Source organism: Myotis nattereri (assembly GCF_964212035.1).
Source record: "Myotis nattereri genome assembly, chromosome: 2".
Classification (NCBI taxonomy): domain Eukaryota; kingdom Metazoa; phylum Chordata; class Mammalia; order Chiroptera; family Vespertilionidae; genus Myotis; species Myotis nattereri.
Genome location: NC_138076.1, coordinates 149,013,568 through 149,139,348, shown reverse-complemented (window position 1 = coordinate 149,139,348; position 125,781 = coordinate 149,013,568). Strand labels below are relative to the sequence as shown.

At 43.1% G+C, this 125,781-nt stretch overlaps 2 protein-coding genes across 2 annotated transcripts; one reads left to right on the top strand and one right to left on the bottom strand.

Moving 5' to 3' along the window:
• Window positions 1-10,808: 10,808 nt before the first annotated feature.
• Window positions 10,809-123,099, top strand: MYRFL (myelin regulatory factor like; the record flags this gene model as incomplete). The annotated part of the gene is made up of 25 exons (XM_081082398.1): window positions 10,809-10,854; window positions 37,694-37,784; window positions 52,268-52,335; window positions 52,425-52,668; window positions 53,685-53,776; window positions 61,033-61,183; window positions 65,125-65,320; window positions 68,152-68,228; window positions 69,394-69,504; window positions 71,200-71,290; window positions 77,925-78,125; window positions 85,055-85,163; window positions 86,194-86,303; window positions 100,621-100,784; window positions 101,392-101,452; window positions 104,566-104,651; window positions 107,454-107,528; window positions 107,612-107,667; window positions 107,789-107,968; window positions 116,009-116,071; window positions 116,655-116,742; window positions 119,327-119,401; window positions 122,023-122,143; window positions 122,456-122,530; window positions 122,630-123,099. 25 exons carry the CDS (start codon window positions 10,809-10,811, stop codon window positions 122,714-122,716), a joined length of 2,718 nt encoding a protein of 905 aa, XP_080938524.1. The 3' UTR covers window positions 122,717-123,099.
• On the bottom strand, window positions 43,125-44,012 carry LOC308514273 (small ribosomal subunit protein uS2-like; the record flags this gene model as incomplete). Its single annotated transcript, XM_081084361.1, has 1 exon — window positions 43,125-44,012. One exon carries the CDS (start codon window positions 44,010-44,012, stop codon window positions 43,125-43,127), a length of 888 nt encoding a protein of 295 aa, XP_080940487.1.
• Window positions 123,100-125,781: the final 2,682 nt, after the last annotated feature.

The following is a 125,781-nucleotide window of genomic DNA, read 5'->3' as shown; positions in this document are numbered from 1 at the left end:
AACATGAAAAGAACTTTGACCCTAGAATTTTATGTCCTGATAAATAGGTATTCTAATGTAAGGGCATCATAAAAATGTTCTCAGACTTTCAGAGCTGCAGAAGATTTTCCACACAAAAGATGGAAATTAAAAATGCCTTTGGAGAAAGCACTTAAATATAAAGAGAAATCAATCCAGGAGATACTATGAGAGATCTGGGAAGAAAGAAAAATGATCAGATACTTAGGGAAAATTTGTTGATAACTTTAAAAAGCATAAATAAAAAGTAGGACTGCCCTGCCGGGTGGCTTCGTTGGTTGGAACATCATCCTGTACAGTGTACTACTAAAAGGTGGTGGGTTTGATTCCTGGTCAGGGCACATACCTAGGTTTCAGGTTCAATGCCCAGTTGAGGTGTATGCAGGAGGCAACCAATAGATGGAATATTTCCCTCTCTCTCTCTCTCCCTTCCTCCCTCCCTCTCTCTCATTTCAAACCAATTTTTTTTAAAAGTAGGACTAAAGAAAATAAAGTATATCAGTAACAATCTAGAACTAAAATTTTTTTATAATTTCAACACATGGAGTGGGAGGAACCAGAGAGCATGAAGACAAAGTTCTTGTCTTGTTAGAAGAAGATGGATATCAATGAAAAAGAGAGAAAAAGGAAAAATTGATATGGAAATGAAAAGTTAAGATGATGTAACCACTGAGTTGTACAGCTAAAAGGTGATTTATATGGTATGTGAATTATATCTCAAAGCTGTTTAAAAACAGTTTTAAAAGTATGCTCTACGATGGTGAGATAAACTCGCAAGTGAAGAAGATAGTCAAATTGGTTAAGTTATATTTATAAGATATATTTATAGACAAAGCAGGACATGAAAGTGTTTAAAAGAAAATATAGAAAAAAGACATCCATGAGGATGAAAAAGGTTAAGGGATTAAGAAGTACAAATTGGGCCCTAGCTGGTCGCTCAATGGTTAGAGTGTCAGCCTGCAGACTGAAGGGTTGCAGGCTCGTTCCTGGGCCCTGCTCAGGGGGTGTGCAGGAGGCAACCAGTTGATGTGTCTCTCTTGCATCGATGTTTCTCTTTTCTGCCTCTCCCCCTCCCTTCCCTTCTCTCTAAAAAACCAATGGAAAAAATCTCGCGCGTGGAGATTAACAACAACAACAAAAAGTACCCATTAGCAGTTAACAAAATAGTCACAGAGAGTTAAGTCAATAATAATATTGCAATAAGCATGTGTGAGGCCAGTTGGGTACTAGACTTATTGGGGGATCGCTTCATAAATGTTATAAATGTCTAACCACTATGCTGTACATCTGAAACTAATGTAAAATAATATTGAATGTTAACTGTTATCAGGAAAATACCAAAAACACACACACCAAAACTTGTTGGTTGTACTGTTATCAGACAAAGTAGACATTAAGACAAATGCAGTATTAGGGTAAGATATAGTTACTACATAATGCTAAAAATTGAGTTCATCAAGAAGACAATAAGAGAATAGAAATATAAAGGAAGGAAATAATGGAAATACATTTTAAAATGCTAAGCGCTAATAGTAAATATCAAAATAGAGGATTCAGAGAAAATAATGGTTCAAGGGAAATTTTATAGTCGTAAATCCTTATTTGCATTTTAAAAATAGGTTAAGTGTTCAATTAAAGAAGCTACAAAAGAACAGGATAAAGGGGATAAGAGCAGAAGTAGAGAAAACAAGATTGCAACAGAGGGTCAACAATGACTCTGAAAAGGTTAACAAAATGGACAAAAATTTGAGCAGGTTTATCATGGAAAAAGAGAAAATGCACAAATAACCCTTATCGGCAATGCAAAAGGGTAGTTACTACATAAACTACAGCTGTTCAGTAGATGAATATATGAACAACAGGTCAACAGGCTTTACAACTTAGGCAGAATGGGAGAACTTCTAGAAAATGTTATATTTTTATTAAGAAGAAATCAGAAGCCTAAGCAATGTTAAATAGTATAAAGGTAAGGAAATAGTTAGAAATCTAACCACAAAGAAAACTAGGCATAGATGGTTTTACCAAACTGAATAGGTTATTCTGATCTTACATAAATTCTAGAGAACACATCTACATCAAAACCAGTATAACCTGGGTGATAAAGCCAGATAGGGACAATACAGAAAAGGAAAATTATAGGACCATTTTAGTCATGAATATATATGCAATGTAAACAATGTGACATAGGGACCAAGTGGCATTTAACTGAGAAAAGTGAAGATGGTATATTAGAAAATTTATAAATCTTGCCATTTATAGAATAAAAGTGAAAAACCAATTGATCAGTAGGTACAAAATTTTTAATTGAAATGTCCATTAATAACTTTCAGCAACCTGTAAGTGGAAGGCTACTTTTCAACTTGGTAAAGGATGTCTTCAAAAATCCTGAAATAAACACCATCCTAAAGGGGGAAACATTAGAAGCATTCCCTTGAAAGTTAATAATGAGACAAGGATGATCACTATCCTCACTTCCATTCAACATTGTACTAGAAATGCTACCCATTGCTGTAAGATGAGATAAATAAAGTATTATTGGAAAGGAGGAAGTAGAACTGTCATTATTTGCAGATTATGTGATTGTCTACATAGAACACCTCCCCCCCCCCCAAAAAAAAGTCTTCCATCAAATTATAATAATAAAAGCATAATATGCTAATTAGACCAGAAGTCCTTCAGGACAACCTTCCGATGAAGCCGGGGCTGTGAGGGAAGCCCTGGTCCTGGGTGCCAGAGGGAAGCTGGTGCTGGCAGCTGGGGGAAGGAAGGCCTACTCCTGCATCGGGCTTCGAGTTAGACATAATTGAAGAGTTTTGTTAGGTGGCTAAATATAGGATCAATATATAATTGTGAAGTGTATCTGTATACACCAGCCACAAACAATTAGAAAACACAGTTTTTAAAAAGATACCAAACAATTGTGAAACAATTCTAATGTGTGTAGCAACAAATCTGACCAAAGAGGTGCCAGGTCTGTATACTGAAAGTTGTAAAATTTTACTAAAAGACATTAAAGAGGACTAGAGTGTTTCTATGTTCATGAGTAGGAAGACAATATATATATATAAAAAAGTTCTCTCCCAAATTGATAAATAGATTTAATGTATCTTCAAACTAAATTCCAACATTTCTCCTGGGGTTGACACACTGATTTGAAATGTTTATGTGCTGGAGTAAAGGATGAAGAATGACCAGGGGACTTCTGAAGAAAAGGGAGGGAGAGCTTATCTTACCAGAAGGACTTATGAGGCTGAAGTATTAAAGAGAGTGTGACATTAGTGCAGAAACAGACAAAATGGCCAATAGAGCAGAACAGAGAGCTCCCAAACAATCCACACATACATATACATCACCATGAAATTTACATGTATGTGTGGGTCTGGTAGATCAGTGATCTGTAGATTCATGGCATGGTAGATCAGTGAACTATTAGTTACTAGTTAAATGGGTCTGATAAAGGGAAAATATACAGTTGGACCCCATTGGGCAGGCAAAATGAATGAAACATTGGCTACCTGCATGCAGACAGTAACAGACTGGGTGGAAAAGCAAACTCGGAAGACTACGTATGGCAATACTTTTCTCATAAAGCACAAAAGCAAACGGAACGGTTACTTAGGCATACATACATATGAGACAAAACTGTTATTAGAAAACAAGGTAGTGACAAACACAAGGTTCAGGATAGTGCTACCTCTGGGTGTGAAGGAGGTAAGGGGAAAGGACTGGGAGGAACAAATATATGAGTGTCAGTCATTGTTACTGTTCTCCCACCTCGGTTGGATGATGGGTTCATTGGTCGTTAAAAGTAAATACATGGCCCTAGCCCAGGGGTGGGCAAACTTTTTGACTCGAGGGCCACAATGGGTTCTTAAACTGGACCGGAGAGCCGGAACAAAAGCATGGATGGAGTGTTTGTGTGAACTAATATAAATTCAAAGTAAACATCATTACCTAGTTTTATTCATTTCATTTTAGTTTTATTCATTTCAAACGGGCCGGATCCGGCCCGCGGGCCGTAGTTTGCCCACGGCTGCCCTAGCCAGTTTGGCTCTGTGGTTAGAGCGTCAGCCCACAGACTGAAAGGCTGCAGGTTGGATTCCAGTCAAGGGCACGTACTTCAGTTGCAGGCTCCATCCCTGGCCCTGGTCAGTGGGGTTCGGAAGGCATCCAATCAATGTGTTTCTCTCACATTGATGTTTCTTTCCCTTTCCCTTTCACTCTACAAAAAAACTAATGAAAAAAATATCCTTGGGTGAGGATTAACAACAACAAAAAAGTAAATACACAGTGTGGCTCAGTGGTTGAGCATTGACCCATGAACCAGGAGGTCACAATTCAACTCCTGGTCAGGGCATATGCCCAGTAGGTGGCAGCCAATCGATAATTCTCTCTCATTTATGTTTCTATCTCTCCCTTTCCCTTCCTCTCTCTGAAATTAATAAAAACATATTTTTAAAAAGTAAATACATGAATAGATGAATTAATAAGAGAGCATCACGAACAAACCATTAATGGTATGTTATGAATCAAGAATTATGATTAGTCCAATTACGTGCACCTGTGTACCAAACCAAAAAGTAAACGTGATGACAAGACCTGTTGATTTCTTGGATTTGGAAGAGAGGAAAAGAGAGAATTCGGATCTGAATCCTAGGCTTTTGGCCTGAGCTATTGCTTGAGCAATTTATTGAGATGGGGACATCTGGGATAGGGGCAAATTACGTATGTGTGGAATAGAGACAAGAATTAGGTGTCAACACATTGTTTGAGATGCCCATCAAGTCCCAAAGTGGAGATGTTAAGTAGCTATGGCATTTACAAGTCTAAATTCCATGATAAGATCAGGCTAGCTAGGTCCTAGCCTAGGAGATCAATTCGGAATCAGGTGGGAAGTTTGGGATGCGTGGGTCAGACAAGTAGAGCCTCGAGCCCTGAGTTACTATTGAGGGAAAGAAAAGGGTTGAGAGAAGGACTGACCACAGAGGAGCTAGCGGGAATGGCAAGGCAAAGGAGGGCGAATGAGTGTGCTGATTAATTTGGGTTCGGCGTAATATTTCTGGGCAGAATTTAATTCCCCAGATTACCAATTCTAAAAAGGAGAAAAAGACTGGTCCTTGAAAGAACTTGCAGCCACTCACATACCACCCCCACTACATAAATCCTGTGTGTGTTTGTTTTGTGCTTCCAAAGCGTCTAAAACAGGTCTGCTTTTATTCAGAAAAATTTTTAAAGGTCTTCTTTGTTATGTTTTTCCTCAGGTAAATATTTCCCCCCTATAAGACACAATGTTTAAAATAAAGAACGTTCAAAGCAGTATGAATTTGTGTTTAACTTTTATGCTAAAAAATCCTTCTTCTTTTTTCTTTTGCATGGAATATAGTGCAATTACCATCTCAATAGACGACAAAGTTTCCTGTTTCTGATGTGTAGACAAATATAGACCCAGGAGCTTCTGTAATTTTTGTGTAGAGCTTCTAGAAACAGAGAAGTCCTCGTTCATCCACACATATTTGAATCTTGCATGTGCGAATGCTGTTGCAGGTGCTGAAGATAAGCAATGAGCAAGACAACAAGGTCCCGGTCCTCATGGAGCCCTCAGTCTTGTGAGAAATGGACAAAAAGACACGTGCCACTGGATAAGAGTTCTATAGATACCTAAAGGGGGAACGGGTTAGAGAAGGTGGCCCGGAGAGACACACTTAGGAGGTGACATTTTAAAGCTCAGCTCTGATCACACTCGGCCTTGCAAAGGGAGGAGAGCAGGTGTAAAGCTCCTAAGAAAGAAGTGAGCTTGCACATTTGAGAAAAGGCAAAAGGACCTAGTGTGAAGCTGATGGTAAGAGAAAATCGGAGAGGCAGGCAGGAGGCAGAGCATGTAGGTAGGTCCTCGTAAGCCCCAGTGGGAATGCGGAGTGCTCTGTGACAGCTCTGGTCACAACTCCAGCTGCCTCAGCTCGGTCTTTAAATACAGTTTTGTCCTGGGCCCCTTTCTCTTTATCTACTAGTAAACATTCTTTAGATCATCCCACCTGGCTTTGAAAACTATATGTCAATTACTCATAACTCTACATCTCCAACCCCTGACATAATCCCTCCCTAGCTCCAGACTCTACTCAAGTCCTCCACTGCCCCTCTAATAGGCATCTCAAACCTAACATGGTCGAACATTTGCCCAGTAGCTTAAGCAACAATCTAGGGCTTATTCTTGGTTTCTCCATTTCTGTCATCACCACCCTCAATCCTACCCATCAACTCTCTGCAAAACACATCTTGAACCCGTCCACTTCCCTCCATGCCCACTCCTACCACTCATTCCAGGACAGCAGCACCATTCACCTGGACTCCTGCAGTAACCTCTTACTTGTCCTTGCTTCCAGTCCTGCCCTTCCACAGTCACTGACTCAGCAGCCAAAGCGATCTTTTTAAAACATAAATCAGATACTGTTACTTCCCTGCTTAAAGTCCTCTAGTGGCTTCCCATTTCACTCAGGATAAAAACAAAAACAAACCAAATTCAACAGGAAATCTCATCAAGTGTTCACAGTGGTAGTTGTTAATGGAGAAATAATACAAGTCAGCTTTGAAAACAATGCATGAATCTTTTTATTTTTTAATTAAAAAAGCAACAGTACCACAGAAAAGGAGCAAACTTGCTGAAATATAGAGGAGAATAGAAACCCTTCCAAAAGGAGCTCTCAAGAAAGTACAAGTTCACATACTTGAGGGATGAGCACTAGAATTCTGGGGCTACAGTCTCAGGAACAGTCCCAAGGGAGACAAGGTTTCTCTCACTACATCCCCAACGTTAACCACAGCCCTGGTTTAGCCACAGCAGCTCAGTTCTTATCTGTTTACCTACTGGAGTTCTCTAGGAAATGTCAATCCCAAATCCAGTCCAAACCATGGCTACATTAGGTAGTCAAGAGTGTACATTAGCCCTGGCCAGTGTGGCTCAGTTGTTGGGCGTCGCCCCATGCATCGAAAGGTTGCTGGTTCATTTCCTCAGGTGTCAGGCTCAGTCCTCAGTGAGGGGCACGCAGGAGGTAGCCAATCGATGTTTCGATGTTTCTCTTGCTCCCTTCCTCTCTCTTTGAAAAATCAATGATAATAATAGTAAAAAAGAGTATCCATTAGATATTCAACTATTTAAGAGAATGGATTGCCACCGAGTCTGTGTAAAACGGGGATGCCCAATAGAATTAGAAAATGTTAGATGTGTAAAGACTCTCATCTAGGAAATAGGAGCAGTGTTAGTTATTCTCTGAGAGGGAGAAACGTCCACCTAACTCCGAAATGAAATGCCACCAACTGGATTGTGCTCTCACCTGTGTGTTCTGGATTCATTAATGCAGATTTATTTTTCCTGCCTTCCAACAACTTCCTTGTGAATTCTCTTTACTTCCCTCAAGCCCTGTTGGTTATTATAACCTCCTAGAGTAGACTCTAACCCACACGTTGTAACTTAGCCTGCAGGCTGAATTGTGCTTTCACATGTGTGCCATTTGTCCTTGACAAGGTTTGAGTTTATTTTTCCTGTTTGTTTCGCTTTTAAACAAATAAGTTGTAACATTTAAAATTAAAATCTGCATTTCCAGCTTCTCTTTAAAAATTGGCGCTTTCGAAAACACGGAGCCCACGTTGTTGGAGGAAGTTGAGTGGCTCCCTCTGCTGGCGGCTCCACCCTTCATCAGGGCTGTACTCTGGTTTGCTCTATGCCCACCACCCCTGACTGTCTCCCTGACACCAGAACGAAGGGTCAGCTGTCAGTTATCAACATGCTTGTGTGGTTGGTTTCTCCTATTTTGACCCGTTTTACTCACTTATCTGCCTGCCCTGTAACTGTCTGAGCTAGGGACCCCCAATTCTAGCCTTTGCTTCTCAGCTCATTTACTGGATTCTAGCTTCTTTCTCTATGATGTTTCCTATCACTCATTCCCCGCTGCTGGGAGTGTGAAGTGTCTGGGCGAACTGTTGAATAGGATCCCAAACCATAGTTTTGGCAGAGAGACAGTGTGATGCTTACTTCCATCGGCCTCCAGAAAACCTGGCTGGGAGCTTCTGAGTCTGGATTTAGCCATAGGTGACATGCTTTCTATTCATTCATATTGCAGCTAAAGGCTTATAAATCCTTTTTAAAATAACATTTGACTTCTTCCTGGCTCCCCACATCAAAGCAGTAGCCAATTCTTGGTTCTATGCCATCTTCAGGCTCTATTACTGCCTACCCTGATTCCCGCAGAAGCTTCTTAACTGCTCTAACTGTAGTCACCGCCCTAACCGACACATTCGAACACAGCTATCTTTCTGAGTTAGATTTAATTATATCATGCACCACAGCTACCCAAACAGAAGTCATATACTTAGATATACTTAGAATGAATATGCATAGAATCAAATGCAGATTTAGCCTAAAATCCAATACCTACCCAAACCCTTCGTAGCCTAGTCCCCATCTTTTCTCTCACTGTGCCAAGCACGCACTGGAGTACCAGTCTCTGTACCTGTGCTCTCTCTCTTCCAAGCCATTGCTCAGGTTTGTAAAGACCCATCCGGTTTGTCGCCTCAGATGCCAGCTCTCTGCGACACCTTCCCAGGTCCTTCCAGATTAAACGAACCTTTCCTTCCTCTGTTCTTTTGGGTGTTCTCCCCAGCTCTTACCGGAGGCTGCCTTCAGCTGCATTGCTGGTGTGTTTCTCATGCCCTAGATTTGAGCCCATGGTGGGCAGGGACTATTATCTGCTTGTCTTTTTATTTCCTGCAGCCAGCAGAGTTTATTTCAAGGTTAATTGAAACACGCAGAAAATTCATTTCTTTAAACAACTTGGTGATTTGTCCTTAAAGATCTGGGGCTCACCGTGATTTTCAAAGTGGAGTTCTAAGCCTCTTCCCCCCACCCCCCAGACAAAATTAGTTTGCTCATTTTCAAGGAATAATTTATGGGTATGAAGTTTAAAAAATACTTATTATGAAGTATACTATATTACCTATACTAACTCTAATAATAATGAAACAACCAGACAAATTCAGAATGTGGAACATTCTATCAGACAATGGGCTTGGACTGTAAGAAAAAAAGGGCCGTTGTTATAAAAAGCCAACTAATCGACCAAAATGACAAGAAGAGTGTTCTATATTTTTAAAAATATACAACCAGAGACAATACATGAACATTCATTGGATCCTTGATCAGAAAAAAAAAAAAATAGAAAGAGAGAAAGAAACATTAGCCCTGGCTGATATGGCTCAGTGGATAGAGCATTGTCCTGCACACCTAAGGGTCTTGGGTTGGATTCCCAGTCAAGGGCATGTACCTGGATTGCAGGTTCAATTCCCGGCCCTGGTCCAGGAATTGAACCAGAAGACAACCAACTGATGTGTCTCTCTCATCTCTCTCTCTCATCTCTCTCTCTCTCTCTCTCTCTCTCTCTCTCTCTCTCTCTCTCTTTCTCTGTCCTTTCCACTCTCTCTCTCTAAAAAAAAAAAAAAAAAATCAATGGGAAGAATATCCTCAGGTGAGGATGAACAACAACAATAAAAAGAAAGCAAAACAAAAAATCATAAAAAAAATAAAAGATATTTTTGGACAGTGGTGTAAATTATATATGAGCTATCAGTATCAAATTGATGTTGCATTTTTGGGTATGATAATCATAATATTATGATTATGTGGGAGGGGTCCTTATTTGTGAGGAGACATATACAGAATTATTTCTGAGTGAAATGTCAAGATGTCAGCAACTTATTTTCAAATGGCTCAGCCAACGAAGTATATCAATATATCCAGAAAGAAAAGGCAAGAGTGGGAAAATATTAGCAATTAGTAAATCTAGATGAAGAGGATGAGGCATTCATGGTACTATCCTTTCAGTTTTCTAGAGGTTAAAAACTTTTTCAAAATAAAAAGTTTGGGAAAAAGGAAAAAAGAAAGGGGGCTGAGAGAACTGGTTTGATTTCCTAATTGTATTTTTAGGCTATCATTAAATAAAGGAATAGTTAAGCTGTGAGAACCAAACATTTATTTGGGTTTCACTCTTTATATTTGAGAGTGAAACCAGCTGGTAATGAAACATAAACTCGCTTGCAAAAATGATCAAATCAGAAATGCGGTTTTATTGCTCATAAGAGGGACTTCTCTTACTTTACGGTTTATACTTTTCAGAGAGAATAAACTCCGAGGCACATAAACTAGATGTGTCTCAAGCAGCATAAGTTTTTGCTGTGAGTGAATTTAAAAATATTGCACAAATCCCAATTTTTCGCTGCCACGGGCCTGTGTCAATGATCTGCTCTGCGGGGTATCTGTCAAAGTGATGGTGCTGCTTTGCCCCTTTCTCTGGGTGGGGAACCCCGCCCTGGCTCTTTGCTTGGCTGTGAGGAAACCCATCCGGTGGATAGAGGGGGAGACAGGTGCATTGGTGTGACAGGACAGCTGGGAGATAAGGCTCTGCATTTATTGCCCGTTTATGTAACTACATGTGTCACCGAGGACAAAGGTCCTTAAAACAAAGGCGAGGGGCAGAGGAGAAACACTTCCCCACGGTAAGATCGATGGACTCGCCACCACGTCCCTCTCTGGACATTTTTTCCCCTGCGTGGTTGAACGTCCTCCTGGTTTCACAGTCATTTGGAGAACGTAGCCATCTCTCTGGCTCTCTGGGCACAACCCGATGCTGAAGACACGCTTCCCTCCAGCGAAAAGAACATGAAGGCTTTTCGGGAGCGCCCCTAGCCTGGACCCGCGGGGACAGCTGGACCCCCGCTGCGGGGAGGAGGCAGCCGCCAGCACCATGGAGGTGGAGGGCGAGAGCGAGGCCTTGCAGCAGTTTTTCGAAGGTAAGAGGCCAGTTGCCGGCGCGGGGTTCCGGCCCCTGAGGAAGGGCCCCGCTCGCTGCCAGGGACGCACCTTCGGCCACACCCCCCCTTGGCCTTGGAAGACATGCTGTCGTCTTGACGGCCCTAACATTTGCTGTGTTCGCTGCAAAAATCAATGGTAGAGGCAGTGATGTAGAAGCGAAGGCAGGCTTCCTTCTCATAGCCTACTTCTAAAAAGATCAAGGGTCCGCTTCTCTGCGACTAGCGTTTGTGTCCTGTGCTAGATATTATTCCTTCTGGTTCCTTTGGACCTTCCACAGCCTGGAAGCGCAGGGGGAGCCCGCGCCCCTCATTCCCATCTTCAGTCTTCACGGCAATTTAAAAACGGGTAACCGGATAATGATTTGCTTTTGAATTAAATACCTTTTTCTCCGAGGGAGAGGCGCGCTGTGGGACGTGGCTCGGCAGATGTCATGCCTCCCCAAACCCTGAGAACAGCGGCAGCGCCTCCCCTTTAGTCGGGGTGATATTCTGACGGCGGGGCGGGTCCGTTGAAATGTCAGCAAGGACTGCCTCCACGTCGGAGCGGCTTTGGTTTCTTACCATTCGCCACGCGCAGACTTCGTGAAGGGAACGTGGCCACAGCGTTTACCCGTTCCAGGGCGATTCCCGGGGTGTGTGTGTGTGTGTGTGGGTGTGTGTGTGTGTGTGTGTGTGTGTGTGTGTGTGTGTGAAGAGCGGAGGGCCGGCCTGCTCATTCACAGAAGCCCGAGGGCAGTTAGCAGCATATTGGGAACGTGCTTTTGGAGTTTCTTGTGGTTAGTAAAGTGTCTGACAAATGCTAGATGTTTACAGGTCGAATGGAAATGACCCAGGGTCGGGCAGTGATGAACACTGAAGAGCAGTCAGACCAAAGAAATGGTGAGATTCTAGGCCCCTCACAGGAGTCAACACAATACGGTAGTTTCTTGGTAGTGGCCCGGATTTTGCCAGAGTGGTGAGAAGAAATGTAAGACCAAGAGATTATTGCGTTATCCCAGCCTGTGCTCCAACCCACCCAGTGTTCTGTCACTGACAGTGTCCAAGTCAGGGTGCCCACCTGGGTCATGCTTGGCGCACAGTAGGCACCCTAATGTTGCTGGGTTGTTATTGCCTGATTTTACATCCTATGTAACTTTCATTCCAGCAGTAGATAGCAAGCTCCAGGCTACAGTTACATCTGCTTTATTTTAGAGAAACCACCAATTCATTTTTACAAATGCAAAGAGTCTACTTGATTTCTTTCCTGATCTGGAGAAGACCTGAAAAGTGTATCCATTCTACCTTCTTTTTTATGAAAGTGTTATTATACCCAGGATCTTATACTGGGCTTGTTTGTACTATTTTCAGAATTTTCTGGGGATATAGTTTCCATGAGTTCCCTGTGTAGCTTATTACAATACCTGATTATTATAATAGTATCTTTCTTAACCCAAATCAAACTCTATTGCTCCATGAAGCCTTTTTTTATGAGGGCAGGGGAGTCATTTTTCCCTGGAAAGAGAATAAAATGGTCAGTGTTTTCCTTGTATTATATTTGAGTGAATGATAGAGAAAATGGTAGACTTTAGGCCTAAAAATGGAGGCAATAGATGATGTGATCCCCACCACTTGAAAATTACACAACTAGTTGTCAATTTTTATTACCTACTATTCAGCAAATATTGATCACCTACTGTGTGCCAAGTCCAATAATCACCTCTTTGAAGCTTTTCCCTTAGATTGTAATGATTTCCTTTCTCAAGTATTTCTTAGAATGAGGACAGCAAAACTAGAATGATATTCTGATGAGGAGGGCCAGTTTGCATGTCGTGTTCCTGTAGATATGTCAGTTTCTAAAAAATTGCAATCTTGTATGAAGAATCAAGATCTGAAAATCAAAAAAAGTTTTGGCAATTTGTTACCCACTTGAAAGCTGTTTTTTTTTTTTTTTTTTTTTTTCATTTCCTCAGACTCTTTGTTCTAAGAAACTAAGCTCTAAATAATGTATTTTTCCTTATGAACACTTTAAAAAAATATATATTTTATTGATTTTTTTACAGAGAGGAAGGGAGAGGGATAGAGAATTAGAAACATCGATGAGAGAGAAACATCAATCAGCTGCTCCTGCACATCTCCTACTGGGGATATGCCCGCAACCAAGGTACATGCTCTTGACCGGAATCAAACCTGGGACTTTTCAGTCGCAGGCCAATGCTCTATCCACTGAACCAAACCGGTTAGGGCTTTTAAAACTATCTGAATTGCCCTGGCAGACACCAAGGTTGCAGGTTTGATCCCTGGTCAGAGCACATACAAGAATCAACCAATGAATGCATACATAAGTGAAACAAAAAGTTGATGTCTCTCTCTCTCTCACCTTCCTCTCTCTCTAAAATCAATCAATCAATCAATCAATCAAATTTTTAAAAATATCTACATTGACAATACCATCCTAAATTAATGGCCTTAATTGTCAAAGCCATTGAGATCTTAGTTTATTTTAAAGTTTTAAATATGACCTTACATTCTCAATTTGCTTTCTTATGGGTATTTCTTTTGAACTACTTTGGTATCAGAGGACTCATCTTTTATTCCCATGCTTTTTAGAATCATTTAAAAACTGCCTTGAGAAGAGTCTTTTGTTATTCATTATATTTAATCTTGAAAGAGGAAATTTTCTGAATTGTTGAGAAGCTATTTAATCTTGAAAGAGGAAATTTTCTGAATTGTTGAGAAGCTATTTAGCTCATTCTCTTTGTAATGTCCTGAAGTAGGTTTTCAAATGTTTTCTGACTGATCATGAAAGTAAAAAAGGAGATTCCTGCCCTGACGGAGAGGAGTGTGAAGAACTACTAGAGAGGCTTCAGGGGGAAAGCAGAATTGTTGAGTTGAAGAGAGATGCAGCTTGGAAAAGTGCCTATGTGGTGTCTGTGTATAGTAGACAATAATATTTATAGAATAAGTGAATGAAAGAATTGTGCAAAGGACTATTCTATGCAACAAATAGCTATTAAACTTAAACTCTAGATGCAGAGAACCAGGCAAGTTCAAATATAGGAAGAGGAAAACTTGCGCAGTAGCAGAAAGATCCAGTGAACAGAACGAAAAGAGGCTGCTGAGACCTGGTGTTGCCAGAGGAAAGCCTCAGGTTCCATCATTACCAGAGACAAAGTAGTTAACGCCTTGAGTGGGCCCTGTATGTTATTTCTGCAGGTGTGAAGCCAGCTCTGATTGGTTGATGTTCCTGAATCCCTGTGAGAGTGATCAGAAGCTCTGAACAGTGAAACAGTGCCAGGATTGGCCATGGGCAAGATTGTCTTGTGGATAAAGGATATCTTTGGCCTCAGACCAGTCTCTCAATTCTTCGTCTTCCCTTCACTTTGGGACCAGCACTTTCCTCCCCTCTCAGACCACCAGCACCTTTATGGTCTCTTCCTCTGTCCCAGTAAAACCTGAGCTTGCTCAGAAGGTACAAACAGCAAGCGACCTCCCACCTTACATTTCCATAGAGTCTTGTATTCCAGGCGCTTTCGTAGAACGCAAAGCTGTTTTGATTAAATGAGTCAAGAAAAGTTACCTTCTCTAAGGGTAGGTTCGGTTGATCTCTAATGGTAGAATTTTATTTTATTTTTTTGATTAAATAATAGCTTATCTAACATTTAGTGTGGCCCAAAATTGGCCAAGATAAAGTCAGAAAACATTTTAGCCAGGAGACTTAAAAAGACAAACACAACAAACTGACAGTACCACCTGGGTAACTCTCGGCCCTGAGGTTTGATAATGTCAATTTTTATTCTATTGTTGCGCATTATCTTCATGTGTCATGCCGGATGTAATCGGATGGTGGCATTTTAGACGTCATGTTGCATCCGAGCATCTCTGGCAAATGAGATGATCTCGAGGCAGAAGCTCCTTGTTTATTAGTGAGGCTGCCTCTGCTTCTGTGTGGAGACAGCATGGACTTTCCCAGGAGACTGAGAACGAGAACATGCCAAGGACAAGCCTGCCAGATCATGCAAGCGGTTTAGGATTATCTGAACATTTCTCTCTGATGTGCGCAGGTGGTTAGAAACTACGTTGCCATGGCACAAAGCATCACAACAAAGGTGTGGGCTTGGTGCCACTGAGAGGCAATCCCTTTTCTTCTTTCATGCTGGGATCCCCAAGGAGAAGGCGATTTAATTAGAATTTAACATGTGCCCTGAGTAGGTCAGAGCTAAACCCCGTCCCCTGCAAATACCCTGCATTGGAGACCTGCCAGGATTATCACCATCTCTAGGGAATCCTGGAACCAAACCACCATGACAGACCCTCTGGAAGGAGGCTCCTGAGAGGAGGCCCCACCAACTTCTTTGGGGTACTGATGTTGTCATCTTTTCAATTTCAGAGTGAGAATTAGGTTTCTGGAAGACTCCACAAGGTCTTGGAAGCTACACTTTCAACATATAAGCAATTTTGGAAAATATAGATAACTTAAAACAAGAGAATTGTTTTCACTGTAATATGACCATCTATATATATAAAGAGCCAGGGGCCGTCACATCTGAAACAACCAAACGAATGAACGAACCGGCTGAGTGGGGCCACCAGGCCGGCAGGGGGGTTAGTGAGGGACGACCAAATGACTAAACACCAAGCTGTGTGGGGTGACCAGGCCGGCAGTGAGGGGTGACTAGGCTGGCAGAGGGGGCCGTAAGGGGTGACCATGCGGGTGGTGGTGGGGAAGTTGGGGGCGACCAGGCCAGCAGGGCGAGCAGTTAGGGGCAATCAGGCAGGCAGGCAAGTGAGCAGTTAGGAGGCAGCAGTCCCAGATTTCGAGAGCGATGTCCGACTGCCAGTTTAGGCCCCATCCCACAGGGGTCCTAGATTAGAAGAGGGGAAGGCCAGGCTGAGGGATCTCCCACACCCCCCTGCACGAATTTTGTGCTTGGGGCCTCTAGTCTATATATATAAAAGCCTAATATGCAAAGAGTCCCCTTGGGAGTTTGACCGACTGGGAGTTTGATTGCTTGCTATGACATGCACTGACCTCCAGGGGACAGTGAAGAATGAAGGAAGGCCCTGGCCGGCAGCCAGCAGCTGGGGAAGGGAGGCCCCAACCAGCAGCAGGCAGCCGCTAGGGACCCTACCCATGCACAAATTTTGTGCACTGGGCCTCTAGTTTACTGATAACAGCTGTTCACAGTTTGGTGTCAATTTTGTGTGTGTGTTTTTAAAACAAAAATGGGATTATACTATATTTTAATAATGAACTTTTTTATGAAATAGAGAGTGAATATCTCTTCATATAATTACTTATTCATCAATAACAGTGGCAAAATCTGGCCTGCAGCATGGTTTTGTAAACAAAGTTTTATTGGGATGCACTCATTCATTAACAGATTACCTATGGCTGCTTTGATGCTATGATGGCAGAGCTGAGTGGTAGCAACAGAGACCACTCAGAATCGAAAATATTTGTTATCTGGCTCTTTATGAAAAAATATTTGCTAACCCTTGTTCTAGAACCCAATTAATAATAATTGTTATTTATTGAGGATTTACGATGTACTGGGTATAGAATCATAGTCATCCTGTGTGTAAATCCTGGCTCTGCTTTTTACTACCTCTGGGATGATGGATAAGTAAGCCTCTGCAGGTCTTAGTTTTCTTATTTTTAAAATGGGGATAATTGTATTTTCTCATAAAGTGGTTGTAAAGTGCTATGCCTGGCACAGAAAGCTCAGTAAGTGTTAGTTATTGTTATTCTCATTGTTACTTTATTATCATTTCCTTTGTTTAGCATCAAAGCAGGCTTGTGAAGGATTTTTTTTAAATTATATTTTATTGATTTTTTACAGAGAGCAATGGAGAAGGATAGAGAGTTAGAAACATCGATGAGAGAGAAACATCGATCAGCTGCCTTCTGCACACTCCCCACTGAGGATGTGCCCGCAACCAAGGTAATGCCCTTGACCGGAATCAAACCTGGGACCCTTGAGTCCGCAGGCCAACGCTCTATCCACTGAGCCAAACCGGTTAGGGCTTGTGAAGAATTTTTATATTCCTGAGAGAAACACAAGGCCAACAGAGGTTAAATAACTTACTTCAGGGTCATCCAGGTAGTAAGTGGCTGTGAGGTCATCCTTTATTCCTTTCCTTTGCTTATTCCATCAGCCAGTTGAAATGAGCCAGATGCTGCCCCAATGGGTAGAGATCTAGTGGTGACCAAGTAGAGTCCTTGCCCTAAAGCGGCTCCTCCTTTGGAAGGAGGAAGCTAAAGGAAGAAGACAATAAAGAGATAAGCAAATAAATATGTTGATTTTAGATAGTCATTAATTATGAAGAAAATAAAACCAAATACTGGTGGAGACTGATGAAGGGAGGAAGAGTGGGTTACTAAGGTAAGGCAATCATGAAAGGCTTCTGAGAAGGAGACATTCAAACTGAGGCCTGAGTAATGACTGGGAGCAAGGTACCCATCAGTCATCATCCATCATCCATTGGAAGAGCATTCCAGACAATGGGAACACCTGAGCTTGGAGAGGCCAGGCAAGGGTGGAGTAGAGTGAGGGGGCAATGGCAGGAGCAGGGGACAGTATTGGGTGAAAGTGGTGGGAGTGATGTCAGAGTTTGGATTTTTATTCCTAGTGTGACAGGAAACCAGTGGAGAGTTTTAAGCAATACAAGCAAGACTTGCAGATGAATGGAATATGGGAGTGAGGAGGCTGAGGAATTAGAGATGATGCCTACTAGGTATTGGCATCAATATTGGTGAATATTGGTTCAATTTGATTTGGCTTCTGCCTTGACTTACTCTTATGAATTTTTTCCTAATTGCTTGATCACATTAAAAATCTTCATCCCATTGCCTAGCTAGTGTGGCTCAGTGGTTGAGCATTAACCCATGAACGGGGAGATCATGGTTCGATTCCGGTCAGGGCCATGCCTCAGTTGGGAGCTTGATCTTTAGTAGGGGGTGTGCAGGAGGCACCTGATTGATAATTCTCTCTCATCACTGATGTTTCTATCTCTCTTCCCTTCTCTCTTTCTCTCTCTGAAATCAAGAAGAAGAAAAAAAGAGGGAAAGATATGTAAAAAAAACCAAAAAACTTTCAACCTCTCACCCTCCTGGCATTCTCTCTAGGCTTTGTCACCATCACCCATTGTTCACTCATGGAAACACTCCCTTGTTTGATTCCATGGCATCTTCCCTTCTGGGTTCCATTCAGCATCTCTGTGTCCTCTCAGGCTCTTCCAGGAGTTCACCTTCCTCCTCTGATACCTAAGAGTCCTATTTCAGAAACTCTTTTATTTGAGCACCTAAGCTTATCCTGAATGGTTTCATTTATTCCCATGGATCAGCATTTCCCAAACTCTATTGTCCAGCTCCAGACCTATATTTACAGCTGCTTAAAGTACTATGTATGTGTATGGGTGTCCCTCAGTTTCCCCAAATCAACACATTCAAAGTGGAACTCATTATCCTTTGCCTCCTTCCCTTTATTCTCCACTTCCTCCTGTATTCTCTTCACCCTCCAACAAACCTCCCAAATTAGAAAGGAAGGTGTCACTCTTGACAAATCCTCTTATACTCATAGCTAATCATTGCTGCAGTCTGTTGTTTCAACCTCAGAAATGTCTTTCAGTTGTAACCTGCCCTTCATCAGAAAGGTCATCTCTTGCTAGAGCCTCCTAAGTTCTCTCCTGTGCTAATCACCTTCCCTTCACTTTTGGCTCAGAAGGATGCCATTGTTTAAACATTTCTGTTGACTCTCCATTGCCTGAGCTTAGCATGAAGGTCCCAATGTAACATTCCAGGCATCCTTATCTCCAGGGACTGCCCCGTAATCACATCTGTTAGAGGCAGTTTGATGTAACTGGTTCACAGCATGTTCCAGGGCCAGAGTTCTAATCTTGACTCTGCCCCTTGATAGCTGTGATCTTGGGCAAGTTACTTAATCTCTCTGTACCTCAGTTCTTTATCTATAAAATTGGGTTAATATCAGTATCTATCTAACTGGGCTAAGATGAAGGTTAAATTATTCAATATGCATAAGGTTCAGGACAATACCTCAATTACTATGTGTCTGTTACTATCATCATAGATATTATTATTATCTATCCGCCAGGTACACTTTTCATGGTTCCTTGAAAGTACCCTGCCCTTTCGTAACATTGGGTCTTTGACTGTGCCTTTTGCCCAGAATGCGCTTTCCTACTTCATCTAGCAAACTTCCGTGGGCAAAGTTAGAAGCAAAATTCTCCATGCTTCTATAACACTTCGCCCATACCTTTGATGTGCACCCTTCACATCGAAGTTTAATTTATGTGTTTACATATCTGTCTCCCACAGAAGACTATTAATTCCAGCTAGGTAAGGACCTGACTTTCATCATCTTTGCAGGCTTAGTTAGGGTCTTGAATGTAGAGTTACTAACTAACTAACTAACTAACTAACTAACTTGAATACATGTTAAATGAATAAGATTCCTGACCACAAAGCAGGGGCCTTATTGGCATTATATAAAGGTTTGTGCTCCTTCTCTTATAGATATTTTACTATTAGAATCAACTCGGGAGCAAGTCAGCTCCTCAGCAATGTTTTTTATGTAGATTACTTCTGGATCTGGGACACATAGTCGTGATCTTCCCCCAGGAGTGGTACGTCTGTTTCTTTATCAGCAGGAAAGGAATAAAGAATGGAAGTGGTGTGCGCAGTAGGACACATGAAAGATGCTAACTGAGGGCGGAGGAATTCAAAATCCAAGTCCATACCTGAGAGGTTCAGGCTGCAACTCAAACCCGGTTATGACCTGAGAATCAGCATCAAAGCTTGTGAGTCACCAGGAGATGTTAGGAGTCAAACAGAGGAGTGGAAGCTCTAGTCCTGAGCAAACGTAGAGGTCCAGGCACTAGGACACCAGTCAAGTTTGGAGGAATGATCACAGAGATTGTCTGATCACAGTGATCTCATCTGAATTTGATAGGACAGCCACATCAGTTCTAGAAATCGGGCACTATTACAAACCACACACCTTAACCCTGAGCTCCTGACTCCAGCCTGCACGGATGGTGATGACTGACATGGCGTTGGAGCACAGGCTTTGTCAGAGCACTGCGTGTTGCAAGGCAAAAATCTCTAGAGCAGTGGTTCTCAACCTTCCAAATGCCTCGACCCTTTAATACAGTTCCTCATGTTGTGGTGACCCCCAACCATAAAATTATTTTCGTTGCTACTTCATAACTGTAATTTTTCTACTGTAAACAATATCCTATCTAATAAAAGAGAAACATGGTAATTGGCGTATGACTGCTACCCTTCCCATTGGCTAATCAGGGAGATATGCAAATTAACTTCCAGCCAAGATGGCGGCCGGCAGCCAGGCAGCTTGAAACTAACATGAGACTTGCTTGCTTCAGTGACGGAGGACTCCAACATTCCCCGCCTGCCGCTGCAGGCCTCTGAGCTGACAGTTTGAAACATAGTTACAAAAATAGAAGCTAAACAAAACCCCAGAAACCAGCTTTCAGCTAGCGGGATCTCAGAGCTGGAGTTGATACAGAGTTTCGATTGTAGAACCTAAACAAACCAGATACCTGCTTTCAGGAGCAGAGGCCTAAGAGCTGGAGCCTCAGAGCTAAAGCTGGCTCAGAATAAAAAAAAGAAAAAGAAAAAAAGGAGCAGTTGGGAGCATCAGTCCCAGCCTGAAAACAGCCCTCAGTCCCTCACCCAGACTGGCCAAGCACCCCAGTGGGGACCCCCCACACTGAAGGGTGTGTGACCAGCTGCAAACAGCCATCATCCTCTCATCCAGGCTGGCCAGGCACCCCAGTGGGGACCCCCACCCTGATCCGGGACACCCTTCAGGGAAAACCAGCCAGCCCCCACCCATGCACCAGGCCTCTATTCTATATAGTAAAAGGGTAATATGTCTCCCAGCACCAGGATCAGCGGAGCCACGAGGTCTCCCAGCACCGGGATCAGCATGACAGGGGTCAGCGCCCAAACCCCCTGATCACCCTGTGGCTCTGCGTGTGACAGGGGGCGGGGCCACAACCTCCATATTGGCCCTGCTCTGTTCCTGACAGGGGAAGGCGCCCCAACCCCCTGATCGGCCCTGCTCTGTGCCTGATAGGGGGGAGCTCCCCAACCTCTTGATTGCCCTGCGGCTTTGTGTGTGACAGGGGGCAGCGCCCCAACCCCCTGATGGGCCCTGCTCTGTGCATGACAGGGGGTGGCACCGCAACCTCCCCATCGACCCTGCCTTGAGTGTGACAGGGGGCTGTGCCCCAACCCCCCAATCGGCCCTACCCTGAGCGTGACTGAGGGTGGCATCACAACCTCCCAATCGGCCCTGCTTTGAGCCTGACCAGGGGCTGCACCTAGGGATTAGGCCTGCTCTCTGCCACCTGGGAGCAGGCCTAAGCCAGCAGGTCGTTATCTCCCGAGGGGTCCCAGACTGTGAGAGGGCACAGGCCAGGCTGAAGGAACCCCCTCCCCCCTGAGTGCACAAATTTTTGTGCACTGGGCCTCTAGTGTAATAATATATTTGTTTTCCAATGGTCTTAGGCAACCCCTGTGAAAGGGTCGTTCGACCCCCAAAGGGGTTGTGACCCACAGGTTGAGAACCGCTGCTCTAGAGGGAATGGAGGCAGCTGGGTGAGTGTGCTCACAGGTGCAGTAGACAGTATTAACTCTCAACAGTAGTTAGAGCACAGCTTACCCTGGGTTCAAATCCCACCTCTCCTGAGGATTTAAGATACTGCTTTGGTAAATGACTTGCCCCTCTGAGACTGTTTCCTGTCTATCAAATGAAGTAGGTAAACTTAATAGGAGAGGAATGTGAGTTAAATAAGATGACGTACACACGTTTAATGAGTAAGATTCTTGACCACAAAGAACCTGCTAACATACAGTTATTGCCCAATGAAGTGGTATTGTCAGTGTTTTATAGTAAAGACAAATGTTTATTTTTTTAAAGGAACTCCCTGAAGCAACCATCAGTAAGAAAACCACTACCATTTAATGAACACTTGACTTTCTGTAGGACATTGTATTAAGACCTTTAGCTGTATTAATTCTTAATTTGCACAACAAAATGAACAGGCAGATAATATTATCACCATTTTAGAGATGAAGAAACAGAAATTCAGAGAAGGTTTGTACCTTGCCTGAGGTAGCACAGCTATTGTGCTTCAGAGCTTGGAGTTGGACAAAAGTCTCTCTTTCTCCAAAGGCCTGTGCTCCTAGACACTGTGCAGGGTCTTCTAAACAGGTTGCAAGGGAACATCTGTAGAGTAACTGTGGAACTTAGGACTCCTGTTAAAATAACCAGGGCTCTGTGTGTGTGTGTGTGTGTGTGTGTGTGTGTGTGTGTGTGTGAGAGAGAGAGAGACAATTTGCATGTAATTCCATTCTATAGATGAAATTATTCTGGACTGCTAGCAGTTGGTACCATCTGGCATTTTTTGGCAAAGCCCAGCTCTAGCACCGTAAGATGAGGTGTTCGTGGTTAAACGACAATGGTTTATGTTCATGGAGCAAAGAGCTACAGAAACTCAAAAGATAAGGCTACTAATAAGAATGCAAAGATCTGCTTGGGGCATAACACAAACCCATAGCGGGAACTGAGGCAGCTGGGTTTACTTGGAAGTGTAGTAGAAAATAACTCTCAATCTTGTCCTTTTTGGTAACCAGACTCGGGACAAAAAGCCCAGAAATATTGTACCCTGATATTTGATTAGCAGCATAAGAAACAATTGGCATACACAGCAATGGAAAGTAGTGTGTTTTAAGAAGAACCTCATATACTTTGATAGTTGGAAATACTGTCACTCCCATAGGATTAATCTGATCAATATCCTCAAATATCAGGAGCCGAGAAATATGCTTCCTGGGAATCTCTATGGTGTGTGATTGATGGCCTCGGCCTTGGTTCAGGCAGACCTGGGTTTGAATCCTGGTTTCTCTGTTTCTTCATTTTTCAGCATTGGGTCAATTATAAAAGTTTCAGTTTTCTTCATCTGTAAAGTAGGGATAACAATGCCTACCTCTTAGGTGTGTGAGGGTTAACGGTAAAATGCAGAAATGATGAAGCAAATGATAGTTATTGATCTTTAGTATAACATTTGCAAGTATGAAGGAACCAAATTGCTTGCTTTATTCTGAAACAAGAACAAGTACAAGCTACATATACAGGGTGTCCCAAAATAATGTATACAGTACTCACTTTAACAGCTGACAACTCAATTGGTGTTTCTTTCTTTTCAGATTTAACCCGTTGGGATTTATAATGGCAGCCAAAGTTGTATATATTTTGGGGGACACCATATATCTCAACACATTTCTTTCTCAAAGAAACACTCTTGACTCCAGGGAGTTATTATAACTTTTACATGTTCACAGTCATTCCAGAGTCTTTATAATCATAAAATCCATTTATAGCCTTTAGTTGCCAAGCAACAAAGGACAAAGTACTAAGCATTTCCATTTATTGCAGGGGAAAAAAGGTTCAGCTTTTCCAAATTAGTCCTGAAATCAAGAAAAGACAGACAGGGAAACTTAATACCATGTTTCCAGGGTTAGTGGCATTCCCTGTTTGGGGGTAGAATCAAAGCTGAAAGGGTACATTGTCATTATAGCTCTAGGCTATTCAGAAACAGGGCTATATTCTGTGCTGCTCTCACTGTAAGAGAACTGGTCCTTTGATCTCTTAATGGTCTTTTGGGAAAGGCTGGGGTGATGCAACATACAGATGAGAAATATTACGTGAAGACCTTGGTAACCACTGGCCTCAAACAGGTCATTCAACCACACACTGGCAGGGGTGGGGAACTGGCTGTGCGGCACATCACTGAACTAAATTCTTCACTTCTTTGGAAGGTGTGTTGATGTAAGAATGTCCAAAACTGCTGAGAATTTATGAGTTTATTTGAGCCAAACTGATGACAGACTCTGGGGAGCCAGATCTCTAATGCTCCAGAGATGAACAGCTTTACAGCTTCTTTTGTGCATTTGAAATTAAGGAGGGAAGTAAGGAAGATTATGTGGAGGTGGGAGAAAGCAAGGTCGGATTGGATTACAGAATTGTTAACGAGATTATTTGCCCTCCTGTGGGTGGTTACGACTTATTTCGAAGGTGCACAGAAACAATGGACAGGTCTTGTTTAAGGCAAAGATAAGCCTTTTAGTAAAGAAGTTGTATGCCTAGGGCAGGACCTGCCCAGATCACCCTGTGTCTTTACTTTCCATAGAACCCCTTTTTTCTCCACAAGTATCAAAGCTCTCAATTACTTCTGTGTTGTTCTTTGTTGTTGTTGTTGTTTTTGTCCGTGGATAATCAGTAAGGGCTGAAATTAAAAAAAGAATAGAAAGAATATATTATTATTTAAAATCCTGTAAAGTATTCTAATACAGCTTATAGTTTTAAAAGCTCTTAAAAATATGATGGAAACCTTTTTTTTTTTTTTTTTTTTACATAGCTCTTTCTCTATTCATGCGTATTAAAACAGTGCAAAAGCAGATTATCTTTGCCCAGACCGGTTTTGCTCAGTGGATAGAGCATTGGCCTGCAGACTGAAGGGTCCTGGGTTCAATTCCGGTCAAGGGCATGTACCTTGGTTGTGAGCACATCCTCAGTAGGGGGTGTGCAGGAGGCAGCTGATCGATGTTTCTAACTCTCCCTCTCCCTTCCTCTCTGTAAAAAATCAATAAAATATATATATATTTTAAAAGCAGATTATCTTTTTTTAAATGTTTAATCAGCTTTACTCAAGATAGCCAAAAACTGCCCTGGCTGGTTTGCTCTGTGGTTAGAGCGTTGGCCCTGGGACTGAAGGATTCCAAGTTCAATTCCCCATCAAAGCAAGTACCTCGGTTGCAGACTTGATCCCTGGCCCTAGTTGGGGCACATGTGGGAGGCAACCAGTCAATGTATCTCACTCACATTGATGTTTCTCTCTCCCCCCCACACCTCCTCTCTAAAAAAAACAATGGAAAAAAATATCCTCGGGTGAGAATTTAAAAAAAAAGAAGCTAGCCCCAAACTAAAACAACCCAAGTTTTCATTAAGAAAAAAATGAACTAATTATGCATATTCATACAATAAAATACTCAACTATAAAAAATAAACTAGTGATTGGTAACATAACGCCATGGATGAATTTGAAAATTTTTATGTTTACAATTTTACAAAATAGTGTTCTGAAATATACTAAAGAGCATTTACTTATGATTCTATTATGCTTGACTCAAGAACAGGTAAAACCAAGCTATGATGACAGAAATCAGAACAGCAGTTCCAGAGGCAGATTTCTGGAAAAGGTTGTGAGTCTCCTTTCTGAGGTCAGAGAGTTTCTTGGTTGGAATTTGATTCCCCTGGTCCTCATATGCATTCTGCCTGTGCGGTGGGACTCTATAGATGCAAACAGCAAAGACAATGATCCTTTTTCTCTCTCCTTGTTGGGTTAAGAAAGCTTTGAAACAAATCTACGAAGTCACATAACATATTTTAAATGCAGGAAGAGGCACAAAGGACCCTGACAAATGTTCCTATATAATAAAAGGCTAATATGCAAATTGTCCCCTTGGGAGTTCGACCACTCGCTATGATGCACACTGACCACAAGGGGGCAGTGTGGAACGAAGGAAGACCCTGGCCAGCAGCCAGCAGCTGGGGAAAGAAGGCCCTGGCTGGCAGCCAGAAGGCCCCCATTGGCCCTGATCACCAGCCAGGCCTAGGAACCTTATCCGTACAAGAATTTTGTGCACAAGGCTTCTAGTTTCTTATAAATCCTACATAGTAACAGCTAGTCAAAGGCTCTTCTGCTGAGAGTAAATGTTCTTTGGGACAATTTTGTGCGTGAATATAAAAGAATAAGATCTAGCTGTTAGCATGACTAGGCTGATTCCAACTGATCAGAAGAGAGGCACTTTAAAGTCTATAATTCACACATCTCAAGAAGTGTGCTGCCCTAACCAGTTTGGCTCAGTGGCTAGAGCATTGGCCTGCGGACTCAAGGGTCCCAGGTTTGATTCCTGTCAAAGGCATATGCCTTGGTTGCAGGCACATACCCAGTAGGGGATGTGCAGGAAGCAGCCGATTGATGTTTCTCTCTCATCTATGTTTCTAACTCTCTATCCCTCTCCCGTCCTCTCTGTAAAAAAATCAATAAAATATTAAAAAAAAAAGAAGTGTGCCTAAAGCATTAGAAGAACTACAATATTCTCTTTTTATCTTCATGAACATAAGACAAACACAGAAATCTTTCTCCCCTGCCCTCCCCCTGGGAGAAGCAAGCCTCTGTGTGAAAATGTGAATTGACCTTTCATGGTACTAAGGACCTCAGGGCTGTGAACCATGCTCAGGACTTGGTTCTCCCTCCCTTTGCTGGCTGTTTATGGAAATGTTGGGGGGCAGGGAGGGGACACAAAAACTCACACTCAGCCACCAATTCTCCTCCCCTCCCCTCCTCTCCTCAAAAAGACTCTCCTAGAGTACATGCCCTTGACCAGAATCGAACCTGGGACCCTTCAGTCCACAGGCCGGCGCTCTCTCCACTGAGCCAAACCGGTCAGGGCTGTTTAAAAGGAAGATAAAACAACCTCAAAAAGAATTGTTTTCAATTTTCAATTGAGGGTTATTTTAAAGCAAATAGATGAACCTGGTGAAAGGGAGAAAGAGAGTGAGGAGGGAGTGTGGGAAGGAGAGGCTTTGTAATGACTTCCATGTGAGGATAGCTGGGACCCCTTTCTCCAACCTCATCTCCTTCCATCCTTTCTTTCACTTTATGGTTGGAACACATCATAATTCCCCAACTTGTACACTATTTCAAGCCTCTGGGGTCTTACTTGGACTGCTCTGTGTCCAAGTAGAGTTCTTTTTTCCTCCTTTTGGTATGAATTCAAAACCCTCTGCCTTTCTCCTTTCCTTCTTGCAGTGGTTCTCAACCTGTGGTTTGCGACCCTTTCACAGGGGTCACCTAAGACCATCGGAAAACACATATATAATTACATATTGTTTTTGTGATTAATCACTATGCTTTAATTATGTTCAATTTGTAACAATAAAATTGGGGGTCACCACAACATGAGGAACTGTATTAAAGGGTTGCGGCATTAGGAAGGTTGAGAACCACTAGGGAAAAAGAAGTGAGAAGAGCCCTGACTGGTTTGGCTCAGTGGACTGAAGGGTCCCAGGTTCGATTCTGGTCAAGGGCATGTACTCTAGGAGAGTCTTTCTAATTACCTTTTCCTGTCTGTGTGAGGTACCCTCCCCTGGGGCCCAGTGCTATCCTGTGCTTATCTCTATCATGGTTCTAGTCATATTGGATGGAAATAATCACTCTGATCCTCTTTTCTAATTAGATTGTGGACTCCTCAAGGACAGGAAGGTCTCTTACTCATTTTTTTAAAATACACTTTTTATTGATTTCAGAGAGGAAGGGAGAGGGAGAGAGAGATAGAAACATCAGTGATGAGAATCATTGATTGGCCGCCTCCTGCACACCCTCTACTGGGGATGGAGCCTGCAACCCAGGCATGCGGGTTTCACTCCCCTATCTACACAGGAGGTATTGCTGAGGCAGGACGGCACCCCTGAAAGATTCAGGGTGGGAGCTTCTTTGTTACATTTTTTCTGAAGTTGTGCCATGCAGGCTCTGCCATTGAGGGCCTTGATTTAATATCCAGCACTGTATATTCCAGATGAGCCCAACCCCCTGTAAAGCCTGTAGGTGGGTTTCCCCACTTTAGCTATTTTTCCTTTGGAACAGTCTTCCTCTTTCTCCTCCTCCTTCCTTCTTCTTCCTCTTCCTACTCCTTTCTGGCCTTTGGCAAAATTAGACTTTCCAATAGACCAAACCAGAATAATACTTCTTCAAACTCTTGAACATAAATCAATAAGATCCCTTGATGTGTTACAATTAAATTTCTTTTTGTCAGCTTCTTTCCCAAATTTATCTTCTATGGTTAACATGCATTTGTGTTTTATTTCTCCTCTAGTGTTTTCTTCTTTCCTGTATTAACGTTAGTATATGCTTTTAAAAATAATTTTATTGATATCAGAGAGGAAGGGAGAGGGAGAGTGAGATAGAAACATCAATGATGAGAGAGAATCATTGATTGGCTGCCTCCTGCATACCCTACACTGGAGATCGAGCCTGCAACCTGACCAGTAATCGAATCTTGACCTCCTGGTTCCTAGGTTGATGCTCAACCACTGAGCCACTCTGGCCGGGCGAGTATACATTATTGAGGAGAAAATGGACGTAATGTGTTCAGAGAGAGGAGAATCCTTGAGCCCAGGAAGGGTAGCTCTCATGTAATTGGTTTAAGCCAGTTATCATAATCTCAATTTCCTCCACTCTCTTTCCCTTACATATCAGCAGCTATAACTTTTCTTTACAACCCCTTCCAACATCCTTTTATAAAGCAAATTCCTATATTTTCTGAAGTACTTAATGATATTAATAATAATTTGATGCCTTTTACATTTTTATTAGAAATGTTATTGTTTTTATTAGTTTTTAAGTGGTTTGCCCAAACCTTTCTTTAATTACTTCACATGATTTTGCAGAAAGCAAGGTTGTTCAGTAACAGATATGTTATAGTAGAAAACACCTGAGCCCCTAAAATAATAACTGTGTTATTGAAACTTGAGCAGGCATTTAAGTTTGCTATGATGATTTGCTCTTCTGAAAAAATGGGGATAATAAAATGGGGTTCTTATCTGATAGAATTAAATTATTGTGAGGAGTAAATGGGAAAGTGAGTATAAAAGTCTTAGCACAGTATCAGCATATAAAAAGTGCTCAACAAATTTATCAAATATTATTATTATTCTCCATTGACCATCTCTCACGTGGCTTGTCTGTGATTCTTTCACACTCTGTTGGCTCTCCTCCGACACCCTAGTATTTGTCATCATTCCTCTGAAGGTATGGGGCCCATGTCACCAGGCCTGTGCATAGAAGAGTAGGGGCCTCAACATCCTAGTTCTGTACTCAGTGATTTTATTATTATAACCCTGCAGTAATTTATTTTCTTCCCAATGCTCCCCTATCACCTATTCACTGGTAAGTTTCCCTATCTCATACTTACATAATTTAAAAAGTTGATGTAAAGCTGAATGCTTAACTCGCCAAATTTCATCTTGCCAGTCAGCCATCAATCTCGTCAAGCCCAGATGAGACCTGACTCTTTCTTGCATATTATATTGCACCTTGCCCACCGCCAGGCCATCTGCATACTTGGCCAGTCTGCTTTCTCTACACTTACCCAAACCACAGATAACATTATTGGGAAGGATGACAGCAGAGTCATTTTATATGAATTTTAGGATGTTCTCCGCGTTAACATGTTGGGGTACAGTTGTTCACCCAGGAGTCAATTCTAATGTAATTTTCTCCACCTTTCTCCACCGTAGCAACAAGCACAGCCACCCTTAACTGCCTCTCCTCCCCACCAAATAGGACTGGAAGCCCCCTTGACATATCACACCATGTTGGTGCCGCCGGTTTCCTTTCTGTGCTTCTCCCCCGCCTGGAGGGTAAGCCTGAGTGCTGCTCACTGTCGTATCCCCAGTGCCTCTCGCACACACTTCATTAGATATTTATTGGATGTTGAATGAGTGAATTAACAATTTTGTTAAGTATGTAGCTGAAGTGAAGGTACACATTTCCGTGGAGAGTGCCCTAATCTGCCAGTCAGGCAGCTGAACAGGACACGAAGTCCACCCACAGGGCCAGTTCTTTGTGGGTGCATGCAGGCTCCCCGACTGTCTTCTGATGTTCGTAGAGGCCAGCGGTCAGGTTTGTAGCAATCCTTTCTAGAATTCTGCATCTGCGACAGTTATAGAACACCCACGTGGGTGTTGCCATTCTGTGACACAACGTGCTTGAACTCTATTTACTCAAGTGAAATAAAGGTTAATGTTCATTTTATCTTTTGATTATTGGGCACATGAATTTCAAGTGATTCATTTCACCTTAAAGTCCAGAGACAGTCTTTTAATTTAGTCGCTGTTTCCAACAATGAATCATGTTAACTCTGCTGGAAAGAACTGGTTAGGTTCTTCCTGGGTCAATGTAGGACAGCCTGACGTGTGCAAGGAGGACGGGGAGCCTCCGGGATTCCAGGTCATCAGGTGGAGTTCCTTGAGGGCAGTGCCCTGCTGCTCCCTCTGTCTTCAAGAGCACAGGAGCAAGATCGACATGACATGAGCCTGAGCAAGTGAACCCCTCCAGCTCCTTCCCAGGCTCCTCACCCACGCCGCTCATATTTCCTATCTCAAGGCACCAGCAGGACCAGCCACCACAACAGGGATGAGGAATAGCTTAGATGTCTTCTCATCCATCACGAAGTCCAGTGGGGCTCTCCTCTCAAATACTACTCGCCCCCAGTCATGTGCTGGTAAATGTTTAACAACCAGCTCTTAGAGGGAAAAATCCCCCAACTTGAAGTGTTTGCCAGCTTCCATGCTGTAAACGCTCCTAGTGTGGCTAGTGTCAAACTGCGAACAAGAAGACACTAACCGCGGAGTTGGGAAGAGACGTGCGCAAGCTGGCACACGCCACTGCACATCCTTCCACGCGCCTGACCCCACCTCCACTGCACCAGATCAGGTTCTTGGCTTTCCAGGCCTCAGGATCTGCTCCTGCTAATGGCCTCCAGTGGTCGGCAAACTCATTAGTCAGCAGAGCCAAATATCAACAGTACAACGACTGAAATTTCTTTTGAGAGCCAAATTTTTAAAACTTAAACTATATAGGTAGGTACATTGTTATTAACTTAATTAGGGTACTCCTAAGGCTTAGGAAGAGCCACACTCAAGGGGCCAAAGAGCCGCATGTGGCTTGCGAGCCGCAGTTTGCTGACCACTGGTAGCCTCGTAGACCCTTATTCCTAGAATCTTTTCCCGGGACCCTTTTGCTCCTGCTGAGTCATTTAGATGTCCCATAATGTCCTGTGTTCAACTCTGTTCTCACATAGAATTGCCATGATATGTTTTTATATCAGTTTTCTCACTGAGATCTGAATTTCTTGAGCACAGCAACTGATGGTAATGACAAAATGTAGTATTTGTTGAGCTGGGAAGTATGCACCTTATAGCACCTTATAGGCATCCTCTCATTTAATCCTTCCACGCTGTGAGGTAGATGCTCTTATTCTCGCCATTTTATAGATGAGGAAACGGAGACACAGAGAAGCTAGGTAATTTACCCCAGGGTGCAGCCAGTTTTGACCCCAGAGCTGATTGCAGAACCAGGACCTTACCTACTAAGGCTCGTTTGTCTTTGTATCTCTAGCACTGTGCGTGGTCCATAGCAGGTGCCCTTTGATTGTGTGTTGGGTGATTTAATGAGGGAAGGCTAATGTTGGCAGTGTTCTTGACTAGTCTCTTTGCTCTAGTCTTGCCCAGTTTCACTCCTAACAGCAGCAGAAAGACCTTTCAAAAATATAAACCTGGCCTGGCCAGACCACTCGATGGGTTAGTTAGTGTCTTCCTATATGCCAGTGATGGCGAACCTTTTGAGCTCGGCATGTCAGCATTTTGAAAAACCCTAACTTAACTCTGGTGCCGTGTCACATTAGAAATTTTTTGGTATTTGCAACCATAGTAAAACAAAGATTTACATTTTTGATATTTATTTTATATATTTAAATGCCATTTAACAAAGAAAAATCAACCAAAAAAATGACTTTGAGTGTCACCTCTGACACACGTGTCATAGGTTCGCCATCACTGCTATACGCCAAGGTTGTGGATTTGATCCTGGTCAGGGCACATACAAGAATCAACCAATAAGTGCATAAATAAGTACAACAATAAATCTCTCTCTCTCCCTCCAAATAAATCAATAAAATATATGATAGTGTCACTTCTTTGATGAAAAATTTCCAATATCTTAGTAAATTTTAAGATAAATTCCTTACCTTGATACCTATGAATCTTCATGATCTGTTATCTACCAGTTTCTCTAGCTCAGGGGTGGGCAAACTTTTTGACTCGAGGGCCACAATGGGTTCTTAAACTGGACCGGAGGGCCGGAACAAAAGCATGGATGGACTAATATAAATTCAAAGTAAACATCATTACATAAAAGGGTATGGTCTTTTTTTTCAATAGTTTTATTCATTTCAAATGGGCCGATCCAGCCCACGGGCCGTAGTTTGCCCACGGCTGCTCTAGCTACATGTCCCACCATTCACATTTATTCATTTAGATATTATTACTCACCCAACAAATTCAATATTTTTTGAATAATCACCATGTTATAAGCCTTTTTCTAGGTGTTTAGGGTCTGTACAAAATGAGGCAATTTCTACCCTAAAAGAGGCTTAGAGTTCAGTAGAGAGACTGACACACATCCCGTAACTGCTGCGGCGGTTGAACTAAAAGTACATGCAGTGGGCAGGGGGTCCATGCAGGGGCTGCCCTCAGCCTGCCGTGCTCTTCACCTGCCCTCCAGCTCTGGCCCCACCACGGGCACATTTCCACAGGAACCCTGCTGCTGACAGTTAAATTCATTTAAACAATTTCCTTTCTGTTCCTAGAATGCCCCCCCACCCCCACTAATCCTTAAAAATTCCTCTCAAATGTCACCTGCAAGAACTCCTTGACTCGCCCCAGCCATCCTAATTGGTACCCATGTCTACATCCACCCTAACACTGAACACCCTGAGATGTGAGCTGATTTTCTCGTCCCTCTCTCTGGGCTGTGAGCTCATCCCTGATTTTATTTCTGGACACACAGTGGATGCTAAATAAATGTTGAATAAATGAGTAAAACAATTAATTAATGATTAGAAATGTCTCTGGGGAAATGTCATCTTTGGTGTCATCTAACTCTGAACTGGCTATGGCTCTAAACACCAACCTTAGCTTTTCTCTCCCCCATCGTCTCTTTCCCCACCCATCCTCCTCCTTTGGAGTACCCAGTAACACTTCTGCTCCCATTTCTCATGAACACTGGCATAGCAGAGGGAAACTATCTTTATGTTTAAATCCAAAGGGCAACCATTACGGTGATCCTCGTGGTTGCCTAATTTTGTCAACGTGTCTGTTGTCTGAGTGCTCTGGGCAGCATTGTTGTGGGACAAAGGGTGTAAGAGGAGATATAGAAGGAACAGGAGCATTTGGGTTGGGGACAGTGATGTGGGCAGGGACCCCACCAGATGAAAACAAGCAGAGTCTTCACATAGGACCGGGTGTGTGGATGGGCAGGCGGGTGTGGGGGAGGCAGGGAGTACGGAAAGGCTGTGCAGTTTCCCCAAAGGCATAGGTAGGTCTGTGAGTCGGTCCTCTGAATGCAGCGTGGATTTGTCTGTGGCACTCACTCCCTGGTGGACTGACTCTCATAACCATGTGCTTTTTTCTTGTCTGTCCAAGGCCAAGGGCAGCAGGGCGGGTCACCCTCCTGCTGCTGTCACTGTGTCTGGAAGAGGAGCAGAGAGCTGGGGTGCAGAAGGGCTTTGCTTTCCGAGAGCAATAAAGAGTCCGTTCTCCGGTCCTCCCAGGAGGCCTGGGCAGCCTCTCCTTTTGTGAGCAGGACTGTGACAGGCCCCCCCCCCCCCCAAGGTACAAACATAATGTAGAAAAGGGAACAATCTAGGTTTGAAACAGAGCCTCCCGACGGGGTGGGATGCCCAATGACCCCCTCTTTGCAGGTTTGGGTGTCATAAGCCAGTGTTTAAGACATTTAGAGCAAAGTGATTATTTTTAAAAGCATGGGATTTATTTTAAGAGCCATTAGAGAGTGGCCCGGTGTGTGTAGAAGCCTCCTGGAAACAATTCCATCTGACACTATGGATTTATCTTGTTGAGTAATTTCCTTTGGGTCTGGAAAGCACAGATGTGCTGTTGGAGTCCTAGTAAACGCTGGCTACTGCAGGGATCATCTTTCCTCCTTCATTAAGGGGTTTGGACAAGCCACACAGGGCAGGTCCTGGGAGCTGTGGACCATCTCCTATTTCTACCCCGGGGAAGGTGGTGATATAAAGCAAGTAGCACATCACTCATCTATGGGCCACCTCCTATTTGTTCCTGGGAAATTGTGTGTGTGCATGTGTGTGTGTGTGTGTGTGTTGGGGAAGGGCGCTGCATAAAGCAGATGGGACACCAGCAGGGATTTCAGTGGGAAACTAAACTGATCCTTCCCTCCATCTGCTTCTCTTAGCAATCGGCTTGACCAAAGCCCAGTGAAGTGCTAGAAGCAGTTGCTTCTCTGCCTGGTTGGCACTGTTGGGGGAGGGGTGGTGGTGATGGAGGCTGTGGTAAGGGTGGGCTCAGGAATGAAGGCCGGCCTGGTTGGCTGCCCTGGGTGTCATTTACTAGCTGTGCGACCCTGGAAGTTACCTTCTCTGTAAACTGGGAATACTTCTGATGCCCACCTCCTAGGGCCGCTGTGAGGATTAACAAGGACATACAGGTGAAGTGCTTATCCGTTTGCTTGGCTCAGGGTAAGAACTCATTACTGAATGTCCCTGGAAACAGCGATTGTGTCCGATTTCATCACCCTTCTTCTGTTCTTGTCCCCTTAGAGTCCTTCCCACAAAGCCCCCAGGGTAGCATTTTAACAATGTAAAGCACATCGTGTCACTTTCCACAGGCTTTCTGTTGCTCTGAGCCTCTCCTCCCCACCTCCCTACGCTCATGTGCTCTGGCCAAGCTGGAATGATTTGCTTCTCAAACATGCTGAGCGCGGTCCAGCCCCAGGCTCTTGCCCTTGCCATTCCTCCGTAGTTACATGGCTCACTGCTCTCTGAGCAAGGCCTCCACCAAAAAGAGCTCTGCCCCCACGCTCTCATACACTCCATTTTATTTTCATCCATCTCCAATAAATCCTGTTTATTTATTGTTTTTTTTATAGCCATGAATATCCTCCCCAGACCCCACTGTTGCCATCTTTTCCTCCCTTAGAATTCAAGCCCCCTAAGGGAACTTGCCTCTCTCTCACCCCCCACCCCCCACCCCACTGCTGTGTCCTCAGAATCTTGTCCAGTGCTTGGCACATGGTAGATGCCGAATACAAGTTGGTTGAAGCAATGAAAGAATGACTGAGTCTTGTCCTGCCCATCTCCATCCTATCCTTTCTTCAAAGTCTAGCCTAAGACTAAACTCCACTATGAGGTCATTTTTGACCATCCCAACTTTTAGGAATATCTTCTATTTCCCTCTTAGTTCATGCCACTGAATGGAGTTGATGATCTCTCTTCCTTTTCCTTCCCTCCTCTTTTTCCTTCCTTCCTTCCTTCCTTCCTTCCTTCCTTCCTTCCTTCCTTCCTTCCTTTCTCCCTTCCTTCCTTCCTTCCTTCCTTCCTTCCTTCCTTCCTTCCTTCCTTCCTTCCATTTGTCTCTGGTACCCATAAAAATTTCCCATTTGGGAGGTGTTCAGGATTTTAAACATTTTATTTTAATAACTGTGGATGAGATAGCAAGCCAAAAGCTAAACATAAAAGAGCCTTCCTGTAACTAGTGCAGTGATCTGAATGCCCTGGGAACACAAGGCACTGGATTATGGGAGGGATTTTGGTGTGGGAGATAGAGCATTGAAGTATTACATATTTAAACTGCACCTGGAAGTCCCCCCATAATGTTAATAACTGGTGAATTTGAGTGAAGGGCATAAGTCCTCTTGTGACTTCTCTCTAAGTTAAAAATTATTTTAAAATAAAATGTTAAAAATCCTTTCCCCCCTTAAAAATTGTATGAGGTGAAATGTATCAATCTCTTTCTTTATAGTTGTGGTTTTCATGCCATGCTTGGAAAAGCCTTCTTTATCTCAAGGTCATAAGAATATTCACTCATGTTTTCTTTCTCTGGTTTCCTTTATTCGTGTTGAAGCATTTGATCTACTTGGAATTTTGGTGTTGAAGCAGGAAAATGTTTCAGTTTTTTTTTTCTTTCTTTTCTCTCCCAAATGTCTAACCAATTTTTTGCACAACTTTTATTGAATAATCAGTCTTTTCTCACTGGTATGAAAGAATATGTTTATCATGTGTAAAAAGTCCTTATATATTTCATTTATGTGTAATGTTTCTTGAAATGCCCTGGACTTGTTTGTGTTCCTGTGATGTGTCCATTTGTGTGTTTCTCGGTACTCGCTTATCCCCACCCCCTTCCACAATTTTTCTGGCGAATTTTGGGTATTTATTTTTTCAGAAGAATTTCAGAACACTTTCACTTGGGCATTATTTGATTTCAGGTAACATAATAACCAATTCAAAAGAGTACGTTGGGTATATAAAGAGTTTGTCATGTAATTAAAGCAAAAGTGGAACAACCAGGCTCAGTAAGGGTTAAAAATCAAGAAGGACCTAGGTACACATGGCAGAAATATTTAGACTACCCTCTAGTGCTCTGCCTTAGCTATGACTTAATTCCAACCATTAGCTTTAAAGTCTATCTGTTTGAATTCTTGGGAGAAATCATTGAATTGGCCACTGGCCATCCAACGGATTGGTTCTCCCTGATTCAGGCGCCTGTAGAAGTTACATGATACAAATATAAGGGGAAAGTTCTCAGAAAATGAACATACAGGTTTGGTAGTTGTCTTAAATAATATACAGTAGAAGTTTTGCAATATTGAGTCTTTTAGTCAAAGAACAAGATATGTCTTTCCACTTGTTCAAATCTCTTATGACCCTTCATAGAGTTTCTTTATACCTTTAAAAAAAGTCCCCAAATATACGTTTAGATAATTTATGCTTTTTATTATTTTGAATGTAATTTTCTTTTTTTCATGGTATTTATTGAAGTGGTTGACTGGGATTTTTTATGTATAACTAAGTACTTAGTTTTTATATTTAATTTCAACCAACGACTCTTAAATTTCCTGATTATTTCTAATTGTCAGTTGTTTCTCTTGAGTTTGCTTGGTATGGAGTCATGTTATATGCAAATTAAGATAGTTTTGTCTTCTCTATAATATATTCCTATACTTTATATTGTTTTACAATTTTAACATTTTTATTATAAACAGAGTAAACTGATGAGCTTATTTTCATTTATTTAAATCGAGAAAAAGGACAGAAATAATGTGTTACATTTTGGGAAGTCTAACAAAGTGTGAAGCAAGATATGGAACTTCTTGTTTGTCTCAACTGGAAAAATTTGTCCAACCATATATATATATAGTAATATGCAAATGAGGTCAGGACTCCATAATGGTCATGACCAGCTCAGGAGGAGGGGCCAGGTGTGGCCCTGAGCCTGAAAGAACAACACACAGGTGCAGCCTGGAGCCTGAGAGATCAATATAGAGGGGCGCCTGCTCCAGCCTCTGCAGCACAGCTAGGGGAAGGCCCCAGCGGACACACACACACACACACACACACACACACACACACACGCGGGCGCCTGCTCTGAGCCTCCACAGCAGTCTGTAGGACATCCCCTGAGGGCTCCTGGACTGTGAGAGGGGGCAGGCTGGGCTGAGGGACCCCCACCCCGCAGTGCACGAATTTCATGCACCAGGCCTCTAGTCTATCCAATAAAAAAGTTTACACTATAGAATCTTGCGGCTACAGTAAGAAAGACACAGTCCCTAACCTTAAAAACTTTAGATAAATAAACAAACACAAAAGCAAATGATTATAATAGTGTATGAGGCAAAGCACATGGTGTTAAAGGAAACACATAAATAAGGGCACCGAACCAGCCTTGGGCAGTCAGGGAAGGCTGCTGGAAAAAGGTGACATCTGAAGAGATTTCTGAAGAAAATATTTGAATGGAAAATAAATGCATTATGCCATTTAGTTGCTTTGAAATTCTTGGGTGCAAGCATATCAATGTTTTTAACTGTTAGCCATTATGAAATCTTCATGAATCTCAACATTTTTAATTTGTCTTTGCAGCTCAGGGGGCCAATGACACCCTGGGAAACCTGGCCCTGGATACAAGTCTGCTGGAGGAGTTCTTGGGCAATGATTTCGATTTGGGGGCCTTGTAAGTAAAGAGCGCCCTGCCCTCCATCTGGTGTTTTAAAATTTATGAAGTAGCTAAATGGTCTGGGAAGTGTTCCCTCCACTTTATTTTCTAGAAGAGCTTGGGTAGAGTTGGTATTATTTCTTCTATAAATCTTTGGCAGATTTCACTACTGAAGCCAGGTAGGCCTGGAGTTTTCTTTAGAGGAAAACTTCCAATTTAATTTCTTTAGTTGATTTGGGGCTTTTCAGGTTATCTACCGTAGTCATCAGCTGAGGCAGCTTATGTCTTCCAATGAATTTGTCCATTTTATCTAAGTTGTCAAATTCACTGGCCTAAAGTTGTTCATGGTATTTCTTTGTTATACTTTTAATGTCTGTAAAATCTATAGTGATGTTCCTTTTGATAGTAGTAATTGGTATCTTTTTTTCCTTCATTAATCTGGCAAGAGTCTTAACCGTTTGAAGAAACAGCTTTTGATTAAATATATATTCTTGTTTGTTTTTCATTGATTTTTGTTCTTATTTTTTGATATTAACATAGTCACTCCAGCTTTCTTTTTTATTTTTAATTTATATGCAGAAAAAGTCAATTATTTTCCTTGTGTATAGTTTTGTGAGTTTTGACAAATGGATAGTCGTGTAATTACTACCATGATTAGCACACACACAGTATCCTCACATGAAAACATTCTTTTATGCTTCCCCTTTGTATTAAAACCTCCCACCCACCCTGAGCCCTTAGTAACCACTGATCTCTTCTCTGTCTCTATAGTTCTGGGTTTTTTTTCCAAATATTTTTAATTGATTTTTGGAGAGGGAGAGAGAGAGAGAGAGAGAGAGAGAGAGAGAGAGAGAGAGATCAATCATCTGCCTCCTGCATGATCCAGTGATCCAGGGATTGAGCCTGCAACCCGGGCATGTGCCCTGACCAGGAACTAAACCAGCAATTTTTCTCACCAGCCAACTGAGCCTCACCAGCCAGTTTTGCTTTTTTTGAATTGTCACATAAATGAAACCATATTGTATTTAACATTTTTGAATGTGGTTTCTTTCACTAAGCATAATAAGTCTTTGATCAATAATTCATTTCTTTTTGTTACTGAGGAAGACTGTTGCATGGTTATAAGACAGATTGTTTATCTAGTCACCCATTCCAGAACATTTGGATTATTTCCAGTTTTTGGCAATTATGAAGAGTTTCTATAAATATTTATGGACAGGTGTTTGTGTGATTAAGAGTTTTAATTTCTCTAGGTTAATGCTTAAGATAAAGACTGCTAACTTTATAAAAATTGCCAAATTTTCTAGAGTGGCCATTCACTTTGCATTACTACTAGCAATGTATAAAACACCCAATTACTTCTCTTTATCACTGGTTCTTGGTATTATCAGTTAAATAAAATTTTTATTATGGCCATTCTAATGTGTTTATAGTGGTATCTCATCATGTTTTATTTTGTATTTTCCTAAGGACTAATGATGTTGAGTATCATTTCATGTACATGTTTGCTACTCATACATTTTCTTTGGTGAAGTATCTCTTTAAATTTTTTGCCCATTTAAAAAAATTGGGGCCCAACCGGCATGGCTCAGTGGTTGAGCGTCGACCTATGAACCAGGAGGTCATGGTTCAATTCCTGGTCAGGGCACACGCCCAAGTTGTGGGCTCGATCCCCAGTGTGGGGCATGCAGGAGGCAGCTGATCAGTGATTCTCTCTGATCATTGATGTTTCTCTTTCCCTCTCCCTTCCTCTCTGAAATCAATAAAAATATTTTTTTAAAAATGGGGTTGTTTTTATATTTGAGTTTAGAGAACTCTTTAAATGTTATGGATGTAAGAGCTTTGTTGGCTATGTGATTTGTGAATATTTTCTTCTAGGTCATACCTTATGTTTTTATTTTCTTCATAGTGTTTTTCGCAGAGTAAAAGTTTTAAATTTTGGTGATATCCAGGTTTTAAATTTTAGTGATGTCCAATTTATCATATTTTCTTATATGGTTTGTACTTTATATCTAATAAATATAGATATTGCCTAATTTAAGTTCTCAAAAATTTTCTACTGTTTTCTTACAAAAGTTTTATTTAGATCTGTGATCCATTTTGAATTAATTTTGTATAATATTTGAGATAGAGGTTGAGATTTATTTTCTTATTTATGAATATCCAATTATTCCAGAATCATTTGTTGAATAACTTTTCTCCATTGAATTACTTTAAGCTGTTGTTAAAAATAAATCAGTCACCTATATTTGTTTGGATCTCTATATAGACTCTCTACTGTTCCATTGATCTATGTGCCTACCATTTTGCCAATGCCACACTATCTCAATTACTCTACTTTTATCATAATTCTTAAAAGCATGTAGTGCATGTCCTTCAAATTGCTCTTCTTTGTCAAAATTGTTTTGGATATCTAGTTCCTTTGATTCCCACATAAATATTAGAATCAATTTGTTAATATCTATATAGTCCTATTGAGATTTTTGTTATGATTGTATGAAACTTAGCAATGCTTTGGAGGAAAACTAGCATCTTAGCAAAATTGAGTTTTCTAATCCATGAACATGGTATATCTCTCCATTTATTTAGACCTTCTTTGATTTCTTTCATCAGTGTTTTATAGTTTTCAGCATATAAATCCTTTCTTGCAGATTACATTGATTGGGGTTTGCTCAACTTTTTGAATCTGTAAATTTGTGTTCATTACATCTGGGAAGTTTTCAGCTATTATTTCTTTACATTTATTCTGTGTGCCAACGTCTTTCTTCCTCTTCTTAGGACTGCAGGGATACTAATGTTAGGCCTTCAATACTGTACACAGTCCCCTGAATCTCATTTGATTTTTCAATCTTTTTTCTCTCTGTTGTTTATATTGGATAATTTCTATTGATCTGTCTTCAAGCTTACTGGCCCTCCTGTGTCATCTCCATTTTTTTTTTTATTAATACCCTTGTAAATTCCCTCCTTTTTCTACCCCATGAAAGATAGGCAGTGAAACCAGACCTGAATGTCAATAGTAATGGGGAAACCTGTTTTCAGATATTTCTAGTACCTGGGTGTTGTTGTTCTTTGCCAATAAAAACATCCTTACTAAATGACCGTGGGAAGAAGGGAAGCTCAACATTTTGCAAGCTAGTTACACACACGCACACACACACACACACACACACACAACTGGTAAGTTGCCAAATGTCTGAGCCCACACTTTGAGCCTGCTGTTCTGCTCCAGGCACTGTGTGGGCTGAACCCGGACACTAGTTGCCCTGTGCCTGCCCTCACATTCCTCTCACTCCACTCAAGCAGCAGGCGTGAATTCCTGTGGGGAGGGTGGGTAGTAGACGTAACCTTACCATCGCTGGCCTGGAAACAATTTGCTAGAAGTTTTCTAGTCACTCTCTCTCCTGCGTGATTTCTTAAGAGAAGGTGCAGCTGAGTCCACTAGGATTCTCTTTAATCATCTCAATCACTTTTGTTACTTGTAGAGAGAACTTAAGCTGTTTGGGGGGAAAAGTGAACAAAAATCTTATTTGAAGAGCTGTCATTTTACCTGGGAGTTCTGAAATCTGCCATATAATATTTGTCCCCGAGATAATAATGATCCTTCCTGTAGGGCCAGTGATATCTCCCTGTAGGCTATCGCCATTAGTTTGCCCATCAGCTTCACTCTCTACCTTTGGGGGTGGGTGGGGTGTGTAAAGGAACTAAAGGAGGGAGTTAATATTGTTGAGAACTTACAAATGCTGCGGAGTGTTCTTTGCACCTGACATATTAACTTATTTAATTACATATTTGATTTTACACCTCTCACTCTTTTAACAAGCTCTGCCAAATAGGCACACTATTGTCCATATTTTACAGATGAGGAGGCTGAGGTTCAAAGAGGTTAAGTGACTCTCCATAGGTAAACAAGTGGCAAAGCTGGGACTAAAATGTGCCTGGCTCTAGAACACACGTCCTTTCTTCTGCAGGCAGCTTTTAGATTAATTGATATTTTAAGTGATATTTTGGAGAACTGTGAACCTTAGGGAAATATATTAAATGTGTCTGAAGTAATCTGCCAAAAGGTGTGACTCAGGATGGATCTGAGCCACACATAGTTTGCAATGATCGTCAGCGTTCAGGCCCATTAAAGAAAAGGCCTATGATCAGATAACCAGTCATCGCTTGATAAAAACTGCCCAGCGCATGCGGTGAAATGGGGCTGCAATAAAAATGTGAGCGAGAACAAGTGGAAACAGGCCCAGTTTATGACCGCGGTGTGGTTGGGCTGATTCAATGAGCATTACACCTGTATGGCCTATTCAAATTCTCCAAGTGTGGAGTATTCTAAACACCAGGCTCTTTTCGCAGGTTAGTTTCATTCCTCCCAAGAGCCCTGGGATGTAGGTTTTCTTGCGTAGGCGCATAGCTAGGAAGTAGCAAAGCTGGTATCCACAGCAGCTTTCCTACAAATCCTGATGACTTCTCCTCTATTATATTGCCTATAAGCTGTGCTTTTAAAAAATGTCTGTGACACTTCTTTAAGGGCCCTAAGAGACCGCTAGGCTGCAAATGTTACGAGAGCAGTTTGAACTTCATAGGCAGATCTTCAAATCTCAAACATATTAGAAAATGGAATTATTGGCTCTGTGAAATAGATGCCCCTAAATGCTCTATGGAAAACTGGTCCCATGTGGAGGGTGGGGGTGGAGGATAAAAGTTCCATGATCAATAAATGAGCTCATGGCTCACTAGATTAAAATTAAATGATCCCCTTTACTGCAGTGCTTTTCAGAGCCTTCGCTGTGCTAACGTGCAACTAGGAAGGCAAATGTCGTACTCTTCAAACTTATTTGGCCGGGAACTCCTGCTGGGAGGCACGCGCCCGTGGATGAGCCTTGGGATAGCTGCTCAGGGCTTTCTCACGTTTCTGTGTGAACCTGCTGGGTATGCTGGCTGGGGCAGTCCTGTTGGTGGAGGTTTCTGAGATTGCCCTTACACCTTTATTTCCCGTGTGGCAGAGTTCAGGGCAGCTGTGTGCGCAGCAGGAGCAGGCCGAAGTCCTCGCCAAGTCCCTGGGTTAGCCAGCAGTTACCTGCTGGAGACAAGGGGAGCTGTGCCAGCCGGACACAGTGGGACATGTCCAGGTGGAGAGCTGCTTGGAGGGAGGGAGGCTAGGTATGTCGGGGACAGCACAAAACGCTGGAGGTGCAGTGAAAGAGAGGAAGTGTGTGTGTGTGTGTGTGTGTGTGTGTGTGTAGCAGAAGGCTGATTCTGGAAAATAGACTAGTGCACCTTTTTTCCCCCCATGACTTTTAGAAACTGTTTATTTTCCATCAACCTTATTTCCGTTCTGTTAAGAATTTGTGGAAGAACAGCTTAGGACCACTCCGTGGTTGTTCCTACCCATTCAGTAGCCTGAGCAGTGGGGGCTGCAGACCAGTCTTCAGTGGCAGGCTGAGCGCTCCAGGCTTCAGTAGGAAACTGCTGAATGGGCACAGAGGGCACCTGCACGCCTTCAGACCAGTCTGCAACCTCAGGCTGAGCAGCACTGAACTCGGGAGCAGGAGCAGTCCATTCACCCTGAAATTCCTCCTTGGTCACAGCCTTTTCAGCAGCGGCCTGCTCTTCCTTTTCAATCTCTTCAGGATCTCTGTAGAAGTAAAGATCAGGCATGCCTTCCCACGGGTGTTCACGGGAGATAGTGCCACGCATGCGGAGTGCTTCCCGGGCCAGCACCCACCACATCAGACCCACTGAGTGAGCCCCCTTGTTGTTGTAAGGGATGGCGATGTCCACATAGCGCAGCGGAGAGTCTGTGTTACACAGAGAAATGGTGGGCAGGTTAACGTGAGACGCCTCTGTGAGAGGCTGGTGGTCAGCCCTGGGATCAGTAACCACCAGAAGTCTTGGCTCCCGGAAGGCTGCCTGCTTCTGGTTGGTGAAGGTTCCAGGAGTAAAGTGGCTGGCAATAGGAGTGGCTCCAGTGGCAGCAGCAAACTTCAGCACAGCTCGCTGGCCAGTATTCCTGGACGATGTGACACTGACGTCAGCTGGGCTTTCGATGGCAACAATGGCACGAGCTGCTAGCAGAAGCTTCTCCCAGGTTCTCTTCAGATTGAGGATGTAGATGCCATCACTTTTCCTTTTGTAGATGGACTGTTCCATTTGGAAGTCAAGGTTGGTGTCACCTAAGTGGGTTCCTGCTGCAAGGAACGTGAGGACATCCTCCTCCTTCATTTGCAGGACACCAAGGGCTCCGGACATTGTGAAAAGTTTCCCTTTAAGTTACGTGGGAACCGAGGACAACGCCGTATGGAGCCCTCCCTGGGTAGCGTGGAAAGCGACTAGTGCACCTTCAAAACAGATTTTGTTTCCTTCAAAAACATGTGAGGTGACTCCTATTCACAGTGACTTCATAGGAGGGGCTTAGAGACACATTAGGTCCATGAAGCATCAACTCCAGATTTCATTTAATTTCACTCCAACAGTTGAGCTTAAGCATCTCATATTCTGGGGTTTACCCAGGACTTGGCTTATTGGGATTGGATGGCAAAATGAGGTAGGAGTCAGCGACCAGCCGCATGTTTAATTCTGCCGCCGTAGCGTGGGGCTGATAAGCCCTTTACTGTGGGGTTGCGAAAGGCAGTGAGGTAATACACGTAGTTCTATGAGAAGAGCTTGTTAAAGGCTGTTTGAGTTCATTGACCCGTCTGACTTCTGGTTCAAACTGATTCAGTGGGAGAAGGACTAAGCAGAATCTTGGACTAAAACATTGCTGCTGATTTCTCGATTTTAAAGATATTTGTGGAAAATGAAATAACTTACAGTTTTGTGGGTTTTTAAAACTTACTTACTTTATTTATTTACTTATTCCTCACACAAGGATATTCTTTCCTTTGATTTTTTTAAAAGAGAGTGAAAGGGGGAGAGAGAGAAACATCGATGTGAGAGAGACACATCGATTGGTTGCCTCCTGCATGCGCCTGGACTAGGGCAGGGATCAAACCTATAACTCAGATATGTGCCCTTGACTGGGAATTGAACCCATAACGCTTAGGTGTGCGGGCTGACACTCTAACTACTGGGGCAACACTGGCCAGGGCCTCTGGTTTTACATTTGATTAGGAGTGTCTGTATTGAGAACACCGTGTTCTTTAGAGCATGAACTCTGGTGATAGACCACTTGACTCCAGCTTGATTAGTGGCCAGATGAGTAACTCCTGAGGCCTCAGTTTCACTGCCTGTGGAATAGGCGCAATAACAGTACCTTTCATGTGGTGGTAGTAGAGATCAGATGAATCAACACACGCAGAGAGCTAGCTCTGTGTCTGGCCCAGAATAGGTTCTTCATACAGGCTATCTGTTTCTAAAGCAGCAGAGGGGTGTGGTGATGGGGTCAGGGTCCTTGTCATTTGCTAACACGGGTCCACAGGGGAGGAGTGGCATCATGCTTTCCCTGCCTCTCGCTGCCCTGTCATGATTTTCTTAGGCTCCCCTATCCACTGACGCCACTTCTGCTATGAGCCTTTCCTCGCCCAAGTTCTGGGTGGTGGGTACAAACCCTTAATAAGCTGGGCAAGTATTTATTGAGTGTCCACCATGTGCTCACAACTCGACACTATGCAACACACACACACACACAGAATATTAAGACATGCTCTTTATGTGAGTGTCCATGTGGGAGGATAAATCATACCTGTGAAAAATTGAAGAAAATACTTTCAATAACAATTTTTATAGTTGGGTAATGGGATACAACAGTGATCAAAACAGATGAAACTCTACAAAGGGCAGTGTGGTAGGAAGCCATCTGCCCTGGGAAGGCACCCAGGCATTTTTCTCTGAGTTAGTGGTATGTGGTGATAAAGCAGGATGATTTTTGGGGGTTAAGTTTAAAGATTATTTTTAAATTCTCTACAGATAATGCATTTCCTTATTACCTCCTCTCCCCATTCCTTCACTGTTGGCACTTCGTTGCCTGTGTGCCCCTGTTCCCATTTCTTCACTGTTGCTACTTCATTGCCCGTGTGCCACTCTAGTGGGAAGAGAAAGACAATGGCATAGCGTATAAAGTCATTCAGTAAGATAAGAAAAGTAAGCATAAGGTAAGGGGGTAGAGAGTGAGGGCTGGGGAAGGCTACCCTTTTACAGTGGGTGGTCAGGAAAGCCCACCTGTGATACACATATGACTCCATGTAGTGTAAAAAAGCAGTAATTCGCATTTATCAAGTACTAGGCATTTAATTTTGTACCAGGCCCTGTGCTAAGCTGAGCTCCCTGTGTGATAGAACTTTAAGGAGAGGCAGTTGGTATGCGAAGGCACTAGGTAGCAGTGAAGAAAACGGGGGATTGGACGGTCAGATTGCCAGTAGCCCCAGCTGGGTGTTCACGTGAGGCCCATGTCTTAATTCTGTGTGCCCTGCACGGTGCCGAGTGCAGCCATAAGCATATACTAGGTGCTCAATACTTGCTCAAGCCTGGTTGCATTCTGGAGGAAATACTGGATGCTTTGGGGGCGATATGCAGATGCCATGGATATACGTGCAACCTCAACCAGCAGCAGGGTCACGTCTAGTGTGCACCCTCTCTTTGGGTTTGCGTGACATTCACCTTCCAAAAGACTGGATCTCCACTCATCCTGCAAAACAAGTTGTTTGTCTCAGACGAAAGGGTTTAGAAGGCAAATTATTCTATTTCTTTCAGCAGCTAAAATTCTTATTTTCACAACTCTCTCCTGCAGAAGCGAGAGACAGAGTTGGCCCCTCAAGGAGTGACTCACGGTGTCAGTTGCTTCCCAGGCCCAGTTCATGAAATCTCTTTGGCTTACTAGGTGAATTCAGAGCGGGAAGCCAACAACCAGTCTCAGGAGCATTCCTGGGATGCCCGACATGGTGCCTGTGATTAGGGAAGAGTTAGCAGTTTAGAAACAGTTCCAGATAACAGTGTTTTCCTTGAAGTTAATCATTGCCCTTGTTCTAACAATTTGCTTACTTATTTTAAATAACTTTCTTAGTTTGAGGGTAGCTATCATTAATTCTTTGCTCAAATTCTCTGGAAAGAACTGCCAAATTTCAATACGTTAAAATGCACCCAGCATGGAATGCAATGAAATAAAGGAGTGGCTTGTGATGCCTTTTGGAAGGGACACTACATTTTAAGGAATGCATTTAAAATTTTAACATGTTCATTTTAAATCCACCAACACACATTGCTGCCACTGAAAACAGGGGCCTTTGCTTCTCCACCAAGGAATGGAGCATGCATTCCTGCTTCTAATATGCCATTCCCCGAGTAAACTTATAATTCACCTATGATGGTTAGTTTTTATTCATATTATTGAATTCAGTGGTGCTGCTAATGTAAAGGTAGCTTAACTGCCTAGAGTCTTGAATGTGGCATTGTAAGGTCATACAGTCAATCACCAAATCTAATTCGTAGATTTATAAGAGTGATACATGTGCAGAATTTAAGAAGTCAAATGGTGCCATATACATGGCTGATAATGAAAACCAGCAATCTTCTGCCCTACTCCCATGTCCCTGAATTTGGCTCTCCCAGAGGCAGATACTTTTTAACCCAGCAGTCCTCAACCTGTGGGTCACGACCCCTTTGGGGGTCGAACGACCCTTTCACAGGGGTCGCCTAAGACCATCGGAAAGCACATATGTAATTACATATTGTTTTTGTGATTAATCACTATGCTTTAATTATGTTCAATTTGAAACAATGAAAATACATCCTGCATATCGGATATTTACATTCCAATCATAACAGTAGCAAAATTACAGTTATGAAGTAGCAACAAAAATAATTTTATGGTTGGGGGTCCCCACAGCATGAGGAACTGTATTAAAGGGTCGCGGCATTAGGAAGGTTGAGAACCACTGTTTTAACCCTTTTAGATATTTCTACCACCTTTTATTTAAATGATGTTTTTTAAAAAAATTTATCTTTATTGTTGAAAGTATTACAGATGTCCCCTTTTCCTCCCCCATTGACCTTCTCCACCCCGCTCTCATGCTCCGCCCCCCCTCACCCAGGCCTTCAATGAACTATTGTCTGTGTCCATGGGTTATGTATATATGCATATAAATTCTTTGGTTAATCTCTTCCCCCCGCCCCCTCCCTCTTTTATTGGTCTTCTTACTTTATACATTTTAATAACTTAATGTTATCTCAGAAATGTGGAACCTTCAACTGTGTAATTCCATTTATCCCCCAATCCCATCCTCTATACCAGTGATGGCGACCCTTTTGAGCTCAGCGTGTCAGCATTTTGAAAAACCCTAACTTAACTCGGGTGCCGTGTCACATATAGAAATTTTTTGATATTTGCAACCATAGTAAAACAAAGATTTATATTTTTGATATTTATTTTATATATTTAAATGCCATTTAACAAAGAAAAAATCAACCAAAAAAATGAGTTCGCGTGTCACCTCTGACTCGCGTGTCATAGGTTCGCCATCACTGCTTTATACTATAGTTGTCCTCAGTATTATAACTACACACATTATAAACTCTACAAGATAATGTCATAATTTTTGCTTGCTACAGCCCTATATATGTTTTAAAAATTAAGAGAAAAATTAATTTGCATTCATATATAGACAATTTTTTATTCTCTGCATTTTTTCCTAAACTTTCAAGTTTTCATATGTCTTTCCTTTAGCCTGAATAATGCCTTTAGCATTTCCTATTGTGCATATCTATTCACGGATTCACTTAAAAATTGTTTTTATCTAAAAATGTCTTTATTTTGCTTTCATTCTTGAGAGATAGTTTCATTGGATATAAAGTTCTAGATTGTCAGTTTTTATTTTCTCTAGCACTTTAGAGATATTGGGCTGTCTTATTGTCCCCTGGAGATTTTGATTAGAAGTCACTGATCATTTAGTCACTGTTACCTTACATGTAATACGTTGTTTTTCCTTGGTTACTTTTGAAGCTACTTTTATTTTTGGTTTATGGCTATGTGACTCTGATGACCTAGGTGTGGTTTTCTCAATATCTACCTTGCTTAAGATTGCTGAGCTTCTTGAACCCATACATTTATGTCTTTTACCAAATTTGCTCCACCCTCTCCATAAGTTCCTGAATCTCTTTTAATTCATTTTTCCCTCTGTTCTCTAGATTGGATGATATCTATTGATCTATCTTTAAGTTCTTTTATACCACCCAGTGATTTAAAAATTTTTTAAATGTTCATATCTAAAATTGTCTTCAATTCTAGAATTGCCATTTAGTTCTTTTTTAATGGTGTCTATATCTTTGCTGAGATTTTATATTTAAAAATTTTTTTACAAACACATTTTCTTCTACTCCTTTAAGCTTAGTCACAATCACTGCTTAAAATTCCTTTTTGCTAAGTTAGTATCTGAATCAGTTCTGGATTAGTGTCCACTGACTGTTCTTTCCCTTGAGGCTGAGCTACATTTTCCTGTTTCTTTATTGAGTAGTTCTCTTTTTGTTGTTGTTGGAATAATGAATTGTATATTTATGGATAACATTCTTTTAGGAGTTGTTTTCTCAATTTATTTCTCAACTTAGAGTTGGTAACCAAAAGATACTATTCCTACTAAGTCACTGAGGAATTCTTAATTGTATACTGGACATTGTGATTCTCTGGATTATCTTATATTCCTCTGAAGAGTATATACAGGGTGTCCTCAAAATGTATACACACTTTGAATATTTATTAATTCCAATGGGTTAAATCTAAAAACAACAACAACAACAAAAACCATCAAATGAGCTATCAGCTGTTTAAGTGTGTATAAGTTTTTTGGGACACCCTGTATATTTTTGTTTTACCAGGCAATTACTTTGCCTAGACTCAATTTCTAAAGTCTATCTCTTGGGCAGTAGCTCAAATTCAATTTAATCCTTTTTTTTGTTGGCTGGACTGTGTGAAGTTAGCCCCACACATGGATGGCTCAGGAGTCAGCCGGACACTTGGGCAGAGTTTATCTATAAAATCTGGGGTTTCTACTCTTTAGATCTCTCTTTTCCAAGATTTCTCTTTCACTTTCAGCAGCTGTGTTTGCCTCACACTCTGTTCTCTGATTCCTTAGGCCAGAAAGTTTGTAGGTTTCTATGGGCATTTTAGCTGTTTTGTGGTTCTGACTTTAACTGGCCCTAAAGCTAAGAGCTATAAACCAGTAACTCATCTTATGCCATTATCTCTGTCCAAGTTTCAGTGCCCCTCTAGAATCTTCTTGCTTTTGCCCACTTTTCATTGTTTTGGGGTAGATTAATCCCTCCACCGCCCCGCCCCCCCCCCCCACCTCCCCCAGAGTTCATAGCTTTTATCTGGGGAGGGTCAGGTCTGGTAGGAGCTCACCAGCCATATCAGAAGCAGAAGAGCCTTTTGTGATTCTTTTGCACTCCTTATTTATCTAGCATCAGTGGTTCTCAACCTGTGGGTCGCGACCATCGGAAAACACATATAGCATATCAGATATTTAAATTACGATTCATAACAGTAGCAAAATTACAGTTATGAAGTAGCAACGAAAATAATTTTATGGTTGGGGGTCACCACAACATGAAGAACTGTATTAAAGAGTTGTGGCATTAGGAAGGTTGAGAACCACTGATAGCTGTTTGTTCTCTGTCTTTAACGTGAAAGGCTTTCATGTTAAATGTCTGTTCCTTCCTTGTTTGTTCTTGTTTACGATATTCTGTGTGCAAGCCATTCTTCTCAAAGGATGAGCTTCGTTGTAGAGTGATTGGGCAGGGACTGGCCATTGTCTTGGGTGACTTCAAAATATGATTGTCTGCCCCCCCACCCACCTAGCACATCCGAATATTCTAGGGAACAACCTTCCATTTCTCACCGTGAGAAACCTGCTTGAATGCCTGCAGAGCCAAGTTGAGGAAAGGTCTCAGTTCAGCATTTGGACTTTTAATTAATCTTCCCATTTTTAGCCCAGGAGCTCCATAGTCTCCTGGGATTCATTTCCCCAGAGCGGAAGCTTTGTCAGCTTCTGTTGGGGGATGGAGGTAGTTGCCTGGGGGTACAGGTTGGGGAAGATCATCTAAGGGTCTGGCTGTTCCTTCATCGAATTTTCAAGGGATCCTTTTATTTTCAGCCCCCGAATCCAGAGGCTCCTGGTAACTCCCATGACTTGGGCTTCTCTGGGTTTGTATTTGAATTAGATAATTTCCTGTTGGCTCCTACGTCCCCTTTGTCACCTCAGGAAGTCTTGTTTCGGCTTTTTCCACCCTGTGATTCAGTTCCCATCCACACGACTTCTGTCTGCACCAGTGTCATTGAAATAGGGCCTGGTGTGGTCTCTGCTCATGCGTTCCATGTTCTTTTGTGTTTATGCTTCTTTATTCCTTCACTTTCATCCGGGTGGGGTTTTTGGAGAACTTTAGAAGTATGTTTGTTCTCTTTTCCCTTATTAATAAGAAGTGAATAAATTATAAAGGATCAATTTGAGAAGAAAGCATAACTTTCCTAGCAAATAATAAAAGCAGACTTTTTTTCTGTATTGTACAAGGGTGAAGTCTTAATCAACCAAGGAAAACATGACGGCTTACTCTCCAGCAAGAGAATCAAGTGGAGGATGGTGGTGCTTGTGTATGACTTAGGGTCATAGACTTTCTTTTTTAAAAAAATATTTTTATTGATTTCAGAGAGGAAGGGAGAGATAGAAACTTCAATGATGACAGAGAACCACCGATCGGCTGCCTCCTGCACACCCCACACTGGGGATCGAGCCCGCAACCCAGGCATATGCCCTGACCAGGAATTGAACCAGTAACCTCCTGATTCCTGGGTCAACCCTCAACCACTGAGCCACAAACCTGGCTGGGCAGGTCACAGACTTTCTGAGCCATTAGGGACTTGTAGGTTTTTTGGAACAGAAGTTTTCACACTTTGTTAGTAGCGGTACTCATTTTTTTAAATAAAATTTTACTTGCACCTCAGTATATGAATGTTATGTCCCCCCACCCCCAAGGCATTAAAAAATTTCTTTTATAAAACCCTGAGCTACTTCCAAGAACTTTGGGATCTCCCAAAGCACATCTGGAAAACTCTTGCTTTAGTTGTCTTAGCCCAAACTGTATCTCTCTCTGGTGTACGTACTTTGAAAATGTTTAAAAGCAATAGTAGTGTTAATTTAAGTTTACTGAGCACTTTCTAGGTTTGGGGCATTCTGTGTTTGCACACAGTATCTCATTTAATTCTCACAGTGAAGCCATGAGGAAGGTGTAATGAATATTCCCGATTTGTAGGTGAGGAAACCAGGGCCTGGAAAGGCTCGGTACTTGTTTATGGAGACACAGCGGAGAAGTGGAAGAGCTGGGACTCAAACCCAGGTCTGCCTGACTCAAAGCCCATTCATTTAATACAGGACCCTGGGCGTGGTCCGGGGGGCTTTGGCCCCTGGAGCACCTGGAGCCGTCCCTGGAGGCGCTGTACGCGGAGGGCCGCCTCCGCTTGTGACAAAAATATAATGATGGAATAGTTACTGCAAAAAAGCAACGCATGTCTGGTTTATCCTCAGGCAAGGCCAGCTCCCAGATACCCCACCCTACTCCACATCGGACTCCTGCTCTCCTCCACAGGTCAAAGGTGAGTGCCCCGCTCCTCCCGCACAAAGCGCACCTTCTTCAACTCTGGGTGGCGGGGAGAAGGCCCTTCTCACCTGTGTGTCCCCGCAGGGGCATGCTGCCCGACGGTGGGGACCCCAGCGGCTCTTCTCCACCCTGCTGGGGCACCCGGGACGCTGCCTGCGCACCCCCCACAGAGCTCCTCCAATGTGAGCGACTCCGGCCTTGCCCACCACGACTTCCACAACTGCTGCCCAGACACCGGTCATCCCGCCACCGCCCTGGACCAGTCTGTGTCCTCCCATCTGGGGATGGGTTGTTCTTACCATCGGCAGCCTCTGTGCCACAGCCCTGGGTAAGGAGCGAGATATTTAGTTATGGAAGACCTCAGCGCAGCCCGCCCCAGGCAGTGCCAGCAGAGAGTGAACAGTGGCGTCCTGTCCAGGAGATGGCAGTGTTGAGACACAGATTAGACATGGCCAGGCCCCGTGCTCTTGAATTTACCATCTGTTCATTTAAAACCCACTGAACCCAAGGTCCTTCTCATTCAGTGAAAAGCTAAAGTGTCAGGAATGCGTAGGGAGAGTCTGGGTGGTGGAGAACGCCCTGTTCGCTCGTGCAGCCTCAGGTAGAGTCCTCGAGGGAATTTGTGCCTGAGCTCTCAGAAAAGTCTCTCTCAATTCAACACTCACTAATATTCCTTTCTTCTTTTTTCCTTCCTCTCCCCCCCTTTTCCCCTTTCATTCCAACTGTTGGGCCTAGAAGATGGCAAAAAAGAGTAAAGGCCATAGAAAATTATGGTAAAATTCCATGTGAAAAAAAATTTCAGGTGTAAAATATATACCTGTATTTTAAGTTGGTATCTTCTCTGTCTCAATGAGTCCTCTGTCTTTGCCAGTTTATTTTATTTCATTTTTCTAAAGATTTTAAATTGAATTTTAGAGAGAGAGTAAGGGAGAGGGAGAGAGAAACATCAATTGGTGCATGGCCCCAGGGTTCAAGCCTGCAACCTGGCCATGTGCCCCGACCAGGAATCAAACTGGCAACCTTGTGGAGCATAGGAAGACACCCAACCAACGGAGCCACACCGGCCAGGGCTGTCAGTTTATTTTTCAAGTAGGTGAATCCGGGTCCATTGAGTAAGGGAAAATGAAGTTGGAGACCACCAGTAGGACTCATGGAATAGGGGCTTGCTTTGTCCACTCCATGCATAGACCTGGTTTTGCAGACTAGTAAGGGCCCAAGGAACATTAATTCATTAGAATTAGACTTAAGAAGGCAGAGAACAGAGAACTGGGACATTAAATTTTATTTACTGTGACATGGAGAGCAAAGAAGGAGCCTGACTTCATTTTGGTTTCTTGATTTTAGAGCCTCACTGCCACCAACAAAGAAGAGAAAGGGCACACAGACACTGGAGGACGCCGGGGACTGTCCAATGTGGGCCCATGACTCCAGACCAGGTGAGCCAACGGGGAGGGGCAAGGGCGAGGAGGAAGGAGGGGGGCGGGGTGTCGCTGCCCAGCCCATTCAGTCAGGGCTTTTTTAAAAAACTAGCCTTGGAGCAGCCCTACAAAATTTTTTCTCTCTCATATAAGGACAGTGATTGGCCCTGGGAATTTAATTCTTCTCTATTGTAATAATGGTTCTTGCAGTCTTAGGTGGGGTCATACAGGACTCCCAGGAAGGGATGCCTATTCACTCTCTCTGCTGCAGATAGCACACCAATCCTTTTAATTGCAGGACAATGTGTCTCCGAGGACCCAGACCCAGGCCTGGGGGAGCTGTGCAACTGGCAGCACCTTCAAGAGCCTGCGGTGTGCTCACTGCTCTGTCAGTGCCGGTTCCTCCACGGCAGTGTGCACAGGGGGCAGGGGGGAGGGCACAGTCAGAGCTGACACAGTCAGCCTAGGTGGGGTCCCAGATCCCGTCTTCCTAACAAGCTCCCAGAGATGGATGCTGCTGCTCCCGGCAGTTATTCTGAGAAGCACGGCTTTAGAGGATTCCTCCAGGGGAGCAGGAAGGTAGGAAGTTGAGTTTCCCTAGCATTTATTTCAAGTTAGCAGGTTCCCAGTAGCTCTTCAAAATTTTGTAACATCATTTTAGAAGTCTTTTAGCACAATCATCTGATGCCCAAGTGGTCAGCCCACTTTGTTCTTTGTCTTCTATAACATGTGACACATTGTGTTTTGAGCTTAGAGACGTGATCGAGTTGAGAAAAGCTGGGTATTTTTTTTAGTCTGGAGCCTTGAACTTCAGAATTCTCAGAGTAAATGCTATGGGACTTGCTAGGGAAACGGATAACACTACACATCGGTTCTATTAGCCACTGTAAATAGTCAAAGGTAGGCGGTATGAAAGCGCCCGCTGAGGTCACTGCTTCTGCCTTTCCCAGCCACACAAGAGCTGGTGCTTTTAGGGACCTCTGGCCTCAGCTCCAGCCTGGGTGCAGGGGGTCCTTCAGCGGACGATGCCTTCACCCTTCAGCCGACTCCCGCACATTGCCACCTCCTGGGAGTGCTGGGGCAGAGTTGTGCTGGACATGCGGCCCTTGTGTGTCCAAACCTCCTACGGTCTTTTATGTTGCATAGATCCACTGTGGTCAGCAGTTGCTTGATTTTTCTTATTCCAACCGTAGAAATACAAAATGCAAAATGAGAGCCCCTTTCCAGATGATGTAGAGCTCTCCACCCACCTTCCTAATTTCTGCAGACATCCTTGCATCCAGCCTTCAGCTTCAATATGATTCTCAAACACAAAAGGCTGAGTGCATTCCCAGCCAGACGAGAGGACCATCTGTTCGCTCTCCCACAGAGGCACCAGCTCACTGAGAGTACCAGGCGCGTCACCCAAACCTTCCAAGGGTTTCCTCATGTAACCAGATGCGTCTTTCCTCGCCCTGGTCATTTCAGAGTTAAGCTCCACCCTGTGATGAGTTTCTGCTGCCTGTCCCCGGAAAGGGCATTGATTTGTCACCATCTCCAGAGAACAGCCGTGGAAGCCTGCCTGAAATGTCCCAGCAGATAGGAAACCTTGAGTCCCTTGTTGGACACCCATTCAAAGGTCATTGAAAAGCTGGTGAAGACAACTGGCTTTAGACAATGGTTCTAGAATAATAATGAGCAGATGGGGAATAAGGGGGGGGGAGGCAAACCTCAAGTAATTGCAAGTGCCACGTTTTCATTACGGTTTATGTTTTTAGCAAACATTTTCTAGTGGAGAGCTCAGATGTGGTGTCGCTGAGGCCCAGGGTTTTCACCAAGGTGCTGGGGGATGGCATGTGGGTAGAGGAACGGGAAGCTTATGCTAGGCTTATAGGCAGGGATTTGATGGGAGGTGATATGCTGGTGACCTTCTTCCCAGCAGTTCGCTTGGGCCAAGTTTTCCAAGGTCCCCACTGTTAGGGCTCACAGTGTAGAATTACTGGGTGGCTCTGAGTACGTGTAACATCCTGCTCTGAGAGAAAGTAACTGGAAGGCAGGCTCCTGTTAGCTGGCCCTGACCCCATGTGGTCTGGATCCCAAATATGAGAGGGTTCCTGGTCCCACCTAACCTGAACCCCAAATATTAAAGGGTCCGTGGCCTCGTATGGTTTGCACATCAAATATAAAAGGGTTTGCCAGCTCTGGAGTTGTGACCTTTGGCCCTCACTGAGAGGTGCAGCGGCTATAGAGTCAGAATGACTGTCTCATCTCTCCAGCAACTGGGGCCCTGTAAAGCCTCCCTTTTCTTGATTATCAACTAAGAGTCACAAGTTCTACTACACCATTTTCCAAGATTATTAAAAAAAGAATGCATATGCCCTAGCCGGTTTGGCTCAGTGGATACAGCGTCAGCCTGTGGACTCAGGAGTCCCAGGTTTGATTCCGGTCAAGGGCATGTACCTTGGTTGCGGGCACATCCCCAATAGGGTTGTGCAGAAGGCAGCTGATCAATGTTTCTCTCTCATCAATGTTTCTAGGTCTCTATTCCTCTCCCTTCCTTTCTGTAAAAAAACAATAAAATATATTTTAAAAAAAGAATGCATAAAAATATTTTGAAAGACATTCAAATCTAAGCTATGAATTTTCTCCAAAAAGTTGGGACTTGAGCAGTTTGCTGCCTTCACATTTCTGCTTCTCTCTTCTGTTACATTTCCTCAAGAAAGCCTACGTGTAGCATGAAGGGAAGAGAAAGGTCTGAATCCCGACTCTTCCACTTAAATGCTGTAACACTAAGCAAGTTATTTCAGGTCTGTGAACCTGTTTCCACATTTGTTGAGTGAGATTAAGAATCCTTTCTTCATAACCACTTTCTAAATCTGTCTGGTTGCATCTACTAAAGCATATCTTATGACCCAGTGATTCCACGCCTAGAATATACCTAACAGAAAGTTGTACATAGGCCCACTAAAAGACATGCACAAAAACAGTCATAGCAATATTACTCATAGTAGCCACAAACTGAAAAGAACGCAAATGACCACCAAGGGCAGGATAAATAGTGGTATAGTTGTACAATGGTGTACTATACAGCAATGAAAATGAACAAACAATTGCCATTTACAACAATAATAAGTGAATCTCATAAACATAATTTTGGGCAAAAGAAACCATCACATAAGAGTACCTATCATATCATTCCATTTCTGTAAACTTCTCTATGATGTTAGAGTTCAGAATAGTGATTATTCTCGGGCGGAAGAAAGCAGTGATGGGAAAAGGGCAGGCGGCATGTCTTCTAGAGTGCTGGAGTGTTCTATTTCTTGATAATGGTAGTTACCTGGTATAATTCATTCTATAAAAAAGTATCAAATTGTGTATTAATGATCGTAATCCATTGTGTATATTATACTTCAATAAAGAAAGTTTATTAAAAAGGGGTCCTTACCTTGAAGATGAGTTAATGTTGATGAGGAACTGTGTCAGGTGTCTGGGACAGTGCCCATGGGTGCAGAAAACACACAGGAATAGTATATGTTATTAGTAATATTAGTAAGTTCTTGAATAGGCTCAAGCTTGTGCCAGAATTTTGGTGTGAGCCTGAGGCCCCAGATTCCCATCCCTGGGATTCACCAGCTGGTAGCCAGCTCCCAGAGGAGCCAGGCTTTGTCAGTCCTTTTTGAGTGGCTGCTCCGATACCCTTGCTGCCAGGATGAGAAAGGGTGGGAAGTGCCATGATCCTTGAGGACAATGCCTTCTTCCCACTGCACACCCTCCCTACCAGCACCTGCAGGAGTGGAGCTGGCCTTGGGCTCCTTCCCCTGGCACCTTGCCCTTGCCACCCTGCTTGAGCGGGAAAGGGCCTGAATCAGCTGGTATTCTCACATCAGATAGTGTGACCACGGAGGCCAAGAAATGCAGTATTTACCAAGGCTTCTTGGGAATAAGTCACCTGAGCTGAAACAAGTACGTGTGATGATGACACCACTGTTTAAACTCTTACTGGCGATAGACACTATGCTAAGCACTTATAGACATTACTCACTGAGTCCCTTCAATAACCCTGGGAGGTGTCATAAGGTTACTCCCATTTTGCAGATGAAGAAACTGAAGCCCAGAGTCCTTAAACCATTCCCTGACATCAGATAGCTACTGAGCGTAGAGCTGTGATTGAAGCTCTTTCCAAACTTGAGGTTCTTGAACTTCACTTACCTTCTCTTCATTGGAGGAGAGAGGAAAGAGAGCTGGAAGAACCAGTTTCTCCCTTTGTCTGAATTTGGTATAAACAGGAGACTATTAGAAAGGTTTGTTGTTGTTGTAGTTTTGAAGATATTTAAGGCCAGATAACTTTTGGAGGAGTGAGGACACAAAGAGCTCCTTGCATTGCTGACCTCCTCATTCACAGCTGGGAAAACATTTCTCAGGGTTTTGAGAAATCATTCCCAAATCCATATTTATAAAAAAACAAAAAGTAGATGTGTTGCTTAGGTGACATGTAATAGTGATACCCCAAGAAAAGCACATTTTCTGTGGCATTTGGGATCAAAAGCAACCTGAAGCACCTCATGTATTTATTTTAAGAAGTCCTCAATCTATCTACACTAATAAAAGAGAAAAATGGTAATTGGCATACGGCGATACCGTTTTCATTGGCTAATCAGGGCTATATGCAAATTAACTGCCAACTAAGATTGGCAGTTAACTGCCAACTAAGATTGGCAGTTAACTGCCAACAAGATGGCGGCTAATTTGCATATGTAGGCACAATGCAGGGAGGCGAAAGGGAAAGCAGGAAGAAGCCCCCTGCCACTGACAGTGATCGGAAACCCAGGGGGGAGCTAAGAGCTGGGGGGGCAGGGCAAAGGCGGCCCTGGGGTCTCCAGCCATGATGGGAGAATCAGGCGCCTTTGCCGCCCTGGCCAGTGATAGCAGAAAATAGGGGTGGAGCCAGCGATTCGAGCTGGGCACGGTCGAAGCTGGCAGTCCCAGGAGCTAGGGGTCCCTTGCCTGGGCCTAAAGCGAAGGCCACGATCGCGGCGCCCCCCGCTGCCACTGCAGGTCCCCGCTGCCCGGGCCGGACGCCCAGGCCAGAGGCGTTAGGCCTGGGCAGGGGCGGAGCCTGCAACCGTGGGGAGCTGGGGGTCCCCTGCCCAGGCCTGACACCTCTGCTGGAGGCCTCAGGCCTGGTCAAGGGGCCGATCCGGTGATTGGTGATCGGCGGGTGATGAGGGTCAACTCCTCTGGCCGAGGCATCAGGCCTGGGTGGGGGGCGGAGCTGGGGGTTGGGGGGATATGATGGTCCCCTTGCCCAGGCCTGAAGCCTGGGTCAGAGGCGTCAGGCTTGGGCGGGGGGTGGAGCAAGCGATCAGAGGGAGATGGGGGTCCCCTGCCCAGGCATGATTCCTGGGCCAGAGGCCTCAGGCCTGGGCGGGGGCCAGAGCCAGTGATCGGGGGGGAGATGGGGGTCCCCTGTCCAAGCCTGACACCTCTGGTGGAGGCGTCAGGCCTGGGCAAGGGGCCGATCAGGCGATTGGAGGGTGATGGGGGTCAACGCCTGAGGTCTCCCAGTATGTGAGAGGGGGCAGGCTGGGCTGAGGGACACTCTCCCCCCCACCCCACCCAGTGCACGAATTTCGTGCACCGGGCCCCTAGTATATATATAAAAGGCTAAGCAACCAGCCAACTGGTTGACTGGCCAACCGGCTGGTAGCTATGATGCTCACTGACCACCACGGGGCAGGCACTCAACCCAGGAGCTACCGAGCTACAGCAACTTTGCAGACTGCCCTCTCGCACTCTGGGACCTCAGGGGATGTTGGACTGCCGGTTTTGGCCCAATCATCACAGGCCAGGCCAAGGGCCCCACCTGCCGGAGGGACCCCTCTCACTCCACAGACGCCCTTCGAGCCCTGGCCATCTGGCCCAGTCCCATCTTGCCGGCCACCTTCTAATTAATTTCCTTTCAATGTGCACGAATCTGGGCACCGGGCCTTTAGTGAAAGTATAAAGAAAGAAAGTTGGGTGAGTGAAAGGAAACCCGGTCACACCCCCCTGCATTTTCCCAAGCTGTGGGCTAAGTGCATTCTGTAGGAGCTAATGTCATATTTCTGCATCGTTCTTACAGCCTGCACCCGATCTCATGAACAACCACTGTTTCCCTTTCACTCCTGATGCCAGGCATGAGTAATGGTGGAGGAGTTCAAAGAAAAGGGGAACAGCAAACGTACCAATCGACTTCACATTAAAATTATCTGTGGTTGAATTGTACAGTTTGGAGGCACACTCAGATTAAGACAACGTGCAAGTTATGCAAAAATAGTAGCTTGCACGTGTGAAATTGCTGTCACTTTCTCCTGGTATCAGCTTCTGAAAGTGCTGTCACTATATTTTCTCTGCTGTGTAACGTTGCAAGTTGGGCAGGACACCTGTTTTCATTTCTGTTTCACAGTTGAGGGAAGTAGGACACTATGTGAAAAAATAACTCATCTAAGTTCAAAAGCTAGTTGGACCACAGAATCTTGGTGCCACCAGGGACCTGTAACGAATTAGAATATACTGTTTGCAATGAACAAAAACAAATAAACAAAAGACAAAAACCCAAACCTCAAACTGCCTTAAGCAACAAACAAACAAACAACAAGCAACTAGAGGATTTACTGACTTCTGTAACCCAAGAGTTTAAGATTGGATCCCAGAACTCAAATCACCCCATCAGACTGGGTGCCCTTCATTCTCAATGTGCCTTCTACTGTGCTGGCTTTTTCTTAGAGAGGCTTGTCCCTCATGTCCCCAGATGGTGCCAGCAGCTCTTGGAGATATATCTCCCAGGTTCAAACCTCATGCAAAAATCGCAGCATCTTTGAACCTGCATTCTAGTGGTGCTGAAACCCACTCTGCTTGGGTTGGATCAGGCCAGGTGGCTATCTGATGCAATTATTGACACTCTAGTGAATGCTGTACTTGGGTTGACCAAGTCTGGCTGGGTCTCCCACCCTCCCCAGGCTGAGAGTGGACTTCACTGGGACCACACAGAATGGAAGTGAGGAGATGCTGTGCAGGATGAGGGCAATGGTTCCAACAAGTACTCACCCTGGCACCTTAGAGACCACTGACCTCAAGCTGCTCTTTCTATAGCTGAGGAAACAAGGCTAGCCGCATGCCTCCTGCCTCCCAACCCTGTTGCTTCCCACACAGTCACTCTGCCTTCTAATGGCCTGTTCATTAGCTCCATGCAGCTGTCTGTGAGTCTAGGAAAAGCAGCCTTGTGGGAAAGACCTAACACACCTATTTCTTTGCAGTGACGAGTAGGAGTTGCAGCAGCGAAATGCAAGACCACGACAGTGAGGGGCAGAACATGATGCCTGCTGACCAGTGCTCCCCTGCTCTGAAGTGGCAGCCGTACCAAAGCGTTCCTTGGCATAGTTTATTAAATGGTCATTACGAAAAACTGTAAGTGGCCTTAGGAAGCCCTCGTGGTGGGCTGGAGGGTGAAGGGAGAAAGGCTAACTCTTAAGACTAAACCCAAGTATTTGGGATTTGATGCCACCCTGGCCAAATGGGATGGGCCAGTGAGAAGGTATGTCTTACTCCCTATGTTTTGCATTCTCACTAATGAGTAACTGGGACATGGGTTTCTGGCCTTCATGAATCCAGACTCGTAAGTCTAACTCCTTATAATTTGCCCACTGAACAATGAGGGAGGAGGGAATCTTTCTCAGATCACATGCCCAGTTTTTTGTTGTTGTTGTTTTGGTGTTGTTGTTTTTTTTATTGATTTCAGAGAGGAGGGGAAAGGGAGAGAGAGATAGAAACATCAATGATGAGAGAGAATCATTGATTGGCTGCCTCCTGTACACTTCACACTGGGGATTGAGCATGCAATCCAGGCATGTACCCATGACCGGAATTGAACCTGGGACCCTTCAGTTCGAAGGCCAGCGCTCTATCCACTGAGCCAAACCAGTTAGGGGCATATGCCCAGCTTAAACTAAAATCTGGAAAATAACCCTGACTGGTTTGTCTCAGTGGATAGAGCGTCAGCCTGCAGACTCAAGGGTCCCAGGTTCGATTCTGGTCAAGGGCATGTACTTTGGTTGCAGGCACATCCCCAGTGGGGGGTGTGCAGGAGGCAGCTGATCAATGTTTCTCTCTCATCAATGTTTCTAGCTCTCTATCCCTCTCCCTTCCTCTCTGTAAAAAAATCAATAAAATATATTAAAAAAATAAAATCTGGAAAATGGAAATTCCCAAAATTACCAATATGTAATCCTGCAGTGATTTTAAAAATTTAGAGAATACATTTTGGGGCCACATACATTTTTAGTCAGTGATACCTTCCTCCCCCAGCTTCTATGCTACCAATCAGTATTGTCAAGTTCATACTTTTAACATACACTGCAGTAATCATAGTCATTAATGGCTTTGTATTCAGAGATGGAAATCAAAGCATACAAAATATCCTTACACTGGGAAAGTTACACCTTATTCTTATGACATTATGGTTTCAAGAAACAAACATGGACTTATACATTATTGCTCTTAAACATTCTTTAAGACTTTTCTATATTCCCTAAGATATAATTTACCCACCTACATCTTCTAGAATTTTTGTTGATTATAAATGAATGCTTTCTCAAAACACTAGAAAATGTTAGTGGTTATAAAATAAATTTTTCAAGAAATAAAAAATAATATGAAATAAGAAACATTGGCCTAAAAACTTGAGGGCCTTCGTGCCATTTTCCAAATTCAAGTATAACTTCTTGAAGGGCAAAAATTATCATTAGGACTTTAATGTAAGATGAACTAGAAGGAAGAAATATTTTCCTTAAAACAAAATCTAAGGAGTTAAGTAGAGGTAGAAGAGGGCATAGAGGGGATAAATGGTGATGGAAAAACAAAATAAATTATTTTTTAAAAATCTAAGGAGTTGAACAGATTTGGGAGTTGGTGTGTTTAATTGGAGGCAGAAAGAAGCAAGTTGCTAATTGTGTCACTGAAATGTCACAGCTTTGTGTCTTTGCCATTGTGTGCACTTAGAAAAAGAAAGGAAGGGTCTTGGCTTTGAGTGTCAGTCTTCATTTGATTATCTTTTGGGGGGGAGTCCCGTATTCTATCTTAAATATGAGGACCCAGGTATGAAACCCACCCACATGCACAGTATTTTAATTGACACCTTTTAATTCTTCCTAATCTCTCTGAATCTGAGTTAATAAAGCTTTCCAGGTGACTGTTATTTCTCTTTTTACTTGAATAGATTAGATTTTAAAGTTTATTTGAACAGCCAATCTATTCTCGACTGATCTAGAAAAAATGGGAACACTGGCAGAATCAACTCAAAGGTGAAAAGGAAGATTTATTTTGAAGCCACAATTCGCTTTTCTTAAGCAAAAAGAAAGGCAATATTCATCTGGCCCTCTTGGTTTCACTACTCAGATCATTGGGAAAGAAAATTACTTGTGAATTCTTAGGTTATTATGTCTAATTTGTTACAAAAATATTGTTTCCTTAAATTACCTAATTAACGTTAGGGAGTTGAAAATTTATCTGATCTCTTTTTTTCCTGGATGATATTTAAAACCTCCATTAAAAAAGAGCTTTTAAAAAGCCAGTTAAGATGACTTTATAATTAACTTTTGATATCAAAAACAGAATTGCTATGCTTAAATAAATAGATTTCTTAACCAGACATTGGTGTTTAAGATTCAGAATCATCTTCAGCAGTATAATTGTTGTTTGGTTCAGTTTCTGTTATAGCTATCCTTAAATTTCAGGCTCATATCTGAGCTGTCAGCCTTACCTGCTCCCTTCAGAGTTTTTGACAGTGAAACATGGAAGATCACAACAAGATATTTCCTTTTTTCTTAACCAAGACAGTTCTTATTACCCTCTGTCGGAAAATCTATACCGTTCAACCCACGTAGCCTTTAGATGAGCAAATCAGCAGATTAGTTCTAGAAACCTGAGTCAATATAAAGTTCCCAGATGGCATAAGACATGTGGTCTTTATCAAATTCTTCACTCAATGGATTTTCTTGCCTGCACTGTGATTATGGAGACTTTGACTGATCAGCTCCTTGAGGGTAATCAATGACCTGGTGACTTGATTCATTGAGAAGGTGCTTTACCTGCAAAGAACTAACCCTATTTACCCAAGAGGCCCATTAATATTTTCTGTCTCTGGAATTAGAGGACAAATTAGAAACTCTAGGTTGTTCATTATAATGGCGGCCTTACAAATGGAGATCCCAGGATGCAAAATTCCACAGTAGCAGAGAGCGAGCGCAGCAGGAAGGATGGCCTCTCCGCCCGGGGTCGCAGGAAGGAACTTCCTTCCGAGGAAAACCGCACATTCAGAATCCTTGATGAATTAGAAGTCATGTTCCGTAGCTACAACATCCGTAAAAAACTCACAAAGGAGTTTTCAACCTTTATATTCTCTTCTCTACTTGATAATGTTTCACATTTAACACATTTTATTTGGGGGCGGGCCGGGGGGGAGGGGGGCCAGGTTCGAGATGGAGGGGGCCAATGGGGGGAAAAAGGGACATCTGTAATACTTTCAACAATAAGGATAAATAAAAAGGAAAAGTATTTAAATATGTAAAGATGTTGAATTAATTAAGCATTTGATGAAACGTGACATTCTATTGAAAATGATTTGATAAAACAAGGAAAGAATACTAAATGTATTCTTTTAGCCACTCCACCACCATTGATGCCTTTCTGCAGAAATAACCAGCACAGTAGGTTTCCAATGCAGTTACCAGATTGGGTGGATAAAAAGGGAATGAGCACACTCCAGAGAAAGCAAGTTTTCAATCGTAGGATGACTGGCTCTGGTTGATCTGGTGGAAAGCTGTCCCTGGTATTTCTGACCTGCCTGCTTTACTCATAGGTTCACCAGTGGGTGGAATGTTCATTCATCTGAGTGATTATTTGAGAATGGTGTTGCTGATAAAATTTAGAGACTTCTTTTTTTAAAGGAGGAAAAAGATAAATTCTATCCCACATATTTCACAAGTCTGAGTAATGCGATGACTTCCCAACGTCTAGCCTATGCCTTCCTATCGGACGGTGGAGTGAAATTAGAAGTCTAGAAAGCACACAGGGAAGAGGCAGGCTGAGGAAATGATGCCTCCATTTGGCAAGAGTTGTGCTCCTTCCTTGTGAGAAGATAAAAAGCTGTGAGAGAGCCAGCTGTGTTTTGAAATACCATTTTCATGTTCCCAGTTAAAAATTCACAAAATTGATTGATTACCTGGTAAATATAGCAAAAGGAACTCCCTGCAACATATTTCTTGAAATGTTTACACAAATAATGTGGTTAATGAAAGAAAGTGTGTAGAAAATATTTGTAAAACTGGTTTCTTGTATTCCTCTGTTCATAGACCCAATGTAGGCTATCGAGTTGTCACAGACAAAGGATTTAATTTTTCACCAGTAGATGAAGCTTTTGTTTGCCAAAAGAAGAACCATTTTCAGATAACCATCCACATCCAAGTTTGGGGAAGTCCAAAATTTGTCAAAACCCAAACGGGTCTAAAGCCAATAGAAATGTTTTACTTGAAAGCTTTTGGGGTTAAGGTAAGTCTACAGTTCCTTCCATTTAATTCAGCGAACATTTATTAAGTGTCCCAGGTGTCTGTTGCTGCATAACAAACTACCTCAAATCTCAGCAACTTAAAATACTGAAAATCACTTATGTGGGTCACAGATCTAAAACTTGGTTAGGGGTTTGCTCTGATAGCGCACCTCTGTCCAAGAGTCATTAGCTGGGGCCGCTCAACCGGGCCTGGATCCAATCTGCAAGATGGCTCACTTACTTGTCTGTCAAGTTTGTGCTGGCCATCAGCCAGGAGCTCAAAGGGGCAGTGGTTGAGAGGCCATGGCTCGTCTCTATGCGACCTCTCTGCAGGATAGCTTGTGCTTCCTCACAGCAAGGTGGAGGGGTTCTAAGAATCAATATTCCAGGACATAGGAAGCGGAAGCTGCCAATTTCTTAACCCTGGACTCAGAAGCTGCAGCTTTTCACTTTTCTGTGTATAAATCTTGCACTTCTTCTACTAAATGTATTCTTTTTAAAAAAATGTTTTTATTGATTTGTAGAGCGAGAGGAAGGGAGAGGCACAAAGAGATAGAAACATTGATGAGAAACATCATCAATCGGATATATCCTGCACGCCCCCTACTGGGGATCTAGCCTGCAACCAGGGCATGTGGCCTGACTGGGAATCGAACAAGTGACCTGTTGGTTCCTGGGTCCATGCTAAACTGCTGAGCCACATTGGCTGGGCACTAAATGTATTCTTAATTATTTTGTATTTTTTTTATGCTGGTTCATTTTTATATGGAGTAGATTCAAAGTTTTCGTTAAATTCTCAGAGGTCCCTGATTTAAAACAAGGAACCACTAAGCCAGTCAACCTTCTCTTTTCCAGTTACAGACCCAGAATGTTACACAATTCATCCAAGATAATACATGATAGAGCTGGGTTTAGGATGCAGGCAGAATGACTTCTGATTGGTCATTGCATCTATTAAGTTATTACCTCAGATCCAGTGCCTCAATGGGAGGAGTAGCTATTGTCCACATATTTTATTCTGATCATTAACCTGGATTTAGCCTCCCAAACTGGAGCTAGACTGCTCTTCCTTCAAACGGAGCTCTTAACCAAACCAACCAAAGAGAACGAAATAAAAGCAAACAACAACAAAAACCATACTTTTCTGATTTTGGAAGTAATAAATTTATTGTAAAAATTGTGAAGCACAAAAAATATGAAGAAGAGAAAAAATTCATTCATATTTGGACTCACTATTTGGTAGCTTAATTTTTCCATTATTAAAATTAATTTCATATTGTTAATATATTGTAAAAATAACACTATAAGATATCAAAGACTTTATCACCTATTGTTTACAAAGATGATATCGATTTCTATTGTATAGATGTACCAAAGGAATTATTATATTATTGTAAGTTTTACTTCAAATTTTTTGTTCTTGTTCATAAAATTGCAGTAAACATCTGAATATACCCATCTTTGCATGAGAATGAATTCCAACAGAGGAATTTACACATCAAAAATATGAACATTATTAAAACTCTTGATGTAGGTTGCCCAGTGACTTTTCAGAAAGACTGTTACTGTGCAAATACCCACAAGCCATAGGTGACAGGGCAGATCTCAATACACCGTTGCCAATATTCACTAATAATAACAAGAGTTTGTAGCAAGTAACAAATAAATGTCATTTCTGATATTTTATTTATTTTTATCATTTAAAATATTGATTCTAGAGCAGTGGTTCTCAACCTTTCTAATGCCACAACCCTTTAATACAGTTCCTCATGTTGTGGTGACCCCCAATTTCATTGTTACAAATTGAACATAATTAAAGCATAGTGATTAATCACAAAAACAATATGTAATTATATATGTGTTTTCCGATGGTCTTAGGCAACACCTGTGAAAGGATCGTTCGACCCCCAAAGGGGTCGGGACCCACAGGTTAAGAACCGCTGTTCTAGAGAGAGAAAAGGGGAGAGGGAGAAAGAGAGAAACATCAATCAGTTGCCTCCCATATGTGCCCTGGTTTGGGATCAGGCAAAAACCTGGGTCTGTGCTCTGACCGGGAATCAAATCTGAGAACCTTTGGCACACAGGAAGATGTTCTAATCACTGGGCAGCACTGGCCAGGGCTATCATTGTTTTTTCTTATTAGAATTTAAGCTCTGCACTCAGCTGGTGTGTCTAAGTGGTTGAGTGTCGACCTATGAACCAGGAGATCACTGTTCAATTCCTAGTCAGGGCACTCCCCGGATTGCAGGCTCCACTTCCAGTAAGGGGCATGCAGGAGGCAGCCAATCGATGATTCTCTTATCATTGATGTTTCTATCTCTTGTACTCTCTGAAATCAATAGAAACATTTTTTGTTGTTTGTTTTTTTTAAAATGTAAGTTCTGCAAGGGCAAGGATATCTGTTAATTTGGTCAAGTTTTCATTTCTAATGCTTTGAGCAATCCCTGGTGCATAGCAGGAGCTCACCAAATATTTACAGAATGAATGAATGAATGAGTGACTGGCTGACTGAATGAATGAATGCATCCTTTGAGCTCTGTTGCTCCTGTGTCTTGGAACTGATGTTTGTACTAGCTCATTCTGTACTCACTGTTTACCTGAAATGTTCTGTGGTCTTGTCTTTTCACTGTGTAGTTTCACGGGTATTTGTTTCTCTCCTCACCAATAGCGAGCACACTGCTTTAAGGTCAGGGCCATGTCTTGTATGTCTTTTCTGCCCAGTTCCTAAACTAACATCTTGGAAACTTTGAAAGTACTTGAATATTATTTACCAATGAACATTTTTACTAATGAATTAATTTTCTAAGTAATTAATTTATGTTGTTCTACACAGATGGAAGCCACCAATCAAATAATTGCTATTGAACAGTCCCAAGCAGATAGGAGCAAAAAGATTTTCAATCCTGTTAGGTAAGAATTTCTTTTCTGAATTCCTTTGGGAATGTTTTGGGAAGAAGACCTATTGCTCAATTTATTTTGCTTATTTTAAGTAAATCCTGCTGTAAAAACTAAATGATAATATGCTAATGTTTTGAACATATGCTATCAAAAACAAAGTAGGTAAAATCCATTGAAATAATTGCAAACAGATCCTTATAAAAAGCTCCATTTTTATATCATTATTATTTTTATAATCATTTGCTACTGACAACCTTGCTAACGAATTTGGTTTCTTGAGATAAATTATTGTTACATCTTTTAATTTTTAAATTTAAATTGGTATGATAGAATTAATTTCAAGGCTCTGGATCCATCCTGTGCTTACAATCCATTTTTTTTTTCTTATTTTTTAAAGATATGTTGATAGATTGCATAATGAGTTCCAAAATAGAAAGCATTCAGGATTGGGATTCTCCAAAACAAGATGGCAGTCCAAAGAGAGAGTCCCCAATAGAATCACTTTGGAGCGAGATTTGGTTTTCAACTGACTTGGCTGGGATGTAGTTGAGAACCCTCCGCGTTTTGACCCTGAGTTAACCCCATTGGGGCGGGAAGAAGAGGGTCCCTTAGCTTGGGCTCACTCAGCCTGATGCTCAAGCAGGAGGCTCCTGCACAAACACAGCTCTACACTTGCCTGGCGCACCTGGTCCTCCCTCGAGGCTGTGTACCGTCTTCCTAAGGAGCAAGCAGCCTCCCACAGCCAGGCCTGGACAGGGCAAATACACAAAGGAGCTGTGATGGGATTCCAAATACACAAGGAACCTAGAGAAATTGCTTCAGTCATGAAGTGAGTGCTATGGATGCAGAGGCATGAATAAAATATGTCTTTCTCCTCATCGTGGAGGTAAAAGAACCCAAATGTGGTCTAGGGAGCGCACAGCCCCATGAGCCAGACTCTCTGGGTTTGAGCTCCTGCCGAGTGAGCATTTCCATTCAAGAGTTATTCCATGGACTTCCCTGGCCCCGTTCCTGGCCATGCTATGGGTAGTTTATTACAAATCAGCAACTAGAATAAATTGTCCTCCCCAATGTGACAGGAACTGGGGACCGAACGAGAGATTCTCAGAATGGTTACATATGCTCAAAGACTCTATGTTCTTTTACAGTCTCTTGGTATTTCTGCTGTTTGTTTTAGAATTGACCTACTGGCCAACCAAGTCACCAAAGTAACGTTGGGCCGACTACACTTCAGTGAAACCACAGCAAATAACATGAGGAAGAAGGGGAAACCGAATCCTGAGCAGAGGTACCAGCATCATTGTGCCATCCTGGGTGGCCAGCACTTTAGGTGACCAGGCAGAGCCTCCAGGGGCCCCTCTGCCCCTCGGGGCCCTGTTAGCCTGAAAACTGGGCCTCCCTCAGCCATTTCCCTCCCTTCTTTGACTCCGTTTATAGCACATCTCCCTTACAGTTAGCCATCTTTCTTCTTCCATCCTCACTCCCACAATGCCCGCCCTCCCACCCAGCCCCGCCCACACCTGCTGGCCTTGGTCCCCTCCATGATTCTCTGGGGTGACCATACATTCATGTCTCATTGTCATCTGAGGGCCGCGGACTGACTGCATTTCTCAAACCTGTGTGCTGGTCACTAATATGATGCTCTGAATCCTGACGCTTTGCTGTAGTCTTTTTTGATTAAGAAAATAAACTATATTTGCACTGGTAATTTAGACCTATAGTTCTCATAGTGTGGTCTCAGGACTATCAGAGACGGTATAACCTCGACACTTATTAGAAATGCAAGTTCTCAGGCCTCACCAAAGACCTACTGAATCAAAAACTCTGGGGGTGAGGCCCAACAATTTGTGTATTAATAAGCCTTCCAGGGGACTCTGATGGATTCTCAAGTTTGAGAACCACTGGTCTTAGAATATAGGTCTTAGAGTTGGAAAAATTGAATTTGAATATATGATACTGCCATTGACTAGCTGGGTGACCTCGAGCACATAACCTCTTTGAGACTCATTTTCCTATTCTGTAAAATGAGGAAAATAACCATATTCTACCCCAATAAGGTTGTTTGGGGATCTAAGTGAAAAAATGTAGATAAACTGCTTAGCCCATTCATGACACATTGAGCACTTGGTAGATGGTATATGGTAACTAATAATAATAATAATAACAACAATAACAATTATTACTATTCCTGATTTACTTTAGATACAAAGGAGAACTCATTCTCTAGGGATTGGAGAATTTGTAGAGTGTTACAGAGGAAGTTAGTGAAGTTTTTTCATGCAGGTATTAAAGCAAATGCTTCTCTGATTGGGATAGTTTTCATTTTGACTTTCAAGAAATGGTCTGATCTTAAAAATGTCTCCTCAGTGGTACATATGAAGAAACAACTGAAATAACTGATGAAAATGGCCATTGGGAGCAATTGGAGGGGAGGGTCCAGGTCTTTGACTAAAGTCATGACTGGAGGGTGTGGAAGGTACAGGGTACACGGCCAAAAAGCAGCTTAGGATGGGAAGGGTCCGCTGTGGCTGAGCAGACCCTGTGGAGTCACCCTCCATTGAGGCCTAGGACATGTGGCTTGGGTGACTCTGGACAAAGAGACCTCTAACGTGACTTCCTGTTGTGCACGTGTTTGTGAGCAGTGCTTGCTGAGGGCCTGGGAATGCAGCCTGCGCCAGGTCAGCACACAGGCGCTGAGCCAGGCCCCCAGCGGATGTCTTCCCAGGGAAGGCTACAGGGCACACAGATACCTCAGACTGGGCAAACGGTGGGCCCAGAACAATAGCAAGTAAACCAAATGCTCTCTCATTTCACAGGAGGGGCAACTTAGAGCTGAGGGGTAAAATCTGTAAACATGCAAACTTTAATGCATAAGCCCATCTAGGCAAATTCACTATTGACTAACTGTGGGGTGGTATTTGATTGCACAAATTATGACTCTCTTCCCTGATGTGTTGGCATTGGTCTGCTGTTTCTGAATTAGATACTTCATGTTGGTGGTTGGGTTGTATGCTGCTAATCAGGACCAGTTCTACCTGTTGTCTGCCCACATCTCTGAAAGGATCATAGTAAGGGTAAGCTCAGTCCTTTGACTTTTCTGGATCTCATGTGGTTTTCTTGAGGATGGTAATAGCAGATGCTGTTATTTCAGTTTTTACACAGTGGTTCTCAACCAAGGGCCACTTGGCAATGTCCACAAACATTCTTGGTTATCACAGGTCCGGGGTGCTGGCATCTAATGTGAAAAGATGGGGGAGGCTGCTCAGCACTTTACAATGCACAGGACAACCTCACAACACAGAATTACCCTCCTCAAAGGCCAATAGCTGCAGCTGAGAACCACGCTGGGCTAAATTACCTAGATATGACCTCACGGTATATTGTTTTACATTTGTATCACATTCTTTATTTTGTTAATCTTCACCCAAGGATTAAATTGATATAAATAATTAAGAGAGAGGAAGAGAGGGAGGGAGGGAAGGAGAGAGGGAGGGAGAGAGAGAGAGAGAGAGAGAGTGAGAGAGAGAGAGAGAGAGAGGGATTGGGGTGGTTGCTTCCCACGTGAACCCCAACCAGGGATTGAACCTGCAACCTGGGTATGTGCCCTGACCAGGAATCAAACCCGAATCCTTTTGGTGTATGGGACGATGTTCCAACCAACTGAGCCACACTGGCCAGGGCCATTTGTACGACAGCATTTACACCCAGAGGAATGGAGGTAGAAGAGGGCCAGAAACTTACACAGCTTATAAATGATGGAGCCCGTCAACACCCAGTTCTCTCTGACCCCAAAGCCCACAGGGCACAGAAAGTGACAGGAAGGCATTTCATGCCCTGAAGTGATGGGGGACCCCAGGGGCATCTGGGCCCCTGCCTAGCACATAGGAATGGCTCAGTACGGTTTGCTTTACGACTGATTGGTCACAGCTGTGGACAGAGTCTTGGCAGCGAGGAGAACAGAAAGCTGTTGGCAGCTGCAGCTGCAGCTGTGAGGCCAGGCTGGCCACAGCTGAGGGTGCCAGGGCCATGAGGGAACAGGCAACCAGGGGCCTGGCAGCCCTGGGAGGGGGTGCTGTCATGTCTCTTTGAAGTGATACAGGGAAGACATGAGAACTCCAATCGGGAAAAACGTTCACCGTGGACACGCCCACATAGGCGGTTGTTAGCCTTAGATCTGGGGACGAGTTCTGCCCATTTGGGGCATTGAGTCTTTCCTTGAGCTGTTCTGAAACAAAGGGCCCTCTGTGTAATCCTTTTAGTCAATTAAAAATAATAAGCCGCCTTTTAGTAGAAATCCTTAAACTGCATCTCAGAGTTTTAGTGGAGGTGGAGTAACGATGGGAATGAGGTAAAACCCTGATGTGTTCAGATGTCCCCGGGTGAGGGCTGGGCTGCGCACCCACCTGTGTGCACGCCCCAGGCTGCGTTTTGTGGGGCTTGATGGAACCTGTGTCAGGTGAGGCTCCTCCCGGGAGAGGCAGGTGAGGCCCGCCCTTGCTCATGAGCCAAGGACAAGGTTCAGTCCTCCCTCAGCAGCCTTCAGGGCGGTCCTCCACACCGCACTGGATGTATCTGCGCTTGCTTTGCAGCAATGACAAATCTGTTTTGAAATAAAGTCTGGAAACTGGGTTGTTTATTGTTCCTGATTTCTCATAGGAAGGAATAAATTGAGAGGCAGCAGAGATTAGCTATCATGGCCGTGCTGCTCTGAGCCTTACAGCTCGTATTTGAACCTGGCAGTCTGCCAGTCACTTGCGTACTTTGAAAAAGTTACCTGGTGTCGAGGCTCCTCCGTTTCCTGCTGGCAGCTCCTGTAAAGCTATCTTCTGGCTGCCGCCGAGACGAAACTCCTCTGTCCAACAGGCTGTTACCCAAACCCTGCTAACTGGTGCCTCCTCATATCCAAAGCAATACGATAGTTTAACTGATAAGGATGACTCTGAGAAGTTGAAAACTTTTTGTAATTCACATTCTGTATGAATACTAAAAGACATTAAATATGTACTCAGTATAGATTGGGTGTCATGCCATTCAATGAATTTTAAAAAAATGATTGCTCTAGCCTGGCCTGGGTGGCCCAATGGTTGAGCGTTGACCTATGAACCAGGATGTCATGGTTCCATTCCTGCTCAGGGCACAGGGGCCATGCAGGAGGGGCATGCAGGAGGCTCAGTATTCATTAGGGGGTGTGCAGGAGGCAGCCGATCAATGATTCTCATCATTGATGTTTCTATCTCTCTCTCCATCTCCCTTCCTCTCTGAAATAAATAAAAATGTTTTTTAAAAATGATTGCACTAAATAATATGAACAAAATAGAAGAAAAGATACGATTGCACTCCAAATTGGATTGCTTTCTTCTAGTCATAATTTTTGGTTAAAGAGAACAACCTATTTTATAACTGTACTGAGTAAAACAAGAGTTACCCCAACAAACATGAGAATAATAATGGTAATAACACAAAACCTCCCCCATCCCAAAATAGAAATATCTTATTGATATTTTTGTCCATTCTAACCCCATAATGCAGAAGTGAAAATGAATATAGACTTTTGGATCTATTTGTGTAATGTTTATGGCAACCAAGAGAAAAAACAATTTCAGAAATGGCTATATTCTCTGAATCAGTGAGTATTAGAAATGTCCACAGGACACACATCCTGCCACTGAGGTTCTAGAAGGCCCCATACAGGTCTATGCATTATGAGTTGGGCAGAGAGCAGACCAACCTGCATTCTACAAAAAAGCCAAATGTGCCCTTTTAGGCTGTCACCTGGCTGTTAGTTTGAGCTCCAGGATGATGGAAGAAAAATTTGACAATTAAAGATGTTACAAGACCTGACCACGTTAAATGGAGAACTGGGAATCTCATTTAGCAAATTCAGATTCATTTGGGGGCCTAAGAATCATTCCTCCCAATAGCAGAGATTCATGTAAGGGGGACTGTAAGAGGGTTGGAATAGATGAGAGAGGAGGGTTCAAGAAATCAAACTTGTCAGAATTCTCCTTGGAGAATGGTGAGATGACACCCAAACTATACTCACTCAGTCATTGGTCTTCTGGGTTGTCAATCAAAACAGCTTTAGAAATAGATTATGACCCCATAGTGTAAATTGACCAATTTAATGAAAATTAAGGTCTGCTGCAAAGAACAGAGTTATTTCCAGATGCCTGTTTTGGGAAATATGTTCAGTGTAATAATGAACATATTATTCATTCCCCAGTGGAGTTCCTTCAGATTCTCCTTGTAAATGACTAGGCTTTCCTTCAGTTCCACATTTCTTCTAAAACACCTCATTCAGCCTGCTTCCCTGCTGTGTAGCTGGCTGGAGGGATGATTGCTTATGTCTGTCTTTCAAAGATGTGGCAGACACCTGAGTCCCCTCCCCACAGCTTTTGATTCAATAGGTTGGAGTTGCCCAAGAATATGCATTTCTCTGCCCTGCCGGCCTGGGGACCACACTTGGAGTAGCATGAGTAGAGAGCATTTTGAGACACATTTTCCATAGCCCTTTCAGAAGGTACCCATATTGCTTTCTGATGAATTGCCTTCCTCAGCTCAAGCTCTCCTATTATGCTCCTCAGCTGTGGCTTTAGAAGCCCAAACAATGGTAAAGCAGAGAAATTCCAACTTTCCATTCCAACCTTAAAGCAAGCCTCAAATTGCCATTAATTGCTGTTTCCTATTCCAAGCATCTGCAGGGGGCACCATTTACATAGTATTCTTTGTATGTGGAATTTCCCTCCCTTGCCCTCAATTATGCAACTCTGCAGGTCTGTGGCCGAGGACAGCAGATTAATCAATTACATGTTGGATAGTGGTTGCTATCCACAGAAGAGTATGTTGAGGATAAATTTGAGACCGTTTATTCTTATTTTTGAGGTGTTTGTGTATACATGATTTCAATAAATGTTCACAACCCTGTGAGATAGCTAAAGAAGACATCATTGCCTGGCCAGAGTGGCTCAGTTGGTTGAGCATCGTCCGTGTACCAAAGGGTCACTGGTTTCATTCCTGGTCAGGGCATAAGCCTGAGTTGTAGGTTTGATCCCAACTCGGAGCATATGGAAGGCAACCAATCGATGTTTCTCTCCTTCTCTCCCTCTCTCTCAACCTTCTTCTCTCTCTGAGCATGTCCTTGGGTGAAGATTTAAAAAAAAATTTTTAAAAGACACTATTATCTTCATTCTTCATAGGAGACACCTGGTACAGAGAGTTTAAGTGACTGCCCCAAGGTCACACAGCCAGTTTGTGTCATAACAGAATAAACGTTCAGTTCTTTCCTAAACATATGAGGCTGTGGGATAAATGACAGTATTTTAGAAACTTTAATTCATTTTGGTATTTGATACAACCATCTACTACTAAGCCACATATGAATAGAGCTTCATAATTACAGCACATTTTTCTATGATTCCATTATAGTTTGCTTTGACACATTAAGATTCTGGGTACCAGATAAGGAAAACAAGTGCACAAACTTTATAATAACACTAGAGGCATGGTGCACAAAATTCGTGCATGGGTAGGGTCCCTAGGCCTGGCCAATCAGGTTCCCTTGCTCTCTCAGTGCCCTGCCTCTGCCAATGGTTGCCCGCCACATTCTGCGCCACCCCCTGATGGATAGTGCACGTCATAGTGAGCGATCGAACTCCCCTTCTTCTGGTCAAACTCCAGAGGGGACACTTTGCATATTAGCCTTTTATATCTATATATATAGATTTCCATTAGGGATGAGGACTCCTCCTCAAGGTTCTATATTTAGAACATGTAAGTAAGGCTGATGTGACTCAGTGGTTGAGCATTGACACATGAACCAAGAGGTCAATCGTTGGCTCTCTTTGGCCCATCCCAAAATAATCTGAACACATTTTAGGGATTTTAGTCTTCATCCAATGAAAGCCAAGTGAGATTGTTGTAATAGTTCCAAAAAATTAAACCTACTATATCTGCTGTTCCAGTAACAGTTACCAACATGATAACAATTATCCCAACGCTCATTAAGAAAACAAAAATCCATCACTGTCCTATTCTGTTTCCTTGAAGTGGCTGGCTCATTATGTTCTGAGTAGAGCAAAACACATCAACATTTTGTATGGGATACCTTTGGATTTAGTTGATTGCTTGCTCTAAAAGGATTTGAGTCAAAGCCAATTTGCCATTCACAGCCAAGGGGGCTCTAGGGATTTTGCAGAAAAGCTCTTTGTTCAAGTGAATTCACACAAAATAATCTTCAACGTTGCTACTTTAAATTCTTTCATTGCTGTTGTCTATCAAGTGTCAACAGTTGAGTCTTCCCAGCAGCTCAGGGGTCAGACAGGGAAGAGGAAGCAGGAAGTTGAAGACACCTAAACGTTCTTTACCTGAACCCAAACAAAGCACCTTGTGGTTTCTTGTAATTATTTATTTTTAAATTGGTAACACGTGCACATGGTAAAAGCATTCAGATCATACTGAAAGCACATAGTGAACAGCAAATTCCCTCCACCCCAGTCTCCACGTCTCCCAGCCCCCATCCTTGAGGAAACCATTGTTTTTGGTTTCTCGGGTACTCTTCAGAGAAAATCTGCACACGCTCAGGTGTTGACTTCCAGTGTCTCCCGGAGACCCCCAGAAAGGCACAAAGTGAAGACTTTGCATTTGTGCTGATGATCAGGGTCCCTACTGTTTTGTCTGAATTTCTGACAACCTGCCTCCAACACACAAAAGTCAGATTTAGAAGGATAGGTCATAATTTCAAAAGCAAATAAATTTCGTTGAGAAGATTTTGATGGATTCAGAGGTCTCTACTTAAAGATGTTTGGAATATATTCAGTGGCTGCAGGGAACTGGGCAAGGGGGAAGGCAGTACAGTGGGAAATTCTTCAACAAAGAATTTTATTTAAGAGTAAAATCTCCTGAACTTTGTCTAAAGTTTCACTTGGATTTTCTTTGAAGACCACATTCAACCAGGGCTACTGCTTCTAGGCGACAGCATAAAAAGGCCAAGTTAAAGTCATTATTTAACAATCAAAGGAATTATAATTCCAGCTCTGGACCTTGTTAGCTTTGGGGCCTTAGGCAATTTGTTTATCCTCTCAGAGTCCCGTATCAATAAAATGAGGATAATGGTACAGTCTCATAGAATTGGGGTGTGGATTTACACAACAAATGGAGTTGTTATTCTTCCTTCGGTATTACTTGTGCTTAGGGAATAGTTGAGATGTATTAAATATATTTGTATTGTCATTAACTAGTCAATTGCATATGAAATCATAAATATGAAAGTGCTTTAAAACTATAAAAGAGCTAGCTAAAGTCAAAGTATTTTTATTTATCTGAGATTTTTAATAACCTTGTAATATTTTTTGATGTAATATTCTCGTTTTAAGATCATTATTATTATCCTTGAAAAGACAGTCTTTGTGAGTTTTTTTCTTCATCTTTCTCCCAGTACAATTGACACATCATCAATTCCAGATGTATGCAGAGACTGGATGTTGCAAACCATGGCCAACTGAGCTCCTGCTCCTGGCGGGCAGAGCAGTTAGGGGGCCCCTGGCTCTCCTGGGGCCACAGCTATAGGGATATGTCAAAATGTCCCATCCAACATATGAGTCTCAGATGACAGGCTTAGACACATAGTTTTCCTTTGCTGTGAGGAATAAACTGATCATCTATTCCTGCTACTGTGACTTTAATGGTAACAAATTTATGTATTTTTTCCAGGCCTCTAACCCTGGGCAATTTGAAAATGACAGTGATGCATTATGGCAGCGAGGACAAGTTCCAGAAGCTGTTGTCTGTCATGGTCGAGTGGGAATAAACACAGATGCACCGGACGAAGCCCTGGTTGTCTGTGGCAACATGAAAGTGATGGGGACAATTATGCATCCCTCTGACAGCCGGGCCAAGCAGAATGTCCAGGAGGTGAGTGCGGGGCCGGCCTGGGACACCTCTGACACCGGAGTCAGGTGTGCGGGGTGCTCCTGGCCTCTGACACGCCCCACAGGGGGCATCTCCGCCTGTCGCCTATGCTGTGCGGCTGCTTAACAAGGATGCGTGCCGCAGCCGGTAGGCATCCCTGCTGGAATTGCCAAGCAGGCCTCCCCCAGAGAAGGGCCTCACCTGACGGAGCAGAGGGCGATGACAGCATCACGCTGGCTGCCCACGCAGTGGGTCTCCAGGTGATTCTCCTCAGGCCCTGGCTCTTCCTTCCACGCACTGTCAACTGCTGGAGATTGCCCCTTCCTTCCCACCTCCAGATCTCCACCCCCTGCGGCTCCTCTGAGCACTGTCTCAGGCCCGTTCCTGCCCATACGTCTCCTGGACCCTCCAGGTTCCTCCTCCCAGAGCCCGGGCACCGGCCCTGCTGGCCAGCCTGCCCCACTCCTCAGCTTTCTCCCAGGGGCAGCCAGGGAGCTCCTCCTGCTCAGCCCTCAGTGCCGGGTCTGGGCGAACTGGAAAGGGCAAGACTAAGAGAGGGATGGGCAAGAGCCGGGTCAAGACTGCCTCCCTCTGTGGAGAGGCAGCCGCCTGTGGAAACGGGAAATCAGGGCTAGAAGTCAGGAGGCTGCTCCTCCACGCTGGGCTCACCCAGCAGCGTGACCCTGGCCAAACCCTCAGCCTCGCGGAAGCTCGGTGTCTTCATCTGCACCATGCAAACGGTGCCTCTCTGCCTGGCCCCGCCGAGTCCTTTATATTTTTTTCACCCATTGAGAGAAGTACTGAATCGTTTGGGGACAATCACAGCTGCTCTGCAGACCTAAGGGATTAGGATGAAGATGCCAGGATCCTCCTGATGCCAGACCTTTCACCGTTGAATTCTGTTTCCCATTCACTGCTTCAACCACTTCCCCACCTTCTCACGGACACTGCTTCTCCTGTACGCGTTTCTGAGGCCGTGGCAGGATGGTGTTTTTAAGTCTCCTGTCCGAACTCTTTTTTAGTTAACAGGAGACTGTAATCTGTAAATCACTGGCCATCCTTCCAGACTGCATTCCTTTCCCCGTGCGAGTCTGCGCTGGGTCCTCTAACCCAGCCAAGGAATGTCCAGGGGACGGCTGGAACCGCAGACTTTCATGCTGATAGTGGAGCTGCGGCTCCTGTTAGGAGAGCCGTGACCTACTAGCCGGGTGGGAACTCCTAGGGCTAGAAAGTTCTCACAGACATTCTCAGATCCCAGTCTCCGATAGTGTGCCCTTGCCTTTTAGGGAGAGAAAACTGTCTGTGTTTCAGATCACACCCACTCACGCTTGTCCTTGCAATTGGCTATCCAATTCCCCGCCAGGCCTTCTCTCAATGGAACTGGAAGGTGACAGTTGGGGAAGGTCCTCCACGCCCCCTGCTGCTGCCACCAGGCCATCTCCAGAACTTTAGTTACCTAACGGCTTTAAAGGGCGCTCCTTGGTTTGAAGAACATTAGTGTCTTAAAATAGCAAACTTCCCTAGATCTTCTCAGGTTCCTTCTAGGAAACCTTCTCCACAGAGTGAAATGCCGCCCCGGCCTTGGCTCCAAAGGGAAATTCCTGTTTCCCCTTCCTGCTCGCAGTGGCATGACGGGACACAGGGCCCAGCCCAGGCTCCGGGGAAGGCGAGAAATTCAGCCCTGATTCTGGCACCCACGGGCCCAGGAAATGCGGCCCGGAGATGTTCTATGCCTCTGTTTATTCTTTGAACAAAAAAATGCTTATCTGTTTTTTCTTTAAAATGTATATTTTATTGATTTCAGAGAGAGAGGGAGAGAGCGAGATAGAAACATCAGTGATGAGGGGGAATCATTGATTCTCGGCTGCCTTCTGCATGCCCCATCCTGGGGATCGAGCCGTGACCTCCTGGTTCATGGGTCGATGCTCAACCACTGAGCCACACCAGCAGGCAGGAAATGCTTCATTTTACCCATGGGCTTTAAAAAAAAAATTTTTTTAAAGATGCAAATTATATGTCATTTATTAAATTATTTCATAATAATGTACTTGTCCTTAATAGGTCTACTTTACAAAATACATGTTGCTGGAAATCTTGTCTGTTCTATTGGCTGCTTATTACAGACAAGAGAGGGAGTGGTAATGTTGATGATGGTACTGACACATGTGTGGGCTTCGTCTTCACCTCTCCCTGACTCTGTTTTTCTAAATGCGCTGGGAAGGGATCCTTGGTTGATCTGGTTGCATCCACACTGGGGGCATGCACCCTTCATTCTCTCAGGTTGCATGGCAACTGGATGAGCTGTGGCAAACAGGTTACTGAACACTGTGACGGGGAAAATGGAGATAGGCTGCTGCCTTGCCCTGGGCCTCCTCGCTCAAGGCGTAGGCTGCTGGCAGATGTAAAGCACAGGGGCTCTCTGCAGAGTCCTGGTGGGCAGATCTCTGGTGCTCACCTGGGTGCATATCAAAGACTCAGAGAAGACAGAGCAGATGTGATTAAAACCCATGACACTGGAGCACTGGGAAAATGAGGTTGGTCTAAGACAGTGGTTCTCAACCTTCCTAATGCCGCGACCCTTTAATACAGTTCCTCATGTTGTGGTGACCCCCAACCATAAAATTATTTTCGTTGCTACTTCATAACTGTAATGTTGCTACTGTTATGAATCGTAATGTAAATGTCTGATATGCAGGATGTATTTTCATTGTTACAAATTGAACATAATTAAAGCATAGTGATTAATCACAAAAACAATATGTAATTATATATGTGTTTTCCGATGGTCTTAGGGGACCCCTGTGAAAGGGTCATTCAACCCCCAAAGGGGTTGCGACCCACAGGTTGAGAACCGCTGGTCTAAGAGGAGCAGTTTAACTCACCTAGACCAGTGGTCGGCAAACTGCGGCTCGCAAGCCACATATGGCTCTCTGGCCCCTTGAGTGTGGCTCTTCCACAAAATACCACGTGCGGGTGTGCACGTACAGTGCGATTGAAACTTTGTGGCCCAGCGCAGAAGCCGGTATTTTGTGGAAGAGCCACACTCAAGAGGCCAAAGAGCCGCATGTGGCTCTCGAGCCACAGTTTGCCGACCACTGACCTAGACAGTGTCATTGTGCTTGCCGATGTGATTACAGCCTGGACAAGGAAGTGAGGCTTGGAAACAAAACAAAATTAGGGTGGGAAGGGTGTGCTGAAAATCAAAGGGGCATGAAGAACTTCAAAGTCAATGCAAAAAAAAGAAGAAGTTGAAAGTTGGATACAGCTGTCAAATTCTGCAGTGAAGGCTGGAAACAGGCAGGAAAAGACCCAAAAATAAAAGCCAGGGGGAAAAAAATCAAGATGAAATGCTCAAAATGTTTTTCTCTCCACTGCACCAGCAATTAGCCACTTAAAGAGAACTGAGTGAAGAGCTGGAGGAAGGTAAACATGCATTCTCCCCTCAGGCCACAAGCAAATGCCCCGGTTCCTGGGCTCTGGGTGAGCCCTGTCTGATGCCACTGCTCGTCCCGGCTGGGGGCCAGGGCCAATGATGTGCAATGAGATCTCTTTCCCTGAACCCACTGGACTCCCACGGGCTGCGCCGTCTTCTCCGTGGTGCAGTTCCTGACTTAATGACATAGAAACCTTGGGCATGAGGCAGCATGACAGCGATGGCCATTTGCATTCGAGGTCAAAACTTGCCAAAACTGCTTTGGGCGAGATCAACACTGTCATTCCGTTTCTACCTTCTTGCTCAACACACGTGAGGAGCAAGGTGTGGCGGTAAGTGTTGGTCTGTGTACAGTTCCCGTGTACAGTTCCTACAGGAGGATTCCAACAGGGCACAGCCCTGGCCTCCAGGGTTCTCGCTCGCCAGAAAACAGCTAGGCAACATGCAACCCAGGCAGTTTATATTTAGCTTTGGAAAGAAAGTCTATGAGCCAGAAACCAGAAGAGCATTTTCTTAGAGAAACATTGTTATGGGTCTTTAGATCCCCAAGCCAACCCTCAAAATTTTCTCTGGGCAAAAATCTGTCTGATACCTAATCGCTAAGTGCAGCAATATGTCTTTGGGAAAAATGCTTCCAAGGATCCAACTTAGTCAGCAGGGGTCCTTTTCGCTTTACAGAGGCTGGACAGCCTGAGCGAAGGTGGTCTCCAGTGGGGACTCTTGCACAAACCCCAGGGATAATACAAAGTAGGCAAAGCAAGCATGGGACTCCCAAGGGTGTGGGGCGTGGGGAACTGGGGAGGGCCTGGCTGGCACAAGGCCGGTCCAGGCTGGCTCCTGGTTGATCCCCATCTTCAATTCTGTTCGTGTCAGGGTTGCTCTGCCGTCGCACCACCTCTATTCTTTCATCCCTTCTTCTCTGCAATGAAGCTCTGTGTGCCGATTACATCAGACACTCTGCTAGGCACTGAAATGAACAAGACATTGGCCTTACCCTGAGGAACAGAACTTTTATTAAAATTTGAACTTCAGATAAAAAACACTCGTTTAATTTCCAGTGTCTGGAATAGCACCTGGCACATAGTCACTACTCAATACTCATTGAATGGATGAAGGAGCTCCCAGTGACAGATGCATGCGATTGTGACTGTCCCTTCCCAGCATGGTCTGCAAGGCCCTCCCTGCTCTGACCTTGTCTTTATGGTCTAGTAATGTCAAACCCCGCCTCTATTGTGCAGACATCACTCAGGGGTTTGCTGCACTGGGACTTGGCTCATAGTGTTCCTCCTTCCAGCATCCCTGTCTTAGTCACCCCCTTTTTGGTTCCCCCCTTATCTACATTTTCCCACAACTAACTCCTATCTTAAAGTTAATTTATTAAACAAATATTAGTTGAGCACCTACTACCTGGAAACTGGTGATTTGGTGATGAACAGAAAACCATGGCCTCATCTGTCCTCACCCTCAGGAGTATAGCCTAGAGAGAAGACAGAGAATAAGGGTGACACAACCAACTGCCTGGTGATAACTCGATTAGTGCTACCAAGGGAAAGGACAGGTGCCATTAGCACACAAGCAGCGGGCCCCTTCCTAGTGTTGGGGGTCAAAAACTGCTTCTCTGGTGAAGGGATGTATGCTGGGGGAGGAGGTGGGAAGGGGAGGAATTGCTATGGAGGCAGGGAAAATGCACGAGCAAAGGTCCTGAAGTGAAAGGAGCAGAACACGGCTGAGAATTGAAAGGAGCCCAGGTCTCTGCTGGGCTTCACCATCGGGAGGAAGCCCTCCTTAGCTCCCCTGAGAATTCTTAGATACTTACTTGGATCGGCCATGATTCTCCATTCACAATTCCATCACCACCCTGCATGCCACATCTAAAATAAAAAAGCATAATATGCTAATTAGACCGGACATCCTTCTGGACGTCCTTCTTTCCAGACAAAGCCAGAGCCGGTGGGGGCTGTGGCAGAGGCGGCAGAGGGCCCTGGCTGTGGCGGCGGTGGGTGGAGGCTGGGGCCAAGTCCCTTGCACAAATTTTGTGCATCGAGCCTCTAGTTGTAATATAATCTGTATTGATGAGTCTGCCTTCCTGTATAGACCACAAACTCTTAAAATTTTTTAAATTTTATTTTTAAATTACAGTTTACATTCAATATTATTTTGGTTTAGTTTCGGGTGAAAAGGCAATCAGTTTTGAAGTCCCAGCACTTAGTGTAGTGCATGGTGTGTTGAAGATGATTGGTAAATGTTAGTTGAATAAAACAATGAATGAACGCATTGAATCAAGTTTTTCGTAAGAACAACAACAGTGAGTTCAAAATTATACTCCCTGACAAATCCCTGAAGTGAAGCTTGTCCATTTAGCTAGTTAAGTGCCGAGCCACAGGCTTTCCCAATCAGCCCAACTAGGGAAGAGCCTTTAATGAGATGGGAGGCGCTTCCCTGCTCACCTGGCACAGTGGGTCCAGAGGAGCGGAGGGTCATGACAGGGTTTTCTTAAAACAGCAGCAGCAACAACAAAGCATTTTGGTTGCTCCAACACATGGATGAATGTCAAGACAATATAATTTTAATTGTCAAGAGACCACTGGTTTCATAATCCAGTTATATTCTAAAAGAAAATTTAGGGGACTCACATAGAGCCACCAACTTTTTTACTTGTTGAACAAGGTCAATAAAAAACAATCTTGTTATGCCGTCAATTCGTTAAATAAAAACCCTCAAAGGGGAATCCTTTGAATTAAACACATTTAGCTTTAGGAAAAATGATCTCCATTGTCTTCATTTTGCTGGGACCCAGTGCAATTTTTTTGAGGAGTTTGCAGTGACCGTTGGGAATGCCTTTAGCAACCTGCAAGAGCAGTGAGCTCAGAAAACACCAGCACCGACAGGCAGGTCTGGGGAGGAGCCATCTCCATCAGGGAAGTCTGGGTCAGGAGGGCCCAGCTGGTGGGCAACCTGGATTTGCAATCTGCACCCTGAAGAAATTTTCTCTAGCAAAATGGTCAAAAGCAAACGATAGGGGATATGTTCATACCTCCAAGTTTGTTACTTGAACTAAATATTGCATTTTCAATTTATAAATACAAGGTTGGCCTGTATTTGTTTGGTATTTATGCTGCATGTTCATTTGGAAATGGTACTTCCCAATCCTTTCAGCAATTGTTTCTCTCCAAAGTGAGCAACCTCATTCTCAGGAAGAGGGTTTGCCTCTCAGAGGGAAGAAGGCAGGAGCAGTGAATGAGGGAGCTTTTGTCCTAGAATTTAGACATACGAGTAAAACTGGTTCTGTTTACAAATCAGTGAACAGAAGTCACTAACATGGAAGCTGAAACTTTGGCTTCTCTAAGGAGAAAAATATAAATTTCTCTTAAAATAATTTGAGCAACAGGATAAAACAATCAAATTTTCAACATGCCTAATCTCTCTGGGTCACTCTGGGCATTGATTTAAACAGCAAATATCTAAGTGGGTGACATCTGCTTTTCTTTAATTCAATTAGGTTGACACAAATGAACAGCTGAGAAGAATAGCCCAAATGAGGATTGTTGAATATGACTACAAACCCGAGTTTGCATCTGCAATGGGAATAAACACTGCCCATCAAACAGGTACACACACAAGTTCCCCTTTTAATTTTGTATTGTCTCCTATTAAAATTTTAATTCCAAATTATTTTTTAAATATATTTCTATTGATTTCAGAGAGATAGAAACTTCAATGATGTGAATCATTGATTGGGTGCCTCCTGCACGCCCCCTACTGGGGATCTTGCCCATAACTAGTACATGTGCCCTGACCAGAAATTAATCTGTGACCTCCTGGCTCAGGTCGATACTCAACCACTTAGCCATACTGGCCAGGCTTAATTCCAAATTCTTTAACTGGAGGTTGTGTGCTATGGCATTTGAAAATATCCTGTTGGTCTAATTCTTCCTCTGTGAAACCCGTAATCACTAGAACAGGAAAGCTTAAAGAAATTCCTGTTGTCTTTATTCAATACCCATCTCATTCCTGCACCCCAAGGTACTGGGGGAGTATTTTCAATATATTGTTTATTTTCACTGGCATCCTCTCTCTCATGTGATGAGGGTTGAGGGGCAGATGGCAGTTCAAACTGTTTGAGGGCAATCCTGGGATGGAGAGAGAAAATGGCATAGTAGACAGGTCTAGGTTAGAGAAGGGCCAAAGTGGTGTTTATATTCCAATCTGGAATCCTAAAGAACAGATTAGGAGGCAAGTCCTTCTGCAGGAAAAGAAAACAAACTAACTAAACAAACAACCACACCCCTCCCCCCCAAAAAAAACACCCCACAAAAACAAGATAATATCCCACCCTTGTTTCAATGTGAAGAAATTTTAAGGTATTTACTCACCCCTTCCAACATTTGGCCCCAGTCTCAAGGAAAAGTAAAGAAAAGGCACTCCCACTTAATCCTATAGTGATGCATGGCTCAAAATTCCTTCTTTGCTTCAAATGCTTGTAGATCAAAGCAAAAGCTGAGAAAGGATAAGCGTCTATTTGCCAAGACTTCCCCTGTGGCCTGTGGCTGTCGGTGTTCCTTTCTGATGTAGGCCTGGGAGGATTTTCTCCAGAAAGGTCTTTCCCTGACTCAACCTGTTGGAGTGTTTTGTGTCTAGGAATGATTGCCCAGGAGGTGCGAGAGGTCCTGCCCAGAGCCGTGAGAGAGGTTGGTGATGTCACCTGTGAAAACGGAGAGATGCTGGAGAACTTCCTCATGCTCGATAAGGTAAGCACAGAATAGACACCTGCCTCTAGAGCTATAACCAGGGGGAACCCCCTTCTGTGACATCACAGTGCGCGAAACATCCACTCAGGAAACAGGAGAGTAGGAAGAATTCTTCCCCCACCTGGGGAGTAAGTTGGTGTCAATTATCCCACACCGGTCATAGGCACCCCAACCAAGTCCCAGAGGCAAAAAGAAAAAGAAATATAACAGGCCCTGAGAAAATCCACTTAAAACAAGGACCGAAATCACAAGAAATAGTGACACTTGGATTAGACTTTGTCTTGAGAAATGGAACTAAAACTCATGAAAGTAACTTATCTCACATAGCATTGAAGTTATCATTAAAACAATGTGCTCCTCCTTAGAGTGGCGGGAGTGTTAAGTGTTGATTTTTTTTTAGCACAGTTTTTCAACAAAATTGTATGTGTTTGACTTCCCCGGCACAGTCATAAAGTGGGTCATTTTTACAAAGATGGTCATGAGCCTCCTCATTTTCTCCGGGAGCCTGTCTTCATTCCCAGATATTCACAGCGTTGTCTTTTGAGGGAATGTGACCATGCTTGCGGATTCACTCCTCTTCCCTTGTTCAGGGGTCCAGGGCTGCCTTTCCCCTGACTGATCACGTCTGTTAATTCTGTGCAATCCCGCATCTTTTGCGAACTTTGCCAATTCACTCGGCTGCTGGTTAGCTTTATGTTGCATTATTATATTTGATGCTGGGAGGGGAGACTGATTGACAGGGGGATTTTATAGCCATTGGGAGAGATGTTTGAGCAAGACAATTTCAAAGCACATAAGAGTTAGTGGGGGATCTGACCAGATTCTGATTCAGCATGAATGGGGTGTGACCGGAGGTCCTTCTCACCAGCCTCCAGGTGACGGCACTTGCACCAGCCCTGCTAGTCAGCAGTCCGCATTGGAGTAGCAAACTAGAAGGGGCATTTTTATGGTAGACCCTTTCATAGTCTTCTGTCTGCAAGTTCTCAGACAGCAAATACTTAGATACTGGGATCTGGATGGCCTGCTCAGCCTGGGCTGTGAGGGCTGAGTGGCAGAAGCCGGGTTTCTCCCTCCTGCTTCCCAGGATCATGTCTTCAATAAAATAAAATTTTTTTTGTCTCTCTCAAACCTGGACTATCACTTCACTTGAGAGGTGTATCATGAGAAATTTATTTTTGTAAAGTACTGAAGTTTTCAAATAACTTACTTAAATCTTTTATATTTACTTAAAATAAAAACTAGATCCACTGGTATTCATATAATAAAGTCCCCTCACTCTTACATCTTCATAAGCTTCCTGGGCTGAGAGAAGAGAGAAGGCGCAGCTGCCAGTCTCAGGATACAGCCTTGGGAGTGTGCCACCAGGCTGCCAAGGCGGGCTCTTGGGGTTACTTGTCAGGTAGCAGCTATATCAGTCTGGCTGTGACCCTCCCCTACAACATGCAGGAAAGAGATTTCTGTGTTTTCAATGTAGGTAATGTCTGCCCGGGGCCTCATGACTCTCATTGTTCAGTAAAATAATTAGTTCTCCGCCTGGCCCCGTATCTTCCCATTCCCAGTTGAGTTGAATGGGGACAGTTGGGAATATTAGCAACAGGAGTTCCAAGGGCCATTCCTCACTTCCCCCAGGAGAGGCTACAACCCAAGTTCATTCCTAAGAAGGCAAATGCAGACCCTGGGAAAGTAGGGGGAGGCATTCTTGTTCCAGACAGCCGGGCTCATTTGTCACCTGAAGAGCAAACTACGCCCAGGCAGTAACAAGCTGGGGATATGTGTCTCTGTCCTAAAGACTCATAAGCTGTATCTCAGCACCAAGACCTCCCCTGACCACCTTATCTGAAGTCTCCACCTCACTCGGGTTCACTTTGTGAGACTCAGGGCCACTGTGAGGGTGTGTCACGTCCTTTTAGTAATTAGAAAAAGGTACTCCCTCTGGCTGCTGGTGGGTATATGAGTGTTTACATTTTCTTAAAATTTTCTGTATGCTGGATAATCTATGTATATAAAAGCCTAAGTGACCATTCGACCGTTTGACCGATAGCTATGATGCACACTGACCACCAAGGGGCAGACGCTCAATGCATAGACATGGAAACATGGAACAGACTAATGAATCTCAGAGAGAATGGGGGAGGGAGGAGGGTGGGAAGAGATTAACCAAAGATCTTTCATGCATACGAATCTGTGCACTGGTGGGGTCCCTCGGCCTGGCCTGTGGGGATTAGGCTGAAACCAACAGTCTGACATCCCCCGAGGGGTCCTGGATTGCGAGAGGGTGTAGGCCAGGCCTAGGGACCCCACCAGTGAACGAATCCATGCACTGGGCCTCTAGTTTTTGTAATAAAATGTTGGGAAAAGAAGTCATTGTTCAGACACTGAAACTACAATTTAAATATGGTGTCAGCAGCAGTCATCAAAAAGCTTCCAGCAAACAAAAGCCCAGGGCCAGACGGCTTCACAGGGGAGTTTTACCAAACATTCAAGGAAGAACTAAAACCTATCCTCCTCAGACTTTTCAAAAAAATTCAAGAGGAAGGAATACTTCCAAGCTCATTCTATGAAGCTAGCATCACCCTCATACCAAAACCAGATAAAGACAACACAATGAAAGAGAATTACAAGCCAATATCCCTCATGAACATAGATGCCAAAATCCTCAACAAAATCTTAGCAAATCGGATCCAGCAGTACATCAGAAAGATCATACACCATGACCAAGTAGGATTTATCCCAGGGATGCAAGGATGGTACAATATCTGCAAATCAATAAACGTGATACATCACATAAACAAATTGAAAGAAAAAAACCACATGCTTATATCAATTGATGCAGAAAAAGCATTTGACAAAATTCAACACCCATTTTTGATAAAAACTCTCAGCAAGGTGGGAGTAGAAGCATCATACCTCAACATAATAAAAGCCATATATGACAGGCCCACAGCCAACATCATACTCAATGGGCAAAAACTAAAACCATTTCCCTTAAGAACAGGAACAAGACAGGGATGCCCACTCTCACCACTCCTGTTCAACATAGTACTGGAAGTATTAGCCATTGCAATTAGACAAGAAGAAGAAATAAAAGGCATCCAAATTGGAAAAGAAGAAATAAAACTGTCTTTATTCGCAGACGACATGACATTGTACATAAAAAACCCTAAAGACTCCATCAAAAAACTATTAGACTTGATAAATGAATTCAGCAATGTAGCAGGATACAAAATTAACGCCAAGAAATCTATGGCATTTCTATACACCAATAGTGAACTTACAGAAAGAGAGACTAAAAAAGCAATCCCATTTATCATCATACCAAAAAAATTAAGGTATCTAGGAATAAACTTGCTGGGGTCCAACCCCAGCGGGTCCAGGGGTCCCCAAAGGTGTGGACAGAGTCGGCGAAGAAGGAATGACACGGAGACAGCGTTCAGTTGATCAGCAGCCTAGCCAGGATCTCTAGCCAAGTTCTGGTCAGGATCTCCAGCGAAGTTCTGGTTAGGATTTCCAGCCAGGTTCTGTAGCCATGTTCCCTCACTAGGTTCTCCAGCCAGGTTCTGTCCAGGTTCTCCAGCCAGGTTCAGTCACCAGGTTCTAGTCAGGTTCTCTTGCCATGTTCTATCCAGGTTCTGTAGCCAGGTTCTGTCTCTAGGTTCTGTGGCCAGTTTCTGTCCAGGATCTTTTGCCAAGTTCTCTCGCTAGGTTCTGTCTCTAGGTTCTGTGGCCAGTTTCTGTCCAGGATCTTTTGCCATGTTCTCTCCAGCGAAGTTCTTCTGTATCTAGGTTCTGTGTAGGTTCTGTGTCTAGGTTCTGTGTCTAGGTTCTGTGTAGGTTCTGAGTCTAGGTTCTGTGTCCTGTTGTCTTGTTACATCTGTATTTATACCAGTTGATTCCAATCCTATCAATCTCTATTCCAAAGGTTAGGGCGTTTCTTATCTCCATTCCAGTGAGTAAAGATTATGTAGCTTAAGCATGATTGTTCGTAGTTAAAGTGATTAATTACCCGCCTGGCACTTAGTTAAGGGGTTTTATTCCCTCCCTAACTTCAGGGGAAAATCCCTACCTGGGGAAACAACCTTTCTCAGAGAGGTGACCTTGGTTAAAACACATAGTGCCAAGAAGGTGAGCAAACATTTTAAGAACAGTATGCCATATATGCCAGGTCCCTTGAAACAGCAAGGATGGACCGGCTCCCAGCATAAACTTAACTAAAATGGCAAAAGACCTCTACTCAGAAAACTACAGGACATTGAAAAAAGAGATAGAGGAAGACATAAACAGATGGAAGAACATACCATGTTCATGGACATCATTAAAATGTCCATACTATCCAAAGCAATCTATTAATTCAACGCACTTCCCATTAAAATACCAATGGCATATTTCACAGACCTAGAACGAACGCTCCAAAAATTCATCTGGAATTAAAAAAGACCCCGAATAGCTGCAGCGATCTTGAGAAAGAGGAACAAAGTAGGTGGGATCGCAATACCAGATATCAAGCTGTATTACAAAGCCACTGTTCAACCCAAACCAATATGCTCAATTAATATTTGACAAAGGAGGCAAGAACATACAGTGGAGTCAAGACAGTCTCTTCAATAAATCGTTTTGGGAAAATTGGACAGATACATGCAAAAAAAAAAAATGAAACTAGACCAACAACTTACACCATACAGAAAAATAAACTCAAAATGGATAAAGGACTTAAATGTAAGACGGGAAACCATAAAAATACTAGAGGAATCCAAAGGCAACAAAATCTCAGACATATGCAGAAGGAATTTCTTCACTGATACTGCTCCTAGGGCATTGGAAACTAAAGAGAAAATAAACAAGTGGGACTACATCAAAATAAAAAGCTTCTGCACAGCAAATGAAACCATCAACAAAACAACAAGAAAGCCCACTGCATGGGAGAACATATTTGCCATTGTTATCATTGATAAGGGTTTACTCTCCAACATTTATAGGGAACTCATACAACTTAACAAAAGGAAGAAAAACAATCCAATCAAAAAATGGGCAAAGGACCTAAATAGACACCTTTCAAAAGAGGACATTCAGAAAGCCATGAGACATATGAAAACATGCTCAAAGTCACTAATCATCTGAGAAATGCAAATCAAAACAACAATGAGGTACCATCTCACACCTGTCAGACTGGCTATCATCAACAAATCAACAAACGACAAGTGCTGGCGAGGATGTGGAGAAAAGGGAACACTTGTGCACTGCTGGTGGGAATGCAGACTGGTGCAGCCACTATGGAAGACAGTAGGGAGTTTCCTCAAAAAGTTAAAAATGGAACTCCCATTTGACCCATTGATCCCACTTCTAGGAATATATCCCAAGAAACCAGAAACACCAATCAGAAAGGATATATGCACCCATATGTTCATAGCAGCACAATTCACCATAGCGAAGATATGGAAACAGCCTAAGTGCCCATCAGCAGATGAATGGATTAGAAAACTGTGGTACATCTACACAACGGAATACTATGCTTCTGTAAAAAAGAAGGAATTCTTACCATTTGCAACAGCATGGATGGAACTGGAGAGCATTATGCTAAGTGAAATAAGCCAGTCAATGAAGGAAAAATACCACATGATCTCACTCATTTATGGATAATAAAGACCATTATAAACTGATGAACAAAAATAGATACAGAGTCAGAGCAGCATTGAACAGACTGTCAAACTACAGCAGGAAGGCTGGGGAGGGTTGGGAGGCAGGAGGGATGGGGGTAAGAGATCAACCGAAGGACTTGTATGCATGGATATAAGCATAACCAATGGACATAAGACAGTGGGGGATAGGGGAAGCTGGGGAAATGTCAAGAAAGGGAAAAAAGGAGACAAATATAATACTCTTTGTAATACTTTAAGCAATAAAACAAAATTTGAATAAATAAATAAACAAATAAATAAATAAATAAATAAATAAATAAATAAATATGGTGTCAGCAGGTGGTGACAATGCTTTGTCAATCAGATAGGTCTGTGGACTATAGGACCTGGAATTTCACAAAATAGCTGAATTTATGCCAAAGTTTTCAAAGAGAATATTATTTTCGAGTAATCTTTAAAGAAGTAAAGTCTTTAAATATAATTCAGTTTTTTTCTGATCAATGCTAACTTCACTTGATCTGTGAAGCCTGACACCTATGTCAGCGTCACTTCCTTCCAGTGAGTTGCTTAGCTTGCTTGGACTTCACCTGCAAAGCACTTGGGCTACTGGACTCCGTCTCGGCTGTTCAGTGCACCACTGCACCTTCCAGCTACTCACACTGAGCAGAGAGCTAAAGAGTAAAGAAACTTTCTACAAGAGTGGTGTCTCTCAAGGTGCAAAATACCCTTCATCCTTCCTCCCAGAGGATTTGTCTTTATTGTTGAAGCTAGAGCGAACATACCATTTTACTGCTCTTTTACTTTATTGCATTCCCCAGCCCTCCCCTTATCCTCATCTCCTCTTTCACTCAACCCTCCACAGCAATGGAGCCACTCTAATGGGTTTCATATATACCCTTAGATGTCTGGGCTTTCTGGAATATGATTCAAATGTCTTTGAATTATGAACTTCTGCTCATAGTCTGATGCATGGAATTCCTTGGCTTGTGTCTTTTCCTTCTCCTTCTCAAGCGGATCCCTTGACCACAACTATGCAGCTATGAGTGTTCTCACACAGGCCCCCGTGCGACTCTGGGTGGGAGGTTTTCTATGGAAAACATGCCAGAGAGTTGGTCAGTTCTAATTCGTAACAGCAGTGCAGGAGGCTTACTGCTTCTCTACATACTCAACACCTGACATTACCAGACTTTCTAAATTTTGCAATCTGATTGGGGTAAAGTGATACTGCACTTTTTAAATTTGCCTTTCTCTGACAAGTAATAAAGCTGTGCATGTCTTTCTTATGTTAGCTACTGAGATTTCTCCTGTGAATTGTTGGGCCCAGTTTTATATTCGGTTGCCTGTCTTTCTCAGAATGAGACTATAACTTTCCACTTGAGGCCACTTTATTCCTTCCCAGGGCTCTAAAAAATAAAACTAATGGGCCAAAGCTGTGGCAGTGCCTTAAGACAGGGACAATTACCTCCTATTTCAGTGCCTTGTTGGCTTCCTTCCTAGAGCTAATTGCAACTTAAAACTATATTATTTACTTGTGGTTTACTTGTTGTTGGCCAGTTTTCCCCACTAGAAAATGTGCTCTCTGAGCCCCTTTCTGCCTTATCTAATAGTTTTATCTAATGGTGCACCTAGAAAAATGGTCAGACACCATAGCTGTTTGATAAAGAACTATTGATTCTGTCCATTAATTGAATATTAAGCGACATGTGCCAGGTATTTAGTTGGCCCTGGGGAGTCACAAGACACAGCGACTGCCGTCAAAAGGAGCTCACACCTCCCCCAGGGAAGACAAGAAATCGAAGAATTGCAACAAACTGTGACATGTGCTAGTTCAACTGGAAACTTGTCTCAGCGGAAGGACTCAAGCCCTTCCACAGAAAATTCCACCCAAACAGAGATAAACAAAGCCAGGATTCTACAGCACACATAAGGCGACCATGAAACATCATTTTAAACAGTTTTATAAAGCTGTGTTCTCCCCATGTAAAACAGAGGTCAAAACACAAACCCAGGGAAATGAACCCACGACATGTCCTCTTTGCAAGAGGAATATGCAAACCGCTCCTCCGGGGGCCTGGTAGACCTTCAGCTGGCTGGCTGAGCTTCCACACCGTCTCAGCAGCCTGCTTTTCTGGTTTGGAGATCCTGTTTTCTTAAGTCCATGTCAGGGCCTGGAGAACTACCCACAAAACAAACTCCTGGACAAAGATCTAAAGCCGAGTTTATCCAAAGCCCAAACAATTGTCAGACACACCCACTGGCTGCAGACAGTGTTTCTCCCTTTGGCAATCATTTTCATAATGCTCAATTACAGGCTGTTTTATTCCCATGATCTGATTATAAAATGTCAGTCCATGCAACATCAGATGCCGCGAGGAGAGATTTTCAAGTCTGTGACTCTCACTGGGAAAGAAATAAGAGCCTGTTTCAACGTCTCCCAGCGTTCTTTGCCACCAGGCTTAGGCACCCCTTCTCAGTGTCATTGACCGAGGACAAGCTGTAGTTCCTGAAGACAGGAGATCGATTGCACGGCCTGGCTGCTCCCCAGGGCTGTGGGCTCACTTACTCTCAGACCTACAAGTGACCTGGGAGCTTGCAGTTGTGGTCTGCAGGGTCCCAGGGCTTCCTAGCGAGTGAGGGCGACTGAAGGGGCAGCCATCCATCCACCTCTCTCCTGAGCCGGTCTCCTCCCAAAGGGGAAAGGACCTAAGCAGAGTGAAAACCAGTTGGCTGAGTACAAATGAACCACTATCCCACTGCCCTGGGGACTTTCCACACGAGTGTTTCTTTGCTTAATTCACCTGCCTTGTCATGGGCGTTTCCTAACACGGGGATTTGGACCTTTGTCTCCTTATTTTCTGAGAGAAACCTTGGATAAAAAAAAAATAACCTGGAAGTTGGTCACTGTCTTCGGTCTCATTAGAGAACAATGCTACGGCCTCTCAGCGCCTCACGGCATGAACTGCCCTTGTAAGAATATATTCATTTATTTAGTCAGCAAATATATACAGTGGGGCCTTGACTTACGAGTTTAATTCGTTCCGTGACGGAGCTCGTAACTCCAATTACTCGTATGTCAAATCAACAGTGAGCGAGTGAGACACGTGATGCTGGGCTGATGTTGTGGCTTTCACTGTGACGTTCGCTGCGCCAACTAGCGGTGGGGTATCTGAAGCTGGCTCGTAACCCGAATTTTAGCTCGCAACTCAAAGCAAAATACCTGCCGAGAGACGGCTCGGCTCGTATCTCGAAAAACTCGTTCGTCGGGACACTCGTAAGTCAAGGCCCCACTGTACTGAGCTCCTGTCTGTGCTGGAGCCTCGGCAGCGGACACGACGTGGGGCCCGGTCGCTGTGTGTTCGTAGCAAAGGTAAATCTGACACTGAGTGTAAGGCCGGTGGGAGGAGGAGGGGGAGGCGGGAGGTTCAGGTGAAGGGAGAAGCCTGTGTGGGCTCCAGAGACGAGACAGACCAGAACACGTTCTGTGAAGGGCAAAGGGTTCAGTACGATGGGAGCACAGAGTGAGAAGGCGGCGATGGTGAGAGACGAAGCTTCCGTGAGGGGCCCGCTCCCAGCTAGGGAACAGCTCTCATTCCACAAAGGCCTCCCTGTTGTTGGCCTGTGCAAATTTTCACACTGCCCTCCGTGTCCTTTCGGAAAACGTGCGCACGCCGTGCCTATGTGCCCTCACCCCAAAGCCAGTCGCAACGAGTGGGTAGAAGCTTCTTGTGTAATCGATTTGAAGCAGTTGCCACTTCCCCCACAAAGTCTCGTGAGCAATCTTGGTGGCAAGCCAGTTTCATCGTTTTTGCATCACAGCTGGAAAGTTACATTTCTGCTCAGGTCGTGGGTCCCCTTTAAAATGGTCAGTCATGCCCTGGCCGGTGTGGCTCAGCTGGTCGAGTGTCCTCCTATGCACCGAAAGGTTGCCAGTCTAATTCCCGGTTCAGGGCACATGCCCGGATTTTGGGTTTTGGGCTTAATCCCTGGTAGGGGGCGTGCAGGAGGCAGCCAATCAATGATTCTCTCTCATCATTGATGTTTCTATCTCTCCCTCTCCATTTCTCTCTCTCTAAAAATCAATTTAAAAAATCTTAATAAAAGAAAATTGTCAATAATAAGGGGACAGAGTTGATTAATTAAATTAGGTTCAATTATAAAATAGTTTTTAACCAATAATGGGCATCAGTTGGGAAAGCTCTTCAAAATGTCTCAGCCTTACGCCCATCTCATGAATACAAACAAGCTTCTATGTGGCACCTGGGTGTGTGTATTTAGAAAGAGTCCCTCAGGCATCTGGGTGCACATTGTGGTTAAAATGAACTCACAAAGATCATTCACTTGCATGGAAAAGGACATTTTCAGAAAATAGGTTATTTTTTGAGCATATTTATACAGCGGTGGGGAAAATAGGTTTACAGTTTTCATACAAACAAGTAATAAATAATTATATAAGAATAAACTGTTTCACATACTTACAACTATAAATCTACTTTTGCCCACTCTGTCCTGGCTTCACCATGACGACAGAGGACAGAAGTCAGAGCATTTTAGTAAGAGTCAGACCCCAGAACACATCCTAGGAAATTAGTTTTGGTAATTTTCCACTGGATCCATAATGTCAGGGCCTTCATTATAATTAGGGAGGTCCGAGTAAATTCCCTCTCCACTTTTATTTACTCCTAAATGGGAAAGAAAGCACATGAATTATTTCTGGCCTACTGGATCCACTTAGTGCCAGCAAATTTGAGTTGGAGGAATCAGAGCTGGCTTGTTATCATTGGTGACAAGTAACTGGACAAGGCAGCCGATGCTCTTACCATGTGAGGCAGCATTGAAAGTCCTGGGGAGATGCTGCAGGACCATCATGCCGTGGTTTAGAGGGGACGTTAGCATCCTTCTCCATGATCTGCTTTGGTTGGGCTAAATCGCAATGGAATGTATCAAGGAAACATTTTTTAAAAAAGAAGAAACAAGTTGCCAGTAAAAATAAAAATATTCAGGGTGTCCCCAACAATGTGTGCAGACTTTAACAGCTGATAACTCAATTTCAAAAATGAAATGTATTTTAATAAACCCTGTCTATAAATATTCAAAGTGTGTGTATACATTTTGGGGGGACACATTATATATGTGGTATGGTAGTGCCAGTGAGGATGCAGAGAAGTGGGTAGATTCAGAAGATTTAGGCTGTTGAGCTGACAGCACTGCCCGATGGACCGCCTGTGGGGAGCACGGGGGGGGGGGGGGGGAGGCGTGGGGGGATGGGAATTTGGGGGGAGGGAATCAGACCCCATGGCTGGGAACCTGATTTGGATTTGAGGGTGGACATCAACTGACCATCTGATCCACTAAATAAGATAGTTATCATTATAGCACAAAGCTTTCTGCAATGTGAACATAGGAAATAGTGACATGACATTTACTATGATTTATAACTATAGAATGTTATTCTTATCTTCACAATTTTTGCCTTATACTTATTAAAACAAATTTAGAAGTAAAAGAACATCTATACCAGAGTTAGAACTTTTAGAAGAGCTTTTGTCTGGAGATTTTTTTTTTGGTTGGATAATGTTTTGTGATTTATTTATTTTTAACATTTTTAATGAAAAATTTCAAGCATATACAAAAGAGAGAATATTGATGAAACCCATGCATACTAGTATACGTCACTCATTTCACAGTTATCAATTAATGTCCAATCTTATTTTTTTAAATAAAGTATCCTCCCTCACAACTGAATTGAGAAATAATTGGCACAACATGATTACTTGATACGCACACATATATTGCAAAATTATTACTACAGCAAGTTACATATGCATGCCCTCACATAATGACCTTTCTGGTATGTATGGTGAGAACATTTAAGATTTACTCTGTTGGAAAGAAAAAGTTTCTCCTCCATCCTTATAGATTCTTATGTCTGGTTTAAGAATTAAATTGACATGGGACAGATAACCAAGGAAACCCCAAGTTGAATTTTGTACATATTGGGGCTCCATAAGAAAATGAGGGCCCAGAGGCAATCCGGCAATTGAGGCTTATATGCCATCCAGAGCTCAGGGGAAGGGCTGGGAGTCTGAGACTTCCAAGGGGAGGAAGGCAATTTACATGGTGAAGAAACAAATGTTTGATAAACAAATGTTTGCTATCCCAAGCAGAGACAATGAGACACAGAGAGGACTTTGAACAGGCAGGATTGCTGAGTTCATGTCCCCACCCCTACCCTCTAGTCACCACACTGGGATCATATTCTTCAGAGTAATCTAGGGTGATAGCTTCCTGAAACAGGACCTCTATCTAAATTGTTTTAGGCAGTGAAGGGGGAGGTAGAAAGCTCTTCCTAAGTCTTTTGTTCCTTTAAAAAAAAATAATTAGCCAAAATAACCTTTATGCCAATGAGACATATTTTGGGGTGGCAAAGTCCTGCTCCCCTGTAACTCTCCTAGCAATGATCAAGTATATAATACAGTGCTGTTCACTATCGTAGTCACCATGCTGCACATTATTAGACCCCCAGAACTTACTCATCTCAAACTGGGTTTGAGTGCATACTGTATATATATTTACCACTGTAATATCCTCTTGATGAATCGACTCCTTTCTCATTATATGATGACCTTCTTTGTCTCTTGTCAGTTTTTTAGTTAAATTCTATTTTATCTGATATAGTTATAGCCATGCCTGCTCCCTTTTGGTTTCCATTAGTCTCCTTTTCCATCCTTCCACTTTGAGTGAGCCTATGTGTGTCCTTAAAGCTGCCAGGAGCCTCTTGTAGGCAGCATATAGTTGGGTTCTGTGTTTTGTTGTTGTTGTTGTTAACCCATTCAGACACTCTCTGCCTTTTGATTGGAGAATTTAATCCATTTTTGTTTAAGACAATTATTACTAGGTAAGGACTTACTAACACCATCACATTGTTTTCTGGCTGTTTTTCCCTTGTTCCTTTCTTCCTCTTTTACTGTCTTCCTGGGTGAATTGATGATTTTCTGTAGTGAAATGCTTTGATTCTCTTCTCTTTATCTTTTTTGTATCTTTTGTAAGTTTTTATTTTGTGGTCACCATCAGGCTTACATGACATACCTTATAGATATAATAGCCTATTTTTGGCAGATAGTAACTTAACTTCGATCGCATACAAAAACTACCCATTTACTCCCCTTCTACATTTTATGTTTTTGATGTTATAATTTACCTCTTTTTTAAAAAATATTTATTGATTCCTTACAGAGAGGAAGGGAGAGGGATAGAGAGTCAGAAACATCAATGAGAGAGAAACATCAACCAGCTGCCTCCTGCACACTCCCTACTGGGGATGTGCCCGCAACCAAGGTACATGCCCTTGACCGGAATAGAACCTGGGACCCTTGAGTCCGCAGGCTGACACTCTATCCACTGGACCAAACCGGCCAGGGCTAATTTACCTCTTTTAATGTGTGTACCATTAGCAAATTATTGTAGCTGTAGTTATTTTTAATACTTTCATTCTTTAACCTTTATGCTAGAGTTAAGTGATTTATATACCGTCATAGTTCAATAGTAGAGTGTTCTAAAACTGACTATCCACTTACCTTTACCAGTCTGTTCTGTAGCAGTGTGCGTGTCTTTAAACTGCATGAACTAAGCCTTAAATTCATTATATTCAGCTTCTGAATCCTTTCTGAGTGGTTGCTTTACAGCTTTGAAACCCTTAAAACTTTGTTTTGCATGATGGGAATCTCAAAGGCACACACCTTTCAGTTTGATTCCCCAAACCACAAAACAGCCTTTTTTGTTTGGCCTCTAGCTCATTACAATAGAGGACTAGCTACTATGAGCCCCCAAAGAGTGCTGTGGGGTAAGGAGGAGGGGTATGGGATCAGGGTGGGAGTTTATGAGAGCTTTCCAGGGTTGTTGTTATGGCTGAGAGATAGACACTCGTGTCCCTATGACAACTGAAGTGCATTGGGTGGGAGAGGGGAAGGCTTTCTTACTCTGGCTTTGGTTGATTTCCCCTTTCTTGCTCTTTCTGACCTGTCAGTGACTTTCTCTGAACAGAAAGAGGTAAGTATTGCTGTTGTTTTAAAGTCTGTTTGGGAGTTAGGCTGAAATATACAAGATAGCTCATGGGATGTTAGGGCAGAAATGAACACCTCAGGAGCTTTCCTCTCCTTTGCAGATGAAGAAACTGAAGCTCAGAGAGGTTGTGTTTTACTGGGTCTCACAACCAGTAAGTGGCAGAACTCAGGGAAAAGCCCGGGTCTTCATTCTTCCTCCTTCACCTGAGCAATTCCATGCACATTTTACCCGGAAGCACTGGAGTCATTTCTTAGGATGATTTAGTGGCACACACACACACATCAACATTCTTTTCATGACTCTTAAATATAGCACATGGCCATTGGAAATAATTCTTCAGAGTCCAAACTTGACAGTGTCCTCCAGCTCCATTCTCTCTCTTGGGTTACAAGGACATATTTCCATTTTATTGCAAATTGAACATAAGCACTTTTACTGTGCAGCCAGCAGTTTAACAAAACCGCTTTAAGAGGTAAACCTCTACAGATTTATCTTGAATGAATTCAAGGCCGTGCATAACCGTTTTTAGCGGTGTCTTCGAATGTCTTTGAAAGAGCCATGGCCAGTTCTCTGATGGTCTCGAATTTATAAATTTATGTACTTCATATTATTTTTATTTTTAGGACCAGATCTTTATGGAAAATGTAGGTGCAGTGAAGCAGCTCTGCAAACTAACCAACAACCTTGAAGAAAGAATAGAGGAATTAGAAATATGGAACCGGAAGCTGGCCAGGCTGAAGCGGCTCAGCAGTTGGAAATCCTCAGCCAGTGATGGGAGCTCCACCAGGTATGCCCAGGATTGCCAGAGGGATTTGGAGAAAGCAGTGAGTCTTTCCATTACTAGGTCAGGCGGCAGCCATTCGTTTCTGACCACTAAGTCCCTATTCTTCTCTTAGAATGTTTTGGAACACAATTGCCTTAAATGATCATTTGCTTATTTTTTTTTTCTGTTGCAGCTTTAGTGATTAGACAAAACATCACCCATCTGTTTAAGAGCAGATGTTACAAGAAGTGTTACATTTTAGTAAAAGGGTCGCGTCTCCTTTAACTAGGCGAGGTGGCTATTTCTAAATTTAGAAAACCATGTTTGGTCCTCAGGAAAACAACTTTTATTATTTTTATTATTTAAGGAGGTAAATGCACAATTCCTGGGGCATAATTTTGGGGGAAAAAAAGAGAGAAATATAATGCAACGTTTAATGCATTCATTTATGCTTACTAAGGTTCTTTTCCACAAAAGGAACTCTCAATTGCCTTGACTTTTCCTTCTTTAAATTGCCACTGTATTACAATAAAAAAAGTCATACTGCTGTGTTAGCGACAGCCTGGGTCTTTGTCATGTAACTGCTGGAGAGGCATTTGAATAGTAATTAATTCTCTCTTTCTTTTTAAAGCAAATTTAGCAGAATTGTTAGTACTCCTCCAAGAAGGACCATTCCCAAAAAAACCAACAAGGTAAATAAACTTACATGTATAATTAACAGAAATAATATTTTCTATGAAAAAAAGTCTTTACAGAAATTTACCAAGATTTTTTTCTTCATTTCTTCGTTAATGAAGTCCCTAGTTTGCATCCTTAATGCGTTTAGGTATTTAAATACTAACCAACCGTTTAATAGATATGATCTGTTTTTTTTAGAAAGGTTTAGAGAAATGAATACAGAACATGTTCAGTTCAGAAATAGTATTCCACCAGTTTTTATTTCACCATCAGGTGAAATTGCTGGACTCCACATGCATGTGGTCCTGGGCTGTCAGATGTCAGTGTGGCTTCACTCCACACAGGGCCTTACCTTTGACTTCAGAAGATCCCAAAGGATATCAGCTAATCTTCAAATCCCTCTTCTCCCTTTGATATTTCGTACTATATATGCAAATAGAGAGTAGGTATTCACTTGCTTGCAAAGGTTAAAATGCGATGGCTTTATTAATGGACAGAGAACTTTCATCTAGTAGGATAGCATTTACAGTAAAAAGTGAAGGTTGATCATTTATTAATTTAAAGGACACCCTCTCTGTTACAAGGTGTGCCAGGGAGGGAGAAGCTGCAATACTCCCTTTCTAGCTGCAGTGCATAGATAGCTGTGAGACTCAGCTTGCCCCCTCTGACCCACCAGTGTTCCGAAGCTGGTCCTTCCCTGAGGCAGAGATTCACGACCTCATCCTGGTAAGGGATGACCTGATGTTACGGCCATTGCACTAGTTTTCTCTCTACTCCTCATGTTATGCTACGTTGAACTATTCTAAAAGGACTAAAAAAAAGTTTAATATTCTAACTAAAAACTATTACAATATTATGTTGCTGATAAGCTTCTTGATGTACCGATAAATGTAAATACATATGTGAAAAAGTCTTCTTGGGCAAGTTACTTAATTGCATTAGAAAATAGAGATAATAATAGTATGACACCTTACAAAAATTGTTGATAGGATTAAATGAGCTAAAGCCTTTAGCACAATGTCCAGCACATAGCAGGTACTTAATCAACACAAAACATTAAAAATATTGTGTAGGGAAGGTGCCCTGTGTACTAACTAGTTTGCAATGGGATGGGCAGGAGAGTATCTACATCCATAGTGACTCTAATAGGTGCAATTTGGTCATGTGCAATCTCAATCGCTTGCATCTTGCACCCAAAGAATCTCTTTATTTTTGAAGTTACCTCAGAAAATTAACAAAGATATAGTAGTATGGTCCATGAAAGCAGGCCCATGTCTGTCTTCTTCATTCTATGCCCCAGGGTCTGGCACATAATATTGGCGAACGAATGCATGAATGGAGAGCTCAGTCTGAAAATATTCCTTGAAGTCTTATAGTCTAAATTAAAAACATTAAGTGTCTTGGATGTGTGGGTGGGTTGGGGGTTGGGATGTGGACACAGAGTCAGGAAATGATATAGGCATTGAAGAGCACCCATTCGACTTGGAGACCTCTTGAAGTCAATGTTCTAGGAAGGCAGATAAAGGTGAGATGTGACCTCTTCAACTAAAGAATTTCAAGGTAGCCAGGGAAGACCAGAAGTAAAGGCAAAGAACAGTTGTTTCTGAATCTGATAAATATTGCAGGAGCTCAGAGTGCTGCAGGAGTATTATGGGAGCCGGGTCTTCAAGGAAGAGTGAGTGTTGGCCAGACTAACAGGAGCTGTAGGGAGGTTTCAGATGGAATGTTATGAGCAAAGGTCTGGGAGCTGGCACTGGCCTCACTGAAGGATTAAGTGGGAGTTGGTTAGGGAGGAGAGTAGAAGATAAGGCTGAAAATATAAGTTAGGCTCAGTTTCTGGATTACCAGGTTAAGGAGTTCATTTGGTAAGCCATGCGGACCTTTTAAATCATAACAATTAATATCTAACTTGTAGGGTATTTCCTCCTTTTACGTAAGGAGGCAGCATAGCATTGTGGTTAAGAGCACAGATTGTAAAGCCAAATGTTTTTGTTTCCTATCCTGGCTTTGTGACTTACCAGTTGTATGATCTTGGCTGAAGAACCTAGCCTTCCTGGGCCTCATTATCCTCATCTTTAAAATGGGGGTAACAGTTCCTGTCTCAGAAGATGGTTGAGGATTATTATGAAGATTAAAAATAGGATGTTCAGAAGAGTTTATGACACTTAATAAGGGCTGTAGATGTGTTCACCATTATTAGTACTCAAGGAATTCAAACAAAGACCCATTTTAAGCAATTTCTTAACTACCATCATCATTTAATTTCCTTCTGGTCAAAAGCATAATTCTACCATGTACCCCCCAAGAGGAAGAAAGCATAATACTCCCTGTTGCATTAGCAGGAAAACTCATATTTAAGAAGCACCTTATTTAAGGGGACAGCAAACCTCTCCTATGTATTTGGCCAGATTTTCCAGCAGTTGCACAGGTGTCTAGCCTGCAGCTGTTGGTCCATTCCCCATATGCAAGTTCCTTACCAATATGTGTCAGTCCTAAAGGTTAGTCTCACTCACTTCCTAGAGACTGTAATTTATTCATTTTCATGTCCCTTGTCATGTTGTACATATTAGTACTTTATGAATATTTGTTGAATGGATAAATAAGACACAGGCCCAGACTGTCCTTAAAAAATCGGTGGCGAAATTAGATACAGATGTGTAAGATTTGAGAAGACACAAAAACCTTTTCCATGGTTTGTCATGATGCCTAACATTCTCCCACTGGGATTTATTCTATCATGTCTTAAAAGCCTTTTGATTTTGAAAAGTATCCTATTAAGAGAAGTGGACATTTGGCTTCTGACAGTATCTTGTGTTGTAGGCCCTCTTCTCTCATCAAACTTCAAGAATAAGCACTAAATGAATGGCACAGATGATCATCTGCAGGACATCAGGGAAAAGAGAGTTCACTGGAGCCTGGAGTATCAAGGGAAAGGAGGGAATTGAAGTGGCTTTTGAGAGAGCTTTGTTTTCAGGGAGGCTGAGGCGGAGGGAGATGTAGGATGAAGGGAGCACACTTACATCCCAAGCGAGCAGCGAAGAGTCCCCACTGGGAGTGAGTCTTCAGGCGTCCTTTCCACAGTTTGTGTTACCGCTTTATCATTGCTCATTACTGAATCTTTTTATAGGTTTATTTTTCAGGAAAAAAACAGTGGTGTCCTAACTGGGTTTTCCAGACCTTGGTTATAACGCTCATTGCTGTGATGACATTTTGGTAAGAAAAACGTCAATGGTATGCTATGGGAGCTCCCGTTCTTCCCATCTTCCTTTTCTCACATGTGCATGGAGGCCTGACCTTTTACTTACTTTGAAGACAAGGAGCCCTTTAAACTGGGCTTTGACCTTTGATTCAGCTTAGACGTGAGGGAGCCCTTTATAAACTCATGCTTGGGAGAAAAGCAGCACAGGATTTCTGCACTTGAATGTACGATGAAGGGTGATTTTTTTTGTCAGTCAACTCATGTTTTGTAACAGGTTACTGTGCCTTTCACGTGTGTGTGTGTGTGTGTGTGTGTGTGTGTGTGTGTGTATTTTTTAATTTTGCAAAGAACTTTCTCAAATTCTTTGGCCTACATGGGAGAAGACAGTGAGTAAGTAATCAGGTACAACCCACTCTCCCCTGGACAGTGATCCTTATTAGGATTCTTCTAGATTTTTCAGTGGAGACGTCACATCAAAGGGGCCGTGAGGTTACCCAAAGATGTACAATATGACGAAGTTGTAGCCAAATTAACTAGTAGTTAAAGCAAACGAATACAGTTAGGACCAAAGTCTTTGCTATGCAAGCTCTGGGTCCCTGTTGTCTGCCATCCCTCCTCTGCAGGGACGTGGAGTCGCCCTGCCGGGACCCAGGAGCCTTCTGGCCTCTAGTCTCCAGGTTCCCACTGCTGCTGTGATGCCCCTCGGACTCTGAGCCCTGGTCATCTTGCCTCTGTCCTCCATCTTGCTTCTTGTTCTTAGTCTGACTATTCACATGGTGAAAGGGGCATTTATCTATCCCTTGAAAAATGCTTTGTTAGCGTGGGAAAGGACCGGCTGCTGGGCTCATTTCAGGGGAAACGGTCATTCTCAGAGGGAAAGTAGGGGATGGAGCCAGGGTACTTCTACTCCTTTCATCTAAAGCAGCTTCCTGCTATAGAAGACAGTGGGGTCTCCGTCTGCTTGTCTCCCCTTTCCATTTTAACTTCTCCCTTGCTCCTGCCCACCGTGGGAGCATCCCCATTATATTTGACAGAGAATTCCCATTAGAAGCCATTCCCCTTTACTCACTCTCCTAAGCGTGCTTGTCTTCCGCTGAGATTCCTGGCTCAGGAGAGTGTGAGCACCACCTCAGACACACTCAGCATTCTCGAGATCAGGGGTCCTCAAACTACGGCCCGTGGGCCACACGCGGCCCGCCGAAAACATTTATCCGGCCCGCCGGGTGTTTTTGCCGCCGCTGTGTGCATAGGAATTTGTTCATAGTTTTTTTTTAAACTATAGTCCGGCCCTCCAACGGTCTGAGGGACAGTGAACTGGCCCTCTGTTTAAAAAGTTTGAGGACCCCCTGCTCTAGATTCACATATTCCCGTGAAAACCCAAGGAAAGGCTGCAGGAGCTCTAACTCTGACATAAAGAGGCTGCTTTTGAAACGTGCTCATTAGAGCTTATGAATTCCAATATTGCTGACCGCCAAGGTGGCAAATGGGTGGAATTAGGCTCGTTATCCTATTTCTGACCCGTGGACTAACTGAGAAGGGTCAAAACCAGAGTTTGCCCCCAAAGAAAGGAGCAGATGGCCATGTTACTCTAAGATTCTAGAAGTTCTCTGGATCGTGCATTGAAGCAGATGCCAGGGAAATCAGAAAGAATCGTTAGGATCAGTCACAGGCAGATAGGAAAGGAGGGCTGTAGGGAGAACAAAGTCAGGGAGACGGGACCACAGCAGGCAGTCGCCGGAGGGGCACAACCAATGCCTGAGGCATCAGTGGGCTCAGCACCACTTTCCCAGGCAGGGCCGTGCCCGCTGGGCCGTGACCAGCTGCCGCTGAGACCGCGCGGGGAGTTCTTTCTTCATGAGTGGCATGCAGACATGTGGCACATGCTTTGTATATATTTAATGGTGGAAATCCACCACCTTTGATGGGGAACAAAATAATGAGTTGAGTCTGCAGAATCAGGTGTGAAGTTGAACTGGCAGGAGATCAAGTTTCGTCACCCCGTGTCGGACCAGCCCAGTGGGATTGTGAGGTCACCAAGCAGACTTTCATAAGAGAGGTCTAGACTCCCCCGGAGAGGAGAATGCTCAGTGTTTGGATGCGTGAGCGTTGTTGGGAATGATAGCTCCCCTAAGCGCAGAACCTTTAAGGAAAGCTCCCATTTGGCTGTATCAGCTCTGATCACCAGGGGAAAGACATACTCATTATTTTGAAGCCGTGGAGTGTGGAAATGGGTGCTTTAGTGCATGTCTTTCCTTCCTCTGTCCAATTTGGTGCATTGTGCTCTGAAAAGACAGGCAGCTGGAAGGTGTCAGCACTAGCCAAAGGGTTTGGCATCCACAACTGACTAAACCTGTGCCCCCTTCAACCCCCCACCCCATCCCCCCACACACCCACGCACCACCACCACACACTACAGTGTGGACACCCTCCACCGGTGGATGTGAACTTTGCCCTGGTTTTTTCCTGTAAGGAGCAGAGGGCTGCCTGCAGCCCTTTACACGCTTCCTCTTGTAATCTTCCACCAGTGACAGATGCTTCTGAGACAGCTTGCCAGGGCCAGGGGTCTGCCCTGGGGAAAAACCTGTCGGCGTGGACTATCCTAGGTGCCTCTGAGCTCCAGGACGACCTGGGCTTTTGTCACCAGGGCAGAGAAGCAGAACTGCCGGCTTCCATGGCGCGCTGTCAGCCAGGGCCGCCCTTCTCCACTCCTCCCATCTGCGTGGCCTGTGAGAGAACATCTCTGGCCAGCTGGTTGGGTGAGATATATCTGGAATCAAATCTGCCACATAATACTTTCTTTATTATTTTTTAAACAGTGCCTTGACGATAGTCTCCCTTTACATACTTAGCTTAAAAGATCAAGACCGACGTGCCCCAAATCTCCCTGCGAGGTGAGAGTTCCAGTCTTGTTTTCCTTTGGGGAGAAGAGCCCTTGAAGGCCCCTTTCATGAACCGTTTCATTATCGTTTTCCAGCAATATCACAAGCTCTCAGGAGCCGGCCCTGCCACCCGCAGCCTCTTCCTCCTCAGGTAAGATCTTCACATTCCTCACCCTCAAACCCAACCTGTGCTTCCTGGGAATTGTCAACAGAAGAACTAGCCTGTCAGGTTAACCTTGTCGCTCCTCTCCCCTCTGCCCAATGCCGTGCAGCACCTAATACGTCTCTGGCAACCACACAATCCTCGTTCCAAATACCAGAAATCACTTTCTGTGAGATCCTGCCCTGTCAGGAGATTTACTGCTGCCCCATCTGGGGAACAAGAAGCGTCCTCTCCAGTCCTGTGCGAAGACCGTCCAAGGAAATGGAACCTCATCAGAGGTCATGGGCAGGTAAAGGATGTTCAAAGAGAAACATCTAGAGCAGCGGTTCTCAACCTGTGGGTCGCGACCCCTTTGGCGGTCGAACGACCCTTTCACAGGGGTCGCCTAAGACCATCCGCATATCAGATATTTACACTACGATTCATAACAGTAGCAACATTACAGTTATGAAGTAGCAACGAAAATAATTTTATGGTTGGGTCACAACATGAGGAACTGTATTTAAAGGGCCAGAAGGTTGAGAACCACTGCTCTAGAGCTTTGAACCTCAGGGCTCCCCCTCCACTCCCATCTCCTTTTCAATATTTACACGAATAATCTCTTCATAGTTCCAGATAATTGTTCTACTCTTCCATTTGGGGTGGTGAGATCTTTAAAAACACAAAGAAATGAACTTGCAGTCATTTATAATAAAGTCATGCACTGCCTAACAGCGTTCTAGTCAACCAGTGACCACATATGCAATGGGGGTCCCATAAGATTATCATGGAGCTGAAAAATTCCTATTGCCTAGTGATGTGATAATGTCATAGGGCAACTCATTGCTCACGCGTTTGTGGTCATGCTGGTGTAAACAAACCTACTGCCTGCCCGCCATGTAAAAGTATAGCGCACACAATTATGTACAGCATGTAATGCTTGGTATGATGTTAAATGACTGTGCTCCTGGTTTATGTATTTACTATGCTACACTTTTTACCATTCTTTTAGAGTGTACTCTTCCTACTTAGAAAAAAATGTTTTCTGTAAAACAGTATGCCATGTTACACAGGCAGCAGCCTCATACATCACTTGATTGCATCATTTTCTCTTGTGCTGGATCTAATCTCACGTTGTTTTGTACAGTCACATGCTGTACAGGCTTGTGGCCCCGGGGCGATAGGCTCTGCCAGATAGCCTAGGTGTGTAGGAGGCTGTACCATCTGGTTTGTGCAAGTGCAGGCTGTGATGTTCACATAACGAAGCCACCTAAAGATACATCTCTCAGAACATACCCCTGTTGCTAAGCAGTGGGTGAATGTATTGAACTCCCTGCCCAGGAATGAAATTTTGGTTGATCCAAGGGAAAGGGTCTCATTTGTCTGTTGACAACAAAGATAGTAATAGTTGCACAACTGAAGCAATTACAGTGGATGGGTCGCTTAAAACTTTTTGGCTCACTTAAAATTTTAAAAATGATGTAGTGTCTGGGCTCTCTGCCCAAACCAAGCAGGGCAAATGTAAAAGGCTTTAGAAACTCTGAGTTCAATGCAATCCTTAAGTTAGTGAGAAAACACAAGATTGGCATTCCACTTGCAGAGCATCTTTTTCCTCTTAGACACACACACACACACACACACACACACACAGATGCTTTTTAAGTAACAGGATTTTATGTTAAAAAATATGGAAACTTGAACAAGGACTAAAAGTGTACTTATCTCTGTAAGATCAAATACAATACATCCAAATCAATGCTAATTTATTGTTGTTTTTAGAAATCTTTTATACACACATATTAAGTGTCTAAAATTATAATGATGATGCTAATAATAGCAATAAATATGTATTAATGTAGTTTATTAGGATGCTGTGGTAACAAAAGGAGATATTGGTAATGACTGACTTCAAAACAGTCAGGGAAAGTACATACCTAACATACATTTGGAAGAAGATGAACCCAAATATTTTTGAGCAGCCCTACTAACTGACACATAGAATATGGTCAGTGGTTGAAGTTTTGGGACGGCAATGTACTTTTTTCCCCTTTTGATATTATTTCATATCTTAGTCTTGAATAAGATTTACAGATCATCATCATTTTCACATAGTGAAGTATTACTATACATAAGGCATTGTCATAAGTGGTCAATATAAGTACATCGTTTAATCCTCACAAGCCTAAAAGATAGGCATCGTTATTATCCCCATCGAGGAAGTTTATGCACAGAGAATTTCCCCCACACCTATAGGAGGCAATGCTTGCACTATTTTTCTCATGAAAGCAGCTTCTGATTGAACTTGGAAACATGCATTATTATAGGGTGAGGATAAAGGTTCAATTTGAAGAAAGGGATTTGTTTCCGTCATATTCCCAATAGTTTTAAATACACACAAAGATCTATTGCTGTCACCTCTCCCCCCCCCCCCCCCAGAAGAAGCCTTCATCCATTGTGGAAGCACATGCTGCGGCTGCTGAACCCTTTCCTTACCTTGGAGTCCACCTTGGGGACACTGGTGCCCCTTTTCTGAGAGCAGTCCTCAGAAGAGACCATCTCACCTCTGAGAGAAGTGCTGATAATGGATTTGGACAGGAAGAGGTCATGGACTGATTCAACTTTCATTTTCAAGGTTTCTTGACCATTGTGAACAAATTCACTGCTGTAGCATCCAGCTCTTCTGAAGGTTTTTACGCTCTTCTCTGGGACAGAGAATGTCTGCTCATCTCACATTTCCTTCACTATGGGAGACAGTGAAGAGACTCCTAGAGAAGAGCTACTCTAAGGAGCCTGGCTCTTAGGCACAACCATCAGCTTCTCTAGCGAAAAATGAAAGTTGAGTTCTGTTTTACCAGGGTCCCTGCTACACAGGAAAAGTTGTTACTCAAATTTATTTTTTTGTTAATCTAACAGTGACATTTGAAAAATAGTACCAATCTATGGCAGAGATGTTACTTTTCAAGTGCACAGATATCACCCGATATAAAATCACCCGAATTTCCAAAAGTCCCCAGGCCAGGAGAACCTCTGACTTACACCAACCTATTCATTTTATAGCTGATGAAACAGGGGCCCAGGAGGGCCTTGCTTGAGCTTCTGCAGTTAGTTACCATCAAGTTAGAATGGGAATCTGGGTCCCCTGGCTTGGGTTCCTTCCCGTTCTGCCTCTATTTATTTGAGCACAGTGTGTGCACATAGCTGGGATCAACTCTAGAAGATGCAGAAAGTGTTCACTCTGTGGTTCTAGAAAGCCCTTTCAGCAACCCTCCCCACCCCCCACACCCCCACCCCGCCAGTTTGCCTTTAGCCATTGAGATGTGTGTGGTGTGGGATATTTCTGGGGGTCTGAGAAAAGGCACCTCCCTTCTGCTGCTGATCCATGCTTTCTCTCTGTTCAGGCAACCATATAACACTGGGGTTTCTAAATCCAAAAGAGGAAAAGGAGAGGCAAATATTCATTTCAACCAGATTTTTCTGAAGCATTGAAGACCACTTAAAAATTAAGAAATAAATTTAAGAAAGAAATTCAAAGGTTAAAAAAATCCTTGGGGACATGTTCAGCGGGATGAAGATAAATATCTAACAGTTTACCAAGCTCCTAGAACACATTCACGAGCTTCCTCCCTGAAAAGTAAAACTACTAGTAAAGAGTGAACAAAAACCAGCGTTTTATGCTGTGCTGAACCCGAGCCATGGTTCTTTGTTTGAGCCTAAGTTGATTGTGTCCACGTCTTTCAGAAAGGTTACCCCCTTTCCCCCCATTTAATAAAAGGTTTGGGTAAGACTCCTCAGGAAGTGGGAAGTGGGTGTTTTGAACTTTCACTCTGAGGAACCAACTGCATATTGTTAGCAGTGGCAAGAACAGCAACAGGGCTTACACTGGTGGAGTCAGACAGGACCTTGACTCAGCAACCTCAGTACTTGGGTTCTGGCTAGGAAAGAATTCAGACCCAAGACTTAAACCATAAGAGAAAGTTTATGGAGAAAGTCACTGAGGTAGAAAAAGTGAGCCATCAAAGAAATCGGTTCAGGAAACAAGTTACAGAAAAAAAGAAGGGCCCTTGGAGCTTAGGAGAAGGAAAGAGGCCAGGAAAACATGCCTGGGGGACAGAGGAGGGGGAGGGGAAGGGGAAAGGGAGAAAGAGCACATAGGGTCCATAGTCCTAAGGGCTTTTAGGGAGGGGATTTTAGGGGAAGTCCCAGGGAAGAATCTCAATAGAATATTATTCATCAGCTTTCCAGATGTATCCTTTCAGGCTTATGGTCTCCACTGGTTGGTCAGGGTGGGCGGGGGGGGGGGGGGGGGGGGCGGCGAGGGGGCGGGTCATTGGTCAATGCAGCTGGTCCTGATGTCAGCCTCTGCTGTTTTTCTGGGCCTGGAGCTGAAACACAACTGAGGTTTAGGTGGATTTGACGTGGGTCAGAGGCTCCTTGTCCTGGGAGTTTAATGCCTAAGGGCTATTCTCCAGCCCCCTCGTTGGTTTCCCTTCTAAGGAGGGGATCTAACCTGCATGACGAGCAACATGCCAGGGAGGAAAGGTCAGTGGCGGGTCCAAACAGCATGGCCAGAGATACGCTAAGGTAGGAAAGGTCACCCCGGGGTGAGGCCTCTGTTTCACCCGGGGCTTTCCAACCTGGTGACCTTCTGTACCTGGCCTGTGGCCCTTGCTTTCTCATGTTTGTCTAACCACCCACCACAAATATAATGGCCCAGATTTTATTCTGTGGGACCAATAAAGATTTAAGTAGATAGCAAAGTTGGATGTTAAAAAAGCAAAGAGCCTGTGGCAAGGGACTGGGGGAAGAGGGGAGAATCTATGGAGTTCTACAGATTTATAGAGATTTGGTAAGTACATTTTTTTATAGCTCACAAGGCAAAAAGGCATCTGGAATTCATACTTATTTGTTTTGGAGACCAGAACTCTAAGAAGAGCAAATTGCCCAAAGAAAATGGTTCTCTGTGTTAAAGGACTCAGTCATTGATTGGTTGGGCTCATTGACTTTTTCTTGGCCTGAGTCTGGTTCAATCGGGAAAGGAAGAGCTATCCAAGATGCTGCATTGGAGCTCAGCCATCAGCCCAGTTGTACATGTAGTGCAATACGCACATTCTACCACAAGAGGATATGCTTCGGGAAACCTCTCCTCTCCAGAAGTTTCTAATTTAGCTTATTGAGAGATCTTATCCACCAACTATGAAATATATCTTCAGCATTACAATGACAACCACTGGGAATGTATATTAAGTTTAAAGTGAATATTGCTGGAAGGCATTTGTAAAATGAGAGCCACTCCCGTATGACAACAGGAAAATTTATGGTTTTTCAATAACCAGCCTTTCAGAATTGAATAATTTTGCCTCAGAGAAGTGACAAATTGGAGGTGTTTTCAGGAGATTTAAAATTTGTTATTTCCAATCCTGCTTTTCAAAAGCCATTTTTGTAATTCTAAATCTGCAGGATGATCTCTCCTCACCTTCACCTTTTTATTACTGTGAAAAAAGAACACTGCTATCAGATAGTAAATCCTATCATTGGGTTCTAGTCTTCAGGACCCTGAAAACTCCTCCTGTGGAAGTGCGGCAACTCTGTAGCTCTATTTATAGAATTTATAATGAGCCCCTTTCCTGCAAATTCAGCAGGAAAGTGGAACAAAAGGTAGGGGAAGAGAACAGAGGGAAGGAGAATTCTGGTCTTCCCTCCTCTTTATGCCTCATTTGCCTTGTAAATTCACAGCCTTCTGTGGAAGCCATCGCAAGTAAAACTTATAGCAGGAGGTATGTGCTTGAAAATTATTATTGGAATAGCTGGAATCCAAGCAGTCTGGAGCCCTTTTTAGATAGCACATATATTTATATCTGAAGGGAAATAGATATTCAGTTTTCTAGAAAATCCTCATATGTCAAGATCATTTCTTCTTCATGGAAAGCATCATGTTGGGGCGGATGCTAAGGGTACTTGCCTTGCCTTTAAGTTCTGTCTCACTCCTATTGCTAATAAAATGAAGGGGATCAACATCCCACGTCCACTTCCAGCATCCCTCTATCCCTCTACATCAGTGGTTTCCCACTTTCCTAATGCCGCGACCCTTTAATACAGTTCCTCATGTTGTGGTGACCCCCAATTTCATTGTTACAAACTGAACATAATTAAAGCATAGTGATTAATCACAAAAAACAATATGTAATTATATATGTGTTTTCTGATGGTCTTAGGCGACCCTTGTGAAAGGGTCATTCGACCCCCAAAGGGGTTGCGACCCACAGGTTGAGAACCACTGCTCTACACCATCCCCTGAGTTCTCCCCGTTGAGTGTGTAAGAGGACACATTTTTCTAAGTGTATTTGACCTTCTTTCATCTCTTCCCCGCCTCCACTCCCCACCTCTCTTCCTTCATCCTTCCACCAATATTTACTGAGCTCCTGTAGTTGAGCCTGGTCTTGCCTTAGGTGGGATACAACAGTGAGCAAGATGCAGTCTTCCAGAAGCTCACAGTTAGGTGACCGACATGTAAAGCAGCCCGCATGCCTAGTGTGGGAAGCACTGACCAGGGCGGAGGGACTTAGGCGTGATTGCCCCCAAGAATTGCCCACAGTCACTTTTGCTTTTTATCCTGAAATTCCACACAGAAACTTGTTTTACATCATCCCTCTTTTTTTCTGCACATGAAAGCAGCATATAATTTATGAACGTGTATCTCTTGTTAAATGAGGTCAATGTCTTTGTGTTTTGTCCAGAAATTTTTTGAAAAATATGAAATTATGTTGTTTAATACAAATGAAGGAATGCAATAAAAGCGACCCTCTGTGAGCCAGAGACTTGGAAACAATCTTCAAATTTTAAAAAATGCATGCTGCAAAATTTTTTGCATTCCTTTGTTAGGTTTATGTATTTAACAACCCATTAAATGATTGTTTTCACTATTCACTTTAAAAATTATATTTTCCCTCATAGTCTTAGCAGCAACCACCTGAATGGTTACCTTTTCAAAATTGCACTTGAAAGGCCTTTTTGGCTCTGATGGATCCTACCCACTTCTTCAGCTTCCTTTTTCACAGGCAACTTCTGGCTCCACGCCAGGATCTGGTTCCGCTCCCCAGATGGCCACAGCTCAGCCCTTACCTTCAGCTCAGTTTATTCCTGTGTGGGTCGTGTTATGCAGGAGATCCAGAGGACTCAAATCATGTAGCGCTGGCCAGTCTGCCAAGTGGTTAGAGCATTGGCCCGTGGACTGAAGGGCCCCAGGTTTGATTCCAGTCAAGGGCACGTACCTCAGTTGCAGGCTCCATCCCCGACCCTGGTCAGGTGTGGGCGAGAGACAACCAATCCAATGTGTCAGCGTCAATATTTCTCTCTCTCTCCCCATCCCTTCCACTCTCTCTAAAAATCAATGCAAAGATGTCCTTGGGTAAGGGTTAACAACAACAAAAAAGAACGTTAACAGAGGTTCCCTACTGTGGAGTTGTGGAGAAAGGACAAAAATACATGAAAATTTAAATAATAATAGCGACAACATGCCCTTTGGTTTAGCGACAGATACACCAGGGATTGATCACCACATAGAAGACTCAGTAACAAATGCTATGGCATTAGAAAGGAGGGAGCTATGAGCTTCAATGATCTAATCTGGGGAGGTGTCTTAGTCTGCTAGGACTGTCATGACCAAGCGACTTAAACAGCAGTAGTATAGTTTCTCAGAGTTGTAGAGGCTAACAGTTCAAGATCAAGGTGTTAACAAGCCTGTTTTCTCCTGGCGGCCCCTCTCTTGGCTCACAGAGGGCCGCTTCCTCTCACGCCCTTACAAAGTCTTTCCTCTATGCACACTCTTTGGCCTAATCTCAATTTGGATTAGGTCTCACTCACAGCCTCATTTTAACTTAATTACATCGTTAAAGGCCCTACCTACAAATACAGTCACATTCTGAGGTACTAGTGGGGTTAGGATTTCACACATGAGAATATTAGGTACACAGTTTAGCTCAAAGCAGGTAAATTCTTGAAGAACAGTGAGAATCTACTGTAAGAAATGTGATAGGGATGTGATGGGTTGAAAGATGGGAGAGAGAAAGGGTGGGGAAACATTCAATTGACAGAGACAAACTGTATCACACACTGGATTTTTTCTCATCTTGCCCTGATTGGTGTGGCTCAGTTGGCTGGCTATTGTCCTGTGCACCAAAAGGTTGCCGGTTTGATTCCTGGTCAGGGCACATGCCTGGGTTGTGGACTCAGTCCTTGGGAGGGGGCAACCGATCAAACTGATGTTTCCCTCTCTCCACCTTCTTCTCTTTCTAAAAATCAATTTTAAAAAATTTTAAAAAGAAAAAGACTGACAGACTTTTTTCCTTTTCAGAAGACAGAAGCGCATTATTCCTGACAGGGGATGTGCTAACCAGTCCCGACTGGGGAAGTGACTGTAAGTTTAAATTTAAGTGACTTGTGGGGCCAGGCAGAGGGACTACAAGCTGTAGTTACTAGAGTGAGGAACAGGGCAAAGGCTGCACCCTGCCATAAACACCCATCGCATTACGCTTGTATAACGGCAGCCAGCCTAACCATTAAGGGAGCATTAGAAATGGTGGCTCATTACTAGGCAGGTGTGGTTGATCTCCATGGATTTTAATAATTTATTTGGACTTCCTGCCATCTTCTATTTTTTATCACTCTCTTTTAGTTTTCTGTTTTCTCATTTTTTAAAAGCATTTTCAATAAATTTCAATTTATTAGGGCTTCCAGGGTCCGGAAATGCTTTTGGATAGGATGAGGCTGTCTATTGGAAGCTGAGGGTTTTTAGTTTTCTTAAAATGTACTATAACAACAACAAAAACGCCTTCTCCCTTTCCTTCTCCTCCTCCTTCTTCTATCTGAATACAAGCGAAATCCATTGATCCCGGGAACGCTTGCTTTGCATTCTGAAATGTGGACATGGGGCTGAAGCACAGAACTCCTTTCCTCTGCAGAAGAGTTTACCTTCTTTTCTCTATTTCTTCTCAACCCAGGGATTGATACAACCATCAGTTCTATTCAGATTATGGAAATCCAGCAAACAATAGACCGCCGGTATTGCAGTAGAAGCCTCCAGTGCGGGTGGGTAAGCCTCCCCATTACACCCCAGTTGTTTCTGGAATTTACTCCAGTCTCCTGGTGTTTTGAATAAAAGCTAAAGCCACATGGTAAAATCAATGTGTGCTTACATTGCCCCTTAAGTGAAAACACATTTGTTACATGGTGGAACAGGGAATCATAAAACAGTTGGTATTAGCAAATGTCAATAAACCACGGCTCCAATGACCCCAGTGTCCTGGTTTTAATGGGTATGGCCAAAGCAAAAAGCTGAGTGGAAGCTCTGTGGCTGACTCTCTGCGGGAACACACTAGAGATGCAGAGGGGCTAGTTAATTTTATAGACAAGAAAGACATTGTTACCAATGGCTTCAATTTATGAGTGAGCTGAAATTTGTATATTTAAGTAACAAGTGATATCATTATTTTAATTGCTGGAAAAAAATATAGCTTATCTTAGCTTTTTCAGCGAGGAGGGGGGAAAAATCCAGGTACTGAAAAGGTATCAGCAGCATCCACCTCTAGTGCATGCTGTATATCTGTGTGGCGCTAATGCTGGGTCCAGAAGCATGGGGAGCCAGTGGCTTCAGCAAGCACCATACACAAGTTGTAGCATTAAGAATGAGAGTTTTGCCCGGTCACAATGGCTCAGTGGTTGAATGTTGACCTATGAACCAGAAGGTCACGGTTTGATTCCCAGTCAGGGCACATGCAGCCAATCAATGACTCTCTCTCATCATTGATGTTTCTATCTCTCTTGTCCTTCCTCTTAGAAATCAATAAAAACCTATTGGGGAAAAAAAAAGGCACAACCTATTGGGGAAAAAAAGAATGGGAGTTCTTTTTTTTTTCTTTGATGAATATTTATTTACCAGGTGCCTGCCAGCTTGAAGGCAAGGCTCTATATTTTTAAACTAGAGTCACAAATTTTTTTGAATTCTCAGCCTTATTCCTTTTCAACCTGATATAACTTAGGCTGCAAGTTGATGGTCCTGAGTTTTAAAAATAAACTTCATGGTGCTTTATGCCTTGTTTATGACCTCTACATGTTTCATCTCATTGAGTTCTCAGGAAATCCTTGAAGGTTGGTGTTACTTATTTGCATTTTGTTGTTAAGGAACCTGAGGTTCAGTAAACTTGAAAAAGCCGAAGACAGACATTAATGAATGTGGTAGGGTGACATAATGAAGAAGAGTAAGATTATTTAGGTTTAAATTCTAGAACTTTGACAAGAGTTTTATTCTCCCTACATATCCCTTTCTCATCCACTGAGTAGGGTTGACGAGAAGTATGCACATCTTGGGAGTCATGGGGTAGGGAATGAATTCCCTTCATCTAAGCTTCCTCCAGTGGAACAAAGCTCTCCTGATCCAATGCAGATCTATTTCCTTCATTTTTTGCATTCTCATTTTTAACAACTTATTTTAGTAATCAGTATAGAGGATCTAAATCCACTGGCTAGTTGAAACGGCCCCGGTGAGGCCGAAACGGCCCCGGTGAAGTCGGAATGGCCCCGGGAAGGTTGAGACAGCCCTAGTGAGGTCAAGATGGCCCCGGTGAGGTCAGGACGGACCCAGTGAGGTTGGGACAGATAATGGGGACCAGTATAGACTGATTAACAGGGGTAGATGCAGAGGCAGAGCAGCATTGAATAGACTGTCAAACTACAGTGGGAAACCTGAGAAGGGTTTGGGGGGGGGGTGTTTTAAGAGATCAACTGAAGGACTTATATGCATGCATATAGGAATAACCGGTGGACACAAGACACTGGGTGGTGGGGGCCGGGGGAGTGTCAAGGAGGGGGGGGGGAAGGAGACATATGTAATACTCTTTGTAATACTTCTAGAAATAAAAATTATTTTAAAAAATAAAAAATAAAACCACTGGCTATTTTTCCCATTTATCTGATTTTTAATTGTTTCTATATATGATATAAAAGATGGCCAGGTCATGAGAACTTAGATCTTATATGCCTTTTTGCTGGAGTTTTCATTACAATATGAAATCAAAGGAACTCCCTCTTTACCCCCACTTTCTCTCTCACAGGGGAGGAGGGAGGACACTGTATAAGCATTTCTGTCTTGCAAGTATCTCCATTACTAAGTGGTAATTAGGACTATGATAATTTTTGTTGGTTCAAGTTCTGAAAGTGCATAATATTTCCTGCTAATGTTTCCTCAAAGGGAGTGATTTACGGTAAAAAACCTGGTGTTTATTATGTCCAATCCTCCTTCCAGAGGGGTTGTTAGTTTGAGGTCTTTGCCTCATTTGTTTTCTGAAATCTGTGTCTCTTAGGGGAACTGAAGTCATTCCCTGTGTGTTTAGCTTTGTGCATTTGGCCTGGGATTTGACTTTCCATCACTTTGTCTGTGTGTTTTAACAAGCTACACATTTTGTGGTACATTTTATATGTTAAGACCTGAAAGAAATCACTTTGCAACTTGACAGGTATGTCTCTGAAAAACATAAAGCTATGCCATGTTAAATTTGGTTTTATATATTTATTATAGAAGGCTTTACTTTACATAGCATATAATGAGCAGCATAAAGCCTTTTGCATCATTTCCTGCATATTTTGATTTGTGATTTGATTTTTTTTTTATAATTAGGTCTGGAAATTACAATTACAATATTCCTGTTAACAAGCACACACCCACCAATGTCAAATTCTCTCTGGAAATCAAGTAAGTGCGTAACTGTAAAAACAAGTTCTAGTTTTATTATCATTTGAGTAGCCAGCCTGAATTTACTTTACAATTTGATCAGTAAGTCAGGAGGTAGAGACGTATCAGTCCCTGTTGGCCAATGACAGTTGGGTTGAGAGGTGGACCAGTTTGGGAAAGGGGTTTTCAAAATGAAGGCCAAGATCTTCCAGGCTCTCTCCCTCCACGGGGCTGGAAAGGCTCTAGGCTGTACACTCATACTCGCAAAGTGGAAGTGACCTTGGGTTTGATGCTGGCTCACAAACTGCAGAAGGCCCCTGACTGTGCCCCTCTGAATCGGGGTGGAAACAAGAGCAATAGCAGGGCCCTGGATCGGGGGCTGCACATTTGTGTGAGCTCCTGGTAGCAGTACTAGTGCAGATACCACCTCCTTTCCCCAGAGGAGTTAAAAAAGGAGTGAGAGTTTGGAATCGGGCAGACCAGGGCTCAGATTTGTTTCTGTCACTTACTACTTCTGTAATCTTGGAGGAGCCACTTATCCTCTCTGAGCTACTGTTTATTCATCTATAAAACGAGTTTGACATTATACCATAACAAGGAGAGCTGCTGTGGGAATCACTGTTAATAATAGTGAGATTAATAACTACCATTTGCTGAGCACAGACTATAAACCAGACACTCTACGCTTTAGTATTGGGTCATATAATCCTCACAATAACCCTCCAAGGTTGGTATTGTTTTTTCTAGTTTCTATTTTTCAGATGGGAACACAGGTTTTGAGAGGTCAGAAAACCAAACATGAAACTCAGAGCTCCTAAGAGCTGGAGCTGGGCTTCAAAATCAGCCCATTTTTAAAACCATTCTTTCTTGCCTTCCCAATGAGATGAGATATGTAAGACTATTGCCCCTCCTGGCACATCATAGGCACTCAATACATGGTAGCTTTTATTATGACTACCTTCCCTCCAAAATCACAAAACTATTCTTATCAATTTTAATTAATTATGGTACTTTAAGACTTTTTACACACTTCACTCAGAAAGTATGCAATGAGCGACCTCTTACCACGAAGATAGATGGTTTTCATTTTGTATCTCTTGACTTTAGTTTCTCCTTCCTCCACATTTCCTCTCTCCTCCCCTTCCTTTGCTCTCTCTTTCCCTTCCTCTCTCCTCCCCTCTCTCCCTCTGCTTCCCCAGTTCTGTTGTTCCTCCTCCATCATCCACCCCCAAGTCTGTCTTTTCCTCTGGTCACTCGGGCTTCATATACCTCCTCTCATCAACTCTGCTTCTACAATGAGCTAATGACGCTCACCCCAACCACTTGCCTTGGAAAGGTCTGTTTCAAGCAGCTAATATTTCATGGCCCAGAACCCACGGTAATTCAAGGCAGAGCAAAAGCTAAATGTACTATTCTTATGAGTTAAATGCACTACTATTCTCCAGCACTCCCTGAGTAACCTGATATGGCGTTTCCTTATTCATTCCTAGCTTCATGGAGGGAAATGAGCTTAAATGGTATATCCCCTGAAGTGGCAGCAGTCTATCTTGAGCCACTAAATTGGCCATTTTTCTAATATGGGTGATTTAAAAATAACCCAGATACTCAACTGAGATTATAGGTTGTCCGTGCAAAAAGACTGTTTCCCAACACAGGTGAATCTCATCGGCTTGGTGATGATTAACGGGCCAGCCTCCAGGGAAGAACCATTCTTCCACTATGACAGGTTTAAAAGCCGTTCATTTCCAGTGGGTCTCACCCCTACACCCCTACCTGTGTTTGTTAGCCTTGCTGCTACAAACAAAATCTACCCAGATCAGGCTTTTGCAGACTCTGAAATCCTGGGAATTTCAGATAGTTGCAAATTAGTTTCAGTGAAAAGGGAAGGACTATAGCTCAAAATTATTGTAAAATCTATGGAGAGAAGAAATTCTAATGGTGTAATTTTTAAATCAGGGGTTTCAGAGACTGTCAAATACTATTTCAGTAGTTGTCTTAGTCTGTTTGGGCTACTATGACAAAAATAACATAGACTGGGTGGCCTAAACAATAAACAATTGTTTTTCTTTGTCCTGAAGGTTGGGCAGTTCAACATCAAGGCCCGGCAGATTCGGTATCTAGTGAGGGCCTGCTGCCTGGTTACTAATGGTGGGCTCGTGGTGTCTGCACATGGCAGAAGGAATGCAAGCGCTCTCTGGGGTCTTTTTTTGTAAGGGCACTAATTTCACTCCCCCTCTGACCTCATCACCAAAGGCTCTACCTCCTAACACCATCACACTGGAGGTTAGGATTTCAGTATCTGGATTTGGGAGAACACAAACATTCAGTCCAAAGCAGTAGTCACCTGAGATTGGGTTTCCTTCTGTAATAATGAGATGTGAGCTAGCACACTGGCATCAGTGAGCTTTGGATAATAAAATGCTTATTTTGAGCTTTGAATGGATTTCCACGTGATGTTCCCATTATGTTTCTCCTTCTCCTTCTCCTTCTTCTTTTTCTTAGGAGTAATCTGCTCTGTATTGTTCCAATTTTAGTCTATGTGCTGCCGAAGCGAGCACTGCTCCCTCTTCTTATTAAAGTGTCGCCTGGTCGGAGATGATAACTGCTTTTCCATTTGCCCTTATTTCCTTTGTCCTTTGAAGCACGACAGAGCCACTGATAGTCTTCCAGTGCAGATTCACCCTTGGAAATATATGTTTCCAGAGGAAAAGGGAAGCCAAAGGGATGCAGGCCCACGGAGAAGCCTCCCAGGAGATGACACAGGTAATGTTTTCTGGCTCCTCAGCATCACGCCCCTGTTCCGGGAGGCGTGTGTGTAGGACTGTGGTGACCCTCTGCTCCCAACTAAGAGAGCGATGCCTTGAGCCCCATGCCAGGGTCTCCCCTCGCTGTCTGAGCCTGGCTCCCGGGCTTTGCTCAGCCTCTTCCATGTGTCCTTCAGAAGCTGCAGTTTTGACAATCCTTATCAAAAGCTGTTGTCACAGATACCTCTCCTGCAGTGGGCAAGGAAATGCTTCCTCAGCCTATACTCATAAAATGTGGTTATGAAATGGATCTCTTTCATTCATTATTTAGGGATACCAGCACATCTGGAGCCTCCCAGTAGCTCCGTTCTTTGATAGCGCCTTCCATTTCCGTGTGGCTGCACCGGTAAGCTATTCTTTAATTTAAGTTTTCTTTTCAGTGAGAAAAAAGATTTACAATCAATTCTTACATTTAATCATTCTCTTTTTTCTCCTGTTCTGACAGGATTTAGCTGACTGTTCAACGGATCCTTATTTTGCTGGAATATTCTTTACAGATTACTTCTTTTACTTCTATCGACACTGTGCCTAATTTATTCAAGTTTGGTTGGGGACTTCACCAAGGAAAAATACAGTTAACAGAAACTTATATTCGTATATCCAACTTCTTCCATCTTTTTGTTGAACACCCACATTTCTTGCCAAAGGACTTGATCAGGCTTTGGTTTTGAGACATCAATGAGGAGGATAAAGTCTTTGCTGAAACTTGAGATAATGTGGTGCTTGATTTTGCCATGACTACAAAGAAAACAGCACTCTTGGACTTGAAAATACTGCCTCTGGTATTGAGGAAGCTCTGAGGTCAAAAGAGACAGGTCTAGCTCTACTTTGTCTAAATGTATTTCATTGCTTTGGAGAAAAACAAAAAGGCCCATTAAGCCATGTCAACTTAGACCCATTAAACGTAGAGCCATGAGAATGTGTGCTATGGAGTGTGTTGTCAGGAGGGGTGGGTGGTGTCTGTTGCTGAGCTTGTATTTAGGCAAAGCATTGCTGTGTGTGTGTGAGTGTGTGTGTGAGTGTGTGTGTGTGTGTGTGAGTGTGTATGCGCTATGTACACTACACTACAGAGAGTGGCTCGCTAAAGAAATGAATTTAAGAGAAAAAGCTGTACATCTACTTTGTAATGTTTGACGGACACTAAACTTTCTGTGCAGTGGGATTTTCCCTCCTGTAAAGAGGGAAGTACCAGCTTGTGACAAGTTTTTAAAGTCTCCTTAGATCAGCGGTTCTCAACCTGTGGTTCGCCACCCCTTTGGGGGTCGAATGACCCTTTCACAGGGGTCGCCTAAGACCATTGGAAAACACATATATAATTACATGTTGTTTTTGTGATTAGTCACTATGCTTTAATTATGTTCAATTTGTAACAATGAAAATACATCCTTCATATCAGATATTTACATTACGATTCATAACAGTAGCACAATTACAGTTATGAAGTAGAAATGAAAATAATTTTATGGTTGGGGGTCACCACAACATGAGGAACTGTATTAAAGGGTCGCGGCATTAGGAAGGTTGAGAACCACTGCCTTAGATGATCTAGACCCAGATATTTGCATGTGATCTAATTGTCTTTGCTTTTTTTTGTTTGTTTTTGTGTTTTTCCCCCTCTACTTACACGGGGTTTCCTTACAGGGCATCAAGACCATCTCAGTTCTTTATAGCTAAATTAGCTTTGCATATGTCCACCTCACTTATGGGTAGATTTGTATGCTTTTCCCAAGTTAGAATGGCCATAACTCCTCTAGCTGGAGTGTGTTAACTATGTCTTTTATTTTCTGTATTCTGATGTTTTGACATCTCAAGGTCTTGCTGACGCTGGAGGGACTACAACTCCCAGGGTTAGCCAATTCCTAGAGACAATAAACAAGTTGCCCACAAGTTTTTTCAAATACAAGCCAACCAATCCAGAGCCCATACCCCCGCCACCTTCTCTATCACACTATCACGTTCCACCTGTGCCAACCACCCCAGGGCCAGGGGCCAGGTGCTAACCAGGCACAGCCCCTATATCCCAGAGCCTTGTGGAATTATTCAAAGGAGCCAGTCCTGAGCCTGTGTACCCTGCTCACCTGTTCCTTCCTGTGGAAACTACAGTGAAGGCTCTTGCCCATAGTTCTTCCCTTTTCTTCTAACAACCATGGTACCTCCCAATGTGGCCCCCAGAGGCGTGTCCTGTATCTTCCTTTTGGGAACCATGAGCAGCAGACTATCTTTTCAATGCTGAACATCTCCTGAATTGTTGGTCTTCCTGTACCTCAGATTTTCTATTAACACACTGTATTTGATAACATGGAGAATAGAATCAAGCCACTCTTGCTCTGGTTCCAGGTGACAGAACTGCTGAAAGGCTGGCCTTCCCTTATCTTACTATTGGCCTTGAAATCAATTAGGATGAGACAATTTGACTTTTTTTACCTTGACAATAATAATCAATAGTAATAATATATCCTCCTCTTCCTTGTTTTCAAATATTAAACATGTGTCATGTGAATAGAAATTAATTTTGAGGCCCCAACACTTAAGAGAAGAAAGGCTTGCTAATGAAATGAATTTAAGAGAAATAGTTGCATGTCTACTTTGTAATGTTTGATGGACACTAAACTTTCTGTGAGAAAAACATCAAACAATCCCAACTGAGGGGCATTCTCCCAGGTGGCATTTTGAAATAGATTATTGACATAAAGATAGTTTAACCCAGTAGGAGCTGAGACTTTGGCGCCAAAAAGTTCTTGCTTTGAACTCAAATTCTGACTTTGTGCATTTTTAGGCAAGTTATTTAACTTCTCTACACCTCAATTTCCTCACTATAGAAGAGGAAATTTACAGATAGGAATAAGTGGGTTAAAACATATAAAACACAGATAAGCTATTATTATTATACCTGCACAGAGCTGAATCATTATAAAGACTACCATGGGACTATAAAATAATTAAATAGCTAAATACTACAGATATTAAAGCATTTTCATCAACTGTAAAACAAAAAACAACAACAAACAAATAAACAAAGCACCCAGACAGAACATATGATGTGTACTAAATAATGTTTATATGTTTTTCTATATTTGAAAAATTGTTTTCTCTTTTACTAACCAGCATAATCTGTGTGGAAAATAAAATAAGGTAGTTAGTCTTGGGAGGAGTATTTTAGAATTCCTCCAGTTTCTTAGACTCAAATTAAAACTGGTTCTCCTGTGTTGTATCACTCTGTCCAGAATGAGCTAGCTCTGGTTCTGCAGCTGCCACTTCCATTTTATAATAGCATCCCAGGTGCTTGGTACCAGAGAGAATCCATTTAATTGACTCTTCTGCTGGTAAAGGAATCCTTGTCAGCAGCAGTTACAAGAGTTTTCTTTAGCATATAAACCCCATGTCCTTACTCACGCACTTATGTTCAAGATGGTATGAAGGTTTCAGATATCTAATGCAGTGAAGTTGTGTTGCTTATAAGGGAATTTCTGTAAAATGAATACTGTGTTCTTATTCCATTTAAAAACTGAAAGTCTTTTTCCCACAGGAAACTTAGTATAGAAGATTGTGTTGAAATTCTTCAGAAATAAAGGATTGAAGAGAATGGACAGACCTGTG